Raw genomic sequence first — 121896 nt, forward strand, 5'->3', positions numbered from 1 at the left:
AAAAAAAAAAAAGGAGTGAGGGAGGTCGATGTGTGTTTTTGAGCATCCTCAGTGGTAGCAGGTCGATGGGGGGAGGGGACGTTTGGGAGGAATCTATAGGGAGCAAGGCCCCATCGTTTTGCCTTTTCTCTTTCCCCCTTTGTTTCTTTCCGCCTTTCTGTGTTGAGATTAGGTGTCACTGCTCCTGCGTGTGCCTCGTGTTTGAATCCTCAAGTTAGAGAGTAAAGGGGTTTGTTTGTTTTGATGACTGTCAGCAGACCTCTCTGGGTGGAAATGCTTAACCACAGCCCAGTTGTTCTTCCAAGCCGCTGCAGAAGGAGGCAAAGAATTATTAGAAACAGATAGGAAACATATATTTTTGGCACAGATGATCCTGTTGCAGTTCAACCTTTCAGGTGAAAGAATGGTTGTTGTGTGTATTCAGGCCTGTTTGTCTTATTAAGTTAGAAAATAGCCTTGAATTTTAAAAGTGTATGTAAATGATTGCACACTGAAAGGAAAGAAAAAAGGAGACCTTAGTCACTTGACTGTGTGAAATTCTCCCTGAGTAAAGAACGTGACTTGTTTAGGCTTGCTTGCAATGCTTGCTGGGAAATCCTGGAATGTGTGGAATGGGGGACGGTGGTGCTTCTGCAGTTATCTGACTGCATAGAGCAGCAAGTATCCTGCAATGAAACCCAACATGTCAGCGGTGCTTTTGGAGCAGCTTTGAATGTGAATACGAGAAGCCACAGTGCAGATTAAACTACAGAGAATACAAGCTAATGAGATAATGACATCTGCATTTCATTAAATACATAAAACCACAACATAGTCAGACAGCCCCACATAAAACAAATCCTTTTTTTTTTTAGTTCTTTTGTAACGTGTTTATGGGCCTGATGTCTAGGACTGAATGTGTTTTTCTTACACTGTTGCTAATTAAGTTGTTTCTAAGTTAAAATTAAGTCACTGTAAGAGAATCTGCTGGAAAGAAAATACCACAATCCCCAAATTTGACATTACTATGAAATTTAAGAGCAGATTTAAAAGCACCTTTGGTTTTCTTTTCTTTCTCTTTTTTAATTTTTAATCTGTTATGAAACATGTCTGGTAAAAGGAAAAAGCTGTGATTTTTCTGTCACCTCTTTGAATAAAGTCAAGTAAATTGATCTTTTCAGTTCCATGTTATTTTCTTGAAAACTTGTTTCAGAGGAATCAATTGATAGGTTACCAGGTGTTAAAATTAGCTTTCTACGTCAGATAGCCTGATACCACTATGCCTGGCTGACTGGTCTGATATAAGAAACAGAGAAATTAACTAAATGTAAAAACAAAGCACTTTACGCCATAAAAACGCTTAGAAATCCAGTTTTGCAGGACATGGAAATCTGAGGCCTGTTTGCTTTAGAAAAGGCTCTGAAAATATACAAACACAGTGTAAATAAGTTTTGTGAGAGTTTCAATGTTTAGAGATCAGTTTCATTCAATGACAAACTGATGTCGCTCTATTGTATTTATATGGCAGAATCAACCTATAATACATTTGTTAAATGTATTATAGGTCCCATAAACCCAGAATCTGCTGCCCACAGAATCTTTAGTTGTAGTGAAAAACCCCAAAGTTTGCAAAGACACAAAATACCCAAATTGAAATTAGGGAAAATATTTTAAAAAGTATCCACAAAGATTAAAAGGAAAAAAAAAACAAACAAAAATCAGATATTGTTCTGTCATAGACTACAAAAGTTTTTTTTAAATAAAAAAGTGTTTTTAAGGGGTTAAAAAGGTTATAAAGTTAAACATTTGGTGAAAATCAATACATTTCATACTTGAATGGTGGGTTGTTTTTTTTTGCATTAAAAATAAAAACTACAGCATTAAATTGTGAAAATGATGCTGACTGCTTTGATAGTGTGCTCACTTTTGTTTTACCCATTGCAAAAATATTTTTTCAGCCATATAATCAAAAAGCAACCGTGCCCCGGGACATCCCCGACACTCAGCCTCCTCTTTCTCCCTCGCCATATTCACTTGATTATTAAAGGTGCGATTGGGTGCTGTATTATTTTAAAGTAAACACATATTTCTGCAGAATGATGTGGGTGAAACTCTAAACAACATTACAGAGAAAGTGATACATTTCACACCTCGGCTGCACAGGTTGTCTCTATGTGAGAAGACGGCTCCTATATGTGCAGTTCAGTGTGTTATGTTGAGGGGAGGAAGAGCAGCCATAGAGTAAGAAAAGGTCTGCATAAGATATGAAAGTGTGTTCTGTTGTGTTGGGATGTGTTGCTAAAGGTCAGTTTAGCTCCAATTGGAAGGAGAGGCAAAAAGACAGTAATTCATGATTTTAAACCCTCTTTACTACATTACCAGCACAATGCCCTGATGTACTTTATGTCTTTAAAAGTTTAGGGTAGGTCAGGTAGTTCAGGTAGCAGTGAGACTGGTTGAAGGCTCATCGGTCAGGCCGCTGCAGAGTAGCAGTTTAATGCCATCCAAAGGTCTGGAGCTGTAATGCAGAAATAAAGATCTGGCAACATTTGAATAACTTTGACATAATCATTCACCGATATAATCAATAACTGCTAAAATGACAAGTTTAAATAAAGAACTTTGCACTGACTTCAACATGAGGGACTTGTCATTACTGTTTCTTTACCCACCGAATAGGTGATTAAAACGCATATTAAGTAGAAGCTTTGAGAGCGATGAAAGCTGAGGATTTGAGCGGGTGAGAAAATAGAATTTAACCCACTGAATAAAATGTCGACCATAAAGGAACCAGCAACAAACAATAAATCCAGGTGGCAAGGAGACAATGACAAGGGAAATCCAAATAAACCGAAATAACCCTGACACAGGAAATGAAATCACTAAGGAAATGTGTGTGTGATTGTGTGTGTGTTTTACAAGAGATATCAATAACTGTAGTGGGTCTACCCTAATTTTAACCTCCCCTTCATGTTTTTTTGAAAGCTCACAAATCAAGCAGCAGCAGCAGTCTTCACTTCTGCAAAGACCTTTACTGACAGAATAGTAAAGCCTGAGCATGACGAGATTCTTACACACTTAGTGACTCGTGTCCTAATGCCCTGCACTTGAAAAATACATTTTTTAAAATGCATTTGTATGAAAAGGTTTCCCCTCTCGTGGGTATAAGTCAGAGTTTAAAATTTTTGCTGTTATCAGCGGAGGCTTTGTCATGATCACAATATCAAAGAAGATACCATATCATCTAAATAGCGAATGATTATTGTAAAGTCGACAGATAAAGTTTTTTTTTCCCCGAGTGAAACACTCTCTGAACAAATTGTTCCTCTGTACCTGAGCAGAACAGGAAAACTGTGATATTCTGGATGCTTCACGCCCTGTGAAAGCCCTGCCTTTCCTTAGGGTAAAAACACTCACACACACTCAGCAGTGAGCTCTGATATCACACAGTAGGTGTGTGTGTGTGTGTGTGTGTGTGTGAGGGTGTGTGTGTGAGGGTGTGTGTGCGTGCGTGTGTGTGTGTGTTAAAGAGAGAGAGAGAAATTCCTTTCCGCTCTCTCTTGATAAAGATTCAGCTCTTGTGGGAGCAGGAGAGAGACAACGTGTATGTACTACAATAATTCACAGGATTGTGTGTGTTTCAGTAAATGTATGTTGAGTGTATATTAGGATCCGTGTGTTAACATTTTGAATATATTACTGCTTTTATCGTTGACTGAAGATTCTGAAGAAAGTCCTGTGTGATTTAGACCATGTTTTTTTCATGCTTGTGGAAAAGCACAGATACAAAATTGATCTGATAAAAGTTTCATTTTGTTTGCGTTGACCATAAATAATCTATAGTCATTAAGTCAGTTCACATACAAGGATTGCTGCAGGTCAGTTGCAGAGAAGATTTACTGCCATCCAGTGGACAACAGAAGTAATATAAAAAGAATAGGAGAAAAAATATCTAACTTGTGTCTTGGGACTTCTATTATTCTATTATTTCTGGTTTTATTTCCCAGTGTCTGCCTCTTAGTTATGTGTCTCCACCTTCACAGTACTGAAAAATACATTTTACAGAATTAGACAAGAGTCATATAAACTACAGACCTCAATGAATAATTTTCACTGTAATTATTTTTTAGAAAATAAATAGGCCCAATTTAAACTGTGTGTGTCTGAAAAGCCACCAACATAGCTGTGTCCTGTTAAACCCATATATGTTTTGCAATGAAAACAAATAATACTGATTTATTGAAAGAATTCAAGGAAGTTGCACAAACAGAAAATAAATAGTTACTTCTGAAAAACCATTACACAAACTTCAGATTAAAAGTGCACGTGGAAAAACAATATGTAAATAAAAAAACAGACAAATTTGCACTCTTATATACAATAACCCCCTGTCTGTTCATGCCTTAAATACTAAACCTTCAACATGTTTTCTCTATTGGTTTGTTCTGTAAACGTTACACAGCATAGCAATAAACATCCAGCAGGTGGAGCAATATTTTCTTTTTGTAAAGGAGGCACATCATGGCTGCAACAAACCCTTGGAACATGCACGAGCGCAGTCACCTCCGCCAGCGAGAACTGTCCATGACAAGTAGAAACACATATGGAGATTTCTGTAGCATCTTCAAGTGTTCATCCTCTCTGTCAGCTGTCCTCAGCGCTTTAAGAAAGAAAAATGTTATTCATTTATTTATAAAAACCATTGAAAAGATTTTAGTAAAGCTCAAATAACAACAACCTTAGTTTCTGTTCATGATAGTATGGTTGGTGACAGTGAGCTCTGATGAAGCAAAGTCGGAAGCGGCCTCGTGAGGCATCTGAAAGAGTGAGATGAGGAATGGCCACTGTGAAAACTATGAAAGAACACAGGTGGTCTTTGTGTGCAGGTCTATGGATGAGGGAGAGGACTGACCAGGACTGGAGGAGCCATGAAGAGGTAATTGAAGGGGTAGTGCAGCAAATTGATGCAGGTGGAGGAGTAAAGATCTGCATAACGCATAAGCTGGCTGGCGAACAGCGTCTGCCTGCTGCCGCTGCGCAGGAGGCTGCCCATCTGACCGTAGGACATGTCCAGCCTGTAGGTGAGCACCTGCAAACACAAACCAACAGGCACATCAGCAACACAACCTGGACAGAGTCTAATAAAACAACACACATGCTCAGCTTGAGGACAATGAATGCATTCTCAAAGTATTTTTTTTCTTAGCACTTAGTATTTTCTTCTCAGTAACAGTTGGACACTCGCCTTAATTCGAGTCCGAATTGCACTGATGTCAGGACACTCTCGACTGCTGCTGTCCTGTTGCCTTCAAACCACAAACAAAGAGTTAGTTACAGTTAACAGCTGCTGCACTGCATCATGTAACATGATGTAGAAAACACACAATAATGGCAACGTTGGCATCATGGCAACAACTAATGTTTAATAAATGCTCATCATGTTTTCATCCAATCACTACTTTTTCCATGCATTAGCCTACTATGATAATGATTTGCAAATTCTGAATTGATTTATTTACACTGATTATGAAGAGAAGTGTAAAACTGAAAACAAACTCACTTGTAAAATTCAGCTAAGAAGCTTTCAAGATGTTTCATCTCCTCAAACAGATCTGCAAAACCAAATAATACTCAAAACTCTGGAAACCATCAATTACCAGTAAGTTACTAAACAGACTGAGCCTCTTTGTTCTTACTTTTCTTCTCCTCCCACACTTGCAGCTCCTTGGCGAGCTCCGGGACGACCAGAAAAGTCTTCCAGCCCTGACGTTTCTTAGATTTGAGGATGTCGCCAAAGATGTGGTCTCCGATGTAGAGGATGTCCTTACCTTTGACATCCAGCAGGTCACAGACGATGTCCGAGGACCCTGCCGCCAGAAAACACAAGTCAGCTAACATGCAAGTGGGGTTCAATCGTAAGGTAAGCACCTGAGTGAGGAATTCAGACCACACTGTACTTTCTGAATGTTGGAGTTTAGAGGCTATTTCTAATGTTTGAACAGCACAGCAAGACTTTACACATCCATCAAGAAAGAAGGAAGCACTTTCTGTTTTTGTAATAATAGTTTGAGAAACAAGAAAAACCTCCAAACCTAAAAAAAGACCTGACTATTCTGAATCTCACCTCCGGAGTACACAGTTCCATGCTGGAGGTCTCCTGTGTAAGTCCCAATCCGAAGCTTTCCTGTGTTCTGCATCCAAAATACAATTTAATTACATATTTTAACGTGCAGAGGTTCAACATTCATATGTGTTCATCTACGGCATGAGAGACGCTTCGTACTGTGTCCACTTGTCTCAGCACAGTCCCCTCTGCAAAGAACAGCGGCTTTCTGGTGTCCACAACAATGAGGTCAAAGAAGGAGCGCCAGGACTTGATCTCACTTCCAGGCTAAAATGAAAAATACAGTTTAAATTCACACTGTTTTCCTCGCAGGTTCAATACAGTCAAATTAGAATTAAAAAGGCTTTACCTTATTATTATGTTCAAGCAGGTATGTCATAATGGCCTTTATGAAGAATTGGACAAAATGAATTATTAGAATTAGTTTTTTAACAACTAGTTTTTTATATAAAGTGTTTAAGAGAGTGTTTAGTTGTGGTGCAGCTCACCTCAGTGTAGTTGTAGTCACTGTTGGTAGCGAGGAAGACTTTGGCAATCTCCTTAATCCGGGTCAAGAGTTGAGGGAGTTGTGGCTGTAAAGAAAACATTTATTTATTCAAGATTTTAGAGATTTTTTCCCTCAAAACTAAGATTCATTTTGATGCATAATTGTATCAGTTTACTCACATCTCTACTAAGGTATTTATCCAAGTTCTTGATAGTCTGTTCTTTCAGGACTCCCTATAACACACACACACACATATTTAACAGTTACTGTGTCAAATCTGCAGTGTTTGTCACACAAACCACAGTCTGGTGTGTTTTGTTAAGTCACCGTGTCGTGAATGAAGTCCATTGCATCTCGGACATCTTGGAACATGCTTCTGAATGACATAAACAAGTCGCCATGCTGGTAGCCTTTAAGGAGGCTGGAAGAAAATGAACAGCAGGGACATTTGCTTAATAATTAGTTCATACGTTGCTCTTCACATCTGTTTTATATGTGTCCACTCACTTTGTGTATCTGGTGCATCTGGTGAAGAAATCCACAAGGCAGGCGTAGAGATAAGTCTCTGCACAGAGCACAGAGACACAGCTCACTTCTAACTTGCTTACACTCTATAAAAGCTTATTTACTTTGATATTCCTTAATTCTGAGGAGATAACTGACTATGGTTATCAAATTTGAGAATTTCTGGCAACTTTTATTTGTTAAACCTACAAAACATTAGAGTAAGAAAGATAAATTTCATACCTGACAGGTTGAAGAGCGTGTTGAGAATGTAAAAGCGATCGGTGTCATCTCTCTGAATGAACTTGTTGGGGTAATAGCTGTGAATTTGATCCCTGTTGGACACAAATATAATGTAGGTTAGTTTTATACACACACACACACACACACACTGATATGATGAGAAAAAGCTGATGTGCTTGTATTTAAACATTAGTTCTAAAAAAGTAAAGTAGCTGTTTGTGTTTCTCTATGTATGGAGGCCTGCTAAATAAAAATAACTGTCAGAGATGCCCGTTGTAAATTAGTAGTGATAAAATAAGTGTACGTCAGCACTTTTTTATTGTATTCTCTAAGACACTTGATTTTACCCTTTCAGGAAGTGAAAGCCATGACTGCAGACCAAAATGTTTCCATTTGCATCCACCTTCAGGAGGTTCCCATATATGGTGTCAATCACTAAACCGCTGAGGGAACAGGCAAAAAAGAGCAAAGGAGAAAAGTGAACAGGAATATCATGAACTGTAGAAGATATAAAAGTAGGCAACAATGCTTGTTTTTCTGCTTAATGTATACAAATGTCTGTCTTTTTTTTCTTTTTGAATAGTAGTTTTCTTTGATTTAATTTCACTTTAATGTTTGCGTTAATGGTAAGAAGAACTCCAGATGAAGGGGTGTTTAGAGGTAGATTTCAGGACTGACCGTGTGGGGAAACTGGGGTCGTACGTGTAGCGTAGAAGCTCATGGGGGTATCCGACAGACACCATTCTGTCTCTCATCAGCTCAAAGCCCAGGCTCTCATAATCAGGGGACTTATATGCTACCAGCAAACATGCACACACACCAGAATCATTAGCACAGAGCCAGTTCAAGAGATAAATCTGATGCTAGAAAATAAGAATTCAGCACAGCAGAACTCAGATTTACACACAGACACCAAATCTTCTCATGGTCGCACAACGTTTTCCACATAAATGTGCGTCTGCTGCGGTGACAGTTTTTACATACTTGCCAGTGTGTAGTCCATGTCGAAGCCGTAGCATTTGATGTTTTCCAGTGTCAGACTTCTGTTAACGAACACCCTGTGATCAAACATAACAAACTCAGCTGAGGTCTGCAGACGCATGAGCAGGAATAGATGTGTAGTTTGGGCACAAGCTCTTTGAGGTGTTAATAGTCTGGGTTCATTACGCAATCCATGTTGTCTGAATGAGAATGTTGCAACACACATTCAAGTCTCTTATCAGTTTGTTTGTATCAATTGTATTTGTTGCTTTTCTGTGACATGTTTTTCTTGTTTTCATGATTGCTTTAATGTCTGTTTTCTCTGATGGAAAAGAGCCATTAAGAAATTTGACATCTTTCTCCCTTATTTACCTTGTTCTAGTTTTGGCTTCTGGCTCATATTTCCTACCCTTCAAGTCCCTGCAGCAGGGGTGGAGCTGGGTGGAGGCTAGAGATGCTATCACTACCCTTAACTATCTCACCCACTGTTTCAAATGACAATGCCAATTAAAGGCACAGCTTCTAAAAGAAAAAAAAAACAGCATATGATGTATTCATTACAAACTGCTGTATTGACTGGTTCACTCCACTTTATCAGACACACCCTGAGAGAAAAACAGACGCCTATCTGCAGCGCCTCCAGACCTAATGGTCCAATCTAAACCAATCCTGACACTTCTTACATATAGATTTGCTGTAAATAATTTACCTGCATGCTCTTTTTTTTTTTTTTTTTTTGTAAGTGTGTTGCTGCTGTTCCCGATCAATTCAGCAAATAAAAGCTGGCATGGATGCTGAAGTATTTACTGTGGAGGGCGGTCTGGTTTCTATTGGTCCCAATATCTGCTGATTAAAAAAACGCAGTGATAGAGCACAGACCCCATCTGAGGAGTGTCAGACCCCAGAGAGGAGTGGTTCTGACAGAACATTATTATTGGCTGCTTTGTGATTGTTATTGTAACAATGCTGAAAATAATAACCTGAAAAATAATGTTAGTAATATAGAAATGCGTATTGCCTGATTTGGATGCTTTATAAAAGTATAATAATTCTAATGCATTATAATATAAATATAATGCACTCACTTTTGGTCAAAGCCTCTTTTCACTTTGGGCTCATCATGGGAGATGCCGGAGTCCATTGCGTTAGTTCTCAGGCTGCAGCTGCTGATGTCACCTCTGTCCTCTGACTTAAGTTTACATGCAGCTGTTCTGCTGTCAGCTACTCAGCACTGTTACCCGTCAGTCATTAGAGACGCATTTAAATGACCAAATTATCCAAACGTTGTAGGCGTGGACCTTTTTTTTTTTGTAAGTTTTCATACGCAGGCTGAAACTCCTGCAGCGTCACACGCACATCCAGCCTCTGGCCTTTTTCTCTTAACACACATTTGTCCAAGCAGACATTTAGCTTTGAACATGTAGATTGTCTTATCAGAGGCGCACACATGTGCTGGGGCTGCACACTTGCGTAATTGGTAGGAGTATCCCAAGGCCCGCCATGACCAGAGCAGCTCAGCTTATAATCATTAAAAGCAGAACACTACTCTGAGTTTTTTTTTTTTTTTTTTTTTTTTTTACTGATGATAAAAACTTGATTTGTATTATAGGGTAGGAGGCTTTTCTGTGGCATATTTTATTTATGAAGCTTTGGAGAGGAAACACTGCCATGTTTCATGTAAATTATAGAGTTTGTCTTCTTTTTTGTGTGTCTGTTGTGTGATGTCCTGTGGATGAAACTTGTATCATCTCGGCACAAAAAAGACATAACCATCTACACTATATAGGTTACAGTGTGTTGCAGTACTCTGGTCAGTGTTAAATGATTAGATATTATAATAATAGATTTTATGTGTGAGCAGCATTTCAGTGTGACCAAGGTAATTTTGACTGTTGTTCTGTATATACAAACACCATTGGTTTGTAAATAATAACTGTCAAAGTAGTGAAGTAAAGAGTGCAGTCACGGTCACAGAAATCCGTTGGAGTAAATGTATAATCTTGCATAAAATGGAGGTATTTAAGCAAAGTAGAAGTACTTCAAAGCAGTAAATGTACTTAGTTATATACCACTACTGCTTAGCCATTTGTAACTAACCACACAATTTGTCCTGCACACAGCGTGAAGCTTGTGAAGCTGCACTGGATGTTCTGATACATATCTGTCAGGCCTGAGTTTAAGCATGCACACCCCACTGATAACCTCCAGGCCCAAGCCTGCCTATGGAGACAACGTCACTGTGCGACATTGTGTGTACACTGTCAGTATCATTGACAAGGTTCCACCACTACATTATAGGAACACACAACACACTGTAAAATAAAATAATATCACAGTGGAATCACATTTCAGTTCATTGAGCAAATTACAAACTGGAGGATTTTAAATAAGCAGAAAAGTTACAAAATCAGCAAAATCACATTTTTTAATCACATGTTGTCACATGTTTGTTGAGTTTCTGTTCAGTATTATATGTCTTCTGTGATTTGCAGTGCATCCTCGTAAACTCTGCAGCGATCTCCAGCGCTGTTTGATTCCCGGTCTCAGGGATGCAGAACTTTGCAAACAGCCCACAGATGGTGCAGAAGATCAGGAATATGAGAAAGCAAAAGTAATCCAGGTAGTCCTGGAAGACAAGCATATGTGAGTCAGTGAGAGGGACACATTTAACCTGAATATTGTCTCCACTGGTCTAGTATAAGTAGTAAAAATATGATACATTTTTACCAGGACATTAATGTGCTTACCACTAAAATAGGGAAGAGCATCCCCACAAAAAACAACCCTGTCCAGTTGAGGGTGTAGGCAATGGTATATCCAGCTGATTTAAATGACTGAGTTAAGAGTTCCCCTGGAAGAGGAGCAACCAATCCGGCTGAGGGGAAGAAAAGAGGAGGATGTACACAGTGAAGAAAGGAAACACTTAAAATGTAAATCTTTAACAAAAAGCTAAGATCTGGACTAATAAACATACCTGGTCCAATGGAAAAAAACAATATGAATAAAAAAGTGAGGACCATGCTGCAGTACGGCATCCAGGAGACCTTAGTCTAAGGAAATTTGAAAGCATTGTTAAATTGGATTGGAAGCATTGTATAATCATGAGTGATTATACTGTAATTTCTGTCAGTCGTCACTTTTGTTCTAAATGTGTAGTAATACGCTCCAAACACTGGCTGGTTTAGTGGTGACTTACTTGCAGGTACAGAGTGATCGTAAGGAGAACCAGTGTTACAGCCATTCCCATGTATCCTCTGAACAGCAAGACTTTTTTCCCTGTAGTCTCAACAATCACAAACTGCAACATCAAAACAGATTTTCAGCAGAAAACCACAGGGGGGAGCTATAACCGCACCCCAGGACAGATGTCACAGATGGTTCGTTTTAAAGAACATTTTGAGAGAGTTGTAAGAAACCAGGCACTAAGTAGAAACTGATACCAAAAGGACTTGAAACAAAACATGATGGGATGTTAGTGAAAAGAGACTTACAGAGCCCACAGAGGTGAGAAGCTCACACAGCCCTGTTCCCAAGGCAGCGTAACGTAACTGGGATTCTTGGATTCCTGCTGCACTAAACACTTCAAAAGAGTAAAAGTACACCTGAAAATTAAAGCACCAAAATAAAGATCTTTAAAATGCAGACAAGGTCATATCCTTAGTTTCCAGGCTGTAGTGGAGGGTTATGGTATTTTGACAACTAATTTTAAAAGAATAAAAATCTCAAGGTTTTGTTTTTGCATATTGTAGGATGTTTATCAAAAATATATTGAAAAAAATTACACATAACTCACTGCATTGATGCCACAGAGCTGCAGTGTGATGAAGACTATGATGATGGTGAGGAGCTGCCAGCGCAACGCTTGGTTTTGAATCAGCTCCATCACTGAGTGGCTGCTGTGGGCAGTTCTCTCCTCCAACATTTCCTCCACCTCCTTGCCATAGTCCTTGTTTCCTCGTAGCCTCTTTAACGCTGGGGAAGAATAACAGAGCAGCAGATGTGGAACATCACAACAAAGTTACGATGACAAAGATGTACAAAGGGTGACCTGATGCTAAACATACTTTCTCATACCTTTCTCACAGGTTTCCTGGTCTCCTCTGTTCAGGAGCAGAAAGCTGGGAGACTCTGGCAGAAAAGGCAGGGTGGAGAACTGAAGTAACGCAGCGACACCGCTGAAACTAAGCAGCCAGGGCCACATCTCCTCCGTACCAAGTAACTCACTGCAAGGACAACATGAGCTTCACATCAGGCACATGGAGCTGTCACAGTGTAATATCATGGCATTATGTAAAATATAATATAAAACAACCTCTACAAGTTCATGATGCCTATCAGTATATCTCTGACGCCGGTCACCTCACCTGAGCCCCAGCAGCTGACCAAAGACCTTCCCCAAGGAGATGAAATTACCGATGGTGACCCCCACCATCCCTCGCAGCTGCTTGGGGGCGCATTCAACAATGTACATGGAGTGAGCTAAGATGCCTGCTCCTAGAGGTGTACACAAGGTAATTATACATTTTCAGAAAAGTCAAAAATGATCAATAACTGTGTGACATATAACCTGGAGAAAAAAAAAATACCAGTCACAATTACAAGTAGAAATTCATTGTCTGTGCAGGTAAATGAGCAGTCGAGAGTGATGGAGCAGCCAAATATGAGGAAATGTAAGAAAAAACAGATGTGATGGGTTTCCTTATGAAGTGGGTTTACCTGAGTTGATGCCGTATAGAAATCGTCCCACCATGATCATCTCGAAGGACATGGCTCTGTGGCTGAAGAGCATCAGCACAGCTCCAAGTATAGCCACCAAATTGTTTAACAAGAGGCAGCGCTTTCTGTTGAGCAGTGAGAGACTTCACTGTTAGAGCCTGAAGCCTTTGTTTAAAAGACAGGGAACAAATGTGAAAAGAGGATTTTTTTTTTGTTTTGTTTTGTTTTTTGATAGTGATACATTAGGTAAAGTTGGGTCTTTTCTTCTGGATAACACTGACCTGCCAAATTTTGAGACCAGTGGAGCAGCAGCAAGTGACCCCACTAAACCCCCGATGCAGTAAATGGACACAATGAAGGACCAGATGAGAGAGAGCTGCTGGTGCTTCAGGGAGACACTGTATCTCTGCAGACATGTTCTGTTCACCAGCTCCTTTATAAACTGCAGTTATCACGTATACAGTTAGTGTCATTTTTATTTTAGTTAAGCCAGGACAATGTGCTTTTTAGCATGTTTCAGTTTCGCCTTAGTGCCATACATTTGCAGAAGGATGACTGGTAGCATGTTTTTTGACATAGGTACTTACAGGAGAGGGGGACGTCATCACAGATAAACTGAACCCATATTGGAACGTCCCACCGATGCCAGAGACAAAAATGGCAGTGATTACAAGTGGACAGTCCAGCTGCAGAAATTCACCATGTGGATCGTTAGAAATCAGAAAAGTAATTATATCTGGTTTGATATCAAGCAACAAATTCTACTTTTCCATGAATATTTCCCAAAGGTAACAATTATCAATATCTGTGTTAAATTATTCAAGTTGGTCCTACAAGCTACAGCAGTCATTCAGAGTGTTTAATTAAAAGTAGTATTTGGGTTATTGTTCATTTGCCAGAGCAAAGAATATTGAATAGAATATTGGCATTCACACATGTTTTCTAAAAGAGAAAGCATGAGGAAGACACACAAAATAATTTTAGGTGTTACTTACCACGAGTGTTAAGCACTGTGACATTGTTGGAGTCTTGAGTGTCTTCAGTCATTAAACTGGGTGAGCAGATAGTTAACTGACAGTCACAGTATTTGGTAAGTTTGCGTTTGTCAGTGGTGTTTGTACAGGTAGATGAGCTGTATGAATGTGGTTTGTGTTTGCCTGAGGAGTTTGTTGACATCACATTAAGAAATAGCTGTCAGTTCATAGAGTTAGCCTGCTCCTTCCTCTAAAAACCTTTTCCCTATTATTGTCCAGCTTGATGCAAGTTGATGCAAATCTGATTCTACACCAAACTAAAAACAGAAAGCTCTGCATCAGGCACACTATCCTTCCAGATGCCACGTGTAGCTGACCTCAAAGAAGGAGCTGGTGACGGCTTCAGATGACAACACACTCCGATCAGACCACCGAGAGACTAAAACTTCTAAACAAGCTGTCAGGAGGACTGTTTCCTGCAGGAGATGAAAGCACTTGCAGCTGCCAGAGAGAATCTGTTATAGCACAACAAAAATAGAAAAGGCTGACACTGTGTATAAACAGATGCATTGTAAGCCATTTTACACATCATCTGTATCTATTTATACAAGAGATTAGCCACACTCATAAAAACGACTTGCTCTTCACGAGCGCCGGTGCACTGCCCCTAGTCATTGAAATACCGCGTGATCTCTGATGTAGCCGCTAAGTTGTCATTGTCCTCTACTGACAACACATAGCAAACTGTTAAGAGACACTTGTGTGTGATTAGGATTGTCCCAGGGACTGAAATCATTTTTCAATGATTTATTGATTTGACAGTGATAAAGGTAAATACTGTAATACACTCACTGAGACCTGACATAGAAATAAATCATTGAAAATAAAAGCACAATAGTCCTAAAAATCTATTGACACTGAGGTCTTCAAAAGGGCAGAAGTGTGAAATCATGAAACCAGATTTAAAAAAAAACAGATGATTTTCTCTGTGCAGGTCAACACAAGAAAAAAAAATGCTTCCACTTTCTATCAGGTTTCTGTCATCAACAGGTTTCACTGTAGCTTGTGAAACTGTGGTCCCTCTGGCCCCCAGGAGCAGGAGTTTACATTTACTATCAGCAAAACTATACTTGCAGCTTAAATCTTTTTCATTAACTGAAGTATTTTCACTTGTATTTTCAGTTCAGGCCAGTAAAAAGGTGTTAGTGTGAAAGCAGCGAGGAAAGCTTTAAGAAGAAGGCAGTTAATAGCTGGATGAATTCCTTCACCTCAGCCTAAGAATTGATTAGAAATCTGCCTTTAATGATTTTAGGATTCACAGGCAGACCCACTGTGTATTTTCTTTTTTACCCAAAGACATTTTCTTGATTAATTCAACTCTGGACTAACTTGTTTTCAGTATGTAGACAACTTTGACAGATCTACGTTGGTAGCTTTCCCACAGAAATATGATAAAGCAAAGAGACAACATCCTGGTGAACAAGTCACAGTGTGTCTGTGGAGATTTCCAGTCCTCCAGGTCATGATACATCCGACGGCGCTGCAGACGCTTCTTCTGTCATCTGAGATTCTTCTTCAGGTCTGACCAGCTGCTGGGGTGTCCCAGGTAATGAACCATGAACGCCTTAATGGCAAGTGATGTCACATGTGAGCCCAGTAACGTTATCCTCATAACTACCTTTTAATCCAGCACTTTGTTGCTGCATTTGGTGACTATTGCACCTGTGACTTTTTGGGCAGACTTCAGCTTTGTTTTCGTATCGAAAATGTCCCTGGTGTTTCTCAGTTGATGTACTCTCATGTAGCCTTGGTTCCTGACTGACTGGCTCAGTGAGTGGAGGAGGGCAGCAGTATATTTACTGACCAATCAGCCGTCAGAGACAAGCGTGAATGAGCTATAGATTTGACTATATGACCAATCACTGTTAAAGCTAGTCTTTCTGTATATGTTCAAGTATGGCAAAAGTTTTGCAAGAAGAACCCACCCAAGTTTTTGCTGTAAAGTAAAGCCCAGTATCAGTTAGGTTTGCCAGATGCTCTTACATTGGTATTCTCAGTGTCTCTTAACAAACACAGTATATATCTTTGAGTCCGGCTCTTTGTTTCGGGCCATCAGAGCAACAACTGGCAGCAGAAACACACTCAAGGAGTCGTGCCAAACTTATAAGTTCCTCCCAAGTAGACAGAGAGGCATGGCAACGCTTGATCGTGATGAATAATGGATGGCTCACAGGTTCACTTTACAAGAAGCTTTTCAGGTTCAGTCACACTCATTATATTCTCATTATCTGAGTGTGAACTGCACTTACCTGTAAAGAGAGTTATACACTAGAGACCAATCCGCTTTGAAGCCGTCTGCTGCTTTAGAAATGTATGTCTTTAAGGAATAGTTTGATGTTTTGCCATATTAGAGGATTAGGGAGAAGACTAATCCCACTGTCGTGTCTGTCCATTAAGTATGTATATTATATTAAGCTAGAGAAAGGCATGATTAGATAAAACAGGGATTGGTGTTGCCGCTCAGATGTGTCAGATATCGTTGCGCGAAGTAAGCAGACAATCTTGTTTACTTTGCGGAGTGACACCAGTCAGAAAACACACTTCTCACTTTGTGTGACAAATTCATCCTCCAAGTCGTTTGGCCATTAAACAAGGTAACAAGACAGATAGGCCAATTATGCTGTGAATTCCTGTCCATGCATGCACGTTCGTGGACCATTCTTGATATTACGAGTGACAAATTTACAAATGGACCAGCGCAGCAGTAGTATATCATCATGCTCAGGGAAATAATCTTGAGGCCTGAGATTCAAAATTCCACGTTGTATTTTGTGCCATCATGCCCTTGAGTGTGGCACTTAAACCAGATTGGCAGTAAGTCTCCAGCTTGACACAAATGGCTCTTCTGTCAGGTGCAACGTGCCTAAAAGCGCTCTGGATTCAGGTATCAGGGACATGGAGAAGGAATTAAAGTGAAAACAGGTGCAGAATGCTGCTGGAGGGTAAGTTTCTCACTCAAGTCAGGTATCCAGTGTCCATATGACTCACAGCTAAATAAATCATGTTCAGTTAATTTCCAGCAAAAAGGAAACTGGTGACATTGGTTGTTTGTTTGGTGAAACGTAGGAAAGCATGGATCTCAGAATCTAATTCATAAATTACTCCTAATCCATAGAAAGTATTTAGGAGTTTTCCACATTTTAAATGGACTTATTTTTATCCATTTAATTCTTTCTGAATGTTTTTCTTTCATTGCTGTCCTTAATACCTTGCCTGTTATTTATTTTTCTGGCCCTTCAGTGATGCTCCTCTTTGAAACTGCCTTTTATTTATTATTTTCTATTTTTATCGTGAAGCAGATTGTGGCTGTAATTTGACAACCACCGTATAAATAAAGCACTTAATGCACATACATACACATAAAATTAATGATGATGTATGTCCATCAGGCTGCAACCACTAGAAAGATAAGTGCTCTGCCCAGTCTGTGCTGGCTCTGCTACTACTAAGAATATGGGCAGCAAATTCACTTTTAATTTCAGTGTCTGAAGTAGTGCACTCAATTTTTCATCCGCCAGAAATCCAAAAGTAACGAGATCCAACAGAGATGGCAGTGGGGAACATTTCCATAACATAAAGCAGTTGCAGTGTCAGCATAAAGGCCAACAAACAGCTGTTGATAGAATTACACAAAGTTAAACCTCTACAGCGCTGTAAAAATACACAGATGGATGAACATCAAACATATAGTTCTGGGTATAATTGGGTCTGGTGATGCCATGGCAGCCTTACAGAAAACGTAAACGTTTCAACACAAAAGGAGAACAGAATTTTAAGGGTGTTATGTACCTGCTGCTTTGCACTTTACTAGGAAGACGAAGACGCAGACAATTAAAGACTCAGAAGTGCATATATTATGAGTTGCTGCAATATTATGAAAAAGATGAAACCCCCTTCATTTTGCAATTCTTTGCAGTCTTGCCATTTTATCACATTCAGCATCATTTACATTCTTGACCTCCATTTTGCTTTGATCTTCTCATCCACTCATCTTTGCTGTCAGAGTCATTTGAGGCCTTGGGGTTATTTATTAAAAAAAAAAGTCCTGAAGCAAAATGAAATAAGAATAACTGAACAAAAGCAATTTCTCACATTATCGTCATGGGAATTTAGGAGAGATCAATGTTCTACAAACAACAAAAAGTTTCTTCTGATAATAAATGTACAGTAATTTGTCATGGTGACATTGCAAAGACTGATAACTTTCAATGCTACAGTACTGAGAGGTAGGTGCAAGACTGTCTCAGCTGAGCTGCGAGGGGACAAAACATAGTGAACATTATAGACAATCCATGCTCTTGGTACACATGGCTGTAATAATATGTGCAGTTTGGATATATAGATTTAACTTTGCAGAAATGGGAGTGAATGAGCAAAGAAGCTGAACTTATTGAAATGCTATGAAATCATTGGATTTGATGGTCTAGACCTGAGTAGCCTATTATTCAGTTGTGTTAAGTGTGACGTGAAAATGTTAATGTAGTGATTTTTTTCTTTCTCAACAGAAGATTCACAGTACGAAAGTTGGCAAAAGATGGCCACTGACATCTAGGACCTACTTCAGCGGATCAGTATTCACCCAAAGGAAACTGAAAATGAACATATGGGTGGCTGTTTCTGCAGAGGTCAGCAGGCTGCTCGCTTCTCTCCTTGTCTCATTCTACATTTTTCTACCTGCTGCTCAACATGATCAAAACACAGTCCACTAGGTAAACACTTGGAGTTGGGGAGTAAAATGGTGCTGAGTCTGTAATTGTGTGAGGAAGGATTATGTTTCCCTCTCAGTGAACATAAGGAGGAGAATAGGGAGCTCTGCACAAAGCAGGGGAGAGAGGTGCATGCTCACAACTGAAATGCAAACCAAAACATTCCAGTAGACTTTTGCCTGCAGGATGAAAACTGATTCTCAACATTAGCTCCACAGTCATTTCCACCACTAGGGGGAGGAATAACCAGTTCCACTGAAAATGAGCAAATGTATAGAGGCACCTGTACTAAATATTTTGCCTTGTTCACTTTATCTATACCCACTTATTCCTAACCAGGGTCATAGGGACCTGCTGGAGCCTATCCCAGCTCTCTCTTTGGGTGAAAGGCAGGGGTACACCCTGGACAGGTCACCAGTCCATCACAGGGCAGCAATAATATTAAACTGCTTTAATTCAACTCTCCCAGTTCTTAGAAAAGTAATAAATACCAAGAGTAGTAATCACATTTTACACAAGAACACAATTCTATAATAAGCTCAGGGGAAAATGAGGTAATTTCAAATTGTTTCCATAAAATGTAATTTCAGCAGGAAAAGGAAAATATTCTTCTGTAGTGTGAGCTCAGTAATATGCAATAATCCAGAGGGAGCTTCTGATTAAACAATTTGCCAAACCAGAGCTCGGGAAAGCTCATTATGGGAAAATGCTTTTAGTGTAATTTTACCAAGATAACTAAAAATGACCAAATTGGTATCCATGCGTCCATTGTCTCCTCTGACAGGCTCCGACAAATGAACGGCTCAATTACTGAGTGTGTCCATCCTGTTTGAATTTATGAGGACTGTTCATTCATCAGACTGTACACACACAAGGCTGAACAAAAAGATTCCGTCTCAAGAAGGTGTGTGTGTGTGTGTGTGTGTGTGTGTGTGTGTGTGTGTGTGTGTGTGTGTGTGTGTGTGTGTGTGTGTGTGTGCGTGCGTGTGTGTGTGTGTGTGTGAGGAGGGGAAGGTGGGTGGTCACGTGGTATGTGGATCCTGCCAATCAGGAGTAAGTGCGCATTGCGATGCTGTGCAGAGGAATTGTAGTGAAGAATTTGAGTCCACGATGCTGAAAGTTAGTTCATGAGCTTTCAGCACCACGGGCAGCTCCCTCTTCATTCCTGTTTAGAAACCATTTATCTGAACTTTACACACTATAATGTCATGTTTATGTATTTTGAACTCACTTATTCCAACTTAACACTGTTTGCATCTGTTTAAATTCTTTACTGTTGTCTTGCTCGGTCCACTGATGATGGTTGAATAAATGGCGAGACACAGTTACCACGATGTTGTGAGTGAAGTGAGCAGCTCTGACTAAAAGCCCACTACAAACACAATAACTCCAATCGAGACTAACAGCCCTACGGCTAAATTTGTTGCTGCTGCAACTCTGAGACGTGTGGATGATTGGCTTTCAGGCTTTGGTTTATGCCTCCACAGCTGCTCCATCTCGGGCAGTGGGCTGTATTTCCTCAGGGTGATATAACTCTTCTACTCCATTAATAACACAGCCACCAGCGGCCACATCAATCTGCGGCTGCAGATATAAGCCCTGGTCATATAGGAGCTACAGGCCAGCACGGTCACATGGTAAGCGGCCAATGAGCTGAATGAAATCAGCACCTTGTAAATCAGCAGTGGCACAGACCTTTTTCTGTGAAGTCAGTCAGGAATTGATGCTTATGCTTGGCTGATGTTGTGCGCAAAAAATAATGACGTGTGTGGAAATGACAACACTTGATAGTGTAGGGATGTAGTGCTAAAATAACGTATAACTACAGGAAATACACCTTTTTATGTTTTTATTTATACTTTCAAAATCTGTTTCTTTTTACTTCTCTTTTCTTTTCAAAAGTGCAGGTTACTCTCAAAAACTGGCAACAGCATTTAATCCTGTAGTTTCTGATGACCCTGGTGAAATAAGGCTGGGCTTACCATCCCATGGTTGCAACCTTTTCATGACGTCGAGCCAGTTGTTTTGGTCCCTTCTGCCCAATCGGAGTCTCCTCTCACATTCTACCGGAGCCGAAATGGGTCTCCTCATGCAGCGACTCTGTCCTCCCGAAACAACCGTAACGCCCTTCGTCGGGTGCTCCGTGGTACCCGACTGCTGCTTTAAAGAGCAGCACTGACATGGAAACCCCATTGCAGCTGCAGAAGGATTTCTTTCCAGAGCAGCAGTTCCAGCACTGTAAGTACCAGCACTACTGCGGGAGGGAGGATCGACTCGTCAAGCAGCACGACCGATGCTGCACCTGCAATAACTGCACCTGTGATGCGAGGAAAAGCCTCGTCTTTCGCGGGACGTCGCCGACCACTGTGGGAACTTTAAGGACACCTTCGGAAACGTCTTCGAGGCAAGGTTGTCAGTACAGCGTCTGCGAGTTCACACCCTCTAGTCATGGTAGTTCATCCAGACATCATCATCCTCACCATCAGCAGCAGCATTGCCGCGATCGGCAGCGGGGCAGCCTGGGCAGTAGCCACAAAGACAGTAACTCCTACAATGAAATAGCCATGAGCAGCTGCAGATACAACGGCGGCGTAATGCGGCCGTTGAGCAACTTGAGCTCGTCCCGCAGAAACATACACGAGTTTGATTCCGAGTCCCAGCCTTTGCAGCCCATCTCAGCCGCAGATGCGTCGGACACGCTAGTATCCAAGCCGGAGAATAATTCCAGCACCCTGATGCCTTACGCATCGGGAGACGGAGCGGGAGGCTGCAGCCACAGCAGCGGCAAATCGGGGAAAAAGAAGAACCAGAACATTGGGGAAAAGCTCGGACACAGGAGGGCCTTGTTTGAGAAAAGAAAGCGACTCAGCGACTATGCTTTAATCTTTGGGATGTTTGGGATCGTAGTTATGGTTATAGAGACTGAACTCTCGTGGGGAGCCTATGGAAAGGTGCGTATTTACTCAGAGCCCATGCCGCGCAGTCCCCATCTAGACCAGAGTTAATTTAGTGGCATGTGAGCGGCGGAGCGAGTCTTTCACATCAAACAACTTCTGACAAAAGTGTTAAAGAAAAGCAGCCACTTCAGCAACAGAAGTCTGGGCTCACTGTCCCGTGTAGTCCCAGCTCCTGTCCCATGCAGGCCAACAGGCCCAGTGCTGTCCAACCATGAAGGGGAACCCCCCCTCCACCATTATAAAAAAAAAGATATGCCAGCATTTGTTGCAGTGCACCTTAAGAAGACGAATTATTAGTCTATGCTTCTTCTAGATTTGTGTCCCACAAGAAAAAGCTGCTTCACACTGTCACAATGTGATTTTTGTCATGATGTTGTGTTTTGTTTGGCTTTAGTGTTGTTGCTCTTTTCCAGGAGTCCCTGTATTCATTAGCTCTAAAATGCCTGATAAGCCTTTCTACAATCATCCTCCTGGGGCTGATTATCATATACCATGCACGAGAGATACAGGTAATGTTGAATCACCTTTCCCTCTTCTTAAATTGTTGATGTTATGGGGTCATCAGCCTGCTGTGACAGTAACACTGTAACCCTCAGTGTGGTGCATCTTATTGAGGATACGCTCAATTTATCATTTAATATTTCTAGGAAGCTGTAAAGGGGATGGTAGGATGGTATAAATAGGTCTGGTGGACCAGAGTGTTTTCAGATTAGTAAAGATCTTCTTTCTTGACTTGCCAAATAACTTCTTGTAAAATCCAATGAAGTATTATTCAGTTTCTCCACAGCTCTGAATAGAGTTATTATTCAGTGAAATTATAGTTGCAACATGAAATTTTAACAACTTATTGGATTTTCATTTGCTTCATTCTGAGATAAAATGCCTTATGCCTCTTCTCCCTCCACAGCCTAAGGATTATTAAGTGCATAAGTGACAGAAGGGTTTTTGCAGTATAGACTATAGTAGACTGACCGTCATCATGTTCGGCCACATTAATGGGTCATTATACAGTTTGATAAGATTTAGGAACTCCTGACAGTGTCCTGTGGAGGAATATAGCCTGGACTGTCAGGCTCCTGTGAGATGTTCCAACACTTGGACACTTTTATGACCTTGCCTCAGAGCCTCGTTGCGTTACTTACACTTCTTCCTGCACTTCAGCGCTTGTGTCTTTTTCGAACAGCCTCAAAATTAATGGCTTCACTTTCTGCAGGGTAGATGCATGTTGCCAGAAAGCTTTCATGTGTTTGAGACATTCTTTTCCTTTTTAATTACACAGCTCGAGCATTTTCCCGAAACCTGACATGTTTAATCACCTTAATGGATTTAGTTTTCAGCAAGAAGGTGATTTTTAAAATGCCTTTAGCTAAACTGCATGACCTGAGCTGACTGTTTTCTTATTGTATTTCTTCATCATATTAAGTCTTAGATGCAGTGTGGGCTTCTGTGACACAGAAAAACATCTAACATATGGATAAAACATGTCCTTTTATCTTTTTTATTCAAAGTTGCATGAGCTGCAGTATCAGCCTTGTTGGTGTATCTAAAACTGACAAATCCCTGAGGAGTATCAATCATTGAAACAGCCCAAAAATAAAATGTGTCACCCCTTCAGATGTCTCATCATAAACCTTCCTTTTTAAGGGATGATAGAAACGCTAAGACATCATCACCATATTTCAATGCATAACAGAAACGTTTTCATTTCCCCTGCACACAGCTCCCAGTAGCTGTTTATAGATTAGAGAGCCTAGTGTAGGTTTGCATGAGAGCATCGTAACCATTTCCCTCCCTTGGCCTCTGCACCTTCTACTCTAATTCTGTGTAAATTATTCAATTCATAAACAAAGCGTTTTCACCTCTTGCTTGCACAAGCTTTGCTTCGTGTTAAATAATGTAACAATTTAGCTGTGACTAATATCTTGCAAAGGTCATCACAGCAAGGTTTCCATTTAGTGAGTTTTATAACAGACTGTGTTAAATTGGTAGTTGTGCAATACATTCATGTTCACAATAAACCAGTTAAGCACTTAAACCCTGAATTGATTCACGCACATTTAGCCACTGTTGTGTATTCTTGTGCGATGCAAAATGTATTGATAATTATGATGATATTCATTTTCCAAAGCTTAAATCCTGTTTTGTATAAAAATGGTTCTGTGACTACGTTCTTTTTTTTCAGGGGAGCTGAAAAGCTCATTTAGCTCTAAAATTTGTTTTGTATTTTTTCCCCTATTCCTCTAATTTTCAGTGGCTGCACATTTACCCCATAGGAAGGCTGTTCAAACCTCTTTGATCCAGACTCCTCACTTCAGTCATGTCAATATCTAACACATTTTTCACCTTAGGTAACTCTCTGTTCAGGATAAATATACTACCTTCTTTGTTGACCTAGATAACTTTATTAAGGGAGTTGTTTGCCTCAGAGTTCATTACTGCAATGCACTTTTCACCACGTATCCCTGCTCCTCAATGGCATTTACTCATAGAAGCCTCAGCACTTAAATGAATCAGAAAACATCATCACATCAGTGCACTCTTACTCATTTCCTATACCGCTTCGCTCTGAATGTAAAAGTTGGTTAGAAGCTCTGTTTCCTGTTTCATCGAGTCTCCCTTGGAACGAATTATCAGTCAGTTTCTGGAAACAGACCATTTCTTATATTTAAATCCAGTTCATGCTGCTTATACTTTAACTTCCACCACAGCTGCTGCTCCTTTCCTTCCCAGCCTGAGGGGCTTTGTGCCTGTTGTAGCGAGTCTGTCATTACTTGCTTCCTGCAGACTGACATATGCGCTCACACACATATACACGTACACACACACACACACGCACACAGACAAATTAATTCTAGCTTGCTAATGACCCACACATGCAGAGGCACTTAAAGGTGTGTGTTCCCCTCTTATTTTCCCTGTCATTTGCTGCTCAATGCATCAGCGACTAACTTATTTGCTTGAAAACTGCTGAAAAAAAATATTTTTATAGGTTGAATTTAAAGACATGTCAAGGGGGGTTACATTAAAATGACTGCACACCAGAATTTAGTCTAAATATGTGGGATTGTCCCAGGACAGACTAAAGACAGAAAAATTAATATTTTTGTCTGTGGTAATGGCCTATTTCAGGTGAATTCACTAATTCATCCTAAACAAATGCTGGGTAATTTAAACATGAAAAGGTTTTTGCAAAAAATATTTTTTAAAAGTATTTTTTCTATGGAATTTATTGTAAAAGGTGATGGATTTCCTTACAGTCAGTAAACCATGAGCGCAACATCAAACTAAAGCAACAGCTCATTTTTTTAGTCGCATGGGTCAAATTTTAAAAATCCTGCAGCATACACTTTCTGTATTGTACCTACCAGTTATTTTTATTTTCAAATATCCTATTACTTATTTGTTTAATCAGGCAAATAATAGGTTTGTCTGTTTAATGTCACAAAAAGTGAAAATTCCTACCAAAAGTTTTCCAGAGCACAGTGTGACAACTTCACATGGGTTGTTTTGACTAAGAAAAGAAATATATCCATCACAGTTCAATCACCATGTCAGTTCAAAGTAGCTGAAGAATAAAGATAATTTTTTCTCTTGGAAATGTAACAGAGTCATGAAATAGAAATGTTTAAGTACTTATATGTATGGTCTTACTTATAGTGTTTTCTTCCATTGCTGAAAATTGGTGCATTGTCCCTTTAAATTACAGCTGACTAATTGAATATATTTAATATTATCACTGAGGGGAAACTTTGTGGCAAATATAAAATTCTTTCTACTGCTGTGCTATTCAGTATGGAAAGTCCCTGATTGGTGACCCACACCTCATTTTTGTTATACTCTAAATGAGCCTAAATTGTTTGTGATATTAGTGGAGTGCTATTTCTAAAGTGCACTTTCCATCTGGGAATTTTTACTCCTGCAGTTACTACATTATGTATGCACATCAATGTGTACTCACAGATGCCTGTCAGATGCAGAGGCACCAGTCAAGATGATGAAATATTTCCCCAGCACTTCCAGCCACTTTTAACTGATTTAGTTGTCAAACTCGGCGAGGACTGTGCCCTCTGATTTTTATATGCTTATAACAACAGGACATATTTCTCTACAGAGTGACTGAAAACTCAAAAGGTCAGGTCAGACAGGGTAGATGTTGGACATCAGTTGTCATTTGACTTGTTTAGGGGTACATCTGCTGTGCTGCAGTGGCTGAGATGGGTGACCTACTGAGACAAGTATACTAACAGAGAGAGACAGCATGTCTGTCTTCTGCTAACTTCCCATAGCGTCTACAATTAGAGCAATACTATTGTTTACTCCTCTTTTGTACATATTGACATTCAGGAATCTAAAGCAAATAACCATACCTTTTAATACTTGTCCTTGAAATGTTAGCTGCTTGATTTAGTCCCTTTTTTTTTTTTTTGTTGACATTTGGCAATTTGCCTGAGGAATTTTTAGACTTTTTGTGTAGATGAGTTTGCTGTGTTGGCAAGCGGTGACTCACTGTACAGTACGAGTGGAAAGGACCTCCCTCCTGACTTTGATTTGTCATTGTCAGAGTCTGATATGAGCTTTGAGTTGGAAGCATCTTCCTTCTCTCACTGCTAAGATGGTTGATGAGTTCAACTTACTCTCAGTCATACAGGCAGCAAAGTTTTCCCTGTTGTCGTATTAACAGCTCTCCTGCACAAGTCCACTGGTATGTTGCTGTACCTTGTGATAACAGCTCTGCAGAGTTTGCCTAAACTAATGCAAAATGCTTTAGGGACTGTTCTGTCTTTGATGTGTACTTTTGTGATAACTGTCAGCGCTGATGTTTCACAGTTGCATAATTTCACATGTTACAATCTGCAGAAAAGATAAAATAACACATTTCTCCAAACTGTGCCAGTGAATCCTGCCAAAACCAGGCAGGGCAGTGCTTGCCAGACCGCCCCTGGCTGGTGTGTATGTGCCAGAGATATAGTGTAATGGCAGGAGATGCTGAGCATTTCTCCCAGTGAAATCTGTCGTCTGCTCGAGACTCCACACTGGAGTCGGATAACCACCAGCGGCTGGTGACCTCAGTGTTTTCACTGCACATGCAGCCTTTCAAGGGCAGAAACACTCAGCCTCCCAAAGACTAATCCTAAAGATTATTTATTGATGGCATTTACTAAATTGTGCTCTGTGTGTGGCTTCAAACATTTATCTTATTTTAGATTATTAATATGTGCAGTTTGGCTGCAACAGCGAAACTCTAAAGAAAGAAAGATTTATATACCACAAGCTTTTACTTCGGCTGAGAGGTTTTATTTAGTTTGAATAGAGGAATGCATATGCAAATGTGACTAAATTTCAGAAACGAAAGCAAACTGAAGTCTGCAACAGCTTCAGATTTACTCAGCAAAGTGGCCTCTTAGTGGCTCACTTTGATATCATAAATAAAGCATTGCATTAACGTCTAATTGGGCTGAACCTCTCAACCTAATTCACTAATGAGATTGAGTGATTTCATTCTCAGTGACAAGATATATGTTCCCATCTCCACATTACACAGATTAAATATTGAGCTGGACTCCATTAGTTATATTGAGCATAGTGAAACCAGTAACCAACCCAGCTAGGTGAGCTCCTCTAAGACTGTGCAGACGCAGACACGGGTCAGCGGCAGGCGAGGATTGATCTCACGACATAGCGACATAAATGAAACTTTCCTATGATGAGCAGAGACCATGCAGCCTTAGAGATTAGACTGTGTTATTGTGTCCATCAGAACACAAGTTGGATTTCTGCAGCAAGCTTGTGATTTGTCCTCATTTATTTGGGGGGACATTTCTTACTGGTCATAAGGGAGTTAAGACTAAGTTTTAGGGTTGAAGTTGTTACACCCACATGTATGTTTGTACATGGCTATAAAATAAAATATGGATCACAGAGTATAATTTATCTTCTCACTTTCCTGTAGAAGCAACTAGCCATGCAGATATTTTTTGGTTTGGTATGGTTGTTGTGTAGTTTTGTTAAAGGTATCTTCTACTATTGGAGGGTTTGCCATGAATTTGTGTGGAAATTCATGTCTCCCAGAAGATAGGGCTTACTGATTTTGCTGCTCACCATTACAATATTTCTCTTTTTGGATCGATTGCAATTAAACTGTGTACACATTCACTTTTTATCTAATATCTAACTTAAATGTCATTTGGGCACAGTATAATTTAGGTGTCCAGTCACATATCAAAGTGACTTCTTTCAACCACTGTAGACACATTCTGTAACTGTGATTAAATTACATTTGTTAAATCATTTTACTTGTGCTCTTCATCTGATATGATTTAAAGCACACAGTTTATTGTTTTTCCACTGCAGATGTAGTTTTCTCCTTCTCTGTCATAAATGCTGCTTCTGCTACTAGCATGGAATATTTGATGCTCCGAGGTAAAGAGCCCTCGAGTATTGTATGTCAGGTTATCCATTACCATAATTGCTTTTACCCACCAAGTAGGGTTTCCTTATGCAACCTGAGCTTAAATGTTTAATTACATTGTTTTGAGGTAACAAACTTTGTAACTGCTTTTGACGGCGCGGTTTTGTTCTTTAAATTTTAAAATAAAACGCTGCTTGTGCTGTGTGCAAACAATAGATTTAGCTGCTTTCAGAGCCCTAATTCTGTAAGTAAGAAACCGTAGTAGAGTGGAGTCCCAGCTTGTGTTTCCGTGTCTATGTTACACTCACTTGGAAAGCCAAACAAGACAAGGTGTGGTTAGAGTTACACACTTCATCTCTGACAGATGTCAGTTTGTTAAAAGAGCTCAGTGTCACGCACTCGATAGGAACAGCTGTTTCTGAAAATTAAATTCATGTGATTTCCGTATTTGGGAAAACTGTGATTGCAGTTTTTAAATAAAATGAACTGCCGAGGATTTGTTGGACAAATTGTTGTCACTCTGGGATGTGTGTGTGTGTGTGTGTGTGTGTGTGTGTTGTTATATACCAGCTTGTTGACAGTTGAAATTTCCTGCACAGTCGCTGCTGGACAGATAATTGGCTCAGAAGTTATAATGAGTGGAGGTTCAGGGGAGTTTGCCTGTTAAAGTGAAGCAGTGGTGTCCAAGTGCCTTTGATATGTGGATCATCCATGTATGTCTGTGAGGACAACAGCCCGACAGTGTAATTGATTTTTTAATGTACTTTCCTTGTCCTTGAGTTGGACATGTTCAGTGAATGCACTATAAGTGTCCATTTTATGTTACATAGCAGCACTACAGAAATACCAAACTAAAATGAATGGAGGCCTAGATGGCAGGACACTGAGTCATGATGTCCATGTGCCTTCAGTGTGTGTTGAACATGATGATTAGTTAACTTAGGCTCGATAGTGTACAGAAATATTGGGGTGGGGATGTGGCTGAGTCCTTTTTAAAACTGGTTTGGACCCGCCTATAACAGGGTAAAAGTGTTGCACCCACTTCCCTAATTTGTCTAACTTAAAACTAAATATTTAAATGGATAAATCATTTAGAATGAGTCAAATTGCATATTGGGAGTTAAATTAGAAAATGTCAAAAAAAACAAAAATTTTGTTTGCCATGCTTTCCAGCTGCACTCCGTTTTTGCAACCAGAGCTAGTCCATGAACATTGTAGAAATCACTATGAGGCATATTAGGGGCATTTGCGACAAAATGCAATCATGCAGTTTTTTCTTTTTCTCTCATTTAAAAAGGCTTCTGCTTTCATGGAAAAAACAGCTGCAAGGAAACCTTGCTTGTTTTTGCTGACAGCAACATTTTGTGAAATGTCTACTGCCAGTTGTGACGGTCTATGCGCAGGCAGACGGCTGTGAGGTGATGGAGTGAAGCCAGCAGGGCCAGCTGTGGGGGAATATCAGTGCGATCTATCAAGAGAAAGAAATTATTAGTCAAATGTGGGGGAAGCTAATACAGTTTGATTGTATTTAATCTGCAACTCACACCAGCAAATATAAAAGTGTGTGGGTGGAGTGAGATTGAGATGGTTTATCTAAAACCATAAACATGATCAAGGATCTCTGTGAGATGGGCTCAGCCATTAGTTTAGAGTGAATACACTGAGCAGTAGCTCCTCTGAGTGAAGATAACTGTGGATTAGATTGAAAGTGATGACGTGGAGGGAGGGGGTGAACAAGAGGAAGGAGGAGCAGCAGCAGCAGACGGGACAATGTGAGGAAGCTACAGTGTATGACAGAGGACAGGGTGGAGAAGACTGATGAGGGGTGTTCAGATCCACCCACACTGAGGTCCCCGGTGAAACCACCTACCTTCTGGTCGCGGCGGCCAGGCGATCAGAACCTGATGCTAATGTGGAGGTGGCAGATGCCTCATCACTCAACACTTTGAAACTAAAATGGTTACTGTGTGCCGCTTATTTTAATTTTTTCATTCAGGGAGAGAAAGGGGAGTATATGACAGAAATCAGTCCTCATACAATTTCTTACAAGTCACAGCTTTACTTTAATTTTTGCCACATTCAGTTTACTGTGACAAAGAGAAGCAGTAAATCCTCCCATTCAATAAGCTAGAACCTGCAAATAATTTTTCCCTTTTTTTTGTTTAAAAAAACATATGAAATGGTTGATCAGTGATCAGAATAGTTGCAGACTTTTTTTTGCTTATTAACTAATTGATTAGTCAGCTCATATTTTCATTTTCCACTTTATAGCTGTTGTATTCTATTAGTAAAATATACTGTAAAAGCACATTATTATTTTGAAAATGTATTCTGAAAACAAAGACATGATATTTATTTATTATTTCTAACCCTTATCACTTACCATTCCTTAAAAGAGCACAGTGTCCTGTCCTTATCATATGAGTTATTTATTGTTTTCTTGCACTGCACCTCAGTCAACAGCTCAGAGAACTGTAACTTGAATGGATTTTATTTAGACAATAGTGAGAAATCATTTTATCATGTGTATCATTTGTCTTAAATGAGCAACAACATGGGGGAAAGTGCTAATGCCTTTAAATAAATGTGACTCAGAAATGTGATGTAGTGGCCTTAGGGTGATTGTGACTTATAGTTTAATGGGTTTAATGATTTCCTGTAGCTTTCTGTGTCACCACGGTGAAAATGTTAGCTGGTTTATACCCTCATTGGCCTCACCTTGCCCTTTCCTTGCAGCTATTTATGGTGGACAATGCAGCTGATGACTGGAGGATAGCCATGACATATGAGCGCATCTTCTTCATCTGCCTGGAGATCCTGGTGTGCGCCATCCACCCTATCCCAGGAAACTACACCTTCACCTGGACAGCACGCCTGGCCTACTCCTACGTGCCATCCAAGACAGATGCGGATGTGGACATCATCCTGTCCATCCCCATGTTCCTGCGGCTGTACCTCATCGCTCGTGTCATGCTGCTGCACAGCAAGCTCTTCACGGACGCCTCGTCCCGCAGCATTGGTGCCCTCAACAAGATTAACTTTAACACTCGTTTTGTCATGAAGACCCTCATGACCATCTGTCCTGGCACTGTACTGCTGGTCTTCACCATCTCGCTGTGGATCATTGCTGCATGGACAGTGAGAGCCTGCGAGAGGTGTCCGAATCAGTTTCTCTTGCTTTTTTGTACTGCTCAGCATGAAACATAGATAAGGCATAAAAATAGACAGCATACATCTCAGCTCACTCTGAGTGTCTGAGCTTCATTAAAGAAAAATATACTCATGCTGTTAAAAGAATATATATCATTTTCTGCAGATGCAACAATAATTGCATATATTGTTTATTACAGGTACCATGATAACCAGGACATAACCAGCAACTTTCTAGGAGCCATGTGGTTGATCTCAATCACGTTTCTTACCATTGGATATGGGGATATGGTCCCAAACACATACTGTGGGAAAGGAGTTTGCCTCCTGACTGGCATTATGGTAAGAAAAGAAAAACTTATTTCGATACCGTGAGTGCTTACATTTTTCTGTGAAAGTTCCCTGCAACAGACAGGGAGCCCCATTATATATGTGATTAACATGCTGCTTATATTTCATGGGTGGAAATCTTAGACAAGCATATGGAATGAGAAGATAATCCACACTGTTCATTTGTGGCAGTCAATTCTTGCCGTTTCACAGGGTGCTGGGTGCACTGCGTTGGTGGTGGCTGTGGTGGCAAAGAAACTGGAATTAACCAAAGCTGAAAAACATGTCCACAATTTTATGATGGACACCCAGCTGACAAAACGAGTAAGTGAATGCTCTATGCTCTATTATTTTGACACTACATGCATTTCAGATATCTGTGCGCCTGACCGAATGGCCCCGTTATTTGCACTTCAGGTGAAAAACACAGCTGCGAATGTTCTCAGGGAGACGTGGCTTATCTACAAGAACACCAAACTGGTACGGAAGATGGACCACGCCAGAGTCAGGAAGCACCAGAGGAAATTTCTCCAAGCCATTCACCAGTAGGTAGCTCGCTCCACTCATGCAGTTTTAATACTTTTTTATCCAGCAGTGTATTTATTTGATTTGCCAATGCAGCGCAAACCTGAAATCTGAATTGTTTGACACCTGTAGCAAAAATATGTGTTCATGTCATTGAAGGATCTTGTAGTTCATGACCGTGTTTTACCTTGACAACCTTTAAATTTGCAGATGTGGTAATGACCTGGCCTGTTGATTCAGCATTATGAAGCGTGGTAAAATGTACTGTGGAACTAAATTTATGTAAATATTCATTGATAAGCTTGTGGTTCTTATTTTATTAAGATGGCATTTTCTATGAATGTGATTTGGAAAACGTCCCATTAATGTTACTCTGCAAATAGTAATTCAGCAGCTGCAGCTTTACAGAATTATTCCTGGAAACTAAACTGATTTTACCTCGAAATGATCTAAGGAAATAGAATTCACCACAGTGCGATATTGAGCTTTCTTTCTCTTACTTTTTGCTGTCAGATTGACTCTTGTGTGTTTGTTTCGCTGTGAGTCAGGTGTTGGGCTCCAGGCCCCAGGGCTGACACATCTGGGTTTTTATTTTGCTAGAGGCTGGTCAGACACTTACCTGTCAGTCTTTTACTGTGTCCCCGGGGACCCCCATAGTGTTATCTAACTCCCAAACAGTATCGATTTTATCCTCACCTCGCTCTTGTTTTTCTTCAGTGCTTGCAAGCACATCTAATCTGTGGCTTCTTTCAGCATCTGCAATCACCTCAGTGCTTTATTAAAATAAAAAAGCAACAAGATGTACAGTGATTTTGTTATTGTGTAGCTTTATGCTCAAGTCAAATGTCTCCTGTTTATATGTTTGTTTGCTTTCTGTGGTTTTATGTATGTATATAGGTCTTCGTGGTCTCCTGTGTACAGCTTTAATTTGCTCATGAATCTTTTGAACATACACTTATGTTTTAAAGACATTAAGATGTTTAATTACAAGGCACAGAAACATACAAATCGTCTGCTGCTGCTGCAACCCGCATCACATTTGTGCCGTTTAATAGCCTTTGGTCATGGTTGCTTTGTTGAGTCATTATGTCCTTGCCGTGGTATTCAGGCAATTTGCAGTGGTGATGACAACGTCTCATGTCCACCTCCTGTTCTGGAGGACAGCCTAATAATGGAAATCCCTTGGAGCTAAAGCTAAATCTATAAAGAAGCAGATTCAGTGGGAAAAAGTCACGTCCGGCTCTGTGTGCAAGGACAACCACTCGGCATGTTATTCTTCATTACGAGTTTATCTTATAAAGATTTTCTTTTCACACATAAGATAATCTGTTCATAGCCCTTTTTAGGGGAATTTAGTGTTGCCTTTTGCCTGTGTGCAGCATGTGCTACACAAACTCTGGACTGAGATGAATATAGGGCAGCAAGAGGCCTAAAACTTAAAAGGTCTGTCAACTGGATGGCTGGAAAAAGCCTACAGCTGTTCATGGGCTGTCATGAGGCAAGAGTAAACATAATATCAGACGTCATTGTGTTTGTTCCCTCTGGTCAAAGCTGCAAGACGGTGTGGAAAACCTGCTTAGGGGTCCTCATCTATCACATTAAAAGATGTGTGGTGTAAACAGTTGTTAAGTGGCACCGTTGACGCTTTGAGGCACTGTCTGTGTGGGTAAATGTTACCGGCGTTACAGTATTTCTGATAAGGACTGGTGTGGAGGGGGGGTGCCGCCAGTCAGTGCGAGCACAGCTGCAGCTACAAGGAACAGTCTAAACACAGAGTGATAACACTTCTGCTTGCAGGAAGGAAATTTGTCAAGGAAAATAGTTGCTGCTGTTCAGAGGTGAGGTGAAAGCGTAGAGATGAGGGTTACAGCAGCCAGACTTGAGCAGAACAGATTTTGCCATCTGAATATGTTTATCTGATGTTGTAATAATTCATTTTGTCTACTTCATGTTTCCTTTTTTTCCTGTTTGTGTCAATGCAATAGAGCTCGAAAGTAAGTCTTCGCCTCACATGTAGATACAGACCTGTTGTGTGCATGCTAACGAGAGCTTGTCCTTGAACCCAATAATGTGACTAAAAACCTACACTCCCTCATTTGATAAGTGAAATTCATGAAATGAAAATGCTATATTTTGCAATGACTGAATTGCTTTATATGACACACTCATAATAATGCCAGATTATTTCATTGAAGTATCTTTTTTAATTAGATGTTGAGATGAACTGAGTAGAAGGTCATTTTGCTAGAACACACAAGTCTCATATGTTCCATTCAGCCTTTTGTGTTGCAATAAAACCACTTTAAATAACCAGCACAAACACCTTTTATACCTTATATGCCTTTTATTGAGAAAACACATGCTGCACACTGTAAACACACTCACGGATGCATATTAAGTGAATTTCAATTATCGGTGATGGAGGGTGTTTTTCCATTTCTGCATGGGTGTGATGAGAATTTTGATCTTTAATCAGAAAGCCACTGATTAAACTCCAATCAACTGTGCTTTCATGTACCGAAGGATGACAGCTAGAGCTCTAAAGAAGATAGACTTGCTGTAGCACAAGTTTATAATTTATAGAATCCCTCAAGCTGTGTTATACAACTTCAGCAGTCATGCTCATACAGATCAGGGCTCAGGGTCATCTTTCGGCGTGTGGAACCATTGTTAACGCCTGTTTCTACATTTGCAGCCACATATTCTCCATTTCTCTGTTGGATGACACAGTAGCAGAGATGCTGATCCAGTGTTATCATGGCTTGTAAACAGCACGGGCTAATAACAAGGACATGCAGCTGTCACGCAGCTCTGCACTAAGAAGAATTAGCAGAGTTGGAGATAGACACATAACACTCCTGAGGTTATTGAGATGGTGCATTTTACCACCCTACAGGCACAGTGTCGTATGCACCCAAATGTCTTCTTAGGTCATGACAGCTCAGTACAGTTTGACCATCCCCTTAGAAATGCTGTCCCTTTCTGTCCACAGGGTTGAAGTGGGAATCATAGCAAGATGCAGGACAGTGGGTGCTTGTTAGTTTAGTGAATTGGAGAAAGAGGAAAGTGACCTGAGAAGAAGGTCAGGGTAAAGCCTCCAAACTTGTGCCTGAGATGACTGTTACAGTAAAACTGTCAGAAAACACAAAACAACAAAAAAAGGATAGTCTGCAGAATGTTCATCCTGCCTATTACACTGAAGAAAAATTTGCATTTCTTTGCACAGTGAGGTAAAAGGAGGCATTGACAAAGAAAGCCAGGTCAAGAGGGTAAGACATATGGTGCAGCACTGAGATTACCTTAACAGATTTAGTGGGGTACTGAAAAGCTTAGCATAGCCGTGGTCCCCTGATGAAAAGCAGACAGATTTAGAGCACCCATTCAAAAGCAGAACTGCCCATGAGGAGCAACTGACTGAACAGGGCGAGTGGACTTTCTCATCCGGACCTCGAGCTGCCTTGTGCTTTGACCACATTTGACAGCTATTGGTCATCCAACTGTGAAATGTATGATTCTAACAGGTCTTACATCAACTGCAAAACCATTTAACACTGAATATCTATTGTTTGTCATCACTTGAGACAGAATACCTTCTTTCTTTTGTCTATCTATTTAAATAATATATATACTATTTTGCAGTAGTATTCTGTACTTTAGAGTCTGCTCTGTATGAAACATTTCAGTACTCGGTTATCAGGATATCTTCCCTTGTCTGTAGTTTCCTATAGTGATTCCTGTGGCACCCTCTGTTGGTCTGTCCTCAAAATCTGCCTGTATTCAGGAAACACAGAAATCATCCTCCAGTGCATTCAAAATTTGTGTATCCTGACTAATTAGCAGACAAGGGGCCCTTCTTGACGTTTGCCTTCAATTCACACACAACCTATTGATCACCTCACACTGAAATTGCATTCGTCTCAATTTGTTATAGGATTTTTTTTCTATGAAAAAACATTGACAAACTTGCCATTGTGATTTTGTTTGTTATTATGCCCAGTATAATTTAGCATGTGTGGGGGATTCAGAGGAAAAACACTTTAAACTCTTTAATATCTTAAAACCACATGTGGCCAGGCCTCTACAATAATGCATGCTTGCTGTTTTAGGGCCCTCCTGAGGCTTTAGGCATTAGAAGCCTAATTAAACAGGGGATGTGAATAATTTAAGCATGTTGTATGGAGTAGTTAGGCTAATGTTGTCAACATAGTAGGATTTTGTGATAGAAAAGTGGGCCATATTGAAAATTCTTTTTCAGGTTAACTTCTTAACAATTTTCTGACTTTCTAACAAGTAATGAATGATTTTCTATCTGATGCAAAACTAACAGCATTTATTTAAGGGGTAATTTTTAATGACCTTTGTGTTTGATAATAATCATTTATAAACTTAAGAGGGTTTAAGCTGAAACTGAACTTGGTGTCCAGTATATGTTATGTCCAGTAGTTATAGGACATGAGAAATGCTGTTTAAACCTCATAGGTGCTCTGATATGACCTCTCCTCATCCCCTTAATATGGTTGTAGGTTATGTATTGGTTGAGTAGGACGTAGAAGTGGTCTCATTCTCGTCAGTGGCAGCCCCCCCCCCCCTCCTCCTTTGGTCTCCTTTTCACTTGCATGCAGCTCAACCAAACAGATTGACCCCTGCAATCCCTGCATTTTCTACACACATCCTGTGCATGTCCTAGGAGTGTTCTCCATGTGTATGCCTTTGTGTGTGCACAACTTTAAAAATGATCGAATTCTGATAGAGTTAATTTATTGGGTTCTGAATGGTCTTGTGTTCAGATTGAGAAGTGTTAAAATGGAGCAACGCAAGCTGAATGACCAAGCAAACTCTCTAGTGGACCTTGCTAAGGTAAGCTAGACCAACAGTCTACTGCTGCATTGCACATTAAGATAGACAACCATCCTGATAAATTTCCTCCTTTGTGTGCTTGAATCCAGTGCATGCTCACTTGCTGAATTAGGTGTGATTTCTAATACAATCAAAGTCTACAGGTGTCAAATAAACAGACAGGCTTTTCACAAGGTGATTAAAAATAATGTGTGTCATGATCTGGGTTGATTGCCTTCACCTTTTGATCTTTAGGGTATGAAATAATGGCTTCATTTTATTTTACAGTGTAAATGACTATCCCCAGGACACGTTCTTCTGAAAATTACTGAATGACTGTAACAAGAAGCCCTTTTGTGTATGAAAAAACCCAGTGCATTTTTTTTAACTGTGTGTATTCTCTGATGTTTGTCTCCAGATGCACTAAACAGAAGTTGACAAACCTTAGGGAGATACCAGGCAGCACGCCAACCTGACACAGCAGAAACAGCAACCTGGGAAGGGAGACACTGTGATCTGATGATTCAGCCAGAAGTAAAGGCAGAGAAAGAATGAACAGATAGGCAGAGCACTTTGACATTCAAAAGTACACAGCAGTTAAGCTGGATTCAGGCCAGCATGTCATGGGAGGTATTAGTTAATATTTCTCAAATGCCTCCTGCTGTAAAACAGCAGTGGGAGCTGGGATGTGACGTTGGATATGGTGGCTTACAGCCAGTGCCATTCAACTAGCTCTTTAATCATTGTTTTAACAGCCTGTAGCCATATGAGGGCAGTGTCATTTCACTCACATTATGCTCTCAGTAGAAAGATGGAGCTAAATAGAGCTGAACATATCATTGCCAGCTGCATCGCCACTGCAGTGCAAAAAGAAATTCTTCAGATCACAGTGAATCTCCTTAACTCATTGCCTCCTCAATAGTATGATATAAAATCATTTTTGTACTCAACATGACTTATGCAGTATTAGGTTCAATGTTGTTTTTTTCCACAGCATGTTCCTCATTTTTGCCATTCAGGCTGAATTATATGATCTCAAATTGCAAAACTGCTCACTCAAGCTGCTGTTTGAAACAATCTCTCCTCTCTCTTCATTCTCATTCTTTTGTCCAGAAAAGGGTGCATAGGGTCATTTTTGTGGTTTCACCATGGGAATGAAGTGGAGTTATAATAATTGCATTTACAATATTCTTGCTCCATCAGTTTCAACCTCCATTTATGATATTTGTTTCTTCACAGTTTACTATACCTATTTTCTTGCTCTGTAGCATTTTATGTCATCACTATTTAATATGTTTCAGATAAGTTACAGATCAGGTCCAGACTTGGTTAAGTTTACCTCTACTCATGGACCTGGTTCCAACTAATTTCTTAGTCAGAGTAAGAATTATATGTGTCTGACATGATACCAATACATCACGTAAGTATTTGGTGATGATATATGAACTGGTACACTGTTGAGTTGAATTTGTAATCCAATGAAAAACAAGAAATCAAGGATTATACTAGTGCTGATGGAAATAGTGTGACACTCTGAAAGCCTCAACTCAGCTACCTGTCAGGTGAAGTGGTGTTAGTGCCACTTTAGTCCTCACTGATTCACACAAACAACCTATCCTACCTCAAATCAGAGGAGGACAAGGTAAGTGACGGATGGCATTGCCTCCAGGCTGCCAGGGATTATTAGTCCTCCACTGCATAATACCTCAGAGAGCACCTTCCAGCAGCATCACTCCCAGTCTTCATTTAAAATGTGACATCGATTTGTCTGTGTTGTTGACTGTTTCTGAGAGTTAACAAACAGCATCTACAGTGTGATGTTAAAGGTCTGTGAGCAGACGGGTGATGCAAAAGAGCAGAAAGCATCATGCAAAGTTAGCAGGCAATTTTTCTGTGTCCTCAGGGTCATTGACTAATGTACTCTGGCCTCCATGGAAACATGAAGTTTTGTAACGTTTTCCAAAGTTAACAGAAAGCATGTTGGTTCTCAAGGTTGCAACTACTGTCTGTGGCATAAAAATATCTCAACCAGATGTTCCTCTGGCCTCTTTTTGATGTGTAATTTGCTTTTCTGCTTTTCACCTCTGCTTCTCTTAGAATGGAGGACAATGGGAAAGTCACTAAAATCAAAATGGGTTAAATAGATTAAATACTAAAAGCTTTTGCTCTGATGTGAAAATTTTGATTGTTACTTCAGTTTGGTTTTTCATGTTAATTGACCTTTGCTTTACTAATTAGACATCCCATTGGGTATTGTGTTAGATTTTAGTAAAGCTTTACATTTTGTGGTTCAGACATCATTTACTAATGCATTTTCATATGTTCTCTTATTCAAGGTTTTCTGTAGTTTGAACATCGTGTGTATTTAGAAAAGGATTTTTAAATGCTAATTTTTCAACTTTATTTCCTTTTCTCTCCTTTTCAGATTGATCATGGTCAGATAACTCAGAGCAATATCAACATCAACCTTTGAAGATGCTTGTGTTTTATCTATAATTTGTGTTGTAATAATGGGGAAAATATACAGTATTTTTAGGTTGTCCAAACTTAAAACCAAATTGGAAAATAATTACATTAAGTGTGTCTCCTCTCCTGTTCCAGACTCAGAACATCATGTATGACATGATATCGGACTTGAATGAGAGAGGAGAGGACATGGAGAAGAGGATTGCTCTGCTGGAGACAAAGCTGGAGACTTTACTGAGTAACTTGCAAGCTCTGCCAGGACTCATCAGCCAGGTCATCAGCCAGCAGCACAGAGACTTCCTGGAGGTGCAGCTCCAGCCTTATGACAAACACAGCCCTGAGCGCTCACAGTCAGTGTCCCGACGGAGGTCGTCTTCCACAGCACCCCCCACATCCTCCGAGAGCAGCTAGAGTCCCAGGGGAATGCCTCCACTGAAGACTTTTGCCATCATATGGCCAAGTTGCATTTATCGTAAAGCCTTATGGTTTCAATAAGTATTATCCAAATTCTGATGACAGAATCCAAGATACTGGGGACAATGCATTTTAACGGATAACTTCATTCTGTTATTTGTTTTTATTACCTCAAAAGATGTTGTTATCCTTGCTCTGGTGACATGACTGCAAATAATGGCACTTCCCTCAGTAAAAACTAGAAGGTCTTTTGATGGAGCTATGATAAGAACTCTACTCCATTTCTATGCAGAGGTAGCCGGTTTTAGATAGCAAGGTTACCAAGTGTGAAACTATTGCACTAAAATAGTGCTTTTCACAGACTTTGTGCTTCTGCTGGCTTGATTCAGTTGCCATGTTCCTCAAAGCAAACTGAGAAACCACTGAGAAATCAGGCAGAGATCATGGAAGTGATATTGAGGAAAAGTGCTGTGTTTGATGGACTGGAATGAACTGACATCAGAAGGCAGATGAAAAACTCTCCTAAACACTGTCTCTCAGAGATAACTTAAAAAGCTTGAAATGAGGAAAAGCATATGTCTTTTAGGTTAGAAACAGCATCAACTATAGTGGTTTTCTTTTTGCAAAATGGCCCTGTAGTAGAATGACTATTTTTGGGGTGACATTGCAAATAATTTAATCCTCTAGTCAAAATGAATGCATCAGAATCTGTACTTGCACTTACTTTTTAATCAATGCACTTCAATGCTGACTGACGTATGACACAATGATGTGTTGCTCATTAAAAGAAAACATTTTGAGTTGTATTGGCATGGGTTTATTACTGTCAATTCTCAATTGTGGCAAATATTGGTCAATCAAGTCAAAGCCCTTTTCCTGTTTTTCAAAAAGAAGCATTAACCTGTAGAAGTCTAAATGTCCTGAGTGATCACAAGCTCAGTAATTACCCCTTGTCTTGCTGTGTCTCACCTCCTGTCCTTCCTTCCTATGCTATTTATGCTTGCTGTCACCCCAGCTGGACAACAACAAATGCTGAACAACAACTTGCAGAAACCATATCTACCTTTTAAAAAGAAAATGCCTATTTTTATATGTTTTGATGAGGACAAGCACACCTCCTACAACTGAACAAACAACAATGGGGATGTAAGAAGTGGCAGATTAAGCAAATCTAGCATATGGTTTCATAGTTTGGACTGGAGTTCAAACACAGTTATAAAGTGGTCTAAGTGGTCCTTTTCAGAGGTTAATTATACACAGATTTATAAATTGCATTATTCTTCAGATTGTATTTATTTTTACAGCACGTGCTCTTGTTGACACTGTGGGCTAAGCTGGAAGACAAGTGTTCAAGAGCAGAATTGGTAAATTCACCTATAGTAGCTGATATTCATTAGGTTTTAAAAATTTAACATCAGAAAATAAATGAAAATATTTTCATTTAATTAAAATATCCTCTTTGACCTTTCATGCTGTCTATCTCCATATCAGCTATGTGAAAAGCCCTGATGTGACTAATATTAAGTAGCCTTCTAGCAGTAAATATTCACTATATGAACATAGTTAATGCAACCGTTTTAACGATGACAGAGTATGGATCAGAGTATGGATCAGAGGAGATGGTGGTCACTCATCAAATCAGTAGCACTGATCTCGTGCAGTCAGCCCCCCAGACAATAGATGGCAGATGTTCAGTCCACAAACTTCAGCAACATAGAAACCAACGAGAGATTATACTGTATGCAACATAAACAATAAACAAATAATGAAAATCTACAATTTAACAAGCCCGTGTTTTTTATTGTGTCAGAATTTGTATTAAATAGGATGTTAAAATATGTTTGTGTGTGTTTCCATTCATAAAGACATCAACATAATAACAGTAAAATTTGTGGTCCAAATCACTTCTCACTTTAATTTGATTTCATTTTGTTGGAATTCTTTGTTGACTTTTCATTGATCAACTCAAAAGCAAAAAGCAAAATTAAGCAAATTAAGGATGTGTGCATCTGTGTATCTTAAGGGAACATTTTGCCCTAGACAGCAATTTGTAGGCACTCAAATGTAGACATGGTTGACCACGGTATATATTTAACCATTTGATGTTTATTAGGCACACACACCTAACATTAATAAAATAACCCTCCAATCAATAAATCCTCCTTCATCTTGGATATAACGTTCAGTTTTTAATTCACCAGTTTTATTTTCAATCCTATGGTTTTATTGGTGGCTGTAATTGTAGTAGCCCACTGTTGACCTGTAGTGTGCTATGCTCAAAGGTATTTCTAATATTACACTTATCAGTAGTGGAATAAATATTCAGATTATTTACTTAAATAAGGTTTACCAATATAACACTTTAAAAAGTACAAAAAAATGTATATTATATTTATCAGTAAAAAATGATTAATACTGGCAACAACAGTCCCTTTGACTGATATATTATATATTATAAACAATCATCTCATCTGAAACATTTGTTGACTGGCCTGATGAGAGAAGGTTGGGAGTTACTGGTTTCAACCCGTATCCATCAAAACTAATCGTCACTGCTTTCTAAAAGCATGTACTAAAAATCTACGTTTCACCTTTCAGGTAGACGCTGTATTTTTCTTACTTTTGTTTTTCTCCTGTGAGTCAACGCACCGGGCACTAGAACGATGTCCTAATGAACCATCGCGAGATTTTCCGCGAGGTGGCGGCTAGTGGTAGTTGCGTGGTTCAGATGGTTGTGCTTGCTAAACAACGTCTAACTTTGTCAACTTCCATGTAAAATATTACCAACTTCACTTAGTAACGCCGAGTTTCCACCGGAGCTGCCGCCATCATGAGCATACTCGCCAAAATAGCAGAGATTGAAAATGAGGTAAGGTCAAAGTAAACAGCAGGCTAATGTATCAGTCACGTTTTAGCTAGTTAACCGCTAGCAGATATTAGCTTAACTGCCACAGCCGGGCCTCGCATTTTATGTGATGTGACAGTTTATACTCTTATTCAAGGTGCACATTTAACCTTATTATCAATAAAACGATAGAAGTTAGAGGACATTGCTCTACGAGGTTGGTGCGGTTCGGTTTGGTTGGGTGGCATTCGCGAAATTATTAATTACTTGTGTCCAAGAGGAACATGGGACATGTCATTTTTACAGAGCAGCCAAGGATTTCCCTCAGTTAGAGCCTGTTTCTTTCTCATAGTTAATGACATAACTTAGATTCTGCCTGGGAGCAAAAGTTTGTCTCAACTCCGGGTCATGGTGCTTAATATTGGCAAATTAAAATGGAAAAACTTTGGAAAGTAGTCCTGAACTTTGGAAAATGGTAGTGCACCTGTAACTTTAATAGTTTAGGCATTCTTAAAACCCCTCTTTATAAGAGGGACCTGTAGGGTCAAACAATACAGAGAAGCCAGGTAAAAGAAATATGTCACCTTACTGCCAGGCTGTTTCCACGCATCAATCCTTAAATCAGCTGGACACCCATGGTTTGTGGTCATTGTGATAGGTTCTGTCATGTAATTATGTGGTTACTGTAAGTCAGTCCCAGATTTGGAGGCTGGAATTAGCTATTTGTGTCAGACCTCATTGTATGTTGTAGTCTGTGATGGTATCTTTATTTAATCTCAAGAGTCAATAACAGTAAAAAAATTTAAAACACTTTAATTCATTCTCAGTTTTTATGGAGGTTATTAGTATCTATGAGAAAACCTTCATTTCATTTGCAGCAGCATCATTTTTCAGAGAAGCTTGTATTAAAGTTGAAAGCCAGAAAAAACACGGGTTAATTTTTTGCTGTATTTGCTTCTCCCAGCCCTTCAAATGCATCCATTTGCTGTGATTCTTCTCTTTGTGCCAATTGCTGGTTATTATGAAATTTTTCCCCAAAGAATGGTTTTGAGACTTCATGCTGGCGTCGTTACTGTTAATTGCAGATGGCCAGGACCCAGAAGAACAAGGCCACAGCTCACCACTTGGGTCTGCTCAAAGCACGTCTGGCCAAACTGAGAAGGGAACTCATCACACCAAAAGGAGGCAGTGGTGGTGGAACAGGAGAAGGCAAGATTATGATATTTAAACACTTAGTCCACATTCTACACTTGCCTCGGCTTATTGTAAACATGCCTTTATGCTTTTTCTTTCCTGTAAACCATCATGGGTATTTGATTTAATTTCTTGTGTGCTTGTTTTGCTTGTGTGTGTTTTAGGTTTTGATGTAGCAAAAACTGGTGATGCTCGTGTTGGCTTCATTGGTTTTCCTTCAGTAGGAAAATCTACACTGCTAAGTAACCTTGCAGGCGTCTACTCTGAGGTTGCTTCCTATGAGTTCACGACTCTTACAACGGTACCTGGAGTCATTCGCTACAAAGGTGCTAAAATTCAGGTACAAGAATTTTTCATTTTTTTCAGTACCCACAAAAAAAAGTGGTTTGTAGTGTTTTGCATAATTTCTTTAAATTTCCTTTACTTTTCCTTCTAAGCTCTTGGATCTTCCAGGAATCATTGAGGGGGCCAAGGATGGCAAGGGTAGAGGCAGACAGGTCATTGCAGGTAAAGATTTGATCTGTGAGGTTTCTGCTAAAATTGAAACAGGTTTTCACTGGAAAAATAAAATTGTAAAACAAAGGATAATATTAGTGTAATTGATTCCCCATCTCAGAAGGTGGAAGATTTTTTTTCCTGTTGTTCCTTTGTTAATTTTGGCATTAATGGGTTCCTGTCATGTGCTTCTGATGGCAGTAAAATATAACAAAAGAGTAAAAGTTCATGTTTTTTTTTTTGTGTGTGTGTGTTTTTTGTTTAGTGGCTCGAACCTGCAACTTAATCCTCATAGTACTCGATGTGTTGAAGCCTCTTGTTCACAAGAAGCTAATAGAGCACGAATTGGAGGGCTTTGGCATCCGGCTTAACAAGCAACCACCCAACATCGGCTTCAAGAAGAAAGACAAAGGAGGCATCAACTTCACTGCTACAGTATGTCTACACAGCAGAACAGCAATTTAAATACACAGATGCTTCACCTCCAAATGAGTTACTGAAATGAAGCATGTAATATTAATGGTAGTTATAACATGGCTGGTTGTCTACTTGTTATTCAACCTATTGAACAGCTGGAAAGGTAGATTATCAACATGTGTGTAGCCATGCTATATGTTTAGAGTTAATTAAGAGTTTGATAATGTAGTATTTTAATTGTCAAGTCTACCTTTAGCTGATTGGCAGTTCATTTTTGCTGATGGGTATTTTTCTGGCAGTCCATTAATTTTAACAAACGTGAAAGCCTTTGGTCGTGTGTGTGTGTGTGTGTGTACAAAGAAGTTATTTAAAAGATTTTAGCTGATCAGTTAATTAATTAGTTAGTCAAATATGTGAATCAAATATGTAAACTGTGGTTTTACATAACAAGGGCTCATCACCCTGGTAACAAACTGAAATTTTTTTTAACACTGCCCTCTGATGGACAATCATGACCTTACACTTCACTACTGCAAAATCACAGCATTTCTGTAATTACCACTGGCTCTATTGTTGCAGCTGGATTCACGTTATACTGTTTTTCGTACATGATGTAAATTGTATATTTTGAAAAATATTGGAAGTACTTCATATAAAATATACTATAATTTCTCTTTTCATTCTCTTGGTCTGTTGTTGATTGGTGTCATTTCTGCCCTCCCACCTCTCTCTTTAGTGTGCACAAAGTGAGCTGGATGCTGAAACGGTTAAGAGTATCCTGTCAGAGTACAAGATCCACAATGCCGACATCACACTGCGCAGTGACTCTACCGCTGATGACCTCATTGATGTAGTGGAGGGAAATCGGTAAGCTGATGAAGTGCCAGAATGGGCCTTCCTTAGTCATTCTTTCTGGGTGTGGCCTGTTGTAGACTGAAATCCCATTTCAATTCCCACCACTGCAGATAAATTTGAAAACATTGTTTGTGTGATATACATGGTCCCAACCACACTTGTATTTTCAGACCACGTACTAATCAGTTTCATGGTTTATATGCTTGTAATGCTTAAAGTGTAATCTCTGCAATGTTATGTCTGACTTAAAAGCATAAGAGATTAGGGTTCCTCAATGTAATTTAATATGAAGACATATGCTTTTAAATTTTACAGTGCTGTCTTTTAGAATTTTATTGCATTGCCATGCTCTGTTGTTTCCAAGGAAAAGTCCAGAATCTAACGAGAGGGCTTAATGCATACAAATTTCACAAAAAGATAAACAGAAATAACAAAAATATAATCTATATAATATAAGGTATTATAAGGTATTTCAATTATATATTTTACAAAAATATAAATATCCTACATGCTGTTGTACAGCAAGTGTTCAGTCTGTCTCCGTGCCTGTATATACATATGGCTGTAAACAGATCTCGACAAATGTATTTTCTAAAGAACAGATGCATTTAAAACCAAGTATGAGAATTACATCAGATATAAACCTGTTAAAATAGGTAGTAATTTACAATAGTTTTGTAATTTTTTATTTGCAAGGAAAAATCCAATTGATTTGTACTTGTTTGACAACTCCAGTCTGAAAACTTGTAAATGCAGTAAAAGGCTAAATGCAGTTCCAGTACAGTGTACATTAATGGTCATTGGTTTTGCAGTAATTTCAAAGACAGCAGCTACTTAATAGTCTCTTGTCACAATAGGGTCTACATCCCATGCATTTATGTGCTCAACAAAATCGATCAGATATCCATCGAGGAGCTTGACATCATTTACAAGGTGCCCCATTGTGTACCTATCTCAGCCCACCACCACTGGAACTTTGATGACCTGCTGGAGAGGATGTGGGATTACCTACAGCTTGTGCGCATGTAAGTGTTGCTAACACTGTCACCACAAGGGGGTGTGAGTGGAGGTGAACAACAGCTGGTGATGTAAATGCTGCAGACTTTATTTTATTTGCTGAGGCTGAAATATTTAACTCTGATGATCCGTTCCTTTGCAGCTACACCAAACCCAAAGGCCAGCTTCCCGATTACACATCTCCTGTCGTACTTCCTAACGGACGAACGTCAGTTGAGGACTTTTGCTTAAAGATTCACAAAAACCTCATCAAAGAATTCAAATAGTGAGTAATGTAGACTAGACTTCTGTTTTTCACTTAGTTGTGTTCTCTAATCACATCCACAGTACATCAGAATTGTAAAGAAACAAAATGCCTGATACCCATAGTTATTATGATCACTCCCACTTTAACATGTTTAAATATAGCTGTAGCCTTACTTGTAGCTCATATGGCTAGATTATTGGAAACAGAATGTCATTCACAATTTCTTTATCCATCATTTAGATCTGTAACAGAAATGCTGTTTATGAACTGTGCTCATTGAATTGTTTGAAAGAACGCAGTCCCTTTAATCAGTCGTTACCCACTTTATGGCAAGATCCACCAAAAAGCAATAATTGCAAAGTCTGGATTAGAATCTGAGACGATATGTAGCACCACTGTGTTCAAGTGGGAAAGATTGCCAGTCAATATTACCTTATCCTCCAGGGAATGAGCGGGTCATGCAATTAGAGAGGCTTTGCAACTAAAGGTTGTCACTGGATCTTATATATTTCCATTGTTATTTACCAAAGAAAGAATGAGTTAAGCTTCATTCCTTATTTTCTGGTGGATTTAAAGGTTTAGATTATTGCATGGTGACCTCTGTCATCTTTTGTTTTGTTTCATAAGTTATTACAGGTGTAATACATACTTATTCTGCCTTGATAAGATCAATTGCACAATGATTTCAGTATTTAACTCTTCTCTTTCAGTGCTCTTGTGTGGGGATCATCTGTGAAACATAACCCTCAAAAAGTGGGCAAGGACCATGTGTTGGAGGATGAAGATGTTATCCAGTTGGTGAAAAAGTAAAAGGAGTCTAAATTCACTGCATGGCCTGCGTATTACAGTTTCAAAGTATTCTGTACAAGTTGCTTATTAAATCACCAAACATGTCCATCAGAGCATGTGTCATGTTGTTCCCAGAGTTTTGCTCTAATTTAAAAAGCAATGACATGGATGTATCACACTTTTAAAAAACCTACAGTGGTTAATACCACAAATAGTTCATATTGAATATTTGTTTGCATTGAAATCTAAAAACATCTGCAAAATAAAAACATTGTCTTTGAGTCTTGTGCAACAGGTATCTTTTATTTATTTGTCTTCTAATAGAGACATTTGGTCTATACATTTAAATATTAGCATATATTTGATAAGTATATCTAGGCATACTTAATTTTTCAATTTAAATCTATATGATTTTAGGTGCTACATGTGTTCTGCGAATAAAGCGTCGTGGAAGTCTTGTATCATTGAATATCAGGGTCCATCACTGTTGCATGGTCTCCCTTGGACTGCAGGACTAAGCAGGAGTGTTACAACCACTTCAGTCTGGCTCCAAGAAAAAAAAGTCTCATTTGAAAGCTAAGTGATTTATGTGACATTGATGATGATGGCTGTTATTCAGGCTGGTGGCCCACCCCCTCTCTCTGGTAGGGACGGCCACTCAGGTTAATCAGTTCATTCACTCAAGACGCAGTCTGGGGACATCATACAGCAGCTGTTCACAACTAACAAGACTCCGCACAAAAAAACATTTCATCAGAGCCAGAAGCACTTTTGGTGCAAGTGCATACAAGAGTAAGTGTAGACATTAGTAGGATATTGTCAGACTGGAAATTTGACGCATAAAGACCGCATTCTATGAAACTAAACAGTTACATGCAATTTATTATATGGTTTTGTAGCATATTTAATACTTGCTGATGTAGTCACCTTTTTAGTTTAGTAGTCTAGATATAATATGGAATATATAATGTAAAATGCGTCAGCAGTGGTAGGCATCCTAACATACTGATCATATATCTTTGGATCCCCTAATTAAGTAAGTCCACTGTGTGGTAGAATATATACGAAACAATTTGTCAAAATGCTATTAATATCATCCATTAATTATTGCTTACCCTGCATCTGATTCAGAACAATGTTCAACATAGATTTAGGTATGCAACAGGATCCAGATTAATAGATATATTAAAGTCAAGAGAGATAACATGCTCACACTTCAAACATTAGCGTAGTTCAATAATACACTATCAAGTGTGTTTAATGTTATATACTAGTGTTCTTACTAAAAGAGTAGCTGTTTTTTAGGAAAAGCTTTACTTATTGAGGGTAATGTCTGTCTGTTCAGCAGCAGCAGCGGGACCAATCCTCCTCAGACACTGCCTCTTCCCCACCCCCTTTTACCCTGTAAATTATAGCAGCACTTTAGCTAATGAAAGAGTTGAACACTGGGCACTAATAAAAGCCATTAAGTGAATAAAGCACTTCCCCCTCTAACAAAATTAAAGAGTCTACCCATTTTGAGAGGGAGGACTGTATTAATATTTATGAAATGCGGAACCAGCAGCCCCCCCAAACACCCCAAACCACATCCAATCCCAGCCTGACCATGTCCTCCTTACCAGTGCACCTATCCCAAGAGAACATCACCAACCCCTCCTAGCTTGAAGGAGGGGCAGAAGATGGGGACTTGAAGGGTGCTGAGGACGCAGTCAGGACAGTCTGTGTCCAGTAGAGCAAGCTGGAAGACCCCAAGATGCAACTCAGAGAACCCAGCCGCCTTCTTCATCCCTCAACCGCCTGCGCCTAACGTCGACTTTGAGACCAATGGACGGAAAGGTGGGTTTCTTGGGAAGACAAGATCTGTAGAAGAGACTTTCCAAAGATATCAGCTAAAGGTTGTTAGTAAAATACAGAGTAAATTATACCAAGACTCACATTTGCAGTGTTGTATTTAAAATCTTTTGGACTGGTCACTGTGACCTGTAATCTGAAGACTGTTTGATCCATTTTTGTGCACTAAATCAAATTTCTTTAATGATAAATAACAGAACATTTAAACATTCTTTGGTCAAATGTAGTATTAGATTCTGATATTTGTACTCAAGTTTGCAACTCTTGAAAGATCCTGATTGTGGTCATCTATGTCTGAAGGAAAACAAAACACCAAAATCAAGGTAAGAAACCATCCTCATGTATCACAATCATCCATGTCCAAAAAAAATCAGTCCAACCATCGCACCATCATCCTCTTCAAACATCCTCACGGCTGTGAAAAATGGGTCTGTTTCATCATCACCACCCACCATTCTCACCCAAAGTACTCCCATTTCTGTGCCATTTGGTTACTTGAAATACAGGGTTTCTCCATGGTGCATTAATATGCATTAAGGTGTAATTTCATCACACAAAGTGGCTCAGTCGTCCGAGGTCTAAGTTGATTATCGCACCATGCCTTCTCATTAGTGAGACATCCCTGGGGATCTGAAAGAGACACAAGAAAAGGTAACAAGATTGTCAAACCTTTAGGAGCAACAGTTCTCTTAGCTTGATGGTCTCATGACTCTTGACATTGAACTCAGTGACCATTAATGCAGTTCGGACTAAAATGTCAGGAGTGGTTCTGCCTTTACTCTGAGGAGACAGTAAAAGTCCTCAGATGGACTGTAGCGATGCAGTTCAATGGTGTCACTGGCCACTGAGACTTTGTTTTTAGTCAATTACAAGTACAGTTTCAGAGAGTGGACGCTTTAAGATGCTGCAGCTCTTAACAAGATCACTGGCGAATTACCCAAACTCTGTTTCCATTGATCAGTTGAACACCCAGTAGGCTGATGGAGAACTTATTTGATTAAGAGACTGTTCTTCAGGCCTGCTATATATCTTTTCTTGAAAATGTTGAATATTTGCACCGAAGAAGAACATTTTTAGAATTTTTTTTTTTTTGTCATGGCGGTAGTCGGGTGGGGAAGGACAGGAGGGTGGGGTTTGACGCAGTTTGTGCGCAGAAAGGGTGTAGCCCCTTTTTTCCGCAGTGAGCGTGACCTATGACTAAGCTTTTTTTTTTTATTCTGCAGATGTTTTTTTAGCTACATTTGTGTTATATTTCTTTTTTTAATCATTGTGTCAAACTATGGCGCCATTCCCTCACACCTTCTGAATTTTTTTGTCCTCGGTCTGCAGATGCCGCCGAACCTTGGGACTGTGCTACAACTGCAAGAACCCAGAAAATAATCTGATGGGTTTTTTTTTTTCAGGAGTTTTGCTACTTAACAATACTCAAGGAATGACTTCGTTTTCTCCAATCAAAGCAAAAAGATACATTTTGTTTTGCTTTTTCCCTCCCCTTGTGTTACATTCATATATTTGACAATGTCGGTTGGACGCCTTACACTGAGCTGGAGCCTGTGTTAGGTGTTGGGTTTCTTTGTCTTTGCCCAGGACCCCATTGTGCTTGATCTAACCATGCACTGTGTCTTCTGTTCATGGTTGTGCCAAGCACCTTGGAGGCTTGTGAGCACTACCTGCCTTCTGTTGTGACTCCCCAAACAATTTAAAATTTCTCTTGCATACAAATGCATGTACTTGTACATTATTTGTTTACTTCATAAATAAACTCTAAAACAGAGCAGTAAACTTACCTATTTGGAGATATTTAAGACTGTACAGCAAGTAGGAAACAACTATAGCCCTAAAGATACAAAAAAAACTAACTACATGAAAATTCACATTTTTATATGATGTATGGTTAATCACTTCCATGCTCTAATTTTTCCTATTCACTTTCATGTTGTTTAACCTAATGCTGTACTCTAAGATATAAGAATATGAACAATAAATATCCTCTAAACATCCTGTGTGTCCCATGCAGCAGTTATTTTTTCATCTTGAATAAACTGATATAAAAAATGAGTGTGTGTGTGTTTGGGCTTTGAAAGATTTACAGCACTGATACAGATAAAACGGTCATTTCCAACAAGCTGGATGGTTCCAATATGGCAGATCTGAGGAAACGATCAATTACACTAAGTGTTCAGTGGCTTTTAACTATGGCTAATAATTTCACTCGGTTAAGGTCATATATTAAAACATTACGCACTCTTTTAAGACTGGACACATGACAGATCTGTAAATCAATGAGACGCACAATGCCTAAGACATAGAAGGTTATGTGTTCTAGACACAGTTTATGTTCTTGAAATGATAATAAAATTATATTAGTTTTGTTTCTATACTCAGCTACTTTTGTGCCTGTTGTGCCCTTTAAGTCAAAACCACAATCTGTGCATTTAACCAATACGTTTTATATTATTAAAAAGCCTCTTTTTATTACTCTAACTTTAATTAATTCAATGTTTACTCAAGATGCTGCAGTCATCAGTTGATAATGCACACTATACAATATTGTTGTACAATTTGATCTACTGTCATAAAAACCCTCGCACTGACCAAGAGCTTTGCTTTGTTATACTGTACTGAATCAGTGCACTCTGTCCTCAAGAAATATATTTTCATTACAGCGAGTCAGGACACACAGCACTAGGACCCTCAAACTGATGCATCCAATTCAGCCGTTATTCACTTTATAATTTATATCTCTCCTACGCTGACATGTCAACATGTCTTTCAGAAAAAAAACAAAAATAAATCATAAACTAAAAATCAAGATGACTACAGCAAAACAGGTTTAGAGTCATAGCCAATAAGGGATACAGTCACACAAGCACAGAAACACCTTGCAAGAAACAATATTCATTAACACCAGAACCACAGAGGGATCATTTTTATCATTTTCTCAAATGCCTGTAACTTAAAATAAAAGCCAAACATATCTCAGTGCATGACTTTTCCTAAAATGGTGTTATTAACTATCTAGAGAATTATGGTTGGGGTGGGGTTAAAAGAAAAAAAGAACATGAGTATTTATATCTAGAACCACAAGGGGTAATTTTTATACCTCACAGAAACTGCTGTTTAATTCTGTGCTCAACTTTCACCCCTGGTTGCCTAGCAATATGTATTAGCGCCAGCTACATATGCCAGATTATCTAACTAACAGATTGCTAACAGTCGCTGTAGTAACATACTAGACATGGCAGCAGTGCACGCATGGGTGCTCTAACTATAACCCCCTTACCCTAACACCATCTCTAAACCTAACCCCTAATCCTAACCCCTGGACCATAACTATAATCCCCCTACCCTAACCATAACCCTAACCCCTAACCTTGCAGCACATCGGGAGAAAGTTCTTTAAGGGAACCATAGGGGTACAAAGGTTAATCTTGGTAGGTTTTTTTTTTTTTTTTTTTTTTTTTTTTATAAAGTATTTCAATTTTTTTTTTAAGTTTGACTTCTTTTTAAAAATTTTACAAATAAAGTCAGAATTTATAAAACAGCCTTAGTCATATTTGGTACTTCCATAATATCTGAAGATTATCATCCACCTGTGGGTCTCGTTCAATTTGCTACAACAAAAATGTGTTCCAGAAATAAATATTTTAACCTGAGATTTAAAACCACTAATATTGCTGCAGCTTACATATATTTGAAAAAACTCACCTTCCTATTTATGTAAGATGAATCAAGTGTGATGGGTCATTGCCACGTGGAGAAGCTTTTCGACATTGTCCTACTGAAACAACAACAGGTATTAAATCTTAGGGACAGCATTGTGATCTCTACTACTGAAGTTTAATTGGTGTATGTAGAATAGTTTTTGTCAGCAGAGTTGGTTATGCTTACCAGTTTAGCAGACATGTAGTCTGTTGATCTCATTCAAGGCATGCAGGGTTTACCGATCATCCCATTAGAGTGGACTGTGGTGGTTGACTACTAATCACTTTTTTCTCTACCAAGACGAGGTGAAACCAAGAGGGCTCTTCAGTCAAGAGCTGAAGTTTATTTGTTCACATACTTCCATTTCAAAAATTCTTGAAATTAAATTGTTACAAGTGCAGAGCTCAAATCCACAGCATAAATCTTCTGTCCTCAACCTAAATTACATGTGGTAATTAATCACAACTGTTATGCTGCCTACAGGAAAAAAAAAAAAACAGGTGTCTACAAAAGATACTGTATAAAAATGTCACATTCTCAAGCTGAACATTAGCAAACATTGCATAATGTTTAACTGGGGTCATTAGGATTTCTGGAGCCTCACACCTGTGACAACACAAGAGACAAAAAGCATTTTCTCCCTCACATCTTACACTGCCATTTTTAACACTAAATAGCAGGAAATACTTGACTACAAAATAAAATTACAAACATTTTTGACAAAAAGGGGATACATTAACACTATGACAAGGTGGCACCCACTGATATTTTGAAACCACAGTGTAGTCAGCCTGATTTAATACCTATGACAAATATAACACTACATTTCAGATGAGATGTGTTTAAAATGATTTCAAGATATGCATACCAAATTGTCAGGCTGTAAACAAAGTACTTTATTAGGCTTGTTTTATTTCACACCATGCGGTGCTTATAACATCCCCCTGCAAAAATGACAAAAGTAAAAAGGATGAATTGTATGGAGTTTCAGTAGGACCCACATTCATAACAAAACCCATACAATTATAATAGATCATCTACAGTTAAAAAAGAAGAAAACCATAATTCCAATAGTGAAAACTAAACTGACAGCTGTTAACACCACGGCAACAAATTCACTTCTGAGCTGAAATGGGACAACCCAAACATATGTACTGTGATGTGGCTAAAGCACCCTCTGTTACTCTCAAAAGGGCACTGGTTTATTAAACTGCATCTCCAACAGGGTTGCCTTACTAGAAACACATTAGTACCATTGTATCTGAGGGTTTACGCGGTTGTTTTAAGACACTATGCCCCTAATGCTAAAGGACTGGTTTATATTCAGAAGGCTGTTTTTATAAATGCTGGCAGTTAATCACACAGACATGGTGAGACAGTGTGAAACTGTGCTGACAGCAAACCATTGCCATGCCACAAATACTAGGCATTTTTGTTTCAGGATCAGCATCCCTTTCATTGTTTTAAATTCATACCATCCAGTCACGCTGCAAGCAAACAGGAAGCTAACTGCTTTAAATCCATGAAATGAAGACACATGTTAGAAAGTGTTCCGAGAAGAGACAAACTTCAGTCAGTGCATATCAGTAGGGCTATAGCATTATGTTTCAGTGATAATGTCAACCAGAACTCTGTCATGGTTCCCATTATGTCCAATACTGCACAACCATTACTATAACAACTCACACTTAAAGAGTGATGTTATGAGATTTCAACAAACTTTAAATTCAAGCTTTGTTAAACAACGGAAAACAGGCCATAGAACATTAAAAAGAAACAAAGAGCGCTTTGGCAAAAACATCTGTGTGATTAGAAATTTTGTCTCAATCTTATCAATGACTGCAGGATGTACATCATTACCACAGGATGTAAAAAATTATGCCATGCGGCATTGGCAGAAACTGCACCCAGGCCAGCAGTTTCAACAGTTTGTCACAGCATGTTAACATTTTCTCCAGATGACAGTAATACTTTCCCCAGTACAGTTCATTGTTCTTCTGTTATCAGATCTACAACCAATATAATAATGTCTATGAATGGACTTCCAGTATATTGTGGTTGCAACTTACATTTGCAGTTCTTTCAGGGCACCCAAAACGTTGGGTATGGAGGGTTTGACTTGGATTCTAGTGCAACTAAAAACATACCAACATAACCTCTGATTATAAAATATCCATCTCAAGCATAGATCTGTCCAGGACCACCTGTGTGTGGGTTTTCTCCACTGAGGCGCTCCTGGCTTGGCTGCCGGTTGGTGTCGCTGGATTTAATGACACCTGCGTAGTCGTGTATTCCAACTTCCAAGTTCTTGGCCCTCAAGGCAGCAGCATGCAGTTTCTCCAGAAAATCAGGCATACCTACAGGTTACAAAGGAAGAACATCCTTATTATCTATATTATACTGGATGGGTTTGGGACTTCTGAGACATATGATTATGAAAATATGTCTGTATATTATGTTAGGTGAAGCCCTAACCAGTATAAAAAGAACTCACCACTTGACACCATCCAGCTCACACAGTAACGAGGAAAGACAGTCTGAGGGTCGTCACTGTAGGTCAGCAGGTAATCAAATCCGTTCTTTGAGGAAAAACACAAAATCAGACAGCAGATTCAAAACACAATGGTTGTTGGATTCAATACGTGTATTCACAACTAACCTCATCAAAGGACTTGTGAGGGCGAATGACCATCTTTGACTGGTATGAATGGACTCTCACAAATTCCTGAGTCTCTGGGACTCTGGGATGCTGCACAGCTCTATAAAAACATGACAGAATTACACATGTGCAGGAGTAAGTTAATTTAGTAATTTATCAATAACTCCAGAAGCTCATTATTTTGAAAAGTCATGCCTGGAAATTAGGATCATCAGGTTGTTGTCGACATCAACGTTATAGCGCCGCACATACACATAGTCCCTTGAGTACATGGGATACTGTGAGAGGAGATTAAACAAGATTAAATGACAGCTGACAATCTCAAATGCAAACTGATGAATATAACCTGACATGTTATTGCTCTTGACCAAATGTCCATGCAAATATACTTCATATTTTGTTTGTACAACGAAAGACAAAGTAAAATGGCCCTGTAAATACACTACAAAGAGCAAACAGGTGTCACAACAATCAACAAAAACTCACAGGAAAACGTGTAGCCCAGTGCACAACCTCAGAGCCGGTGCTGACCTCTCGGTCCACCACTTCAAGCTTGATAACCAGAGAATCCCACTTCTTCCTGTACTCTGTATCCAACTGAGGGAAAGGGTAAGTTGCTTAAAATAGCACTTGTTACTGTTGCTGTCATGCAGCAGAAAGATACAGGTTAGTAGTGAAAACATAAAACAAACTGCCATACACATACAACAAACACAATCCATGAATAAAATAATCACATGTATAAAACTGCAACCAAACTTCCTTTATTACTTGGATATACATTTGGAATTGTAACTCCATTTCCCAATATTTATAATTTGAGACTACAGGAATCAGGAGATCGCTGCACTCCTTAATTGTCTCAGAATGACAGAATGATTCATTTGAAAAGACTGTACCTGAACATTGAAGAACTGTCTTGGTGTGACATCGCTGTAGGAGCCCAGTACTGCAGGGAAAACATAAATAAGGCATGCTGACTTTTCAGATGATGTTATCACAACCAAAGAAAAAACTTAAAACACAAAAGAAGGTAAGTCCAGTGTGTGTTATCAGAGGCCTGAGCACACGTGTAAGTATTTGAGTTAGCTGACCTCTGTACTCATAGAGGTGACTGTTGGGAATAGGCCGCTTCCACACTCTGAAGTCCTTCTTCTCCACCACAACCTCCCAACCAGGATCGTGATGTCTGGCCTCAGTCCCTGAATGTGAGCTTAGACGTTTTACAAACTCCAGACCCTGCAGCTCAAGCCCACACCTTCAAAGGCACAAAGAAAATCACTCACAGTTATTTGGCATGCTGCTTAGCTGACATTCGAGATCACTGTGAAATCACACATGCACTGCAACACTGCATATGTAGATGTGTGACACATTTACAGTAAAAACAACTATATGAAGTTGCAGAACAACTTCAGCATCGCTTTGTATAGATTGCAGTTAGTGTTTTGATGGTGTGCTGCTGTATAACATGATACTGCATAATCTACTGTTCAATAGGGTGAATGAATCTATATTCTCCACTACTTTATTCAGTGGTTTCCTATAATGTGTCACGCTGTTGTATGATCACACATACATTCATATGTGCGTTTGAAGAAATATTGCCAACCTGCGAATTTCCTCATCTTGGATCTTCTCATTCTCCCACATGAAGACACCCGCCAGGGCCGCGAACAGTTTCCCACTGGGAACGTGCTTGCTCTGAAGTCTGCGCCACAGGTTCCCAACCAACGTCCACCTGGTGCGCTCGGAGTACAGGTTGGAGTAAAGTTCGCCAATCTGGCAAGCACGTCGGAGCCTCTGCCCTGTCACAAAGCTGCAGTGGTCTGCAAATATGGACAGTAAACCCTTCCTCTTTGGTCCAGATCCCGCGGCCTCACTGGCACCGACACATGCCCTTTGGAGCCAGGACAACAGCAGACCCATGCTCCTGCCGACCCAAGGGACCCTCTCCAGCTTAGCACTGCGCTCCTCTACAGTCCGCCTGAAACACCTGCTGCTCTGAAACCTCACTGTATGCGCACTGATCTCGCAGATCGGACGACGGGGCACAGAGTGAAACATGACAGCTATGACCGCGACACAACTTCCCAAAGACAAACGCCACACAACCAAGTGCAGCAGCTAGCTAACGTGCTTAGCAGCCAAAGCTAATGCTGTGTGAAGATGCACCGTGCATTACCTCTATATGGATGGCAATAAGAACTACTGACTAGCAAAAGTCATGTTTTAAATTCAGACTGTAAGTTAACGTTAATTAAAAAGCTGTCCGTGAACACGCGTCATGTCACGTTAGCATTAGCTAGCTAACGTAACGTGAATCTATTAACCGCCGGCTACTGCAACACGAACTACACTCCAGCACCGCCGCACATACTTGTGAGGCGATTAACTATGTGAACTATGTAATCTCTCTTAACTCGGACACGCTTGTCTACCTGTGTTGCTTTACTGAAAACAGCCTCACGTTGCTCAAACTCTTGCGTTTGACCTCTTCCTACTGCCCCTCACACCCTCACGGAAATCCCGCCTTAGACATTCTGAGGCCGACGTTCATTGGACGTTTTGTTGTTCTAGGGCAGCTTTGATTGGTTGTAGCGGGTGCCTGTCTGAAGTCTGACTGCTTCGGTACCAGCATGTGCGTTTGTCCAGCAAGTAGAAAAATTCTCTTTCCTGCAAAGGACTTGTTTCCAGCTTTTTTCGATAGGACGAGATTGGATCCGGAGTCCCAGTTGCTCAGGTCTCCTATTATAGTTTAGGAGGGTTTTTATAAAAATAATAATAATAAAAAAATACAGGATCAGTGTCAACTGAAAGCTGGGGAGAGGAAGTGAAAGTCGCCCACCAGCGGTGCAATTTAAAATAAACACTGTGTCACTGTGTGTAATTTGAGGATCTAAGCAACATCAGTTACACATTTGTGTTTTTTTTAAAAAACCCATAACCCTGTTGCTATAAACTCTTAAAACAAAAACGTATTTGTATGTATTATTTGTGGTTATTATTTGACATTCATTTGAAGGAACAGTGATTAATTGTGTTACTTAATAGTCTAACACTTCGTCAGGGTGACAGCTAGTGCATATATTTACTAAAAATCTCTGAAGTTTATAGGAAAAGAGTAGGTTTGACATGATCTGCAGTGAAAAAGATTGATGCCTGTATAAGCAGAGAAAAAAAAATTACAGGAATATACGCTAGATGGCGGCATCTAACCATGCAGAAAACAATAAATATTACTGTAGAACAACCTAGAAGCCTGTGGACAGTCTAAGTTCTTTGTCCACAGTTAAAAATATATAGCCTTAAGATTAGTTTAAAACAAAAATGCACAGGAGAGATACGCTAGTGTATGTTCAGTATACTACATTAAAATACTTCTTTGTAATCATTGGGCTTTTAGGGAATCAGTGGAAACAAAATCCTATTATAAATGTATTATGTTTCCTTTTTTCCAACCTGCCATACAATTACCATTCATTCATTTATAGTGTGCAGCCAAACATGTCAAATCCCTTTATCATCATCCAAGCCAGATGTAACAAAACAACACTTGTCTCATAGTATCATCACATTGATTAAGATGGTGTAACTGAAATACATAATTTACCCATCCAGGCCCTGAATTAGTTGCATCCATTGGACTGTGTGTGTGTGTGTGTGTGTGTGTGTGAGTGGGTGAGTGTGAGAGAGAGAGAGCGTGAGTGAGTGAATGAGTGAGTGTGTGCATATTTTAGCATCATATGACTAAGAGACAAGATGTTTTTAAAGAACCTCGTACAAACACAGCACTGCTCGGACTGCTCTAGGGTGTTAGAATAACAATATTTGAATTGAACACACAGTTAAAGATGAAGCAGCATAACCGGTGATTTCGAGTAGCCTACTTTTGAATTAGGTCTTTACTGCTGTATAATCTATTCAGGCCTCTTGGTGTGGAAGGTAGTCTATTAAACCATCAGTAAAGATGGATTTCTAGTCCTTTTTTTTTGGCATTGACAGTTCCAGGATATAGCACTTCAGCTCACACAGAATCTACTCTCGAGTCTTGGGCTCTAACGCTAACCATTTTGAGACATTTGTGCGATAGCAATCGCTACTTCTTTATTTGTGACATGGTTTGTCAGGTGGTCGGAGAAAAAAAAAACACGTTTACAAATGATCTCGGATGACTGTAAACATTACCCAAAAGACTGGTGGTAAGGAATTTCCAGTCATCAAAAGAGGTGACGTCAAGTAGGGCGAGACAATAAAGGGAGTGACCTTAAATAATTACATGTGTTACATGTTCTTATTACAGCATTACCCCATGTTATGAAATAACCACAATGTTTTTTCATTAATTCTCACTTCTTTCCACGTTGCTGCCTGCAAACACAAAACACATTTACTCAACCACGAACCAAACATATTTTTGAGACCACCTTTTATTCAGCGTATCACGTCTCTCTTGGTGAACGCAAGAGAACAATCACCAAAGAAAAATACTTTTGTTGGACGGTGAATGTTATTATTTCCAGTAGAATGCACTTCAATAGACAATAAGTCTTCTGTAATGCAGACAACATCATGACCGCCGGTTGTTTTTTTTCTGTGTCGTGACACTGTTTCCCTATAACAGTGTTTACTAAGGGGTAGTTGTGGTTTATGTCGATGAGTTGTCTATTTGCCGACCAGGTTTGAAATGTGGTCACATGACAAATGAGGTAGTATGTACTGCTATGATAAAACGTAGAGCATCTATATTATAATACCTAGGTATAAGTATATATGTATTATAACTATGAGTATTATGGCAAATTGGCAGTTTTATAAAATGTACTTGCTATGCAAAAAGGCTCCTTTCAGTGTAATGTAATGTAAAATCCTTATTTATTTACTTGATTATTAGCTTTATTTATTTGATTATCGAATTTGATATTACACATGACCTTATGTAATGTACTGATGTTACTACCTTACACTAGAAAAGAATCTGAGGAAGGATAAAAATGGAAGTTAAGTACAAAACTGTATTTAGGTTAATAACAGTAAGTATGTGAGTAGCAGTAGTAACAGTAGATCAATACTAGGTTTTATTTGTTTATTTGCAACGCTATCGACCCCAGAAAAAGGGTGGGGGGCGGGTCATGTTGACAACACGAGGGCGGGGCTTTGTAAATGGGCGTGTCGACTAAAAGAAAGAACCCCCCCGCCCCTGTCACCGGCACGAGCAAGTTCTATGCATGCGGCAGCGAAGCTCTCATTCAAACTGAGCGGTTTCTAGATAAACGCGGATTTACTTTACATCCGATTTGACAGTCATCTATAGCTTTTTATTTTGAACTTCAGGCATCTTTTTGGTGGTGGAGATATTTCATAATCAGTTTAATTTTTTTATTATCCCGCGCGCGCTAACGATACGGTCTGTGCGCGCGCTAATTAGCTTACCGGCTAACAAGGACTAAGTTATTCTTCAGGACTGACAACTGCAACGTGTGGTGAGTCTCACAGTTTATCGACTTCCTACCAAAATGCAAAGCTCCTTAGTTTGCTTCACCATACGCCGTAACTAACATCATCTTACGGCGTTAGCGTGACGTGCTAATATTAGCTTAATAGTAACAACCCACTCACGTTACGCTGCATTTATAACACAGATGACACGACTGGTCTGTTTGCTACAAAAAGCGATAACTTGTTGTTGGTTAAACATTTGTTTTACTCAGGGCTATATTTTGGTTATTGGGAAACATTTAGCTCGAAGCAGGGTTGAAGGCGCAATGCAAGCCGTCGTTTCCTCTAAGGTTAGGTTAGGGTTAGGCTAACGTTAGCTGTATTGACCATCTGTTCAGCACACGCTTGGCAGGTCGTTACAATTAGCTCGACGGTCGCTGCCCACCCAGTCAGTCGGTGGTACCACATCGGTGTCGTGTGTTCTCCGAACTGAGTCACATCCGGTTACGTATTTTACGAAAAACCACGTCAGACTTAATTAAAACTGCGGATAATGCGCTCGGTAACTTAACGTTAGCTGTTATAGCATCTACGACGTTACGACAAATTAAAGATTTGACGTCAAAATCCAGGCCTCTCGAGCTGTTTCCACTGGCGCGTGAAGCCCTAAGAACATGCGTTCGTGCTCAGGGTTCTTTTCTCTGAGTGGATGATTACACGTGCGCAAGCGAGAAACAACTTTGTTGTCTCTTGATATTATATCTCGTACCTGTATTGGTGGTGACGGTGTCACCGGCAGCTAACATTAATAAAAGTGTGTGGGTCAAAATAGAGGACGGTGGTGTTCCCTAATCCCCGTTTACTTCCTACGACATTTGCCAAAAATGGCTTCCGGCTGAGTTTTTACGTAAGACAGCTACCAGAGGTCGTTCTTTCGGCCCAGTCATTTACTACAGGTTTTTCAGCTTCAGTTTTATCTTATCGACTTTTTAAAGAAGCAGATCTGCCCAATGATGCCTATATTTCCTTCTATGTGTTGGCAGTGTCTTTGCTGTCTTTTTATGAGCCTTCAGAAAAAGTTAAAATAGTAGGAATTGTTGTTAAAGCAAGTATTCTTCTATTTTGTCTTTTCAGGATGTCCTGCTCATCTGCAGTCACAGTTGCACAATGGCTGTCCGTTCACTCTGCATGATAGTGCAGCACCCACAGAACAGCAAGAAATCTAGTTTAATTACAGGATAGCAATAAGCCCTCACTTTACCTCTGTTTACCTTAATTGTTTTTTGGCCAGTCCCAGATAAACCTTTGACTAGTTTGCACTGCTAAATCTAAGAAAGCCTGTTAGGACAGGCTGGTTTAAGAGAAGCTATTTATTTATTTTACCTTATACCTCTTTTATTTTCATAGCTGCTGTTTAGAAATAGCATTAGATAAATAGCTATTTTGACAGACATTCATTCCCTTTTAAAATTGTGAAGCAATTCTTTTGTAGTCTACAATCATGGTTTCAACAACTGCAACTGTGACTGCAATAATACTGGCCAGCACAGCAGTGCTACCAATCCAGACTCCTCTGACAGAGTATATGTGGCTGCTGATTGTTGGCTTCATCATTGCCTTCATCTTAGCCTTTTCTGTGGGTGCCAATGATGTTGCTAACTCGTTTGGCACAGCCGTGGGCTCTGGGGTGGTCACCTTGCGCCAGGCCTGCATTCTGGCCACAGTGTTCGAAACTCTGGGTTCTGTGCTACTTGGGGCCAAAGTGAGCGAAACCATCCGCAAGGGTATCATCGACGTGGGCATGTACAATGGCTCTGAGCATGTGTTAATGGCTGGATCTGTCAGTGCCATGGTTGGTGAGTATCTGTAGTTTATCTTGTCTGTAGTTAAACCTGCGGTCACTGAACCCTGGTCTTAGTTGCATGTAGAGCTTGGGACTATTGGGTTCTTAGATCTAGAAAATGTAGATGTTAAGACGATAACTAATTTTGTAATTGGCCCATTTCCACACATATTTTGACTTATGTAACATTTATTTCCCATATTTGAAACACTTATTTTTTTATTTTATTGTTTTAAATAAAATTGTCTGGAAAGATATATGGTAAAGCTGAGATGAAGTTACCCTGTTGAATCTAATGTTTAACAACTAATTTATAAATTCTCATTAGGTTCTGCTGTGTGGCAGCTGGCTGCCTCCTTTCTTAAGCTCCCAATCTCTGGAACACACTGCATTGTTGGTGCTACTATTGGCTTTTCGCTGGTTGCCAAAGGCCAGCAAGGAGTCCAGTGGCTTGAACTCCTCCGTATTGGTAAGTGGCATACTCTAATCACTGGACCTACAATTGTGCTCATGGTCTGGTTGAATTCCATCATAGATCATATGAAAGTAATGGAAAGGTGTGACTGCTAGTGGAAAAGTATATATGAGCTACTACTATTTTGTCTTGAGGGCATTTTATAATATCTGTCTACAATCCAGTGTAAGAAATTTGTCATTTAGATTCAAAGCCAACACAGAAATGGGAAAATATTTGAGATGTCTAAAACGGATTTCATTCCTGTACTTACTAAAGCTAGAGAACATGAAGCAATTTAAGTTACAGCAATATACAGAAACAGATGCAATTTTGCAACTCATTTATTGCATTAGATGTTTGTTTTCAGGAAAGTGCTCTTCTAAGTCTAAATCTGATGTAGACCTATTAGAAAAAGGTTAAATGTGTTGTCCTTGATCTATGGGAGGGATTTGAAATCTTACATGAGCCTATTAGCTATGTTGTCAAAATAGACAACAGAGGACAATGATTATAGCTACATTATAGTTAAATTGCCAAAGGACATAGCCTGAGACACAAGCTAAGTTCCTATTTAGACTGGATCAGACAGAAATCTCTAATAGATATAGCAGGGGAAAAAAACAGCATTGCATTTCCTTGAAGCAAATTATTTTTTTTCCTCCATGGAATAGTAGAAGAAAGCATTTTAGCAATTCTTAGAAAACATCTCATGACGCTTTAGTTTTGAGCTAGAATAGTGCTAATAAAATAGGAATTCTCTTAGCTTGAACCCTATATATAATTTCAAATGATGTTGTCAGGATGGCTTTACTTTAAGATTGATTTTTATGACTGAATTTCTGAATCTTACAGTGCTAATATTTCTTTAATTTACAGTTGGCTCCTGGTTCCTGAGTCCGCTTTTGTCTGGAATAATGTCAGGGATTGTTTTCTACTTTGTGCGCATGTTCATCTTACGCAAGGTAAGGTTGTTATTAACTTGTAGATGGTGTGGATTAAACAAGTTAGGCTAGTTTTAATGGCTAAACTAGTTGGTGCTCAAAACAAAATTAAGGGAGTGTTTGCTGCCTATACCAAGGTTGTTAATTCGTTAGTTAACCGTTACATCATGCTGTTAATTGTAACCTCACAGCAAAATTGGGGCAATTTCAAATGTATACTGGAATTTGTAGTTCTCACTTGGAGTTGTTGCATCCCTGCAGAAAGACCCTGTACCTAATGGATTGAAGGCCCTGCCTGTCTTCTATGCCATCACCATGGGAATCAACCTATTTTCCATCATGTACACTGGAGCTCCGGGTGAGTATCATTGTTTTAGTCATTTTTCTCTGCATGCCTGCCCACAGCCACAGTTTAAAATAAACTGCTCCCTCAGACAGCTAGATGCCCACGTGTATCGCAGACTTAACCAGACTGTTTACCGTTTTCACAGAAGCCGTGTTTATTTTAACATGTTTTTTTGGGCTCTCTTGCTTGTGGTTCTATGTGGGTCATAGCTGGAATGAAGTTTTAGAGTGGAGCACAACAGGGAGATGGAAATAAGATTTCACTTAACTCTGGACGTCACTGTCTGTGCGTTTCAGACATGGAGGAAGAAAAGAGAAGTAACGAGAGTGTTCAAAATGGCCATAGTTGTGCTACTCAGAATTAGTATAATAATGCTCTGAATACTTGTTGGCCTTAGTCTTCCAGAACCCTTTTATTAAATGAGCAACTTTTGCTCCTTTGTTTGTTTTTCTCTTTACAGGGCCTAACAGTTCAAGATGTTAACTGGCCTGGGCCATTAAATGGCTGCTACAGGCCAGTTTGACCAGATATGGTGTGCTGATGTGTGCATGCACATCTGTACACTCACAGAGAGGAGATGACGTGCACTTCACGTCCATAACCCTGTTACATCAGGCACATTATGTACAGTTGTGTGAAGTCCACACATTGTACATGAGGACCTGTACTTGGGTACCTCACATATAGAAAGGTGCGAGATTGCATTTTACGTACCCTAAAAAACCACTGCATCTTTGAAGTTGTGCCTAGATTAATGGTGGATATTATACATTCCTGTGGACACCATAGCATCCAAAATACTATATACTGTAGATGACAAACTGTCATCATACACATATTGTTTATTAAAGCCTCAAGACAGAAGTGAATCCTGCGAAGCAACTGGGAAACTGATCATGCAGGTGTCACTGAGATGGTCCCAGTGTTTAACAACACAAAGAATGAATTACAACTAAGTTACCATCTATTGTTTGATTAAAATGTTTAAAGTAGTATATAGTTTTTTCCTCAAGATTAAACATACCATTAACAGTTTTTTACTAGGCCCATTTTAGGATAGTACACTACAATGGGCGCTCTGATAACATTGGACAGCAGTAGTTAAATATTGCTGATGTATGCATTTGAAGGCAGCAGTGGTATCTGCAGTCAAACGAGAACTGAACATTTGGTTTCCTATGATAGTACTCAGGGTTAGACCCTAGATCTAATCATAGTGGTGCGATTGGACACCAGGCATCCCACATCACATTCCTATACTCAGTATATACACCAGTGCCAGAGACCTCAACTATGCCTGTGCAAAAAGTCAGGCCAAAGAATTTAGGGGTCAACTGTCAATCTTTTACATATAAGCTTTGTACTTCACATTTTAGAATTCACTGAGTTTTCTTTTTTTCCCCAGTCAGTTTAAAGTGAGACTTTAGGAAACAAAATTATGATATAAATCCAACTCTCCTAAACTTTTCATCGCTGGGTAATGAAGACGTGACATCTTCAGTCACTGTCTAATTTTCTAGCCATCTTACAGATATTAGGAACCGTTCAAATGTCTGCCTTCAGGGAAATGTCAGGCTCCTTCAATCTGTTAGATCTAAACAGATCAAACAAAAATTCAGCTACCTAAATACCTTGTGGCACTGTTGACACCAAACAATGTGCAACTTAACTGGTACTTTCATCAAAGAACAAATGTTTAATATGTTGATCTGAGCCATGGTTCTGAAACAAGATCTACGCATCTTCAGAGGCTGCTATTGTTAACTGGTATTATGGCTAGATACCTATTGTGAGGAGTGAATACTAGTCTTATAGATCCCCTCAGTGATGATACTTAACGCAGCTGTCACTTAATCCCAATACTCTTGATAAATGCTGCACCTGGTTTTAAACAAAGTAAGGGCCAATAACCAGAGGTGTCATTCATACAGTCATTGCAATTAAGGTTTGTGCTGAAGTGCACGTAAAGTACTGGAGAAATCAACAACAACATACCATGTTATTGTGTAAAGTAGGCCACGGGATACAGAGGTTACAGGGAGGGGTTTGGAACGCAGCTGTGGTTAAATTCCACTTCCTGTGCAGTCCCATTCATCCCAACACATGGCTGTGGTATAGACTCACTGCTTTGTGTAGGAGTGTTTATCAGACTGCTAGACATAGGCTAGCTTTTAATTCTGTTCTTCTATATTTTGCAAGCTGTGATGAAGACTGTTCTCAGAGAATGGTGTGATTTCCCCTCTGTCATGTGGTAGAGTTCTTTTTTCTTTCCTTTTCCATTGCGTTCTCTTGAATGTACGCTACTGCCTACCAATTCCTGGTTGAACCACACCTGTCTGTCTCATTCCGCTGCAAGAGACTCAGTTGTTATAGAGCCACCTTGTGGTTTTTTTTCTCTTTTGCCTGTCCTGAAGACAGTGAGCTTTCATTGCGTAACTAAGTAAACATCAGTTAGGCACTCTGCGGTCTCGTGGTGCAGCGTGACTCAGTGGAGAGAGTGGTGTGGACTGTGCCCTTGAGTGAACACAGTGACCGAGACACTTATCGCTTTGCTTTGGCCCTGACTTCCTTTTGTTTGTCTTAAATGTCCCAAACAGTCCAGAGGTGGTGAAAGTTTTTTTTTTTTTTCTTTTTTTTGTATAACTGCATGGCCAAGGTCACCTCAACATAGGTAGTGTTGGAATTTTCAGCAGCTCCTGTCCTGTTTTTGTTTTCTCCTGATCACACTGCTGTCTTGCATTCTCTCTGTATGACAAAGATGACTGCTTCCCCAAGGAAATTTAAGTAGTTACTTTCTGGCAGCATGTGCTGCATTTCCACTGCTCTGTTGCACCAGCTTTGCTGCAGGCTTGGCAAGAGGATGCCCTTATTGCTATCTCAAACAGGTCCAGTGAATGCCTCCTTTTTTCATTTCCTATTTTTTTCCCCCTCACGTAATGTCGCCATTTAAGGAGCTCAGTTTTCATGTGCAGTTGTTTGCAGGGCACTTGGAGGTCACAGTGACACTTTTGCTCTTTCACCTATTAGGTGTTACATAACAGTTCACATCTAGGGGTACACATGCTTTCCATATTTAACTAGGATGTGGCACAATGAAGCAATGCAGTCAGCCAATCATGCAGTGTTAACTACTGCAGCCAAAAGATGGCATATACATGTCAGGTGTTACTCAAGTTACAGTCCTGTGGCGCATTCTCTTAAAATTCCTCCTGAAATGATCATTATCCTGATATCTCCTGTTCCTGTATCATCTTGCCCTTCATATTTAAAAACTTAGAGCTGCCCAGTTGTCAGTCTTCTTGAATTTAATGCAACTTGATGTTGTCCATTAAGAAAGGTAGCACCTGCTGCCTTGTTTTTTTTTTAAAAAAACTGCCTTTTTCTGTTTGCCTGTGTGTGCGTCTCTTCCGTGGCACTGGGTGGTTCTTCAGTGCTTGGATTTGACAAGATCGCTTGGTGGGGTACCCTGCTCATCTCATTGGCCTGCTCTCTGGTGACCGCCATTGTGGTCTGGTTTATTGTTTGCCCACGCCTCAAGAAGAAGATCGAACGTAAGTTGTCTTTTATGTTTTTTAGCTGATGACTCATATTCCAGTGGTCAGGATAAACAGACGTCAACTAAAACAAAGAGTCCTCTCTTAAGCCTCTAGATATGTGAAGAATTTAGCTTTGCACATGAAACCTCAACCTATATCCACTGAAGACTCAGTCCAGGAAATTGAAAAAAAAAAAAATCTAGAGGATTGTCACTAGTTTTTTTTTTTCTGGTGTCCCTGTTTACAATCCTGAGTTAAAAATCTAGTGGCCTTCAGTATTTACACACCACACACATGTAGTTTTGTTGAAGGGGATCACCATTCAGTCTGGTCCATCATTGTATTGCATTGTTGTTTCCTTTAACAATAATTTAGTTCTGTTTTCTTTTGTTAATGTATTGTTAAACTAAAGAGGTTGATCACAGAATGGCTGTCGACCACTACCTATGGTATATGCCTGATCTAGTTTTGCATTAGTTTTAAATAGAACATTGATTTTTGCCATGTTGACTAATGTGGTTGTCAGAGGCTGTCTGGAATGAGGTTACTTAACGTATTCTTTGAATGTTGTCTCTTATAGGGAGAGAAACAGCAGATTTACTGGACTAAACATGATCTGGCCAGTAGACATGCAGCCTAATTGGGTCATAGTGATCCACTAATTGGTCTTTACCTCCTAGACTAAAATAAGCCAAGTTGACTTTAGGTCTTCACATGACATTTGCAGTGCATGTGTGAGGACAAGGCTGAGAGCAACTGCTTAAGCTCTGGTCTTGACCAGTTTGAATGATGCAATGTGGGCAGTGGAGTCAGAATATTTAAGATCACATGGAAAATATTGGTACTGAAAATCTGATTCAATGTAATACCAGAAACAATTGTCATGTGACCCACAGAGTTTGTCTTTCATAAGTGAAGCTGCTAGGGGTAGTGTAAATATGTTCTTTGTAAGGTCACGATCCATTTATCTGATTCTATGAAAACAGTCATTTGTTTTTGAATACAAGTAACACTGCACGTATGGCACAAGGATTTCCCAGACTGAATGGTTATGTAATTGTTATGACCCCCTACAGCTTAGGTTGGAAGGGAACATGAGCAACGCTAGGATTTCTGTGTTGTAATGTGTATATGTTTGGACATGGCTCAAGCAATGTCTTACTCTAATTCCTCCCCTACTAGGAGATATCAAGTCTTCCAGTCCCTCTGAGAGCCCCCTGATGGAAAAGAGAGAACTCAGAGAGGCTCACTGTCCGATCTTGAAGCAGACTGCCAAGGAGACATCTATACCTACCACGCCATCTGTCAATCAAAACACCTCTGCTCAGCCAAAGGCTACTCATGAGGAGCGCAGGGTTGCCTTCGACATTGGAGATTCTGATGATGTTGATGATAATAAAGAACGCAAGGTGGCATTTGACATTGGAGATTCTGATGACACTGACTACAGCAATGGAGGTAAATGTGCCATATAACTTTTCTGCTGCTGTACATGTGGTGATTAAAACTGTCACATTAAATAACATGCATGTGGTTTTTAATTTATCAATTTTATCCCTTTCTTCAGCTCCCAAACAAGTTCAGCCAAACAATCAGGTCCAGCACAGCAGTGGCTCTGCAAATGCTCCCAATCAGGTCCAGTTCAACAGCCAGGTTCAGTTTAACAACAGGCCAGCACAGATGCCAAGTAATGGCTACAGCCAGTACCATACGGTCCACAAGGATTCTGGCCTCTACAAGGACCTCCTGCACAAGCTCCATCTGGCCAAGGTTGGCGACTGCATGGGCGAGGGGAGTGACCGGCCCATCCGCCGCAACAACAGCTACACCTCCTATACCATGGCAATCATTGGCATGCACGGAGACTTCAAGCATAAGGATGGGGACTTCCGTGCTAGTGAGGATGGTGACAAGGGCGTGGGGTCAGGAGGTCAGGAAAGGAAGCGTGTGCGCATGGACAGTTACACCAGCTACTGCAATGCTGTGGCAGAGCACATGACTCCCGATGGCCTGGGAGAGGGTGATGTGAGCCTAGAAATGGGGAAGGAGGATGCAGGTAGCAGCCAAAGCTCTCTGGATGATGATAGACTTGATGCAGACAAGCCAGAAGTCTCAACTCTCTTTCAGTTCCTCCAAATTCTCACTGCATGCTTTGGATCATTCGCCCATGGTGGAAACGATGTTAGGTATGCAGTCTTTTAAGGTGGTATCATTAGTCAACAGGCTGATAGGTGTCACTTTGATCTCTCTTGCATGTTGACATTTTTACTTATCTCAGGTAATACTCAACATTATGATCTTTGTCAGTGTTGAAATGACCTGATTCTTTCCTCTGCAGTAATGCCATTGGACCTTTGGTAGCTCTGTGGCTTGTTTACGAATCCAGCAGTGTGACTTCAAATGCACCTACACCCATTTGGCTGTTGCTGTACGGGGGAGTTGGCATCTGTGTTGGACTCTGGGTGTGGGGTCGTAGAGTGATCCAGACTATGGGCAGGGACCTTACCCCTATCACCCCCTCAAGGTACAAACACCATGGACCATACAGAACCTATTCCTTCTTAGTCATAAAACCACATCCTCCAGAGACATTACGAGTCTGAGTTTACCAGGCATGCTCAGGGTCATAAGTGTTGTTTTTATTCCCCTCCAGTGGCTTCAGCATTGAACTGGCCTCAGCCCTGACTGTCGTGGTAGCCTCTAACATTGGCCTGCCTGTCTCCACCACCCACTGCAAGGTAAGTTGATCAAACACTGTGGTCTGGGAACTTGACTGAGACATGGAAGAAGAGACTGTTTAGTTTGAGGGAGGTTTGAGTAAACAATTTAGTAGACAGTCTAAATGTAGAGCAACTTACTCCTCCTTACATTTTATATATGCAGACACGTAATTTGAAGTCATACATATACAGAAGATGATGGGGTTTACATGACAACTGTGTTTCCAGGTGGGCTCTGTGGTTGCAGTAGGATGGCTGCGTTCAAGGAAGGCTGTAGACTGGCGTCTTTTCAGAAATATCTTCATGGCATGGTTTGTGACAGTGCCCATCTCTGGCCTGATCAGTGCTGCCGTCATGGCCATCTTCATCTATGGCATCCTGTGAGCATTCGGCTGCACCCCAAGCAGGGGAGGAGAAAGAAACCGCTCCGACGCGCGCCTGAAGAAGGGGAGTTAAGTTGCAAGGCCAAAATATATCGCTTACCTCAAGCAAACAACTTTAGGGGAAAAAAAAAAAAAAAAAAAAAAGTTAAACCGTAGAAATGTTTGAAAGGACGTGTGATATGGGCCTGTGTTTCTTGGCTGCATCATTTCCAACCTAGAATTTACTCTTTGGTCAACTTGACTTACAGTGGCAAGTTTGCATTTCTTTGTTCTGACTTGTTCATTCATATCTCACCATTCTGTAGAGTTAATCTGAAAGCATAAACTGTTTTTTAATACTCATTCTTTTTTTTTACTTCGCAATTATGTATATACAGCCATGCTCTGTTTTACTTTTGTTACACAGTAGAAAGAACAATAAAAATGCAGTATTAACCTTTTGCAGAGTAACTCTCCAATCATAACACATGGTAACAGTGACGTAGATGCAAAAGCAGTATTTTTAGGTGAAAAAGGAGGTTATTGGTATATACGTACATGTATTCCCTGGTTCCAAGTATTTGTTGTTAATTCATGCATCTGGCTTCATTGTATCCCCTAAAAAGATTTTTTTTTCCCTCCTTCTGGATGACCACATGCAGAATATGACATGCTTTGTCATTAGTATACATACCACACTTCTATCAGGAAATTAAAAAGCCCTAATCGTCAGTGGATTACTAATCCACTTTTTTCATCTGAATGTCAATCGATTCTTGATTAGGGTGGACATATCTGCCTGACAAATCTGTTACTTGAATTTGAGAAACAACTGAATGTCAGCAAATGCAAAAACAAGACCTTAAGTTTCCTGTTAAAACTTGATCACAATATCCTTGATGGTTATGTGCTTTAGGCCAGTTTCAACCTTGTTTTACTACTTCACCTTATAGCAGCTACTTCCCGATCTGGTTTTCTGTTGAATTTGCACCTGCCTTAGACAAATGCTTTATGCAGCTTTCCTCTCCCAAATTAAGGTTGTAAGTGAGGAGGAACAGGAACCTAAAAAGTAAAAAGTGGAAGTGAACTAAGTGGGTGGTTTGCTTTTCTGGTCTTTCTTAGAAATAGGGCAGACACATGTTGCATGCCACCAATGTGTGTTCATTTGGCTGTGTTTAAGATCAATTGATGCTGTAGTTGCCTTATTTCTTATTTTTAAGTTTTTTTTTTTTAGGTACCAAAGAAGTTTTTTTTAATGCACATTCTCACTCATGGATAAAAAACCTGAAAAATAAAAATGGGGAACAACATACTGTTGCCGAAGTCGTTCTTCTTGTCAATTTCAAATAGAGAAACACTCCTGTATAATCAAATATTAGCCAAAAAAAAAAAAAAAAGCAACTACTTGTAATATTATCAACAACTCCTGGGATGTGCTGAAATATTGTGGTCTTGTGCAATAGAAGTGATAAACAGATGGAAGAAGACAGGATATAAGGTTATGTGGGATTGTTCCCTTTTTATTGACAGTAAGCTCAATGCAGCTCATGCACCAGGTGATGAGTGAGCGCTGGGATCTGCATGCTGCTGTGCTTTCTCACTCCAGTACATCTGTAATGCAGGGACAGACAGAGAGGATTCCTTTACACTAGCTTCACGTTGCAAACAGACTGCAATTCAGTCGTTTTTCAGGGTTCAAAAGTCAAATATATGAATCACATTGTTTAGGTTTGCACAATGATTCACTCCCCCTGTGCCTGAGAGATGACTGCTTTTACTTCTGTAAAGCAAAAAGCCATTTACTGCACCCTCAGGATTAGGATGAACTACTACAGCGTAGTCTTTTTACAGAAACAAATTTAAGATTTTCCGTTTTGGGAACATGGCTTTTCTAACCTAGAGAATCAGAAAGATGACCTTTATCATTGACTGCATCAACAACCTCAGATCCAAAGATCAATTGTAAAACAAGCCTTTCAGCATCTTGTAGGACAGGGACAGTGCATCTTTGGTCCTAAAATAACCAGGAGCAGATGATACAGTATAAATCAAGCACAATAAGCACCTGGGGACAGACATCTCAGACTGGCCTGGTTTCTTGTCCTAGATTTACTTACATACAAGGAGGACTGTGTTTGAATAAATAATCTCAGAAATATATTTTTAAGGTCAAGCAGTAAAACTGATATTCTCATTGCTGTGGGGACTTAAATATATCCAGAACATTTTTTTCCATTGTTTGTATAAACTAGAAACATATATCTTTTCAGGGCAGTGTTTTTTTACAAGGTGCCAAGTTGTAAATTTGTAAATAGCTACTGTGGTATTTTATTGTTTACTTTGTTGAGGAAAAACTCCCCGAAAAGCTTGTGACACTGTTTAATTCTAGCTGAGACTGGCTCTGACTGGCTCAGTGTGTGACTATCCTGCTCATTGCATAATCTGCATTTCAGCTTTCACTATGTCGCTCAAAACAGTAACATTTCTGAGGCTGACTCAAAATGATCTGCTGAGGCAAAATGTGGTTACAGCTGTCTCTCAACTCAGGCCATTAGGTACCTGAATAGCACTAAACTTATAAGGATACATTCAGCCTTGTATGTGGGTTTGTATGGTGACTATTACTGATGTTTGTGTGTTGCATTCTCACCTCCTTCCTTGCTTGAATCCTCACTGACTTTAACTGCAGAGGAAAAATAAGAAAACGGGAAATTAGAGCAGGTAGTTACAGTGTGGGGTTATGAAGTATAAGGAGCTTTCAGTGGCCATTTCACATGAACTTACCCAAACTGCTCTGCTCTGTCACCACCTCATGTTGCTCTGGGAAGACAAAATATAGTTTAAATATAGTTTAAATCCAGTGAAATGAATAATAAAAATAAACCCTAATAGTCTAAATTATGACATTCATAAGCATGCAGTTAACTTTCTTTAGAAGATATGATTTACCTTGTCTCTGAACACCTGTTAAAAATAACAGAAACATTTTTTTACAAATAAATGAAAAAGTTTAAAGTAAAGCTTTAATGTGCTGGAATGAATTGCCTGGAAAAGTTTAATCTCACAATCTCACCGTCTGCTTCCTCAGACGACTTTGATTCTGTGGTTAACAAGGAAGGGAAATAAGTCACAAGCGTGTACTATTGTACATGCAGTTCTTTCCACAGCTTTGTTAAACTGTCCTTTCTTGCCATCTACAGGCTGATATTTGAACAGTGAAACCTCTCTCACCCTCATGATGAGCTGCAGTGTCAGAGTTGCCCCCTCCCTCTGCTGGAGGATTAGTTATGTTAAGTAAAGAAAGATCGCATGTCTATTACAGTCAGCAAGAAGTGTTTATATATATATTTTTTTATCCACCTGTGTTGTCATCCTCTGCATCAATGCGCTCTTCCTCTGCGGGAAACATTTTTACAGGTGATTCTGATGTTTAACAAGAAATCTACATGTGTCCACACACTGTGATTAGGTGGAACTTACTAGAGTCATCCTGAACAGCCTCTGTAGGTGAAAGATTGCATTACATTTTAAAGATTACACCTGGAAAAGCTGTTTTCAATAAAGTCAAATATCATATGGTTCCTCTCACCAAGGTAGCGGGCGTCCTCATTCTGCTCCTCTGTAACTGGATACATGAGACAGTGAACAATGACCATGACATAGGAAAGTAATTTACATACTGTACTTAAAGCATCGAAAATTATACATTTTGCTCTTGAAATTACCACGTGCTCATCACCCGAGTCAAAACCTACCATTCATCTGAGCTGCTGCAGTCTTCTGAGCGGCCTCAAACTCCATCTGATCTGAAGAAACAAAGTGTATATATAAAACAATAACTGAACAAAAGCAGTGGCAGTGTCTGTAATAATCAAACAGAGGAAATTGAGTGTTACTAGTTAGATATATAGAACAAATTATGAAGCAAACACAAAATAAATAAGTTAAATGTCTTGTTGGCTTTAACAAACCGGTGAGTCAGTCTGGATGCAGTCAGTCTCCCCTGTGTCATTGTAAAACATACAGCTGCCACTCTGACACTCTTAAATAACTCAAACTCAAACAAAAAACACAAACTCTTAAAAAAATATAATATTAAAAATCTGCTTCAAAGTAATTTGGTTCCTAGTTGAACCAATGCTCAGTACCTATTTTCTGTAGCTTGGTTAGCCCATCTGTGTGAAAATAGACAATACATATATATTATATAATAAATATAAAAGACATTTGGGTTAAATTACATACGTTTTGAGGCATACGAGTATCATTACTGTTATATGATTACCAAAGATTATTACTCACCATACTGAACAACTGTTTCCTCTTTCTCTGCAGACTCCAGAGATGCTGACAGAGCTGCAAACATCACAAATACATCAGTTAGAGCTTCAGCTACATATGGATTTAAAACCTAATGTAAATAATACACTCATACATATTATCAAATAAGATTTCAATGCAGAAATGACTTTAAATGACAAATCTAATAACTAATTCTCTTTAAAAGCATGAATTATTATTCTTACCAGTGCGAAATGCTGCCACAGCAAAGAAAACAAACACTGGAGCTAGGAATCTCATCTCGGCCGTTGATTTGTTGGTTGTGGAAGATTTGGGGAGTCACTCCAAACTGTGTGTTGTGTTGTCATCATTTCACAGTCTCTTATATCTTCAGTCACATGTTGTGCATGGACAGGCGACTCTGGTACCATTGTCCCTCCCTACCTGAAAGGACAGCTGGGTGGCACATCACCACACAGACGTATCCTTATTCAGGCCGTCAATGCCGCCCATTGTTGGCTTCTCAGTCACACGGACCTTTATTTGGGATGTTACTGTGTCAGTTTGATGTTTAAAAAAAAAAAAAAAGGGGGGGAGTCCTAACAATGTTTACTTCCTTTTAGGACTGCAAATGGTGATTTCACTGTGCATCCTGGGCTTGTGATGGGTCACATGTAGCTCAGGAAGATAACACTTCAGTTAAGTAGCTCAAGTAGCAAAACTATCCTGATATCATTGGAAATGCTAAACCTACCTGGATTCAGACAAAACAGAATTTTGCTTGATGACAGTGTGAAGGTGAATTTTAACTGTGAAACAGAACTGAAAGAGAGAAAATGAGAGCAAGAAAGACTGTACCATATAGACAAAACTCTTAAGATTATTTTCACATTTTTTCTATTAAACTTTGCAAATTGCTTAAAAAAAAGTGGAGTATGAAATACAATTAGAATGTATCTGAATAAAAGACAGATATGGCATCCTCACTTTATTATGATTGTATACAATTTTAAAGCTTCTAGTGTTGTCCAGGAGATTTCTCTATCATTTCAATTCCAGTTTATTCTGAAATCAAATCAGGTTTTTAATTAAGGATTTGAATAGCAGAAGTCACAATTATTTTTTATATTTTCCAAAGGATTTCAGTGTAATATTATATTTTAGTGCAAACAATATGTACAACGAGAACATTAACGTTAAAAAAAAAATACAAAATACATCTCTAATTGTGCATCCCAACATAGCTCAACAACAACATGAAAGTTCTCTAGGTAGGCACAGTATCTTTCACAGGCAGAAATTAAAATAGTTTTCTATTTGTTACAGGAAAATACAGAAGTGCATCAACAGCTTCTCAATTCGGTCATGTGGCCCCTCTGATGGCAACTGTTATTTCATTAAAATAACACAGGAAGACCCAAAGATCAAATGATGGCTACTTATTTAATACAGGCATAATCCCTGACAACTTTAAGGCCTCACAATAGTGTAAAAAAAGAGCCATCATTAGCAGTCTATTTAAATAATAACATATTGTTCATTTTTTATTTCTATATAATCCAATTTAAAGCAAATGTCTCAATTACAAAAACTCTCACTAAGCATATACAGTCAACAAAGAGGAATCCATCAAAGAGACAACTTTAAGTTAGTGAATGCAACAACTGGTCTAAGAGGTTAACGGTGATTGGTGTGTGCGACACCAGCAACCTTATTTCTTAGATGTGAAATCTACCCTGTTAATTACAGCAGCAATACACAAAAATAAATGTAGGAATTGGTTATAGACTTCGTACGTGTCTACCCTGCAGTGCAGCGTGACTCACAGTGATTACAAGACACATCACAGTGCAATGTTGCTCCACCCGTTCGATTGATTTGTGCTGGTGATGCTCGAAGAAAAATCAACTACTGTGCCTATAATTAAGGCTTACTTTGTTAGTCTTGGCCGACATTACACTTGATAAAAACACTGTACTCACCGAGTTAACTGCTGAATTCTGGGAAGGCAGGTGCCACAAAGAAACCAGATGGGGCAAGAGACATGATTAGTCAAACAACCTGGAGGTTTTTATGAAGCCTGCAGATTTTACAGAATGAATTAGCAGCTAAAAATGAAGCAAACTGTAGTATTGTTATATGCAACAGCAACTTTCTGATTTGAGTTTAACCATAGTTAAAGTATTCGAAACACAATTTTCCTGTACAATGAGGATTTCAAAAGCATCAATTGCTTTGCTGGCTCACGCTTGTTGTTCTGTTAGAATCTGAAGCAATGCTACCAAGAGCTGCAAATTAAAATACTCATAATTGAAATTATTTCCGCAATTAATTGACTGGTCTAGAGCAGTAGGAAATTGTAAAAAAAACTCCCATTATAATTTCCCTGAGAGCAAGATGGATCACATGCCTTGTTCTGTCCAGACAACAGTCTAACACTCTAGTACCTATCTACCAGAAAATAAGTTTAAAAAGGTCTGAACAACCCAGGTACCTGAAATCGGGATGGGATTTGCCCTGGCAGGAGAGTTTGCAGCAGGTGTGCCTATGAGTATCTAGATGAGTACATACATGACTTTTAATATTTTATTGCTTGTGGTTTTCAACCGTTCTCTCTCTAGTTGTCCCTTTTCAGAGCTCCCCTCTTATTCGGGTGTGCAGGTCTTCTTGGTCGATCTTGCCGGCCTGTCCGTGCCAGCGGTGGTGTGCCAGCAGGGCCATGTTTCTGGCAGAGATGGCGCTCATCTCCATGGCACTAGCTGCCCACTCCACAGCGTTGAGGTAGTATAACCTATTATGCAGGATAAAGGGAGGGGTCTTACGGTACGGCACACGGTACTCAGGATATGCTAGCCAGCGAGTCTCAGACACTGAATCCCAGGAGAGGAACATGCGCTGCAGCTGCTCTTCGGACAGCGGCTGTGAAGAAAACAGCTTCCAGACTTTGGTCTGGCTGGCAGGGGATGGTTTGTAACCTGCAGGGGTGTGCACGGGGTTGAGAGAACTCAGACTGTTGAAAGCCAAGTCTTTTAAGTCTGTGGTGAGGATATCGGACACCATGAACTCAGAGGCCGGCTCTGTGGTACCTAAGTAGGACACATTCAGCAAGCCATGGACCAGAGTGGACACTGTCTGGTGGTAGCGCCCGGGGTAGTGAGAAGGGATTGGTGGGGAGAAACCTGAGAACGTGATGTCAGACATGCCTTCATGAAGTGGTGTTGCTATTACTACAATGTCATAGAGCGAGTGAGCTGAGCCTGATTCTCCAACATAACTGATCTCATAAAAGGTGGATGTAGTGCCTGAAAATGAAGTTGAAGTTGAAATGTTTGAGCAATCACGACATGAGACAATAACCAACACTGTCCTAAATGATGTGACTGTTACCTGTCTTGGAAGGTCGAACCTTGACTGAAATGGAAGTCACTTTAGCAGATATGAGCTCACTTTTACTGTGGTACAGCAGACCTGAGCAAACTCTCTTATTACCTCCATCCACAGACCAGAGCCCTGAATCTGTTCCTGCTAAAGACACGGCTCCTAGAAGACAAGACATAAGTGTTAACTCTATTTTACACCGTGAAACAAAGACCCTGTATAATCACGTTTCATGTGATGAACTGATATCAACTCTTACAGTATGAAACATACCCACAAAACCATTGATGCGAACACTTTGGCCATAGTTGACTCGAGTGACCGGTGCAACAATATTGTTGAGGAAAAACTGTGAAAATCCTTCTGCCATCATGGTTTCTTCCAGAGTCTGATTCATCAGGGTAAGAAAACTATCACCACCCATAGCGTGCAAGAGCCTCTCCACACTGGAGAACGAGTAGCCGAACTGCTGATACTGGTATATCCTGTGAAAGACATTTACATGTTTATTAAATCACCCTACAAAATAAAAAAGAGCAATTCAATGTTTGTATTCCTGGATCTCTGGCTAAAGGAAGGACAACTGCTCTTCCTCCTTACCTCATAAATTTATCCAAAATACTCTCCACCCACATCTGCATTCGAATATAACTGAACCCATATCGCCAGAGCATGCGAAAGAAATTGATTATAAACCAGTCACTCTCTTCAAATGTGAGCTCCTTTCCATCAAAAATTGCCATTTTAGACGGGACATCTTTCCTTGGAGGAATACCTGAAGACACAGGAAGCCTATTCAAACATGGCCTACTTTTCTTCTCATTAGAGTATGTATATTTATGCATTTGTGCTGTTTAATTTAGGGACATGTTCCCATTACCCAGTCTTTCAATGAAGTGTTTCATGTGTAGGTTCAGAGGATGGATCACTGAGCCTCCCGTCTCATAATCATAATCCTTGATCTTTACTGTTGCTAGTCGCCCACCAACATTGCCGGGTTCAAACACGTCGATCTTCACCCCGGCTCCAAACTCCTGCCTCAGGTAATACGCTGCTGCTGTGCCACCAATTCCTGCTCCGACCACAGCTTTAAAGGGAGCAACGACAGCAGGGTAAAGTGACTTTGCAACAGGCACAGCTGGAAATGTTCCCTAGAGGTTACTGTGTAAATCTCTTGCAGAAAATCAAGATGTCTTATCAGCTTTTAGTCAATTTTACTGTTTAATTTATTCACTTTGGTGAGTGCAGTTGTAATCTGGGTGGTGTCAGAATATAATCTGAAACCAACTCTCTACATCAAGCACCCTGGGGAGCATAGAGGAGATAATCAGAGACTTACCTATCTTTTTGGGTTGATCTTGGACCTCTGGTGCTGAAGCTAGACCTCTCCTCCCAGTGTGCCAGAGACCCAGGACCAGCAAAGCTCTCAATGGCAGAGTTTGCATATGCATTGTGGGAATTTAGAGCTCTGCACTCAGGGGCATCTGTAGCTACACAAGAAATAAGGAACCAGGAACCACCAGTTCAACTTCACTTCAAGACTTTATCAGTGTTGGTCAAAGGTTACACTCAGAGGACCTTAGGTTCACACAAAGAATTTCAAAGTACATGGTCACATAACTGATCAGAAAGCTGAAATGAAGATCTTCATGTCTAATATCTGCATCTTTAAAAAACTCTAATGTTTTGGTGAAAGTGCACAGCGTGGACTCACCTTTCAAAAGTCCCTACAGGAGAGCTGCTGTCGATCTTCACCGAGTTATCTGCACTGTAGCTTTACAACTGCCCCCGCGACTCAACAGAAAACTCAACTGTTGGACAATGTAATGAGACCACTGGAAGAAATAAGGCACTAAACCTGTTTAGCAGCCGAGTCACGTAGTAGCAACGTGAACGTCCATAGAGACTGAGACACACTTCCTGCAACGAGTTTGTTACAATAAAAGTGTCAAAAAATAAATTTCCTGGAGAAGACAAGAAAAATAGCCTAAATTTGTGAATTTATTTTACAATACCTTTGACGTAACGTAGCGTACATCACAAAACTAACTTGGTACTTGAAAATTAAAAAAAATGTAGTGGGGCAAAAAGTACAATTAATGTAATACAAATGCTTAGTAATTAACGTTATAAAATAAAACGTGGAAAAATAATAAAGAAATTTGCAGAACCCAAATCTAGTTAGGATAGTTTTTTGATAAAAAATATATTTTGAAAGATTATTTTACTAGAAAAAGCGGAAGTTAATTTCATTTCGGGTAATTTCTGATAAAAGATCATTAATAGATCGTTATTTGAGAATAGTTCATTTGCGATGACGATGAAAAACTAAATTATTCGGACACTTTTCAGTCCGTTCAGGCTAAAATCCTGACTGCTGGGAGTCAATTTTGAAATCCTACAAAAGACGGAAGAGGAAGAAAAGCGGAAGTGACGCAATAGCCGCTTCACGTTGAACCATGCTTGAATGGAGGTGACCTTAGTTATTTCCAAATAGTGAAGCTAAGAAACTCTGCTGTGGATACAGCGGGTACACCGCGTCAGCCCGGTCCGGTTTGGATGTTAAACGTGTCTTCAATATTTCTGAAGACCTGCAGACCGAGCAGAGATGGCGGAGGCACACCAGGCCCGCATGCAGACTGTGGTGGAAGAAATGGTCCAAAGCCTGGAGAGAGACCACATCCGTAAAATGCAGGTGGGTGCCTGATCTCGTTTCCCCCAGTCTTCTCTCTGCAGCCTCTGCATCACTTACATATGTATGTGCGTTCCCGCTGCAGGGCCGCATGTTCCAGTGCAGTGCAGACTGCTGTGATCGCCCCTCAGACTCCATGTCTCAGGTGCATCAGTGTATCGAGAGGTGTCACACTCCTCTGGCCAAAGCTCAGGGGCTGGTCACTTCAGAGCTGGAGAAGTTTCAGGTGAGAAGCGTGATATCGGTCTTTGCTGTGCAAACACTGTACCAGTGTTATCATCTGAGTGTGGCCTCTTGAGTAACAGCAGATCATCTCAGTTACAGAGTTATATTTCAGTGTGGCATTTAAAATAGAAAGGGTATGATCACATTGTGTCACATCTACCACAGGCAAAAATCCACCATTTCATTATTAAAGAGAATTTGTCAATTAATTCTCTCTGTCCATTTTTGGTAACTGTGTTTTCTGTCCTCAGGATCGTCTGGCCAGATGCACAATGCACTGCAACGATAAAGCGAAGGATCTTTTTGACTCCGGTGCCAAAGAGCCAGCTGTTCGATCACTGTTAGAACGCTGTGTGGGCAGTTGTGTGGATGACCACATTAACCTGATTCCCAGCATGACCCGAAGACTCAAAGAGAATTTGGACTCTATACAGCAGTGAGGAGCAGGATGGGTGGCTGGAGACAGCCTGGGATCATTACACAGGCATACAGCAGCTCGGGGTTAGTTTACTCAGCCAGTTTGACCAGTAACGACTAAAGAAAAGAGGGTGAAACAGCATGAAAAGGGAAGGAGAGAGAAAAATAATGTGAGGCAAAGCGTAGTTTTATGGGCTGTGACTGAATTTTGGTGTTGTGGAGGTTTGTTATTGCGTTGTGTAATCTTTGTTCAGTAAAAGTTTTTCACTTCTTAGATCTTGGCTGATCTGTAACAAGTAAGAAATCCAGTCAAAAATGCTTTAAGTCTGTGTTTTTTGAAAACGGGTAAATTCAGTACAGAGTATCACATTCAAACTGTTCAGTGCGTCATGCTAGCCTACATGATTCAGAGTAAAGTTTTAAATGTCCATTACATTAAATGCTATTCAGCCATATGTAATCCCTGAAGTTCATCACTTGTGTGAGCTCTTATCCTTTCTTGTCCATTTTCTGGTCATTTTAGTGTGGCAAATATGAGATACAGTGTCAAATATCTGAAGTAAATGCACTACTTGCAGTTTCTCCTGCAACAACCAACACCATTGTAATGACTGCTAAAGTATCTATGGCTATGCAAATAATGGCAGAAGGGCAGCGATGTAAGATGGCAGCCTGAATGACTGTTGGAGGAAACAGCACAAATTAATACAATAAGAAATATTGGTTTCATTTTATTAAACTGAGCCAAATGCAATAATCTGTTAGTGTTCATTCAAAAAAACAAAAAAAAAGTTGCTTCTCAGAGCTGGTGAAGTCCATCTACTGAGCTAAAAATGAATTCATGTTGGCAATAGTGATCGACCATACTTTAAGAATAGGGTGTCAATAAAGTAAAAGATATCAGTAACACAGAACATATTACAGCAAGCCTGAGAAGGAGAATCACCAATGGTCTAGGAAACAGAGCATCAACTAAAAAGAATAGCCAAGAGAAATAACAGATATACATGACAAATGTAGAATAAAATGTGACAGACTTACAGGCTGGAGTCTTGATAAAAGTGTCTGCTCTTAACTCATCCATCAGTAACTATGACTGTCTTCACCTAAGCAATCTAAGCAACCAAGGCAACTGACCGTTTAATTATATTGAAATTTTACTGCAAAGACCAGAACACATGTTGGACTGGAGCAAACTAAAAACAGAAGTTTTGCCACCTACACACTGATCTGTGAGCCACTCTGATAGTGTTGCAACAACACTTGATTAGAGGTTTCTGTGAAAAACAAACATCACCATGAAGCAGATCAGATATAATCATGGTGACAGGAGAGATATTAAAGTACCAAAAGACATCATATTCTGTATACATTCAAGAGGAAATACTATTTTTGGAGATGAGCAATATTTATCAAGCGCAATAGCTACAAAAGCATAAGTACAACATCAACCATGCAGCTATGCAAAAGCCTACTTTGGAAAAAGATGCAAACAGTGATAGCACCACAGGCCCTGTGAATGGGCAGTTTTATTGGCAGTTGAGAATAGTATGTTTTCTTTTGCAAAAATAAATCCATACAAATACACATATAGTAAAAAAATAAATAAATGCCAAATAAAAACAGTTTAAATTTGATGACAGATAACAGCTGTGGCTACACAGGTGAGTCATACTGACAAGTATCAGCCTGTGTTCACTTTACAAGACTAAAAATCTGCATTTACTAGTTTCCCAAAACAACATGATGCAAATGTACACAACTGCCAAACAAATGACTTAATTAAAAGTACAAAAGTGTAAAACAAAACTACTGCAATAATATTTCATGTGGTAAAAGGCAAAATAAAAACACTGCCCATGTGTTCCAAACGCAAACCCACTGCACTGCAGAAGAAGAGCAGGGACTAACCCCAGAAAGGGATATTTGTCAGTAAAGACTGAAGTGAATATTCCTGTAAATGTGAACAGTATTCAGTGGATATCAGTGAGCTGGTATCAATGACAGGTCTTCTAAATGTAACCTGAATGAGGCGCAAACAAAAAGACTCTTGGAGCCTCACGTCTGGCTTTTGGAGGTATGTCACATCATGAGTTTTGCTAGATTACTTGTTTTTGTTTATATTGGATTTTATAAATTGAGTTTAGGAGTAAATGCTTTTTTTCCCCCTCAATGTCCATAGTGTCATCTGGGAGTTGTGCTGCTGGTTTGTACAGTTTACTGTAGGTGTGGTGGACTTTCCAATCTGAAAGCCTGGAGATGTCCAACATGTCCAAGACATGTCCAACTTAAGTCTGGACTACCTGCTGCTTTTATGGCATCTAACTGTTAGAGAGTCTGGTGGCTGTATACTGCACCGACATAAAATACTTCAAATGACAGGTGCCATTTTGTGTGTGGATTAGAAATGGAATGGAAAACAAGCACCTCCCAGTTCATTGTGCTGGTCGAGTTTCCAAGCACACCTGTAAGAACAGTACAGCAAAGGGCCACACCCCTGATCACAGCCTTCATATGTTCAGAAGAGCATCAGCCTTGAAACGTCTGTTAGAAGTCAGTGCAACAACAGGTTTTCTAACATAGACAATTACAAGTTTTATCATCATTTAACGTTATCTGAGACAGTCCACTGAGCAGTTGACAAATTATGATGGTCTGTTGAGTTTTTCGTTATCTTTACTAGAAGTGCCTTTACCTTGGGATCAATCCAAAGTAGGTTATTATTTCTCAATGTCTGTAGTTAAAAGCAGAAGTTTACTCTAGTCAACCTCATGGAAGTGACTGGGTGATTATGACTCCTCACTGTGATGAGGTGTAGTATGATCACATGTAGCTGATCCCTCATGATGTTCCCGTGTTTCAGGGTGACGATGCCCCCAACTCCTGCGTTGTTCCGTTAATGCAAGTGTAAGATGTAATCAGGTAGTTAAGTAAAGTTCTCAAGTGTAGAGTTCCAAGCAAATTTCCACCATCTTTAAAGAATTGGAAGTTTTTCCATCTTGATGAATGGTCCAGTGTCTCAGTGCAAACATCCAAAGAGTAGAGAAGCTGCTCTGAAGGTAAAGTGGCCTAATCCTTTCCGGCCATAGTGGTGTGTTTCTGTCATACTGCAAACCCCCTGTACAGCTCACTCAGACTGTATCAAAACACTGAATACGTCAATAAAAAACAATTTCCCTAATCACCTCACTGAGCTATAAAGCATGCAGATGGTATGTCCAATGTCGAAGTGGAGTTAAAATATGGTGGTGGATTGTACATACAAGCTTGTGTGTCAGTGTATTGGCATTACCAGAGGAATGACAGCAGTTAATGGCTGTAGAACAGGCATCAAGACACACTCCGAGCAGTGCTTTCTTGTTCTGAAGAATCAGGGCGGTTTTCTGACTGGGGCGATGTATACAGGAAGTTACAGCACACATAGAGAGGGAAAGATAACAGCCGGCTGTCCAGGTTCATCACCACATATTCCTGAGTGATGGAAGGGAAAGAACTGTATTTTATACAGGGTATAAAAAGTGCTAACTGAGATATCAACAGCTACAGGTTAACGGCACTCACTGACCTGGTCTTTCTCAAGAGTGAGAAGCTGGTAACCTGTTGAGCGACTGCAGACCAGCTTTCCGCGACTATCAAAGGAGGCGAGACGTAACCTGGACAAAGGTAGGTTAAAAGTTTTCCAAAAGAGAAGCTGAAAAGCTTCAAATAAATACACACTGCTTTTAAACCACGGACCTGTATGCCAGATGCCTCCGAGGTTGCAGACTAACAGCACCCCCACATGGTTGACTTAGGGTATTCCTCTTAAAGATTATGAAGCGGTTTGTGTAGGTCACCAGCAGGTCAAAACCAAAGTTAAAGCCTGTCCACCGCCAGCAGTACTGAGGGAAATATCAGTTTTTAGAAACAAACAGAAATTTAACAACATATGTTAATTCTGTGGAAGTTAGTGTAACAGAGATATTGTCCAGCTCACATCTCCATCTTTGGTGAGTTTCCTGCCACACCTCATACTGCTCAGCTCAAACTCCTCTTTGTCAGCTTCCTGGGGACTATTGACAGACAAGCACTGCGTCATCACAGCAGCCTTAAGATCATAGTCACTTCATATAGTTTATGTTACATTGAGATGCCACAAGAGCTGAAATTTAAAATTCTAGTCCATTGACTCATTACAGGCTCTTACCCATTATCATTGTCAAATTCTGTCCGCAGCATAGCGAACCACTGATTTTTGTACACTGATAATAGCCAGTCTAGAATATAAAGAATAAATAGAAAACATGAACAGTGCATAGATGTGGGGAAGAGGAAATACCACAAATATAAAAGTTAGGCTAGTAATGAAATTGCTACTATTCAGCAAGTCTGTCTAACAATGAAACAAAACTGAGGCAGCTGAATTAAGCACAAAAAAAATATTGGTCTATATAAGTTTTCATAGAATGTAAAACCAAGTGAAAACAAGATTCCAATTAAATTAATCACTGTATTTCAAGCTGTTTTTCTAATTAAGGTTCAGATAATGAAATTAAAGATTTCCTTTTCCTGACCACCGAAAAAAGCACATGGTGATCTTACATTAGACATAATCGCATCATACCTGGGGGTAAAATATTGTCTCTCTCCAGGATGCGCGCAGATGCGAGATCGTTGATAATATACTGGAGGCGAACATATCTGAACACTGAATGAAAAGACGCACCCTCCTCTGTGTTCAAGAAGGGCTCTTTCTCACAGAGATCTGTAGATTAGATAGACTATGGGTCAAACATCAGTGTATGGATATGAACAAAAAATTCTGGGATTTTATTTCACAAGATGTTTTTCCTCTACCTGTCCTGCGTTTGCAAAGCCAGGCATCAGAGTCAGCCAAAAGCTGTTTGATGGGGCCATCCCATGATGGGTTGAGCTGTAGAAACATCCACTGCACAAAGAGAAAATCACAGTGAGAGCTCATAGAAGCAGCTTTGGTGCTACAGTGACTATATCTGGGAGTACAGTATATAACCTTTCCTTGTACCTTTTTTAGAGCAGTGTATACATCCATCTCCACCTGCATGACAAACAGATCTGAAGACTGGATGAGCTGCTCCATCATTTCGGCCCTGTAAAGATGCAGTGGAGAAACATATCTGAGTACACAGACAACACCATTACCCTGCGGTTTTAAACATATTTCCACAGAACACAGCAGCCATCTGACTGTCCTTATTTGCTGACAATTTAAATGAATTATAAGGGTCGTAGTAATTTAAATTTAATTCGATTTCAAAATTGAAAAGTTAAAAATATCATCCAGTAAAGGAAATCAGCTGATCTTCTCAAATGTGAAATGGGCACACATACCCAAGTTCTTTCATCAGGTCAACATTTTGGTGAGTCATCAGGTTGTTCAGGAGCCACTCAAGACACCTGTAGAAGCAGATTTACATACACCACATACAAGGTATGACGTAAATACACAAGCATAAAAATCAGATTTAGCCATTATTCACTCTGGTTTCAAACAAATAAATAAAATGAATTAAAACTTACTTTTTCATAACAGAATCCAAACCATAGGTAGTGGCACAACTATAGTAACCACACACAGTCTTTGCACTAATGTTTTCCTTCATGGTTTCACCACACTGCTGGATCAAACCATCCTGTCAACAGCAATAAACCATGAGACTTGATTAGGTTTTGTATCATATGACTCAATTTATACAAAATCAAGATGTTAATTTGAGACAAATCTACTGACCAGCTGCAGCATACAAGCAGCAGCAAGTATACTGACGACTCTGCTGGGCTTGATCAGAACATCGTCCCGGTACAAGGATCCAAATACAACCTGTAGGGCTAGAACACATAAAAGATAAAAATCAAACAGTGAGTCAAATAACTCATTTTTTTTCTTTATTAATAAAACTGATGTCCTCTCACCTTCAGTGTCGATGTTCTGGTCTGGGATCTCTAAGTTGATTTGCATCATGTTGGACTCCTTCCATGAGCCACTGAACATGCTGGAGAAGTACCCTGACTGCAAAATGCATAAAAAGAGAAGAGAAAAAAAGAGAAATTATCATATGAAACCACATGTAAAAGTATTTTACTGACTCTCTTTGAGGTCTTTGAGTTACCTGGCACAGGTACACTTTGTGGAGGTTCCACTCTTGTCCCAGGGCAGAGATGCGAATGTCACTGTTTTCCCCATTTAGGAACAAGGTTTGATAAATATATCTGGATGTGCTTTTTAGTTTCTTCCTACACAAGTTGGGAAAACACAAAACCAAGCATGTTTAAGATAAAATAATGCTGTCTGAAAGACATGAAACATTAATCAGTCATTGGCTGGACTTGCCTGCGAGGTGTATCCAGGATGGCATCGTCCTCATCTTGTTCACTGTCACAATCACACTGAGCATTTCGTTTCCTCTTCTTACACTCGCAGCTGTGTTTGTGGCTGGTTCTTGTGCCCTCTGCAACCTCCTCTGGTCCCTGAGAGGGAGACTGGAACCTGCTGCCCAGACTTCCCATCACTATGCTTTCAAAGAGACAAAAAATATACAATGATCAGAAACAAGATATTCCATGTAGAGCTGAACAAATCAGTCAGTCTGAGGGCACAACAAAATGAAGTTTTAGTAGCTTCACTTCAGCAAAAGTCTGATGCATGACTCCTCCTTTCAACACATGAAAACCAGATGTACAATATGATTAACGAGAACAACTGTGCTCACCCTCACCTGGTGATGTATACGGACAGGCTGACGGAGAGGTGTACGGTTGACCTGGACGGTAAACACCCTCACAGACGTTGACGAGTCAGTTGAAGAGAAGCTAATCTCAGAGCTAGTTTAGCTAGCTGCCAAATTTATAGACGAAAACAGTAACCGCGTTTCTTCCGACAAACTCCTCCTCAAGACCGCAGCACTCTCTCTAACTTCAGTTACATGTTTCTAAACTAGAGTAGATATAAACCACCACGTAAGAAATGATGTGAGACTACCCTGAAAACCTTTGGCTGCTTTTCTCATTCTTCTTCTCTGTGGTTTTTAGCAGAATTCCTACGTCACGGGCGACCACTCTGCTCTCTTGCGCCACCTACCAGTGATGTTTAGTGATGGGACGCTCGAGCCCGTCTGCTCGACACAGTATCGATGTTTTGAACCGGAAGTGTTGCTGAGCAGTGTTTCGATCCCTGCTTCAACACGCCCAAAATCACGTGACCGCTGGGAGCGAGGTCTCGTTACGTCACATGACATGTCGAGCTGCTTCGTGGGAATTTTGCAGGAACTGAGCTTTTCAATATGTCTAGGCTTTAAAAGATCTGAGTCACTGCCCAAACCGTGGGTTTTTTGAGAGGAGGAGATTGCTAGAGACATTATTATTGCCATTTGAATTGTAGTCAGGGAGAGTGTTAGTTTACATTCAGGTTTAGGTCTATATTTAGGTTTCGGTATATTTAGTTTAGTTCCACACTGAATAACACACACACACCACACACTTATTCACACATCGGACAGACAGAAACAGAGTAGGTTTAGTAATAGATAGGTAAGTCAGAGAGTGAGTTGAGGGACTGAAAGAGTTGTGTGAGATTCTGTGTGTGAAAGGTGAGTGACTGAGTGAGCCAGTGAGTGAGGCAGTGAGGAAGGGATATAGAGGAAGAACTAGTGCCAAAAAGAGCATGATCATCATATGCCTGGGAGCACTTTGAGTTGATTACCCCCAAAAAGGTCAAGTGCCTGATTTGTGCTCAGGAGCTGACATACAGCAGCAACACGTCCTCAATGCTGCGACACCTGCGCTCCAAACACCCAGAGACCACACCTAATACAGCACCAGCAGCTGGTGGAGACTGTATTATCATTGTCCTTTACATAGCTGTACACACAAATTATATTTCAATGTAATCAACTTCAAATAATAAGCAGGTATAGATAATGAATGAATGAAAGTAATACACTTTATCAGTCAGCACCAGAGGAAGAATCTGGGCCTGAGGCAGGAGTTCAGGACAGCCTGTGGGATCTTTTGGACAGCCGAGTTAGTATTATTAACATAAGTATCATTTTGTTATGCAACAAGAATTGCTGACTTGCTTTTTGTTTTAGGTGCCACTCAAAAATCACATAGTGCAACAGCAGATGCAACTGTGGAAATCCAGAGATACCTGTCTGAGCCCAACTTCTCCAGAGGAGAAAACCCACTCAATTACTGGGCTACACGTGCAGCTACGTATCCCCATCTTTTTCGGTTCTCAAAGCCAGCCAGCAGATGTCGCTCTTCTGACTGTATCAGAAGCAGTGTGTCGTTGTCAGGGCAGTTGTCTCAAAGTGGTTCAGTGCTTTGTAAAGCTGTGATTTTGCCATCACTAGTGATGTTACGTAGGACGCCGAGGAGCCGAAGCATGTGTCGAGCAAAACCGGCTGTTTCCGCTGAGGCTGCGATCGTTTTTAACGGAGAGTCACGTGATCGGTGACATACGACACCTCGGTTTTTGCAGAATCACGTGATTGTTTCAGTTTGAGATTGACCCTTGAAATTAGTTTCTCAACCTTTTTTGTGGTTTGCTGTTTGGCAGAAAGTGTCGAGAGATTCGAGCAGTTAGTCCTGTTTGATAAAAAAAAAAAATAGTTCTCTTCTTTGAAAGCATATGAACTAATATCTCCCGATAAGGGTGTAGGATGTTATATTATATTAATTACATATATGAGATATATAATATAATATAATATACATGTTAAATTATGAAATGTTTACTTGACAATTTAAGCTGTAAAAAGCTCTCATATAGCAATAATATTTATCAATACTGAGGCAATTTCAAGATTGCACCAACATTGTCCGCCCTACTTTCCAGAAGGAAACTTTCCAGCAGAAGTCGTTTGAGTCCAAGATATATCTGTTTCGAAATAAAACACACTAACCCTTACCCTTTCTTCCCTTGTTTACACAAGAACTATACATTCCTACTGACTAAAGCACTCTGCTTTATTTCAGTCTCCCCACCCAATCAACTAGGCTACTATCTATCTATCTATCTATCTATCTATCTATCTATCTATCTATCTATCTATCTATCTATCTATCTATCTATCTATCTATCTATTATCATTTGGCTGCTGTTCATGACTTTTGTCAGCAGGTGTCACTAGTGAACACTGTGAAAATAGGCTTTGTGTAATGAGTCTTTTGGTGATACACTTGACCTTAAACATCACTGCTTTAGGCCCTCAGTACCACCTATCATCCCATAACATACAAAAACACACAGATTAGCTGAACCATGCCAACCTGTCGTTTATTATTATTAGGTATTGGTTTTAAAGGTAATTTGAACTAAATGATTTATTTAATGTTGAAAGCAGAAAGTGTGTGGAACCATTTCTTTTTGTGTGAGCATAAAATATAGCCAACCTTAATATTGTGTCAAAAAGAGTCAACTTGCACACTGCTGGCTGAATTCAGAACAAAAACAAGCAACCTAAATCCAACAAGGTAGACTAACACCTGTCTATAACCACCTGCAATGGCTAAAACGTAACACCGGTTAATTAGGATTTTTAAATAGGAGGTCATCTTTCTTAAAGAAAACAACAACAAAAAAACTTTAAGTGATTATTTTAACTTTAGTGAGAGTGCTATGAGAGTGTAATATGGTTTATTTACAGTTAGGGTGAATTAAATCAGTACACATAGCCTAGATGTAATTTTACTTTGAAAGAGAAAGTATAGACCTTCTTGTTATTCATTAAATATTTTTAATAAATATAACCAACCTGCAAATGTAAATAAGATGACACTTTGTTATATATAGAATTATAAAATAATATAATGAATAATTTCTGTACAACTAACTCGATCAGTCAACAAATCACCGCTGTAATACCGCTGGCCGGATATGACGCAAGAGGACTCCATTCGGTGGGCGTGGCCTTTACATGGATCAGCCAATAAACGACGAGCATTTCTTCCACAACTTTCCAATCCTTCCCACACCTTCCTCCTCCTCCTCGCTGCCCTGACCAGTCTGTGTGTGGGACTGTGACACGTAACTCCGTTTCACCGAGCAGCCAGGACACCTACACCTGGGGCAGGGAGAGCTCACAGACCCCCCTGTCCCGCATCAAAATCCGGTTTTTCCTGAATATTTTGTAGCATGGAGGCGAGAGACGCAGCGGCAGCAGGTGAGGTAGTGAGCAGTGACAGCCAGTGTGTGGTTGTGTTGTGGTTTAGTCAGTGTAATAATCAGGTAGACCAGCAACCACCACGGGATACACTGTTATAAAACCTGTAGCCGTGTTTTGGTGTTTAAATGTGGCTGAATGTTTCCTAAATAGTTTTAATGTCTTCTAAATCAAGCACAATATTTTCGTTAACATTTTGTTTAGTACACAAAATCTTGCTTTTACTAAGAAACCGAGTGTCTGCTGTCTTGTTTATGGTGTTGTCCCACCTCTAGGTGCTCTTGTGAGCAGTGATAGAGAGGAACAGACTGCAAAGCATGAGGCAGCTCCTAAAAAAGATAAACCACAAACCAAAAGCCGGATGGAACAGATCTTTGGGTTCAAGAAGGAGGATCTGACCTCCTGGCATAGCCTGGTGTCCCTCCTGAACCGTCCCACTGACCCTGCGTCTCTGGGTATCTTCCGATGCCTGTTTGGTAAGTTAAGTCAGTGGCCATTTTCTCTACTACTCACTGGGCCTGACTATAAATACCATCCTTGTTCACTATGTGGCTTTCACGCAGGTTTGCTGATGGCTATCGACATTACACAGGAACGTGGCCTCACTCACCTGGACTACAAGTACCTGGATGGTGCCCCTGTGTGCCGCTTTCCCCTCTTTAATTTTTTACAGCCACTGCCAATGGACTGGATGTACCTAGTGTATGTGGTGATGTTCCTCGGTGGGTCAAACTTCTTGCTTTATGTTAAAAACGTGGCTCTCACTGTGGCTTATGCAATGAGACAAAATGGAACACAATGACAATCACTGTATATCAGTACTGATTTAAAGACTCATTATGGCTACAAACATGCACGTTACTAAACAGGCACACTAAGTTGGGTACAAATTCATGTTCTGCTCTCATTCTGAACAATCCAGTCAATATTTGTCCCTTGTAAAAAATATTCACAAAGAAATGCAACTAGTAGCTATTATTATAATAATAAGTCTGTCTCTATGTTTCTATTTAAAGGTGCCTTTGGTATTATGCTTGGCTGTTTCTACCGTCTCTCCTGCCTTATGTTCATCTCAACATACTGGTACATCTTTTTTCTGGACAAAACGACCTGGAACAATCACTCGTATCTCTACGGCCTCATTGGATTTCAGCTCACACTCATGGATGGCAACAGATACTGGTGAGATGATATTTGTCTGGCTGTCTTTGTGTGTGTGCGTGTGCATTTCTGTTCTATGTCTGAGCCTAATAAACGGAGGCATTTAAGCCTGTGTCTCGTCTGTAGGTCAGTCGATGGATTACGGAGACCTTCTATAAGAAACGCTCATGTGCCTCTGTGGAATTACACTGTGTTGAGGGCACAGGTTAGTACATAAGTGAATTTGTCAAAAATATAATTTTTATTCAAACTTTAAATAACTATCATTAAAAATGGTGTGGTGTGTTTGTTGTCTCAAAGATATTTATTGTATACTTCATCGCTGGAATAAAAAAGCTGGATGCTGATTGGGTGGAGGGATACTCAATGTCATACTTGGCACACCACTGGCTTTTTGATCCCTTCAAGTGAGTATTTTTATGTAACACAGTACAAAGTTATTTTAGATTTTTATCACTGACTATATTTCAGTTCCCCCACTCTGAACTTGCTGCATCACACATTATTTTTCAGACTGATTTTTCCTGTGGAGTTAGTAAGCCTGCTGGTGATACACGGAGGTGGTCTTGTTCTAGATCTGACAGCCGGCTACTTGTTGTTTTTTGACGCCACACGACCTTATGCATTTTTATTTGTCACCTACTTCCACTGTATGAACTCTCAGCTCTTCAGCATTGGTTAGTCTGTCACCTCTCTTCATTAAAACATCTTTCTTGCTGCAAAATCTTTTAAATGCAGAGTTTTGTTTGTGAGAGATAATTTCAGAGGTTTGTATCCTCCACAGGGATGTTTCCCTACACAATGCTGGCTACCAGTGCTCTTTTCTGCTACCCTGACTGGCCAAGAAGATTTTTTGCTCGTTTCCCAGCATTCCTCAGGGTAGTCCTACCATCTACTTCCCCAACCACTCAGCCCAGCACCTCCTGTGTTTACAGTGAGACCCAGGCCACCAGCACTGGACGCCAGGAGACCCCGTCTGTTTCCAAAACTTCCAAACTGAGACTAAAGCACAAACTGGGAGCCATTTTTACCATTCTCTACCTAATTGAACAATTCTTCATGCCTTACTCACACTTCGTCACACAGGTATATCTGCTTATTGTGTTTTTTGAGCCTTGAAATCTATTGGACATTTGATTCAGAAACCAATTAGTAGATTGTTCCAGAAATGTCTCTTGGTACTCTGCTGCACTATCTGTTAAAGTGGATTGTACTTTAGCTTCAGCAAACTAACAACTGCCTTTATATGCTCTCAGGGGCACCAGACTGAAAGTTGCTCAATCAGTCAACAGTCATTGGTCCATAGCAAACAACGGCTGCGGCGAACAAATATTCGTCATCCAGTCACTCCATTTTTTAAAAAAAATATGAAATCATCTAAATATTTTGTTTTTGTCCAGGGTTACAACAACTTGACCAATGGCTTGTATGGCTACTCATGGGACATGATGGTTCATTCCCGCAGCCATCAACATGTTAAAATCACCTACAAAGATGGGAAAACTGGTGAAATCGGATATCTAAACCCAGGGGTGAGTTATACAGAAAACACTGTCAGACACAGCAAGTCAGCATCACAGGAATTGTATGTTTTTATCGTTTCTTAACATTTTGCATATTTAATTTTTAAGTTAGTGTTGGTACAACAATTGTAGTTTAGCCATATACTAAGACATACGCTGTCTGTGTACTGTAGGTGTTCACACAAAGCCGTCGCTGGAAAGACCATGGAGACATGCTGAAGCAGTACGCCACATGCCTCAGTCAGCTCCTCCCTCGCTACAATATCTCTGATCCTGAAATTTACTTTGACATCTGGGTGTCTATTAATGAACGGTTCCAACAAAGGTATCAGAGCCTTTCAGAAGAAAAAAATATGGTTGTAATTTCTACAAATGTATATAATATAATTAATCGACAAAATCATAAGGAAGTTAGACTGTATATTCAATATGCTCCTCACTTTTCTTTAGGATCTTTGATCCTCGTGTGGACATTGTAAAGGCTGACTGGTCACCTTTCCGACCCATTACATGGCTGATGCCTCTACTGGTGGACCTCTCACCTTGGAGAACCAAGTTCCAGGAGATTGAGGGCAGTTTGGACAATCAGACCGAGATCGTCTTTATTGCTGACTTCCCAGGTTACATACATCTTCTTGTCTTATATTTCACTTAGGTGGAAAAGTATAATCATGTTTGTAGCATGTTATTGTTTATCTGTGTTAACTGATAGCGTGGTACTTTTTAGGGCTCCACTTAGAAAACTTTGTGAGTGAAGATCTGGGCAACACCAGCATCCATTTGTTACAGGGCAAAGTGAATGTTGAAATAGTGGATCAGAACAAAAACTACACTCTGCAGGCTGGTGAGCAGATAAAGGTACAACTCCACACAGTCATAGTCATGAACATTAACCTCTTTAACCGTGGAACACTTTTACAATAACGTGTGTGTGTGTGTGTGTGTATAGGTACCTGCTGGTGCTTACCATAAGGTGTTCACTGTGTCCGAAGAACCTTCTTGCTACATGTACATCTATGTCAACACCACAGAGGCGGCACTACAGGAGAACTTCACCAAGCTGTTCGAGCTCCAGGAACGTGTTCGCAATGGGACAGGTGAAAACATGTTCATGATAGTTAATATCAGGAGAGGTAGGAAAGTTACAGAATGTTAAAAAAAAAACAAAAGTGTGATAGAGTTAGCTCCTTTAAACTACATAAAATGATGACTTTCTTCTCATCATGCATGCCAACCTTCTCCTTTTTTGTCCATATGCAAAATGTTGCTCTTTAGTTTTCCATCAGACGCTCATTTGACAGTCTTATCCCACAGAAACTGAGCCGCTCCCTCCCGAGCTGCAGCCTCTTATTGCTGTAGACGATGATGAAGGGTCAGAGGTAAACGCCACCGATCCGATTGTGCGCTTGTTTCTGAAGAGGCAGCGCCGCATGAAGGAGGTGAAGAAACGCAGGGAGGCCGGCGTGCTGGAGCGACTGGAACGATTTGCTGTGAAAAAGTATTACTCGATACGGAGAGGGTGAGTGTGTTCAACATGCCAGTTTAGGTTGTGTATAAACAGCCAACCACTAATTTCATCTGTAAATGTGGCATATCTCATTTACTGTCCTCTTTTTTTAGATTCTTGATGACAGCCATTGCTTTGAGAAACCTGGCTGTGGGTCTCCCTCCGTTGGAACAGCTAACAAGAGAAGTTGCCTTCGCCAACATGAAAGAGCCTCCAGCAGAAGCCAACCAGGATGAACGGCTCAAAGATGAAGTTGGTCATGGAGAACTTTAAAGCCGCTGCTGGGCCCAAAGATACTCTGCTGAATTATCTGCGGGTGTTGGATCACACACTCCTGGCAGATGTTTATTATTACTACTGGACTGTTACTGCTCTGGGACAAAGATGCCTAGAAATCAATGGATTTTGTAATTTTCTATGCTTCTGAAATATTTTCCATTTCAGTTTTTTTTTTTTTTTAACTTTTGCTGAGGACTTTCTGTTATAACAGTGTATGTAAACAGACACACAGTGCTCCTCTGTACAAGATTACAATTCCTGATTGTTTTAAAATTGCATTATGGCTGTGTGATATGACCGAAAATATGTCAAGATAATTGACAGTTGTTTAAAAGTCTGATCCATTGCAGCTAAAGGTATACACTGTATAATCTCTTCATATATTAATTATAAAGCCAAACTGTTAATGCTGCCTTGTTCTGAATGAACATGGAGAACAGAAGCAGAATCCCACTGGTTTTTACAAATTTCATGCTAAACCTATAATGTGAGAAACGACAATAACTGCTAACTTCTCTAGTCAGTTTTCTAATAAAGATCATATGGCGTTAAACTTGACCTTTTTTAATTAGGTAAAAATCAGTTGAAACTTTCATTTTGACCAATGATTAAAATTTTATTTGTGTCAGTGTTTTACATATCGTCCATCTTAAAGTGCTACTGTAGATTTCCCGTGCTCGCCGTAGGTTGTCATTATGGCACATTAATTCCACTTTTTCACATAATCGAAGCACAAACAGTACAATCTTAAACAACATAAATACATATAAATCTACAAAATGCATCTCTAGGAAATAACATACTGTTTAGTTGAAGTTAAGGTTCATTTAATGTGTGATAATCACTGTGCTGCAATGGCCGTCCAGTCACATGAGAAAGGCAGATCAGACAACTGTTCTGTCATCAGCTACTGTGCATGAAGTGATATCCAACATAATGTTTCATTAGTCATTTAGTGTGTTCACAACAGCGGATGGGATTTAGTTCCACAGACATTTATTTTTAGGGAAGAACATAAACACTATTTGTACTTTAGTTCATATTGCACATTAGTTTACTGGTTCTAAGTGTTATGAATCACCACGTCATTTTACAAATGCTGTCTAAAAAATAGGAGAGGTTGTGTGTAGTGTGCATTGGTAAACCCTGTGATTAATTGCAATAGTTTTTAAAGGCTCAAATCGCACTACCTCGTGCATGTGTGGGTAAAGCTGTAGAGGGATGACAAAATGCAAGTGGATGAGCAAGGAAGCATAAGTAAGACACAGACAACTCACCTTAATTCCCTCTTAAATGTTAAGGTTTTTTTTTTTTACAACCATCTTTAGCTCAATTCAGTCTGCAATGATAACTATTCAAACTGGCTTTGTGACCTAACCAAGTACTCTGTTGTTCCAGAGGTCACTAACACCGTAAAGGTCCTTCACAGACAGACAACTGAAGGTCACTGCCACATCCTGCTCAGAGAGCTGAAATCATTTTCAACCTATCATGTGGCACATAGCTGTCAGCGCCGGCAAAATATACAAACATCCACTACAAAAATTTCAACGCATTGTCCCACTGCATTCTCTCAGTTGGCACCATTTGGCAGCTCAAAACAAATTTAAAAACCACATCACTGATGCTACAAAGAGCGGAGGGGCACCTTCCTTTTTGCAGGCCATGGCCCAGCTCTGCACGCCAGCCCTGTGCTTTATCCTTACAGGCCAAAAATGCTCCTCTGTATCTGGCAAATAAAACATCTCCCACAAAACACTTCAGTTCTCCCCTGCGTTGATGAACTTATGCCATAAAGCCCCTTAAATACCATCGGACTCATACCAAGGCCACACATTTGAGACGCTGCATTTAAAGTGTTAAGAAAGGTACGGAAATAAAAGCATTCATTTCTCATATATATTTATAATATTTTATCATGTAGCAATATCTTTACTGAAAATCTTATGTCATCTTTTCTTAATTATTTTGCCTATAATGTCTTAAAACTTCTAAATGAACTAGCCTGTTTCACCTATTGTTTAGTGTTATAGCTGACAAATTCATTCATTCTTTTGGGAAATTCATCGGTGAAGGGTATTGGGTGTGACGACAGTAGATTATTATGTTTTGAAGTTTAGTAATGTGGTGCTGTTGATGTCTTAAGAAATTAGTCACCCTTTCTGTGAAAAAAAAAATGTTTTTGTTACATGCTTTACGCAGCATTCACTAGGCTCAGTGTAACATGTTATATTCTTGCTGATGTACACTTAAAGTAGTGTAAAAATATCAGACATCCGTTTGTTGTGACAGCCCCTCAGAGTCGGTGCTGCAGTTCTACCTTGGTTGGAGATCTGGACAGAAAACCCCATGTATCACACCTTCAATCACAACATTAGAAAATGTATCTGAAAGCAAAGAGGAAAAGGAAGCTTAAGAAGGTTAAAAAAAAAAAAAGAAGTACATCTCACACATTGTGCTAAAAAATATTTAGAGTAGTTTCACAGTTGCCTGGCCATAAATGATCTAACTATTCTAATAGGATGATTGTATTTTTCAAGTACAGAACAAACTGCAATATTATGATAAGCAGACTGAACTCACCATGTGAGGAAGGCAGCAGGTAGGGGTCTCTCAGAAACAGCATGACTGGCTGGTGTGAAAGTTTACTACAAAAATCCAAAATAAAAAAAAAAAAAAAAGGAGAAGTCAGAATGTCTGTGCACAGCATCTAAATTAGTGGTATGAAGAAACGTGGGGGTCACCGCCTTTTAGAGTGAAGTTCAAGTGCAGAACAAATAGTGACTGATTTTTTTACTGGTTAAAGTGCAAAACAAAAACCTGAGCTGTCTTTTTTTTTCCCCCATACATTACGATACAATGACTCACCTTGACTCCTCCGATTCTGTATCAAATGACCTTAGAGAGGAAAAACAGAGGTTAGTCCAAATAGGCTTCCAGTATCCTGGGAACAAACACTCCCACAGGTAAAAAAAAAAAAAAAAATAGTAATTTTCTAGAAAACCTGAAGTTTAAACTCACCCACAACTTTCTGTTTTTGGCACTAGAGGAAAATGGCGGATATTCAGGAAATCCAGGAATATCTTTGGAAGGGCCTCATTTTCCATAATTATAGTCTGACAAAACAAAAGCAAATTGCAACATGCACATGGAGCAGGGCTACAGAACTGAAGTGACCTGCATGGTTATTTTTCGCAGTATGAGTTTTGTTTTACTGTTCTACATCTGTACTGTACACTCTGTGTTTAATTTGGGTTAGACAACATTTGTACTTGGTAAAAACTGAATGACTGCATGATACTGACTCCATGTAGATGTGAGCCACACTGCCCCAGCAGGTGGACAGAAGCTGTCTCAGGGTACCTGAAGGTAGAGCTCCAGACCTTGCCTCCTCTGCTCCAGGACTTTGGGGACCCAGTTTCTAACATGTTTTGAAGGGATCTCAGGAAGTTTTATGCTCTTCTTTAACTGGAGGGATTTGGAAACACACACAGTATTGACATAAATATTATACATATTGCTGTTGTATGCTACATGTTTGCTAATTAGCACTGAGGCCAAAGGGACTGATCTGAGTTTTGTGGTCGAGTTGCATCCATTGAAACCAATAATAACTCAAATACCTCAGCGTAACAGCAGACATTTTGACTTACCACAGATCTTAGTAATGACCTTAATGTGTAGTCTGTTCTGCTCAAGTGTCCCAGTAAGTCATAAGAGTGTGACAGTGACCCAGCATGTACATTACCGGGAAACTGAAGCAGTGAATGGAAACTAGCTTTATTAAAATACCTACTGGACACAGACCTACTCAGCTAACAGGAAACTCATCTGTAAAGATACAACCCTAAACAAATGGGTTTAACCACCATCAAAATCTTTTTTTTTTTTTTTTTACCTGTTTAATGAATAAGGTGCTTTAGAAATAAACTCTTATTTTTGCCTTATTTGTCAGAATTACAGACAAAAATGCCTAAATGTATCCAATTTCAAATAGCTTTGAAAAGCTGACACAGAAAAAGCTGGAACTTACATTTGATATATCACATATAATGATAATCGACTAATAAAATATAAAATAGCTAATTTCATTCAATTCAGAGGTTTGATTAATGATTTTACTTTTGAAGTCCACACTCCAGTTCTTTGCTGGAGAACCTTTGCTCAACAAAAGCAAAATAAAAAAATAATAATAATAATACGACATCTTCCTTATTAAAGGTTAAGATTAAGGCCTTGAACAGTAAATGTGAACTCGGGACAACAGGGGACTTTGTAAATGCACTAAATCTCACCATTTTATGCAAAGCGTGGAATTCACTGTATCTCTTCTCCACACTGTGTTGTCTGCCATTCATCAACACATCAATTTTGAAGACCTGAAAGGAAGAAAAACGTTGAGTGTCGGTTAAGGGAATCATGATTTATCACCAGAGTCCATCAGGCAAAAAAAAAAAAAAAAAAAAAGTCCCCTCCCAGTGCACACACAGTGAGAGCGTGACAAGCTGAACATCTGACTGTGAAGCTGTCAGTTAGTGCTGATGTCTGCTGTCTGCTAGTTACCAAAAGGAAACATCTGGACGACACAGCAGGAAAAAAAAAAAGGTTCTGTCAGAATTACTGTTAACGTCCCTAAACAGAGCGTCTTCTGCTTCCCTCACTGCGCTGGATTCTTTCATAAAGGTGGCAGATTTCCAGCAAACATGTCTCTGTCCTCACCAACGTTATGCAAAGGAGGAAATCCACCCTTCAAATGACGGCAGTGGTGTCGGTGCAACTCTGGACTGGTAACTGGTAACTACTACGTGAGCCAAGACAAAAAGCCAACAACATTAAGAGGGGTTGTAAAGCACAGTATGTGGGCTCTCAAACAGCACACCCATGTGACTGCTGAAACCATAACCAAACTAAAACGGCACAGGGATCGTTTCCCCTTTTTTTTGGCAAAGCTACACAAATTTGAGATTTGTTCTCATTCAGCCACTTTTCTGTGCACTGGTGTAAAATTCAGGTTTCTAACTCTCATGATGAATCTAAGGGATCATCAGGTGGTTAAAAGGACAGAAAGAGAAAAACAGTTCCTGCCTTTTTTAAAAATTCTTTCTGGAATGTATTGCTTTTTGTATCATACCCATCAGTTTCACCTTTCATACTGAGGTTATTATACTGATCAGATGCTGGTAGTTTCTGGGGCATGAAGGAAGACATTCAGTTTCACAAAAAAACAAACAAAAAAAAAAGAACTGAAAGTATTAACATATCAGATTGTCTTATTTTGAGATGCTGAGGTGGGTGGAGGGGAACGAGACTGCTTAAATAAAACGAATTTATGCGTTTTGTTTTACTAAAAGTTTAGAATAAAAAAAGAACTAGGTGTATACCTTTAATAGGAAATGTAAGAGGGAAGTCTGTCTAATAGTTTCAGCAACACTTAGGATTGGTTCACACCTTTTTAGATCCAGTCTTGAAACAATAGTTAGGTGGATGTGGAAACAAGTTTTTCAGGCTGTAATCATTCCTCCAGCTTATGCTGCCCATTAAAACATCACTTCCTGATGCGCTTATAAATTGACAACAACTCATCCTCATCCGACGACCTGGATCGGACACGTGGACCATTAATAAGATACAAATTGAATACGTCAGTGTAAACGAGTTTAAATTACTCGAGCCTTTGATTAATAGAGCTGACATGTAAACAAGCAAACAAACAAACAAACAAGGTGAAATCCAAGCTGACTGATCTAAATCCAAACAAACCACTTTAAACCAACAGTGACCTTTACGCAGTTTGATGCGTCCTGTAAAAACAAACCCTCGGCTTATTATTTCGTTACCATTACAGGCTGCTGGCAGCGGCAGAGCAGAGGACAGGCGCAGACAAACAGAGGTTATTACTGAGCAGCTCACCGTGTAGCCTCTCTCCATCGAGTTGTTTTCTGAACGAAACGACGGAATGGACACCCTCACCGGATGCATTTTGACTTGAGGTTTGTGCAGCAGGTTATGTCTAATCCTATGGCACACTCAAACACGCATACACGCTCTCTCTCTCACACACACACACACGCACACACTGCTGGTGGTTTACTCCAATTTCTCGGGCAGCCTGATAGAAATCACTGAATTCAAACAAGAGGAACGAGGTCTCAGTGGTGCGCCCTGGTGGAGCGGAGGGAGCAGCAAAAAGCAGGACTGAAGTCATCCTGTGCTTTTTTTTTTCTTCACGTGTAGAAATCTCTCCACATGCGAACAGAGTTTACATGTTAAAATGTCCACATATTATTTCTATGATGAAGATGGAAATGTTTACCTATATTCAACTTCAAAAATTCAGTATTATTGAATTATCAGTGGTTGCTGTGTTGATGGTTTCCTACATTTGTTTGAAATGATTTCATGTAGCTCCTAAGCAATGCTGAAACCATTAACTGATTAGCATAATCTGCTAGTGGTTAGGATGTTGTCAGGAACACTGTCAAGTCAGAAAATAATATAATAAAATTCCTCGGCTTGAGCTTGGAGAGTACAAATTTATATAATATCCTCTTGGGACCCAACATTATTTTTGTCCTCTGTGGAGGACATGACACTGGGGCCTTTATTTCAAACACCATGCTCTTTGTGTCCTAGTGTCCTGCAAAGATGACACCCTGGACTTTCTATTTATGCCACTCAAGTTGAAACATGACTAACAGAGCATTTGTTTGGTCTTTTTAAAGTGATGGCATTTTCTGCAAGTACCTCTATAATAGAAAGTCCATGTTACAAAGGTGGAGGTTAAAGGATGTGCATGTTAAGCAGCAAGGAAAGATCTAATGAATCAAGTTACGTTACACTGGCAAAAAAAAACAAACACAATGTAATAATAATTACCTGATTCATAGGTAATGAATGTGATTATTCATTTGCAGCCCTACTCCTAATCTTTCACATTCACCCTTTTCACATGGTGTGTGTGTGTCTGCATTTGTAATTCAGGGTGTGTGGCAAAGTCATTAAGGCAGAGAGAGAGAGAGTCGCTTCACACAGATTAGTCTAAAAATGTGACACAAAATCACAAAGTTTTATTCAAGTCAGTTTCATCAAAAGCTTTGGAGTTAAGAGCATTTCTTCTGTTGCATATAAATATAACAAATACATTTTCCTTCAGACAAAGGATTCATTTTAAAGTGGTGATATAATTGATGTTGACATAACAATGAAGACAAGCTACATGTAGCTATTTTAGGCTTCTAAATTTCATCGATTTTGTTCTTAACTATATTACAAGTGGTACGTAATGCAAGGATACAGTACAATGCAATAGAAGTAGTAAAAGAAAAATGAAAACTCAAAAGCTGAGAGAAGAATATGGCTTTCAGTAAGGAGGAAAGAAAACTATCAGTCAGATAAATCCTACTCCTTTTTCTAAGTTGGGAGTGTTCTACATTATAAAATGAATGTATGTCTTACACATTTACTTTTATGTTTTTTTTAATATGCTTTCATATGCAGTCCTCTTCACTGTCATTTACACAGCATCTCCACCGAGCTGCTGTGAATGACTGTTTCTTAATATCTAAAAAAAAAAAGAAGAAGAAAACCACAAGGCTGATTAATAGAGGATACTGTAAATCTGAAGAAACATTTGCCGTCTCACACACAATACTTACGTTGACATGTGACAGCCTGACAAGTAAGCGTAGTTGCCGGTGTAGCGAACGTCACAACGTACAATGTTGTTGGTGTAGTCCGATTCTTCAACCTGATAGTATGGATTTACGCTGATCTGTGGAGAACGGCAACAAACAAGACAGAAAATTAGAAGACAGCAGCAAAGACAGTTGTCTAAACAATGTAACTCCACAGTGTAACTCTTAGAGGGGGTTTTTTTTTTTTTCTTAGTGTCTCATGGTGAAGATAAATGTCATCTGGTATTTCTCACAAACCTTGAGGATGTAGTTTCCAGGATTCACATCTGTGATGTCAATCCACTGGCAGTCGATGTCTGCGTTATAGGTATCATAACACCCTGGGCTCAGGCCCTGCATCAATATAAAACATCATATAAACAAACAGGCTTATGAAACACTATAAGGCTATTTTGCATCAACAACAGTAAATGTAATTTTAACACAGTTTGTAATGTCTTTGTCTAATGATGAGAACAAATCTCTAATCTTTCTCTCTTTAATCTATATTTAGCTAAATGTGTTTTTGAATGCACTATCAACAAAATATAAAAGAGTAGAAAAAAAAAATCAGCCAATGGAAAAAAAAAAAAAAAGAACAGGATGGAAAAAGAAATTATAGGCAAAATGACTGATCACAGACATTCAGACAGAAACATTCAGGAGAGACGGGAAATCGTTAAATCATCATCATCACTGGCTTATTCAGAAAGGACATACTAAAAGTGTTCTGGCAAACACAGCTGCTTCAGGAAGAGCACTTGTTTATCTTAGCTCCATTCTTCCTTTTTAGAAATGTATGAGCCAAAATACTTACGAGCAGGTCATTTTATGAAAAGCAAGTCTGTAAAGTTATTATTTTCATCTTGGTTTGAGGAATGGTGCATAACTTACAGTTATTGTTGTAATAATTGCCTATTTCTTAAAGTGGCTTTTATTTTGAAACAATTATAATTCAAAGACGCCTTTTTCTATTGGATATTTTTATACGAAACAGGACAAAAAAGCACAATAACAAAATTAATGGTACAGTTCCATTTAGCCACCTAGGTTTCAAGGTCCTGGAAATCGCTGGCTCCCTGTGCCACCCGCAGAGCCAACATTACAGTCTACTGTGAAGAGGGGGTGTCAATTTTGGTTAAAGCTTTAAACCTGCAATCATTTTGTGGCTACTTAGATGTTAGTGTCTGTTGTAGCAGCTAGTTTGGTTGATTCAGAAATGCTTTGACATTGTTGCTAACAGGCTAAGTTTGGTAGCAGTCAACACATTTATGACCAATACAGGAAACAAGTTGTAAAGACAAGAGTGACATAAACGGTGGCTTATTTACTCTTAAAAAATTTGGATTCATTTGAAATCATGTTTTTTGCACCCTGACAAATGTAATTTAAGTCCAATACTGACTCCTGAGAGGAATACGTGGTGCTTTAGCTGCTAAATCCTCCTCTGAATTCACCACCTAACAGCTAACTTTTCCTGGGAATGAAAAGGGTCATAAAATCTAAACAAGAAGCTGAAAGACGCTAAAACGCTCTGTAGAGCTGCAGAGTCTGTGATAACTCTCTGTGTCTTTGTTATTATGAGGGATCCCTACAAGTAAACAAGTGATCCATAGCTGATAGAACAACATCGATAAGAGCATCTTTAAAGTCAGCAGTTCTCTCTGAGACCTGGGTATGTGCGGTGCAGGCAAACCGCCTGTGGTATCCGTAGTCACAGGTAGTGTCCTCCAAACAGAAGCTGGCCTTGTGGCCCTCAGCCACCGACCTCTGGGTTGTGGCTTCCAGCAGGTCGTAGTGGCTGAACTCATCCATGCTGTGGTAGTGCCTGTGGAGCAGTAGAAACAGTGTTCACACATTTCTAACATAAACTGAACCAGTTCCACTTCAATCATTTTCAAACAAGCAGGCTCTGTTTATCACATCCAGAGCCCACCAGGGATTGTTTTAGTTCTTGAGCAACATTTATAGAATTACAGATTAACATTCAAATACACTGCGTGCATTGTAACATGTGTTTATCTTATTAATCACGTACATGAATCTGGTTTCACTCCATTTTCTGAAAGAAGAGTTTGAATAATGAGACGAAAAAACAATCTGGATTTGAACAGTTCACCTCTATCAGTTGACTTTCAAAACACTGACAAACATCTATACGCTAACCCTCAGCAGTTTATTGACCCTCTGCCAAATCTGCTCCATCTTGGGGATTAGTGCAGTCGACTGCTAGTTTCACAGCATAGCTATGGACTGAGGTCGTTTCTGTTGGCTCAAGGAAAAACTCGGCTCTTTCCCATAAGCTCAATAAAGGTCCAGAGCTTTCCCTTCTGGCTCATGATTTTCATCTCACAACTTCATTTTACAATGTCTGACTTTGAGGTTGTAAATTATCTGAATTCAAAGGTCGAGTGAAGTTCAATAGATATAGTTTTGTGAAACCCCAAACTGATCTTAAATGGGACTTTATGCTGAGATTGTAAAAATAGAAAGTTACATTTTTAAAAGTCTAAAGATACAAATAAAACTCCTGTTCTCTCTAGAAAACAATAAAACAGCTAAAAGTAACACAGCTGTGGTTCAACAGGGGGTGCCATACCACAGACTAAACACCAATAATAATGATAATGGTCATTTCTTTGTTTTGCATATAACTCATGAACAAAACAAATGTCTCCAGTGTGTATAAATAGTGAAACAATATATTTACACCAGTGAACTGCTCTATAATAATATAGTGAGTGATTATATTTAGATATGTTTTTATAAAACTGTCAGCTTTAAAAAGGAATACCTGCATATGGGGTTAAGGACAGTTTAAAATGTGTTAAAGACTAAAATACAATGCATAAAAAGTTTGCAAGATGAAACTAATTTAACCAGGACTACACAGGGTTAAGGTCAGGAAGTTGGCCAGGGAGAACAAAGTGATGCCACATGTCACAGTGAATCCTTCTTTGTGTGAGGACATGATATTACACTCACTGGTGACAGCTGTGCCACTCCCAGGAGTAGCGTGGCCTGTTGGGGAGAAAGTCGGCCGTCCCCTGGTTCTTGACTTTCTGAGGGAACCTCAGCAGCATGCGAGTGTCATAGTCTCTAACACTGGATCTGTAGGCTGAACTGCAGAAAAAAAAGCTTGGGTTATATGTGGACACTGTGACATTACTGAACTTATTTTTCCTCCTGCATCTCGTCCTCTGAGTGGAGCAGAGTCTGTGTGTAAACGGTGGGTGGAAAAATAGTTTAGGGGCATGTGGTTGTTTGGGTTAGTTTTCAATAATGTGTTTACCATTTGGGCTTTCTCTCCTTAGGCAAACTATGATTAAACCGTTACAGAAATCCTCCACTCCACCCCTCACTCCATCAGTGGCAGGATTTGGTTAATTTTACCTCATGCTTCCACTGGGTAGCCCTCACCCACAAACACTTCAGATGGTTGTTATGGCTGAGAGTTCTGTGAATCACACTCAGACTTGGCTGCCAGCTTAAGGTTTTTTTTTTTTTTATCCTTGTGGTTAGTCTTGACGGCAGTCTTTACCTTGACAAACAGTTTTCCTCAGCTGCACATCTCAGGTTGTACATGGGGACTCTCTGAGCATAAGCAGATGCTTGAATGTAATACGGGTCAGGTACCAGATCAGGAAGACCTACAGCAACAAAACAACAGCACAGAACATGACAATAGTGATATTAACTAAATAAGGAAGCAAATAAAAGTTGTCTACCAACAGAAATGAAAAAAGGATACACTGAAAACGAAATAACTGGGTTAGTATTATACCTTCATATAAAAATAACATCTCTGATGCTCCTTTAGGGCCAGTAGATATGCACATGCAGAAGACAAAGTAAAGACAGACACACTACCTGATATCACTTCAGCATCATAAACATCACATTAAGGCCAATACATGTCTCATTAATGAGTTCAATGCTGTTTTGAGACCACTTCCCTCACTCTTACCGTACTGATGATACCTTGTGCCATATCCGGGTCTCGATCTCTGCCTCGGTCTCTCGTACACGTCATAATAATTGTAATAAGGATTATCGCTATCAATGGACTTGTATGGGTCGTAGGGATCGTCAGCGACCATCATGTCTTCTCTCCTGGGCAGAGGCCGGCTGAGAGGGAGCCTCTCATTGGTCTCGTTGGCTCTGTTGCTCCCTTGCGTCCCCGTGCGCTCACCGGGCCTGACATTGTGATGCTGACGGTGCTCCTGCCCTCTCACCAGTCTTTGGAGCGGAGGCAGGAGACCGCGGGGGCTGTGCGGGGCGGAGGACGGCTGCTGTTGTTGCTGGGCCGCCGGCTGGCTCTGGGTGTCAGGATGCCTCACGCCCGCATCACGGATGATGGTAACAGGTCGCGCCTGCACTTGCTCCTGAGGTTCCCCCCTCCGCCTCGGCGGCTGATATTCCGAGCCCTGGCTCAAAATGCTAAAAATCTTGCCGTTGTGTGACCACTGAAGCGTCTGCCGCAGAGCCGCTCTTTGGTTATTTCCTTGTTGTGTTCCCGGGTCCCTCTGAGACTGAGCCGCTTGCAGGATGGAAATAAATAGATACACGCACGCATATGCGTAAAATGGCGCGCCAACTATGCGTAATCCCATGATCAATTCAATCAAGGAGATTTAATGTGACAAAGCGAATAGTTGCAATGAGCCGGCTTGTCACTCGTCTTTCACTCAGAAATCCTTCATCACAGCTTGAAGAATTTCCAGTGAGCAGGGAAGAGAAGCTAAGTTTCACTTGTGTCCGTGTAAACTCATATCGCTCTGATCCTGCAGCCTGCAGATGCGCCCCGTGAGATGGTGCTGAGGAGGAGGAGTTCAGCATTTGGACTTTCTGAATCGCTTATACAAGTCTGCTGCTGCTGCTGTTCATATAACCACTAGATACGTGATGTCTGGTGCTGTCAGATCATGACGGGCCAAATGTGTCCAGAAGATGGTTCATGTCTGTTAGTAACAAGCAGTGCAACAGATTTTTCTCTCGCCCCCCCCCAAAAAAACCACATCTTCACTCATAACAGTTTAATAAGCAACAGACAAAGAAACAGATGAAAAGGTTCTGCGGAATTTTTTAGTCATTTTAATATATGAATAATATCAGAAATTTCCATGGAACTATTATACATTGTCTTATTTTTTTTCTTTCTTTGCCAGATCAACAAAATATCATCAAACCCTTTTCCTGACTGTTGGATGAACTCCCAACCAAATTGCAACACACTCTGCCAGAAGTCTTTAGACTCATGCACTTTCTCACAGGAGGATCTTAGAAACTTAAACATGACTTTCTGACGGCCCTGTAGCATTTTTTTTCCTAGGAAACCATCTCCCACAAACCCCCTCCACCCCAGGCACGCCTCAGTCCTGTCTGCTGGAGCTGTGCTGAAAACGTGAAAGACTCATCACATGCATTTCAGAGTGATCTTCTATAAGGTCATAATTAGTCTACCCTGAGCAGTAAAGAGAATGAGACTGTGGGGATATTTGATATCTGTATTACCGCCTGTCTGGTGGCAGACTGGTGACCCCAAGCTCTTCTCCTGATAAATCTAAGTCATTTGCAGCAGCCCTCTAAAATCACTGCCCTGCTTTCAACACCAGCGGAATAATGTATAGCTTGGGAAACTTTATCCAAGGTTTTCATTTTCGTCTGTCTGGCAAACCATGAAATTCTTTCTAGCATCTACACAACTGACCATGGGATGGCTGCTGCTAAACCACAGCGAATAGTTGGAAGGATTTTTACAGCTTCTTGAATCACAAAATTTTTTAAGAGCTAGTGGCTTTAAAACAAAACGTATGGACTTAAAAATGAGTGACAGAAAAAAATGTTAAAAAAAAAGTAAAATTAAGCAGCAGAGGCTCATCCTAGCATGAAAAGATTCCAAGATTCCAACAGATGTGGGAAATAAATGGAGCACCAAATAAAATTAAAATCTTAATCACATTTCTAGTGTCCAATGTCCTGACACTAGAGGGCAGATGGCTGTAAATAATATGGGACTGTTCCATGCCATTTTTTAATCTCTACCTGAAGGAGTTTAGTAACTCAGACTCTACACTAGATTTTTTTCTTAGTGTCTAGAACTAGAAAAAGGGTCAAGGGTGTTAAAACCAAAAATACTTTCTGGTAGCACCTTCTACAAAACACATGGAGTTAAGTAGCACTCACTGAAACATGGAAAATAGGCTAATAGCAACATTTACAGTCATTTTCTAACCTTTATTTATCCAGTTAAAAACCATTTGTTCTCAGTTACATGGTTGCCCCACATTTACACTTGGAAGCTGCTCAGTAGAAATGCAGTCTGATCTGTTTGCCACCGAGTTGGGGGTTGAGGGCCTTGCCAAAGGGCACGTCAGCAGTGGTAATGAGTGCTGTGCAAGCTCTGCTCTTTTATCTACACGACTCAAATTGTGTCGTTGTGTACTGATCAAAATTGAATTGACTCAAATTGATCCTGACAGTTCTACGATTGAACTGGTGAGTGTGATCAAAAGCCTGCTCCTGTAACTTTTAAAAGACTCAGTTGGGAAATACACTCGTTAGCCTTCAGGCAGAGAATTAGGACTGATACTAGAATTGCTTCTCACTATTATGCTACGAGGACTACAGCTTAGCTCAGCATAAACACTGGAACCAGGGGGAAACAGCTAGCCTCAGTCTGTGCTATGGTAGCAAATGAGTGAATGGTAAAACTGTGCTGCGTCCATCTAAGCACCAGTTTTATCAATATTTCAACCAAACTCTTCTGACAGTTGTCGCGCTGTTTGTTTCTGGTGGCAGGTGACTATCAGTCAACCATGTCCACACAGGCCTGACCAAATAATTTAGGTTTTTATAAAAAGTAACCAAACTTTAGACTTTTTTAAACCTGCATTGTTTACAAGTGTACTAAATTGTTGGCAGTCTTCATCTACCTTCCCTTTGCTGTTTTTATTGACAATCAGTACCTCAATGGAATAATATGAAAACATTAGCACAAATTTGCATCACATACGCTTTCACATGCACTCTGTGGGCATAAACAAATAGAACAGGGAGCCACACATAAATGCACTGCTCCATATAGCACTTACTAGTGGTCAAAAACACACATGACACCTTAAACTTCGTTGCATGCTTAGTCATAAAAATTTATGTTAGAGAGAAATACTTCAATGATGAAACCAGGTTTTCAGGGACTTTAAAAGTACAGCGTGATGGTGATGTATGAATTATTATGGACATTTATGATTTTGGTGAAAACATATTCTGCCCAAACAGTAGCTGAGCAACAAATCAAGACAAAAAGCACAAAAAAAATACTTTATACTCTAAGTATACTCTTTAATGTTTATACTAAACTAATGAAATCTTGCTGTAAATTACATATAAACTAGTTGCATTGTTCTTGACTAATGGAGGGCAGTTTGCATTTCAGCTTAGCTGTGAGGACAAATCAGTACCAAGTGTTGTAATATGAGCCCCTGAGAAGTTCAAATGTTTGATACATGCACTGGAAGCAGAAGAAATAAAACATATTTGACTGACATAAATATCTTTTCAAGCTGAATCTGCTCTTCTGGTTTTGGCTTCACTGCTCACTGCTCTCTAGCAGATTTATCTCCATTCAGATATGTAGGAATTCTCTACTAAAACAAATCAAAGAGCTAATGATACACTTTCTGGGCTGATACACGTTTGTGTTTTTGCCTAACAGATGACTAATGTACACTCCTGTGAATCTGCATACCAACAATGCCTCCAGAGAGTAAAAACTATGAGCACATGTTCCTTGGATGCCTCCTTTCACTTCCCTGGAACACCAGTCAGACAGTCAGAACCAGTCGTCCCGGTCACTGATGTTTTTAGCTCATAATTCACTAAACTTTCTCCGTGCAGAGTTCTTTCCTCTAGCGAGGGCAGCACAGTGTTCCCTCACACAGCTCAGAGACACATCTGCAAGGCATTAGCCGAGTTCTTTTGTCCACGTAGCTGGAATTCACCCCCGTTTCAGTTTTTTTCTATTTGGGCACTGGATTGAGCTAAAAGAATTTGAATAAATCCACATCTGAGTTGCAGAATAAGGAGGGAAAACAGTGACAAAGCCTCTTGCATGAGACACGTCATTGAGTAAAAATAAAGATCTCCATCCTTTCATGATGCTAAATTTGCCATAAAACCAACACCAATCTTCAGCGCCTTCCCGACGTCACCATCTGACAGATATACAGTATGCCACTTTGTTGTCAACATACCCTGTATTTAAACAGAGCCGCCAGTGTCTAGATTTAAGGCTACCAGAGATTTTATTACATCTGCTTTTATAGGCATTAAAACATTAACCAGTATTATAACAAATCAAGATTTCCTTTTCGTCTTCATTGTGGTCTCATCACAATGGAGCAGTACCACACACAACTCTCAAAGCAACCATTGGCTGACTTCTTCTAATCTTCTCCTAGGACTCTTATATCACATCACTCTCATAGCTGCTTCTGTTAATCTTCTTTATACTTTCTTACATTTCCCACCCATTTGCAAACCTCAACAACAGAAACAGACAATTCAAATATTTTCTCCACTTTCATAAATACTGGGTTTCCATTACTCTTGGAGTACCAAGTTGGGGCTTGCACCACACGCAGACACTCACACACACTTTCACTCACCTCACACACACACACACACACACGCATACACAGTCTAGTGGACTACGTGGCAATCTGCACATGCACTGTAGCTTCTCCAACCAGGAGGAGGAGGAGGAGCACTTTATCAAGACACAACCCAGAAAACTTTACATTGTACAGTGACTCACGCTGATGTACTTCATCTTTTTCATTTCTCCTCATTCCACAGCCACAGAGCCACAAACATGAGTTCAGTTAGTCAGTGATAAACAGATTTATATGGTCTTTGACTGACTTGTGATATGGTATTCATTATGTTCAGCAGTGATTCATATGTCTTGAAGTAAACCGTGGCTGTAAAATTGTTGGTTGAAGCATTGAAACTCCACTTTCAACGATTTCACTATTTTGACTTAAACTGGGATGTTGATATTTTGCTTCCGATCAAATATTAAAATTTACCAGGTAAAATTCTTGCACTAACGGATATTTTGAGCAAAAAGAAGCTGCAAAGACAACACTGACATATTATAATTTTTTAGGTTGATACAAGATATTTGTTTGCAAACATTGCCAATTATTGCAGTTGTGGCAAGAATATGTCCAATTGTCATTCTGCTTTTAGCTCTGGGTTTGGCCTCCACCAACTCCTGAGGAGAAAAATCAGGCTTGTTTATGAATGCTGATGAATGCTCACCAGCTAGTTGCTAACTTTGTCTGCTGAGCAGGCAGTGCAAACTGGGTTTTAAAAGGTAAAAACAAATACCTGAAACACCATTGTGAGCACAGTGAGAGTAAATCACCACAGTAAAGTTATGGGCCAGAAAATCAAAACAGTGTGTCATTTTCTATGGATTCCTCAGCTTCACACCTCCCATGCAAGAGTTCTGATTGATTGTTACCTTAAAAATACTCACTACAGCAGCTTTAAATTCATAAACAGCCAGCAATGACTGTACGTCCCTCTTCTATCAGACCACATCCTGTTTCAAACACACAATATCAGTGGTTAACACTGCCACCTCTCTGTAGAAGATCCTAAGTTTGAGTCACGGCTCCCCCTTTCCTGTATAAAGTTTGCATGTTTCTCCTCACGTTCCACACCATTTCCTCTGGAAACTGTATTTTCCTGCCATAATGCAAACACATGCAGCCCAGATGGGCTGGAGAATATACACTGTGTTAACCACAGGTGTAATTGTCAGTGCTTTAGGTTGTCTGTCCTCATCCCGCCTTCGTGAGAAGCTTCCACCCTCGAGCGACCATCAATAACTTTAACATGATTAAAATTGTGAAGACAATACATAGAATAATATTTGTCAGTAAGTAAGGTGGACTACCTTTTCCCCAATGGCCACAATCTGTGCAACAGCATGAGTCAACCTCAAACAAATAGTTGAGCAATAGTATATTATCAGTGGTATACCCCTTTAAGGAAGAATTAACGAGCTGGAAACAGGACCAGTTTCACTTCAGTGGAAAAATATTATCTTCTGAGATGCAGCTGACAAAATATAACCAGTTACATCACTTTATCTATCCTGCATTACTTGTGTTTAAAAAGAACAATACCTCCATCTATAGGAGACATGCAGTACAAAAGTGCACTTTGACATCTGTTGTTGCATTTGGGTTACTGAAGTCAAGCTAGCTGAGCCACCTTCTTAAGGTGATCCTTCAGATGAGCTCAATTTAGGGATAGGGAGTCGGACTTGTAACCTGAAAATTGCAAGTTCGAGTTTCAGGTCCAGCAGGAATTGTCAGTGGCATGGAGTGAATAGCCAGCGCCCTGTCCACCTTCAATACCATGACTGAGGTGAGACCCTTGAACAAGGCACTGGACCCCCAACTGCTCCAGGTGTGTGTGCACTGCTGTGCGTGTGCACTTTGGAATGGGTTAAATGCAGAGCACAAATTCTGAGTATGGGTCACCATACTTGGCCTCATAAGTCACTTTCTTTCATGTCTATGACATGTTTTCCATTTTTAATCCATCCATCCATCATTTATACCCCCTTATTCCTAACCAGGGTCACAGGGATCTGCTGGAGTCTATCCCAGCTCTCTTTGAGTGAAAGGCAGGGGTACACCCTGGACAGATCACCAGTCCATTTTTATTGAATGCAAATGAAATAAAGTTACAATAAAAAAAGACTTGCCAACAAAGCACTACACAAAGTTTTTTCAAGGCATGTAAATATTTAATCTGTGCATTAAACATTAAAATGGTAGATTCCACCATCAAAAACTGCCTACTGATTAATTTGTGGTCTAACATACTGAATGCTGTAACAGATTTTAGAGTTTAACAGATTTGTTGCATTTATATTTAAAGTTAATTGAGCTATCACTTAAAATAATAGAAAACATGTTCTTTTCTCAGTAAAGTGTAAAAATATCTGCAGTTATATGGTGTCCCCTAGTCTGGCCCACTGGCTGAAAAAAAAAAAGGAACTGTAAAGTAAAATATAACTTGTAACACCTGACTGGTTGAAAGTGAAGTTCAGAGCAGAAAGGCTGTGTCTTGAAAGCAGATCATATAGCAGACAGATCAGCAATGTGAGAAGCTTTTAATGATCAGGGTTGTGGCACCACCGCTGATCTCCAGCCACACTTTGTCTCCTGTCTCCAGTCAGAGCCCAGTGTCCCCTTAGGAGAAGTGGTGACCACCCTAAAAACCCTGAAACTGCGTAGCACCAGCTTGTTGTTATGACACAGGTCAACCTTTCATACATGAATGACGGACATGCAGAAAAAGCCACTGAAGCATGTAAACATGTCTGCATGCTATAGTGGTTCTGTTCTCTGTAGATGACCTGATGGAACTAATGGTTTTCACTCAATATACGCTGTACTCGTCCAGGCGGATGGAGAAGGCAGATTGTTGTTGTGTGTCATTGAAGCTAATTGCTGGTGGTCCAGCTGGGGTCAGGCCAAGAAAGTCTATGGGATCTGCAGAGAAACAAAACATGGGTATAAAACCTTAAACTCTAGGCTCGTATTTAGAGTTGAACTGAATACATTTACAATCTGCTTCTAAATAACTTGTCTATTGGTGGCGTGTGTTTAATTTCTAAATAGATTAAACACTGTGAGACATCCATCCATTATCTATACCCTCTTATTCCTAACCAGGGTCACGGGGATCTGCTGGAGCCTATCCCAGCTCTCTTTGGGTGAAAGGCAGGGGTCCACCCTGGACAGGTCACCAGTCCATCACAGGGACTGTGAGACATTCAAAATGATATACAACATAGAAAAGGATTTTAAAAAATGAATAAAATAACTGAACAGTTTACCTCATTGGTCTTGAGGCCCAGGTGGCCAAAGCCATCTGGCTCGTCCTCCTTCTGTATATCAAGAAGATGTAGAAGTTAGACTTGTACAGTCTTATAAGGAATTTTTCAGAATGTGCTCCTATCAATTTTTTTTGGAGTGAGGATCACCTTCACCAAAGTATTTGGACAAACTATTTTCATTGTTTTAAACCAACCTCTGTTTCACTGGCTCTGCTACAGCTTTGGTCTGCAACATCAAGCAGCATATAACAGAAATTATTTTCATTCAAGTGATTAGAAAATAAAGTTAAAGTGGTAACACAAAATACAGTGACCGATGTAAATCTGGTGCTGAGAATCGGTCAAAACGTTTGACCCCTGGTGTTTCACCTGTGCAGGCTCTCTCCCTCCAGGCCGACAGGTCCAAACCTCGGAGGTTGCTGCAGCGGACGACCCGATTTGTGTTTGAGACGAGGCTGAAGGCGTCTGTAGGGACAGATGTGATGCCGGTATTGTCGCAGATGATCTTGGACAATCTAGCAGACACCAGAGCATTTCTCTGTCTTTGAGTGAAGACACCAGGTTTCTCATGCCACAGCCTGAGGAGAAAGAAGATTAGCAGCTATTTTCTCGGAGACTCTCATTTTTGTAAACTTACGACTTTAAAAACTCAACCCTATATGTGTTGTGTCTACAATCATACTGACCTGTCTCCCTGGCGGATCCTCTGGAATTGAGTTGCAATAAGGCAGGCGAAAAGAGGCCCCACACGACCACCCTGGACAAATGGCTCTGCCACACCCCCCAGCCAGATGTCGATGTTGTCAGGTGTACCATAGAGCTGCAGCAGCTTACTGGCCAAGTTGCTGTTATTTAGAACCTGACTGAGTTCTGCCTGGTTCTTGGGCTGAGACAGGCCACAGAACTTGCGCCAGGCATTGTAGCCTAGTGGAGTAAAAACCAAGTGCATGAAAGCAATTATGAAAGAGATGAAACCTTGGAAGGAAAATTTAAAAGAATGCAAGTCAAAGTGAGGGATGTACCGGCCAAGCCATGGTCACGTGACCTCTGCATGTTGAGAGAGCCCAGGTCCAGAGCCAAATGCTGCACAAACTGAAACAGCCGCTCCCTCAGAGCATCCACCATCATGTGATCCTGAGTGTTCAGTTTAGCAGGACGGTTGAGCAAACCACGCAGCACAGGGTCAAGGCCACCTGGGGAGATGAAAGACACTTTAGGGTGACAGTTGAAGAGTGAATCATAGAAAGGTCATCACAGTTTTCTCTTTACACCTCACCCTCAAAGACGATTCTCCAGGGGGTGAAGAAGGCCATGAACAAAGGGACACTGGGGAATTGAGGATGATCTCTGTTGTTTTCATCCACACGGGGCACGAATGGCTGGATGGCCAAGTGAGCGAAGCGGTAGGCTGCTGTCGCAAAGACATTGGAAATGCTGGGGTTGACGTTGGGATCGTAGCCACGGTAATTGCCAATCACTCTGCGCATGGCATCATCACCCACGATGTGTGGCAGATAGTCCCTGAACACAAACAACTAAAAGAGCCATAAAGATTTATTTTGAGTGTAAGGGCTGTAAGCACATAGTGACGAATGCTGAACAAGTTTCAGGTTCAGCTACCTGTGTGTAAGCACCCATGATCTTTCGGGTCTCTTGGTAAATTGTCTCACTGTCCCAATGTGAGTTCAGTCCCTTCAGTGCACGAGCCAGCCGGTTATGTTCACGCACAAACAGTGTGTGGATTGATGTCAGAGCAATGTTCTCGTCTACACGGACATCACCTTAGAGATAGAAATGCAGCAAAAAAATAGAGCAGGATATACATCAGTTTTTCACAACCTGGCAAACCAAAATTCTTATTACTAGTTCTATGACCGTGCTACTGGTTAATGAATTTAATCATTTATGAAGAAATTCTTTATAACTTTTAGTTATGACTATAATAAACTCCAAGATGACTAACCTGCAATGAAACAAGGGATCTCCTTGGCACTTGTGTTGTTGGTGACTCTTTTGTGGGTGGCACACATTTGCACTTGGAGAGGGTGAAAGGGCAGTAGCTCACGGCCATTATCTCTGAACTCTGTATTCACACGCATCAAACCACCATCATCGCTAAGGTTACGAAGAAAGAGGGCGAGCTTTTCCTCAGAGCCGTACACCTGGCCCAGATCCAGGAAGGATGTCAGGGCATTGATCTGCTCTCTCTGGTTGGAGACGCCACCAAAATTGTAGGCCGAGTATCCTGTTCCGCAAACAGGGGCGGACCTGAATGCAGGGATGCAGCTGTCTGGGCGGGAGGGCAAGCGGGGGTCGCCGGGAGGAATCTGTTTGCAAAAAAGAGAGTTCAAAGGTTATGGAGAGAATCTTTTATTAAAAAAACAACATCTTAGTGTTTGACACCAACCGGGATGGGGGTGCATGGCTCAGTGTGCTCACAGCTCTCGTCACAGTTCACCCCATTGCTAAAAGAGCGGATGCTGGGGGAGAATGGCGTGAAGCTGAGATCGTGGTCATTCCACTGGCCAAAAAAGGTCACCATCAGAGTGAAATTTCTGTCACTGACCACCCCTGCATCTGTTGTGCTTAGGATGTTGTTGGACACCTGTCGCACCTGAGAAGGGCGGAGAAAAACTGTATAGTTTTCATCTTTAAATCTGTCTTTACGTACTGTGTGTTGATCAAGGGGAGAGTCTGGGATTTCAAAGTTCTACCAGTGGGAGGAGGAATCTGTTGAATGTTCGGTTTCTGTCCCAGCCTTTTGGTTGGGAGATGCCGTCATCGTATTCAGGAGGCAGCCAGCGGGTAAAGGGGGTGTTAGCGGCCCCAAGGCGAGGGTTATTTCTAAAAGCAAACAAGGAACGTCCGTGTTTGGAAAGACTGCTTGAGAAATCACAGGGAAGTGAACACACTTTCTGCGGTGTATGACCTAAGATGTTTAGGTAAATTTCACAAGTATTTCCCATCCCCAGTGAGCACTACTCAAACACACACACACACACACACACACACACACACACACTGTGTGTCCGTTAGTTCAACACAAACTTCTTTTTGTGAGCAAAAAGTAAAAACAGGTAACCACAGTTGATAATGCTGAAATATTCTTATGTTAAAATCTGATCTGTCTACTTGACCGGTTTCCTGAGAAAAAGACTTAAAGGTGAGGCTTCATATTATATTTCATGTTCTGATAAATATGGTGTAATTCAGGAGTCAAACTACTGAAGAAAACCTAGAGTTACTTACAGATTGTTGCAGATGCTTGTGGCTGTGCGATATTTGTTGATGTTTTGTATAGAGTTACATTGTGGCGGTCTGGCTTGACCTTCACACCCAGTTAAACTGGCAAGCTTTTTCAGGTCTTCTTCACTGAGCAAATCTGAAACATGTAAGAGACACGTTTAATGGATCACATTAAATCACAGCGTGTGTACATCAGTCAACTTTCTACAAGTATGACCTTTGAAAACCAACCAGCAACAACAGACCCTCAGCTGAAACCAGGAGGAGTTGTGATAAACACAGTGTGTCTGTACCTGTTGCGTTGACTGAGCGTTTGTGCACGTGATGAATCCTTTCGTGCACCAGACGCAGGGTTTGTGCCATGTAGTCTGCAGATCTCACAGCTGAGCGCGTGTCACCACGAGGCTGCTTCAGGAGACGGAGAGCGTCATGAGGACTCACCACCTCCCTGCGGACTCGCCTCAGACTCCTGGAGGACAGAAAGTCACAGAGCTGAACAATAAAGTCCAAACTGTGGTCTTATTTTAGAGGTTATGTAGCATGATCTTACAATTACTGGAGTTACTGTCAGGGGAAGAGTTTGGATAAAAATGTGTTACTTTACTTTTAAAAAAATATATTTTTAGGAAATAATTTGAAATTTTAGAAAATGTATACAGACCAAATAATTTAATAATATTAGTTAGGAGTTATGTCTGTCACAAAATGTTGTTGACACACCATGTGTATAAGACTATTTATGATATTTGTGTTGAGAATGGGGCAGAGACTATTGTTACTTAAATACTGTGCAAAATTTAGCATCAGAAATATCCACTAAAGTGATTGAAATAATTACGGAAGATGAACTCACTCTTCTCTGGAGTACTTGTATGCATCATCCACGATTTTCTTTGCCTCCTCAAAACAGTGTTGAAGGAAAGGACTGCCAAGATGTTCTGCAAAGAAACAACACATTTATCCAAAGGATTTGAAATCTCACAATTTAATAAAGTAAAATTAAAAATAATTGGGAAATGGAAACATGTCCACAGCGTAGAGGATGTACCTGTTGGTTTAGAGTGAGCAGGAACCAGGCAGATGCCCAACGCGAAAAGTACAGAGAAAAGCATCTCTGAAACAAAATAATTAAACCAAAATCAGTATAAAAACTAAATTGCATTTGTTGATGCACAAAATTGATTTCTTAGGCACTGTGCAACATAAAAATATTTCATCAACCACAAAATAAAGAACAAAAAAAGAATCTCATTACCTGCTACCTGTCAGCAAGGACTTCAGATGCTCTGGTGTTCGTGGTGTTGTGTCCCACATTGTCTCTGTATTTATATTATGTGTGAGGTCCTGAGACCTCACCCACTTATGTCAGTAAAGAGTAGTTCCTTCTTCCTTATGTCAATGCTGCAGGAAGTCCTTTATTTTTATTTGCTATCCCCTTAGCTTTCAAGTGGGGCTTCAAATTGTTTTCCGTCACTGTTAGCTTGGGTTAATGTGTAAATATTATCCATATCCTTGTATCAAAGTGGCAGCTACAATCTGAATGTTTGATTGACCCAAAGAGACTAAAACCACCAATTTACTTCACTGGGCATCCTTTGGAAAGGCATTTTTAGTCCAGTTTTACAGGAATGGCAAAGGGTTATTTAGGCCATTAGACAGGACTATTGAAATATTTTGAAAACCATAAAATAAGTAGTTGAAAGTTTTTTTTGTCTGTGTTTCTCTTGTTTTACTTGCTTATTGATGTTGCCATGCTGTGGCAGATGGCCTACAGCGTTACAACACGGAACATAATGAGATTGAGAAAATCTTTAAAAAGAGGAAG

General features: G+C 40.0%; 13 protein-coding genes across 19 annotated transcripts; 5 read left to right on the top strand and 8 right to left on the bottom strand.

Moving 5' to 3' along the window:
• Nucleotides 1–4192: 4192 nt before the first annotated feature.
• On the bottom strand, nt 4193–9588 carry nt5c2l1 (5'-nucleotidase, cytosolic II, like 1). 3 transcript variants are annotated; one of them, XM_026298245.1, is made up of 19 exons: nt 9404–9550; nt 9028–9161; nt 8322–8395; nt 8016–8133; nt 7685–7780; nt 7338–7429; nt 7098–7155; nt 6918–7011; nt 6770–6823; nt 6592–6675; nt 6453–6488; nt 6263–6370; nt 6104–6170; nt 5676–5846; nt 5540–5591; nt 5225–5285; nt 4892–5068; nt 4718–4796; nt 4193–4639 (listed from the first exon to the last, which is right to left on the bottom strand). In XM_026298245.1, the coding sequence occupies exons 3-18, from the start codon at nt 8338–8340 to the stop codon at nt 4719–4721; spliced, it is 1365 nt and encodes a 454-aa protein (XP_026154030.1). In that variant the 5' UTR covers nt 8341–8395; nt 9028–9161; nt 9404–9550; the 3' UTR covers nt 4193–4639; nt 4718. The 3 variants fall into 3 exon arrangements, with proteins under 3 accessions (XP_026154030.1, XP_026154029.1, XP_026154028.1); XM_026298244.1 differs by having other exon boundaries at nt 9028–9164; nt 9404–9549; XM_026298243.1 differs by lacking the exon at nt 9028–9161 and having other exon boundaries at nt 9404–9588.
• Nucleotides 9589–10305: 717 nt separating this feature from the next.
• slc2a11l (solute carrier family 2 member 11, like) lies at nt 10306–13654 on the bottom strand. The gene is made up of 11 exons (XM_033325489.1): nt 13622–13654; nt 13316–13476; nt 13035–13159; nt 12683–12812; nt 12393–12541; nt 12112–12290; nt 11810–11920; nt 11515–11616; nt 11293–11368; nt 11066–11193; nt 10306–10944 (listed from the first exon to the last, which is right to left on the bottom strand). The coding sequence occupies exons 1-11, from the start codon at nt 13637–13639 to the stop codon at nt 10744–10746; spliced, it is 1380 nt and encodes a 459-aa protein (XP_033181380.1). The 5' UTR covers nt 13640–13654; the 3' UTR covers nt 10306–10743.
• Nucleotides 13655–20855: 7201 nt separating this feature from the next.
• kcnn2 (potassium calcium-activated channel subfamily N member 2) lies at nt 20856–40274 on the top strand. The gene is made up of 9 exons (XM_026297568.1): nt 20856–21725; nt 22145–22240; nt 30877–31295; nt 31491–31632; nt 31834–31944; nt 32038–32165; nt 34131–34139; nt 36933–37002; nt 39583–40274. The coding sequence occupies exons 1-9, from the start codon at nt 20955–20957 to the stop codon at nt 39856–39858; spliced, it is 2022 nt and encodes a 673-aa protein (XP_026153353.1). The 5' UTR covers nt 20856–20954; the 3' UTR covers nt 39859–40274.
• Nucleotides 40275–42549: 2275 nt separating this feature from the next.
• drg1 (developmentally regulated GTP binding protein 1) lies at nt 42550–48009 on the top strand. Its single transcript, XM_026297463.2, has 9 exons — nt 42550–42730; nt 43792–43915; nt 44065–44240; nt 44338–44407; nt 44661–44830; nt 45549–45679; nt 46525–46692; nt 46827–46949; nt 47642–48009. The coding sequence occupies exons 1-9, from the start codon at nt 42692–42694 to the stop codon at nt 47739–47741; spliced, it is 1101 nt and encodes a 366-aa protein (XP_026153248.1). The 5' UTR covers nt 42550–42691; the 3' UTR covers nt 47742–48009.
• A 5585-nt stretch (nt 48010–53594) lies between these two features.
• On the bottom strand, nt 53595–58468 carry stard7 (StAR related lipid transfer domain containing 7). The gene is made up of 8 exons (XM_026297947.2): nt 57548–58468; nt 57030–57193; nt 56835–56884; nt 56422–56532; nt 56131–56213; nt 55936–56035; nt 55771–55855; nt 53595–55633 (listed from the first exon to the last, which is right to left on the bottom strand). Exons 1-8 carry the CDS (start codon nt 58000–58002, stop codon nt 55455–55457), a joined length of 1227 nt encoding a protein of 408 aa, XP_026153732.1. The 5' UTR covers nt 58003–58468; the 3' UTR covers nt 53595–55454.
• A 2649-nt stretch (nt 58469–61117) lies between these two features.
• slc20a1b (solute carrier family 20 member 1b) lies at nt 61118–72099 on the top strand. Its single transcript, XM_026296816.2, has 11 exons — nt 61118–61418; nt 62509–63230; nt 63546–63686; nt 64551–64636; nt 64877–64973; nt 68393–68512; nt 69680–69955; nt 70065–70683; nt 70836–71021; nt 71151–71235; nt 71446–72099. The coding sequence occupies exons 2-11, from the start codon at nt 62876–62878 to the stop codon at nt 71599–71601; spliced, it is 2121 nt and encodes a 706-aa protein (XP_026152601.1). The 5' UTR covers nt 61118–61418; nt 62509–62875; the 3' UTR covers nt 71602–72099.
• A 4736-nt stretch (nt 72100–76835) lies between these two features.
• Nucleotides 76836–81626, bottom strand: pcyox1 (prenylcysteine oxidase 1). Of its 2 annotated transcripts, none has more exons than XM_026297089.2 (7): nt 80953–81626; nt 80578–80722; nt 80119–80325; nt 79839–80013; nt 79512–79723; nt 79248–79400; nt 76836–79162 (listed from the first exon to the last, which is right to left on the bottom strand). In XM_026297089.2, exons 2-7 carry the CDS (start codon nt 80687–80689, stop codon nt 78492–78494), a joined length of 1530 nt encoding a protein of 509 aa, XP_026152874.1. In that variant the 5' UTR covers nt 80690–80722; nt 80953–81626; the 3' UTR covers nt 76836–78491. The 2 variants fall into 2 exon arrangements, with proteins under 2 accessions (XP_026152874.1, XP_026152873.1); XM_026297088.2 differs by having other exon boundaries at nt 80578–80728; nt 80953–81625.
• A 29-nt stretch (nt 81627–81655) lies between these two features.
• On the top strand, nt 81656–83045 carry fam136a (family with sequence similarity 136 member A). Its single transcript, XM_026297095.2, has 3 exons — nt 81656–81933; nt 82016–82156; nt 82407–83045. Exons 1-3 carry the CDS (start codon nt 81847–81849, stop codon nt 82593–82595), a joined length of 417 nt encoding a protein of 138 aa, XP_026152880.1. The 5' UTR covers nt 81656–81846; the 3' UTR covers nt 82596–83045.
• Nucleotides 83046–84741: 1696 nt separating this feature from the next.
• On the bottom strand, nt 84742–89602 carry gmcl1 (germ cell-less, spermatogenesis associated). 4 transcript variants are annotated; one of them, XM_026297092.1, is made up of 15 exons: nt 89307–89602; nt 88922–89099; nt 88701–88824; nt 88504–88600; nt 88322–88419; nt 88111–88223; nt 87922–87987; nt 87596–87680; nt 87409–87499; nt 87176–87316; nt 86759–86828; nt 86549–86624; nt 86308–86453; nt 86138–86225; nt 84742–86043 (listed from the first exon to the last, which is right to left on the bottom strand). In XM_026297092.1, the coding sequence occupies exons 2-15, from the start codon at nt 89095–89097 to the stop codon at nt 85903–85905; spliced, it is 1512 nt and encodes a 503-aa protein (XP_026152877.1). In that variant the 5' UTR covers nt 89098–89099; nt 89307–89602; the 3' UTR covers nt 84742–85902. The 4 variants fall into 4 exon arrangements, with proteins under 4 accessions (XP_026152877.1, XP_026152875.1, XP_026152879.1 ...); XM_026297090.1 differs by having other exon boundaries at nt 88922–89104; XM_026297094.1 differs by having other exon boundaries at nt 89301–89602.
• Nucleotides 89603–92561: 2959 nt separating this feature from the next.
• Nucleotides 92562–97776, top strand: ggcx (gamma-glutamyl carboxylase). Its single transcript, XM_026297685.1, has 15 exons — nt 92562–92753; nt 93029–93229; nt 93317–93475; nt 93770–93935; nt 94041–94119; nt 94215–94321; nt 94428–94591; nt 94699–95000; nt 95315–95446; nt 95611–95762; nt 95888–96057; nt 96165–96295; nt 96387–96534; nt 96752–96956; nt 97058–97776. Exons 1-15 carry the CDS (start codon nt 92726–92728, stop codon nt 97215–97217), a joined length of 2304 nt encoding a protein of 767 aa, XP_026153470.1. The 5' UTR covers nt 92562–92725; the 3' UTR covers nt 97218–97776.
• A 42-nt stretch (nt 97777–97818) lies between these two features.
• On the bottom strand, nt 97819–103340 carry snx24 (sorting nexin 24). Its single transcript, XM_026297686.1, has 7 exons — nt 103134–103340; nt 101519–101602; nt 100587–100691; nt 100245–100339; nt 100092–100121; nt 99807–99871; nt 97819–99610 (listed from the first exon to the last, which is right to left on the bottom strand). Exons 1-7 carry the CDS (start codon nt 103200–103202, stop codon nt 99540–99542), a joined length of 519 nt encoding a protein of 172 aa, XP_026153471.1. The 5' UTR covers nt 103203–103340; the 3' UTR covers nt 97819–99539.
• A 916-nt stretch (nt 103341–104256) lies between these two features.
• loxa (lysyl oxidase a) lies at nt 104257–109765 on the bottom strand. The gene is made up of 7 exons (XM_026298318.2): nt 108864–109765; nt 108438–108546; nt 107882–108019; nt 106568–106724; nt 105155–105250; nt 104879–104994; nt 104257–104784 (listed from the first exon to the last, which is right to left on the bottom strand). The coding sequence occupies exons 1-7, from the start codon at nt 109507–109509 to the stop codon at nt 104778–104780; spliced, it is 1269 nt and encodes a 422-aa protein (XP_026154103.1). The 5' UTR covers nt 109510–109765; the 3' UTR covers nt 104257–104777.
• A 5940-nt stretch (nt 109766–115705) lies between these two features.
• On the bottom strand, nt 115706–121436 carry mpx (myeloid-specific peroxidase). Its single transcript, XM_026298415.2, has 16 exons — nt 121327–121436; nt 121120–121185; nt 120925–121009; nt 120365–120540; nt 120075–120207; nt 119540–119669; nt 119233–119439; nt 118789–119152; nt 118446–118606; nt 118102–118360; nt 117848–118018; nt 117512–117749; nt 117195–117403; nt 117020–117051; nt 116826–116876; nt 115706–116478 (listed from the first exon to the last, which is right to left on the bottom strand). The coding sequence occupies exons 2-16, from the start codon at nt 121181–121183 to the stop codon at nt 116470–116472; spliced, it is 2289 nt and encodes a 762-aa protein (XP_026154200.1). The 5' UTR covers nt 121184–121185; nt 121327–121436; the 3' UTR covers nt 115706–116469.
• Nucleotides 121437–121896: the final 460 nt, after the last annotated feature.

Source organism: Mastacembelus armatus, chromosome 12 (assembly GCF_900324485.2).
Source record: "Mastacembelus armatus chromosome 12, fMasArm1.2, whole genome shotgun sequence".
NCBI lineage: Eukaryota > Metazoa > Chordata > Actinopteri > Synbranchiformes > Mastacembelidae > Mastacembelus > Mastacembelus armatus.

Coding starts and splice junctions, on each gene's coding strand:
- loxa (XM_026298318.2), bottom strand. CDS start 109,509: ATGGGATTACGCATAGTTGGCGCGCCATTTTACGCATATGCGTGCGTG. Junction 106,725..107,881: donor GAGTGGCACAGCTGTCACCA/GTGAGTGTAATA, acceptor ACTGCTCCACAG/GCACTACCACAGCATGGATG. Junction 105,251..106,567: donor CCTGCACCGCACATACCCAG/GTCTCAGAGAGA, acceptor ATATTGATGCAG/GGCCTGAGCCCAGGGTGTTA.
- nt5c2l1 (XM_026298243.1), bottom strand. CDS start 9,459: ATGGACTCCGGCATCTCCCATGATGAGCCCAAAGTGAAAAGAGGCTTT. Junction 7,156..7,337: donor CACGCTCTTCAACCTGTCAG/GTATGAAATTTA, acceptor TGCTCTGTGCAG/AGACTTATCTCTACGCCTGC. Junction 6,489..6,591: donor GTGACTACAACTACACTGAG/GTGAGCTGCACC, acceptor TTCTTCATAAAG/GCCATTATGACATACCTGCT.
- gmcl1 (XM_026297092.1), bottom strand. CDS start 89,097: ATGGGAAGTCTGGGCAGCAGGTTCCAGTCTCCCTCTCAGGGACCAGAG. Junction 86,454..86,548: donor AACTCACCAAAGATGGAGAT/GTGAGCTGGACA, acceptor TATTTCCCTCAG/TACTGCTGGCGGTGGACAGG. Junction 86,226..86,307: donor CGGAGGCATCTGGCATACAG/GTCCGTGGTTTA, acceptor ACCTTTGTCCAG/GTTACGTCTCGCCTCCTTTG.
- stard7 (XM_026297947.2), bottom strand. CDS start 58,002: ATGTTTCACTCTGTGCCCCGTCGTCCGATCTGCGAGATCAGTGCGCAT. Junction 57,194..57,547: donor CAAGATGAGGAAATTCGCAG/GTTGGCAATATT, acceptor GTGCCTTTGAAG/GTGTGGGCTTGAGCTGCAGG. Junction 56,214..56,421: donor ACTGGGCTACACGTTTTCCT/GTGAGTTTTTGT, acceptor CTCCTCTCACAG/TATCCCATGTACTCAAGGGA.
- ggcx (XM_026297685.1), top strand. CDS start 92,726: ATGGAGGCGAGAGACGCAGCGGCAGCAG. Junction 93,230..93,316: donor TATCTTCCGATGCCTGTTTG/GTAAGTTAAGTC, acceptor GCTTTCACGCAG/GTTTGCTGATGGCTATCGAC. Junction 94,322..94,427: donor TGGCTTTTTGATCCCTTCAA/GTGAGTATTTTT, acceptor ATTATTTTTCAG/ACTGATTTTTCCTGTGGAGT.
- slc2a11l (XM_033325489.1), bottom strand. Junction 11,617..11,809: donor TTCTCACCTCTGTGGGCTCT/GTAAGTCTCTTT, acceptor TTGATGTTGCAG/TTTGTGATTGTTGAGACTAC. Junction 10,945..11,065: donor TGCTCTTCCCTATTTTAGTG/GTAAGCACATTA, acceptor CTTGTCTTCCAG/GACTACCTGGATTACTTTTG.
- kcnn2 (XM_026297568.1), top strand. CDS start 20,955: ATGGAAACCCCATTGCAGCTGCAGAAGGATTTCTTTCCAGAGCAGCAG. Junction 31,296..31,490: donor ACAGTGAGAGCCTGCGAGAG/GTGTCCGAATCA, acceptor TGTTTATTACAG/GTACCATGATAACCAGGACA. Junction 31,633..31,833: donor GCCTCCTGACTGGCATTATG/GTAAGAAAAGAA, acceptor GCCGTTTCACAG/GGTGCTGGGTGCACTGCGTT.
- drg1 (XM_026297463.2), top strand. CDS start 42,692: ATGAGCATACTCGCCAAAATAGCAGAGATTGAAAATGAG. Junction 44,241..44,337: donor ACAAAGGTGCTAAAATTCAG/GTACAAGAATTT, acceptor TTTCCTTCTAAG/CTCTTGGATCTTCCAGGAAT. Junction 46,693..46,826: donor TACCTACAGCTTGTGCGCAT/GTAAGTGTTGCT, acceptor GTTCCTTTGCAG/CTACACCAAACCCAAAGGCC.
- snx24 (XM_026297686.1), bottom strand. CDS start 103,202: ATGCATCCGGTGAGGGTGTCCATTCCGTCGTTTCGTTCAGAAAACAAC. Junction 101,603..103,133: donor CGATGGAGAGAGGCTACACG/GTGAGCTGCTCA, acceptor TCTTCCTTTCAG/GTCTTCAAAATTGATGTGTT. Junction 100,692..101,518: donor TCCACGCTTTGCATAAAATG/GTGAGATTTAGT, acceptor AAATCCCTCCAG/TTAAAGAAGAGCATAAAACT.
- fam136a (XM_026297095.2), top strand. CDS start 81,847: ATGGCGGAGGCACACCAGGCCCGCATGCAGACTGTGGTGGAAGAAATG. Junction 81,934..82,015: donor ACCACATCCGTAAAATGCAG/GTGGGTGCCTGA, acceptor TTCCCGCTGCAG/GGCCGCATGTTCCAGTGCAG. Junction 82,157..82,406: donor CAGAGCTGGAGAAGTTTCAG/GTGAGAAGCGTG, acceptor TTCTGTCCTCAG/GATCGTCTGGCCAGATGCAC.
- mpx (XM_026298415.2), bottom strand. CDS start 121,183: ATGCTTTTCTCTGTACTTTTCGCGTTGGGCATCTGCCTGGTTCCTGCT. Junction 119,153..119,232: donor AGCCATGCACCCCCATCCCG/GTTGGTGTCAAA, acceptor TTTTGCAAACAG/ATTCCTCCCGGCGACCCCCG. Junction 118,607..118,788: donor GATCCCTTGTTTCATTGCAG/GTTAGTCATCTT, acceptor TCTATCTCTAAG/GTGATGTCCGTGTAGACGAG.
- pcyox1 (XM_026297089.2), bottom strand. CDS start 80,689: ATGCATATGCAAACTCTGCCATTGAGAGCTTTGCTGGTCCTGGGTCTC. Junction 80,326..80,577: donor AGATCAACCCAAAAAGATAG/GTAAGTCTCTGA, acceptor CTCCCTTTAAAG/CTGTGGTCGGAGCAGGAATT. Junction 79,163..79,247: donor GGTTCGACCTTCCAAGACAG/GTAACAGTCACA, acceptor CTTCATTTTCAG/GCACTACATCCACCTTTTAT.
- slc20a1b (XM_026296816.2), top strand. CDS start 62,876: ATGGTTTCAACAACTGCAACTGTGACTGCAATAATACTGGCCAGCACA. Junction 64,974..68,392: donor CATGTACACTGGAGCTCCGG/GTGAGTATCATT, acceptor GTGGTTCTTCAG/TGCTTGGATTTGACAAGATC. Junction 71,022..71,150: donor ACCCCTATCACCCCCTCAAG/GTACAAACACCA, acceptor ATTCCCCTCCAG/TGGCTTCAGCATTGAACTGG.